Source organism: Cavia porcellus, unplaced genomic scaffold (assembly GCF_034190915.1).
Source record: "Cavia porcellus strain 051 isolate PalLab524CR breed Dunkin Hartley unplaced genomic scaffold, mCavPor4.1 scaffold_30, whole genome shotgun sequence".
NCBI lineage: Eukaryota > Metazoa > Chordata > Mammalia > Rodentia > Caviidae > Cavia > Cavia porcellus.
In genome coordinates, this window is record NW_026947513.1 from 42,839,932 (window position 1) to 42,984,110 (window position 144,179).

At 36.9% G+C, this 144,179-nt stretch overlaps 2 protein-coding genes, 1 long non-coding RNA gene and 1 other non-coding gene across 4 annotated transcripts; 2 read left to right on the forward strand and 2 right to left on the reverse strand.

The window, feature by feature from the left end:
- Nucleotides 1–1,196: 1,196 nt before the first annotated feature.
- Nucleotides 1,197–43,117, reverse strand: LOC100720587 (transmembrane protease serine 11C-like). The gene is made up of 10 exons (XM_023562399.2): nucleotides 43,023–43,117; nucleotides 39,720–39,838; nucleotides 33,845–33,963; nucleotides 26,689–26,756; nucleotides 22,315–22,478; nucleotides 10,120–10,158; nucleotides 7,061–7,232; nucleotides 5,577–5,836; nucleotides 4,490–4,632; nucleotides 1,197–1,414 (listed from the first exon to the last, which is right to left on the reverse strand). Exons 1-10 carry the CDS (start codon nucleotides 43,115–43,117, stop codon nucleotides 1,253–1,255), a joined length of 1,341 nt encoding a protein of 446 aa, XP_023418167.2. The 3' UTR covers nucleotides 1,197–1,252.
- A 9,070-nt stretch (nucleotides 43,118–52,187) lies between these two features.
- On the forward strand, nucleotides 52,188–63,674 carry LOC134474047 (uncharacterized). The gene is made up of 3 exons (XR_010044622.1): nucleotides 52,188–52,317; nucleotides 56,723–56,771; nucleotides 60,277–63,674. It is a non-coding gene; the product is annotated as an uncharacterized LOC134474047 (long non-coding RNA).
- Nucleotides 62,395–62,531, forward strand: LOC111755194 (small nucleolar RNA SNORA2/SNORA34 family). The gene has a single exon (XR_002789773.2). It is a non-coding gene; the product is annotated as a small nucleolar RNA SNORA2/SNORA34 family (small nucleolar RNA).
- A 5,195-nt stretch (nucleotides 63,675–68,869) lies between the features above and the next one.
- Tmprss11d (transmembrane serine protease 11D) lies at nucleotides 68,870–116,532 on the reverse strand (the record flags this gene model as incomplete). Its single annotated transcript, XM_013145841.3, has 9 exons — nucleotides 68,870–69,179; nucleotides 72,311–72,453; nucleotides 73,587–73,846; nucleotides 79,883–80,060; nucleotides 82,160–82,198; nucleotides 86,785–86,942; nucleotides 95,492–95,559; nucleotides 104,275–104,393; nucleotides 116,409–116,532. Coding segments are annotated over 9 exons (1,251 nt in total), but the record flags the coding sequence as incomplete, so codon positions are not given.
- Nucleotides 116,533–144,179: the final 27,647 nt, after the last annotated feature.

A 144,179-nucleotide genomic window follows, 5' to 3' on the forward strand; every position in this document is an offset into this window, starting at 1 on the left:
GTGTACAGTGAAGGTTTAAATAAATGAGACAAATGGCATGATTTTAGGGCTCCAAGAGGGTCAAAACCCTTTAGCTGAGTTCGAGACTCTGAGGGCTAAGACAAAGACTTTTTTGGACCACCCATTTTTATTAGGTCCAGAACAAAGGGCGGGGAAACTGAGGAAAGTTCAGGCAATGAACTGGACCTTGGGAGTCACTTGAAGGACATCTCCAAGTAATGAATCATGTCAATTTAGGAGAGCCATCTTATCTTCATGATGACGTGATAGGAGTGAGACTGTAGGAGCAATTCCTTCAGCTGCAGTCTCTATATTCTTAATTGATGTTTGAGCCTAGTGTCTGCAGCTGTGGCCTTATCTTGTCCTTTGAGGTATCTCTGGCCTCACAGGCCATTACAGACCTCAGGCAGGACCAGTGATTTATAGAGGTTCACTTACTATGAATCAGCTCCTGTCACCAGGCAAGGGGCCTAGGCCTAGGACTGACTCACAGATAAACATAAAAAGCCAATTTGAAATCCTGCTAGGAGCCACTTCATAGTGGTTTCCAACACACATGGCCCAGAAGGAAAACAGGTAAACAGGTTTCCCTGAGTAATTCTTCCAGGCAGCACCACTGCAACGCACTGGACTACAGCCTTGGGATGTAGAGACACTGGGGTCCATGCACTCATCAGCAGAGGACTGCCTCAGAGCACAGTGGATTGCTAAGACCCACTAAATGATTTCCCAAACTATTTGAATGTGAAAATTAGCAGATAATTTTTTTATTTTAAAGAGAAAACCACAGAAAAATCAAGAAGCAAACAAACCGTCAAAAGACAACAAAAACAAAATGACAACAACACGCAATAGTGATATAGAATTTCAAAACAAGATAGATGGTATGAATTTAACAATAGAACAATTGTTATATTACATATTGTTATCTTCAAAATAGTTGCTTAGGTTACCAGATACAGGCATGTGAGATTGATCAAACAATACAATTTCCTTTTGAGCAATTTCTTTCCCTTTTACTATAGAGAATGATTTTATGAAAGGGGGTAACAAGGGAAAATTATGTGACCAGTTTTATAGTCTGAATGTACCAAGTTGTTTTACTTTTCATCATCCTAAAATTGTATGTGTTTAAGTGTGCAATGTTAAATGTACAGGGAAAAAAAGTGCTGTGTAGCATAAATGTGGCCTGACAGTTATAAAGATATTAAGCATATAATCATTGAACTTTGATCTAAGGAGGTCTTCTGCATTAGAGACCAGTTTTGGACATGATCCAATCTCGATAGTACGTCACTCGAGTATAGACCCCAGGCTTGTTTGGAAGAGCACATTCATCTCCCCAGCTTACAATACCAGCAAGAAACCAAATTCCTTTAGAATCTGCCCTAACCAGTGGTCCACCAGAATCTCCCTAGAAAGAAAAAAGAGATGTGTAATTACTATCATTTAAAGGTGAATGCTGAGTATTTTTTTTTTTTGCAGTAAAATCTGGGAACAAAAGAAAAAAAAATTTTTTTTTACTAATTTCAATAGTTATATGATTCTAATCTAGAGTATTTTTGTGTTTTATGATTGTTTTCCTAAATCCAAGAGTCAGCATAAACCTTTGGCTCTAGTAATGCAACAGTGGAAAACAGGAAATATTTCTACTCAGTTATCACCCAAAGGAGCTACTGGAACTGTAGTCGCTTATGCAGTTACCAGCACACTGAAGAATGTTTTGATTATCTCCCTCAAACCCCCTATTTCCAGGAAAGGCTGGTGAAAAAGGTATGTATTTACTTACCACCAACACTAAGCTTGTGTAAACACTGCTCCAACTTTAAGAATTGTGCATTTGGTTATTATCTACTCTACACTTTAATTGTTTTCACCTGTTGATATTTAGACCATTTCCCCAAACTGATGGAACACTTTAGATTCTGTACTTTCTTTTTGCTGTAGTTCTTCCATCATCATGGGTAATTATAATATCTGTGCGATGGTGCATCTAATATCATAACCCCTTGACTAATATCTCTGCTACCTTGGGTTTGATCATTCACATTTTAATTCAGCATTCTTTATGTCATTCTTTTGTCGTCTCTTGGAATTGCAAAACAGGAAATTCTGCTATTTGTGTTTATATATTTAATTACAGATACTATTATATGCTATGTGACACAAAATGTGGTATATAACATATTATGTTATATATTATGAATATTATTCATACTGTGATAATATAAATAATTCATTCATCTGCTGATGCCATATAGGTTGTTTTCATATTTTATCTAATGTAAATAGTACCACAGTGAACACAAGGGAAGATATCACTTTGAAATACTGATTCCATTTCTTTTGTATCTGTTCCCAGAAGTGGAATTACTGGGTCATATTGCACTTCTATTTTTGGTGCTTTGAGGGACTTCCATGATGTTTTACATAATGGCTATACCAGCTTACATTCCTATCAGCAATGTATAAGTTTCCCTGGCCCTACATCCTTGCCAATAATTGTTACTTCTTGTCTTTTTTATAATAACCGTTCTAACATGTGAAATAACACTTCTTTGTGGTTTTAATTTGTAGCTCTGTGATAATTATTGATGTTCAGTATTTTTTTAATACTTCTTTGAATTCTTTGAAACAATGGTTGAATTTTCTTTTGTTTCTTTTTCTTTTCTAAACAGGGTTTCACTATACAGTTCAGGGTACCCTTGAACTCAGTTAGTAGCCCAGGCTGGCCTTGAATTCACAGTGATTCTCCTGCCTCAGCCTCTTAAATGCTGGAATTATTTGTGTACCATAATGCCCAGTTTAGATGAAATCTTTAAAAATATATCTATTCAGGCTTTTTGCTCACTTTAAAATCAGGTTGTTTTTTTTTTTTTTTTTCTTTTTTGGTATAGAGTTGTTGAGTTTTTCTCTGAGTAAGTTTGGAGGGAGAGACTTGATAATATTTATAAAATGTGGAAAAGGGTTCAATAGCCTTGGTCAGCTTAGGAAATAAATGAGAAGACTAAAATTAATACAAAGTTAAAATTCTGATGTGGATGAAAGGAGATTGAATGAAGAACACAGACAAGAGATTCGTTTTTAATAGTAGAAGAAATTTGTTTATTCTAAATGTAGAAGATGGGGGATGAGTCCAAATATAAATGTATCAGGGTGAGTGGAAATTAAGGTGATTCTCATGGCTACTTTCATTGTTTCTGGTTAGAAATATGTGCTAAGGATGATAAGGACAAGGATGGGCGGATAAAGAATGTGATGGTGTAACATCACACAATATGAGATTCCTGAAAGAAATGTAAAATGTGTTAAGGACACACCTGTGAATAAATGACTTCAATTTGCAGAAGGGAAAGGTTTATTCTAGGTGTGCTTAGGAGTTCATATAAGAGCAAATGAAGTCTGTAGTTTATCTTGTGATTAAAAATTATTAGGCTCAGTCTGGGAGAAGTAGGGATGAAGCCATCAAAGGGTGCAGTTGATGAAAGAATAAAATATGGGCTCCAATCTATGTAATTTTTGGAGTCATTGGGCTGAGAAAAAATTGAGAGGGTGGGGATTTAAGCTTTTCATGATAGACTATCAAAGAATAGTTGTAGTGGGACAACTGGAAAGATTTAAATCTTTAATTAGAGAAAATTATAGTTTATAAATATTTGTTCCTGAATCCTCTGGTGATTCTAAGAGTTCAGGAACATGCTCAATTTATCACAGTTTCCCTGGGTATAGCACGGGGTTTGGTATATCGTTACTGGTCAACAGATAATGACTACAAATGTTAGTGAATAAAGAGATTTACCACTGATTCTAGCTAATGATGTTAGAACCTTTGCTAGTTCTAAGTCTACTTCATATAAATACAAATGGGGCATCATAAGCACATTACACATAAAGAATTGTGGCTTAGTGTAGGGTTCAGAGTATGAGCACTTGAGCCAAATTCTTTGTATTTAAATTTTATTTCTGTCATTTACCAGCACTAACTGTGTTAAGTTACCTGATCTGTTTGCCTCAGTATCTTCCTCTGAGAAGTAGGGTTTACAATAGTACAAACATGCTGCAGGGGATTGTCCTAAGTAGAATGAATTAATATTTAAAACATCATCTGACATATGAAGATGCCATATCAGGGTTGTTAAATAAATAAAATATTTAGAATGTTGGAGACAGATTATGAAAAGTCCAGACTGATTGTTTTGTATTAGATCTAGTTGTGTGTTTCTTGGTGAAAGATCAACCAAGCTAAGGTAATCAATAATCAAATATTTTCATTGCTTTGTACATCTCTTCCCCTACTGTTTCTTAGAACAGGACAGGTGATTTAGTATTTCATTCCTTGAATGAGACCTATGGATATCAATGTCATTTTAATTATATACTTTGCCTACAAAACATACTGAGGTCTTTATACACTGAGAGAATTAAACTGGTTAACTGCAAAATTTAAACTGCAAGAGAAGAAGCTTGAAGAGGAATTTAGCAGCTCTACCTGGCAAGCATCTACACGCCCCTTCAGGAACCCGGCACACAGCATTCCAGCAGTGACCGCTCCATCATAGGCCTCTTTGCTGTTGCAGGTCTTATTATCTATAATCTTCACCAATCCTTTTTGGAGTACATTAGGGCTTGTTCCTGAAGAAAATATAGTACAACTTTTGCTGAAGTAAGTATTAATTGCTCTGGCTAAGTTATTACTATCTAACACGATGAACAACTTTCAAATCCATGTAAAATATATATGTTAATTATACTTTTTTCTCCTTAATAGCAACAAAAAGGCAACTAATGTTTATATACACACCAAACTCTTGCTAAAAGTTAGCATTTTAAGAAATTTTTAGTGTTTACATCCATATATGATTGTATTTTTCCTATTAAATTGTTTGAGAATTTTATATTTGTGATGTGTGCCTTAGAGAAAGCAAAATTAAAGTTCATAACCCAAAAGTATGTATTTAATAATCACTTTTAGATTTTCAGCTAAGTATCACTGTAATTCTCATTCTCAGGATTAATTTTAAGTTTGTTTTTCTGTTTTCAAAATGCATTTATGAACATAAATAGCCACAAAAGCTTTACATTGTTAGAATCATGGGATTCATGCATAAAAATCCCTTTGTTCATAATATTCGTTCATAATCTTACTAAGCATTACTCATTTCATTTCATTAAAAATGCTCAATATATGGAGTGAAATGAAAGCTTTTTTTCCTAGCTAAGAAAATAGGAGTATTTGCCTACTTTATCCTTTAAAGTATTCTGGTCACCTAGAAAATTGCTATGAACAAAAATAGTAATCAAAATTAAGTGTTGATTGAATGAATCAGTGAGGTGGAGAAAAATAAATTATGTGTCCAAATAATAAATACTGTAAAACTACCATTTTAAAGGGAAAAATGATAAATGTCTATAAATTCTAGTTTCCACATGAATGACATTGAGGGTAATTTTCAATCCATTACACATTATCCTCTTTAAAAGGGTCTGGAGGAAGCATGTTTTTCAGATTCAGTTGTAATTTTGAATTCCTTTTTACCTTCTAAGGCTCAAGCTATGCAAGCAGATTAGAAACTTACCATCAGACTTTAATGTCCCCCATCCAGTGACCACGACATCTGAATTGGGCGGGAACTTATAAGCAGCTTCTGGAAGACATGCTCTTCTGATGTTGCTGGAATACAATACTGGTGAATACAGGTGTACAAGAGCAATGTCATTTCCACGTGCAGGATAATGGTAGTTCTCATGAACTATAATGTCCTTGACTCTTCGCTGTGTCTGTGGATCACTTAGAAGAAGTCCAAAACTAACATTCCAGTCTTTGGGTTTGTTGGTGCTAAAGGAAATAGAATTCGTTATGAAAAGTCTTATATATTGGAGTTTCAGGAGTTAATTTCTTCACCTTTGGAAAAAATAATAACATGAGTAAATCTTTGATAATACAACAAATCCTGTTTTGAAGGATAACCCATGGAAACTATATTTTATTCTTAGTTTGGATAGAAAAACTAATATGGATTTAGAAAGATAAGTGCAATAACGTACAGCTAGTCTGATTTAAAAAACGAAGTGGATATAGAAGCAGGACATGGTGGCACATGCCTGTGGTCGCAGCACTGACGTAGGAGGATTGCATTGAGTTCAAGGCCAGCTTAGGCTTCATAGTGACCTCAAAGCCACCCTGAACTACACAGGGAGACCCTGTGTTAAAACAAACAAACAGCAACAAAAAAGATGGATACAGTATGGAATGAATTTATGGAAATTAAGAAAGCAATCTACATTCTCTTTTTAACCATTAAAAACTATGAATAAAATACTTTTGACTTTTATTATTATTTATTATTCAAAGATCTGTATATTAAGTACTAAACATAGTATTTCTGGGGCATTTTCAAAATCTACTGAAGCAATATAATAAGAACACATGTTTTTGAAAAGAACTGAAGTTTTGAGAGGGATTAAAGCAAAAACTACTACAGAAAAACAGTGGCATTAATGAAAAGAATCATTAAATAACAGTGGAAAAGTCTTTTGCATATAAAAGGGCAAACTTTTGATACAACAATACATCCTTCAAAGACATGATTTCAAATAGGATAGCGGATATAAGTCAATTAAAGCATTGATGAGAAAGAGAAGATGAATGCTTAGTTGGAATTTAAGTTTTTGAAAATTAATTTGAGGAGAATGACTCTAACCTAGTGTTTCTGAATTGGGGGGTCACTTTGTCCTCGCATATTTGGTCATGTCCGGAGACATTCTGGTTACCATCCTGTGACATGATGTTGGTGGGTAAGGGCAAAAATGCTGCTAAAAATTAAAAAATGCACATGATAACTTTCCAGAATTAACTGATCTAAAATGTCACTAGTGCCACTGCTCACAAACCTTGTTCTAAACTTACTACACCCATTGCATCTGTGGGTAGTTCAGAGACTGTGCTGCATCATAGGGACAGTAGAGGGCATGGTTCTGTGGCTACACTGTTGTAGGTGTACTTAGAGTGTTAGGGACTTGAATGACTCAGGGACCGTCCTTTGGGCTGGCGAGAACTTACTTTACAAAACAGTGAGCAGCAGTGACCAGCCAGCTGTTGCTAATCAGGGTGGCCCCACACCGATGGACGGCGTTCTGTTGCAGACTTGCTTGCCAGGGCCATTCTCCTTTCTCTGCATTCTGTCCTCCGACTATTTTGTTGCCAGTAGGTGTTACGGTGCGTCGTCCACAACCTGCTCAAAATAGCATCAGTATTCATAATGCATGCACATGTGTATTGCTGTGGTAAACAAACTCCCCATAACGTGTCCCTATTACCTGAGAAAATGTTCAGAGTCTTGGAGAAGTCAGGACGGCATTAACTGCTGACTTGAGGCTTCCTGAGAATTCATTCAATACAGCCCTAGCCTTCTTTCTGTATTACCAATCGCTCACATATGCTGTGTGTGTCTGTACGGTCTCCCATGGCCTCATGTACGAGTTAGGCTTAATTACAGGTTTGAGTATGCAAGATAATAGCTTCATAAACTACAAAACTGCACAGGGAAATATGTGCCCTTTAAATCTCAGTGGGGATTGTACTAGAGTAACAAGTGCAGGGAGAACATTTGTATGGAGGTATGAATGAACATGAGTGTGAGCGCGAGATTTATGAGACACACAATAGACAGAAGCATCTTCTCACTCAAGTCTCAACTGAATACCTGGATACCAGGAATGACTCATGAAGAACATCCAGCTTCCAAAGTATATGCGTCTATCAATCAGGACTCTGCTGACTGTTTAGATTGGAGTAACTGCTAGACTCAGTTCTAAAGCAAATCAGTAGCAATAGTACAACTTCATTATTCTATCTGGTTTCTCTCTCTCTCTCTGTCTCTCTACCCCCCCCATCATTCCTTTAACTTTACTCCACGTGCTAAGTTTGTCCTTAAGAGTCAATAATACTGTTATTAGAGATTGCCACCTCATTAATAAAAGCTATTGGAGAATCAGAACCATATCTTTTTAAAGATCTATGTCTCCAGAATCTACCACAGAGTAACTGTTGCATATCAACAAATGATTATAGAAATAAAGTCTAGGTAATATAATCCACACAGATCATGTTAAAGGCCTAACTGCACCTCTGATGTCTTTATGTTTGTATGCTGCCCTTACATTTTAGATATCTTCTAGATAGTTAAGACATGGTTTTCATAACAATCACTCAGCGCGCAGGAGCTTTGCAGTGCTGTGTTGGAGAGGCAGTGCTCCCAGTGACTCACTGACTGCAACTTCCTTTCTCTCTGTTTTTCCACTCCCTCCTCGCCGAAGCTACAGAGGATTAAAGACAATCTAGAACCTGGAGATATGCAGGGGCCTCCCAGTCCTTCCTTTTGTTTGGACAACTCCTAAAGGAAGCTGGCTTTTATTCAAATTCCTCCAGAGGAATATAAAAACAGGGATGCTTCTCTGTGGGCTAGGAACGTCCCCGAGGCAACTCTACTTTCCTGTCCCTGCTTTTACTCATAATTCTCACTTGGTTTTTACCCATGCAGCAGTTCCCACTCTGAGTTTTCATTCCTCTTGGTTGTTTTGTCTGCTAAGTTTTCAGCCACCACCTCTGCTATGTTGCCTTATTACCTCTGTGATATGGCGCCTCATAGTTTATGACTAAAGAAATAAACTATTTCAAGGATTTGAAATGAAGATGCTGGTTGCTCAGCAAATCTGAAGAGTCTAGGTAAATTTTAATATGCTTTATTATGTCACACACCAAAGCTCTATTATTTGTTTAGACTTGTTTGATTTGTCTGGCCTACCCTTCTTTTTTAATTAAAAGTACAGAGTCCTAGATAGGTCAAGTCAGATGCAGAGTCTGACGTGAAAGCGTGTGTAGACTTCTAGGTGAGGGGCAGAAGCTGCATGATCTCTCATAGCTGCATTGATTGCTGCCTTGCCTACTTCTCTCCTATGACCCTGACAAATTCCCACTGCTGAATTTACATTTTGTGCATGTTAGAGGTTTTAATGAGGTACTACTTTACTTTAAACTGTCTTAAGTCACTTGAGGACAGATTGATTTTTTTTCTCAGTGAAAATCAATGAGAAAAAAAATAAGGTATTGTGCTTGCGTTTCAATTTTGTCCAAGTTTCTTAGAAACAATAATTCTGGGACTGAGGAACTCTTAAGCGGGGGTGGGAGGTGGGAGGTGGTGTATGTGTATGTGTGTGTATGTGTATGTATGTGTGTGTGTGTGTCCAGGTCATGAGGCCCTTGGAGGGCTCTTCTCTATCCACCCCTCCCTATCCGTCCTCACACTAAAGCAGTGCTTTTCCTCTGGGCTTGCTTTCTCAGGACAGGCAGTGGGAGAGGAGAAGCATAATGCATTGGCCAGCAGAAAGCAGCTGCTTATGTGCCAGGTACTCTGTACTCTAATTACCTACTGAGGTAAAAATTCCACGGTGAGTTCCAAAGTCTGGGTTTACATAGGCAAAAAACAAAACAAAATACCCTCCCATCTAAGAAAAACAGCTGAAATAGGCTAAGTGCTTACTATAAACATGTATACTCTTTTAAGTACTGTATGTGTGTCAGCTTATGGCTTTGAGAAGTTATATAACCTATGTAAATAGACCCGGTCTGTGTGTTGCAGATCTGGGACTTGAAACATATGTAACTGATTTTAGATTTTTTTTTTATGTTTGTTTATAAATTTTTATGAATGTATGTTTGCAGCACAGTAGTTACATTAGTCATCGGGCATTGGTACAGATACAGAGCAGGTCTTAATTCTTTTTAAGTGCCCTTGGTCTCCACTCCCTCCTCCTTCCTTCCGTTTCTCCATACTCTTCTCATTTGCAAAAGATCTGTTTCTAGGTTCTATGTGCTTCATTATTACTGCTTGTCCTTCTGTCCCCTCTGCTCATGATAGCGTGTGAAAAATGCATTCCTCGTTTTAAATCCATGTTACCGTGTCAAGCAATTTAAGGGCAACTATAGTAACTTTCATGCAAACTTCTGAAAGCACGCTGCCTGTTACACCTTCATGGATATCACATAGACTTGCAAGAGGAGGCTTTTTGGTCATGCACAGAATTAAATGTTGATTGAAAATAACTTTTTCATGAACTCACAAGTGTTGAGAAGATTTTCTGCCATCGACATTGCAATGTCTGTAAAAAAGGAAAAAAAAATGAAAATTATGCTTGTGAACACAATTTGTTTCAATATGAATAGTAAGCATAATAATTTAATACAATATTTCAGTGTTCATAAAGTGGCATGAAATTAATATATAGTTTTTTGTTTTTGGTCTTTTTGAGACAGAGTTTCACTGTGCAGCTCAGGCTGGCCTTGAACTCCTTTTATAGCCCAGCCTGGTATCAAATTCACTGTAACTGCCCTGTCTCAGCTTCCTGAGAGCTGGGAGATTAATATAATCTTTGTAGTCATTTTCTATTTCTAAAGAAAACTTTCATGGTCCTCTTTAAAACTTATTAGAAAAAGCAATCTTGGTCCTGGAAAGTGCTACAATGTATGATGATCTTCCACCATACCTTAAACCCAAGTCAGTAGAAAATGGAATGTAATTGTACCTTTTTATGTCCACTTTTAATCCACTGGCTCATCTTTTATTGTAGGCACAGCAGTGGTGACTGTGTCAGTTTGGGTCAGCTTTGCCTAGAGGACCTGAGCAGGTATCTTTCACAAGGTAGCACCTAGGATTTCTCCCCTTCCGTTTGAAGAAACCCATCAGCCACTTCTAGGTGGACAACCAAGGAAATGTGAGAATTCATGCTGGTGGGGACAACAAGCAATGGAATATGGGAGCTGATGGACAGATACTTCCCATTCAGTCACAAAGAACACACTTCTTAGGTACAGTTTATTAAGTCCTGGGGATGTTTGATAGCCACCCTCAGTGATGGCAGACTCACTCTCAAACCTGCTGTATGCATGCGAGTTTTTGTTTCAGATTCTGCTTCTTAGGAAATCAGGATATGACAAATAGTACTCTATGTAGGAGAATGTATGTACATTGTTATAGTCAGTACATTTTTGTTTTAAATCCCTTTGCCAATACTTTTAAAATTAGTACTCTTTGTGTGATAAGTTTCAGTTATTTGGAACATTCAGTTAAGCATCACATCTCATGTCCCATTCATTTTAGGTCAAAAGGAATTTAATTCAGCAGTGGGGCAGATTTTAATACCATCTACTAATTCTTGGGCAAACAAATTATATTGGGGACTATTACATAATGAAATTATTTCCACCAGATAATTTTGCTATGTACCCTCTATCCATGCAAGATGGCAAACCTGTTCAATTCATGTGGGAGAGGTACAAGGAGGGGCCGAACAAATGAGTTCCAGTCCACATTTCAGACACAGGGAACTGTAACCCCACTGTCGTTTCTACTTAAAGAGTTCTGTTTTGAAAGCAAATCTCTAGACGATGAATAAATTAAGTACTACAAATATCAGTATAGATTTATTTTTATTATGTCATTGTAGTTCTATAAACTGAAAGAAGGAGTATCCAGTCTTACACAGAATTACAATTGCATACTTTCGTACTAGGTTGCACAATACATCAGATAGACAAAAGAACCGTTCCCAGAAAGTTAGCTGTCAAATCAAAAAGGAAAGGGCCACTCAGCAGTCCACCTGGATGATGACGAGCAGACAGAGCCACACCTCTGTGGACAGAAAGCTCTCGTGGTTGCATTACACCCTGCACAGCTATCTTAATTTGATAGGATATTTGTGGACCTTGTTTTTGAATTTTATATGCTTTGTAAAACACATTAAATAGATAAATGTTAGGTTCGATACTATAAGAACCAATTATTTAAAAACCTTATTCTATTCACAGAATTACTTCTTTCTTTGAAGTTTGCTTTATTAATGTATGACTTGCTAAAGAGAAGAAATCTTTTTGACTTATGATTTACTTTTAATGGTTCTATTATCTCAAAGCTCCATAGAATTATTATCATTCAGGTGGGTGGAAAGACAAGCTACAATGAGGGGGGAAATGACTCAAGTCATTGTCTTTCAAAACTGAATCACACAGTCCCTGCTTGGGTTTCCTTTCTCTCGAGATTCTTGGCTGGAAACTCAGGGACTTTCTTGGATTTAGCTCTGAACTAAGAAATCAACAGTGTAAGCTAAGATATCCTGTTTACAATATACAGTGTAAAGGAAGTGACAAAAAACAATGGCCTTGTCTCTACCAAGGAGGGAGTGAATCAAAGGATAGTAAGGCAAAGCAGTTTTAAAACTTGCTCAGCAGGATGGGAGTGGTGGTGTGCACCTGTAATTTCAACACCAAAAAGGCTGAGGTGGGTGAATTGCAACTTCCAGGCCAGCCTGGACCACATAAGGAAACCTTGTCTGAAAACAGCGACAGAAAAGAAAGAAAAACAAACAAATAAACAAAAACAGTTCATCCTTTGTGTTTGGTCTCTTCCTGTGGACCAAGAATCAAAGAGTAGACTCGGTTACTGTCCTAAGTAAATTTACAATCTGGGAGAAGAGATGAATAAGTATATAACTTAAAATCAGTGTCAGAAATGTAATGGCAAAGTATGCATAGAATATTGAATGTACCAAGAAAAGTAACTCTACGTAAAAATGGAAATTAAAATTTCTGATTTCAGGACTCTTTGAGAGAGTCCAGAAATTTACTCACTGTTGAAAACTGATTAGATGTACTCTAGATTTGTAGTGTAAAATTCACATGACTATATTGTTCACATTTCTTGGAGTTAGTAAGAAAAGCAAGAGTTTGATATCCAGTGGGTATTTTTTTTCTGGAAAAGAGAAATCTAAAACACAAAACTAAATAATTGTAAGGAGGAATTTTACAATAGTGGTAGATTGATCTGTAGTATAAATTTTATGTAGTTATTGGTCTTTGAATCTCTTTCAGTGAATTAGTTACTTTATATTAATCCAAATACTAAACTAGTTGATTAGTCTTATTTTCCTTAGGGTTCTAACATTAAAAATATAGTAGCATTAAGCTGTATTTGCTCACTGTACGTTGTGAAATACTAAAAATGCTCATCTGATAAATTTATGAAAACTCTAGAACAATAAATGCACATAAGTGTGAATAGACTTATTGAGTAAAAGCAAAATAACTACTATAAAATTGTTTTATGATGCAGATACCACCATCTTATACAAGGGAAGTTAATTCTCCTTTCTCTTTCTGTTTCTGTCTCCATCTCCGTCTCCCCCCACGCCCCAAACACATACACACACCCACACACACACACCTCTACTCTGGAGTTATAATATGACCAGTGTGCATTAAACAGCAAAGGAAAACAACATGGATTTTGACTGTGCAAAATTAGGAGTCTTCATTTATCACAGGTTTTGACTGGTCACCCAGTTCTTATCTAGCCCTTAATAAATGTTTTTCTTTGTTTCTAATGAGACTTAGAACTAACTTTATTGCATGATATTACTTATCATTTGTCATTCCTCAGAGTAATACATGTAGTTTTTATAACATGTACCTTCATGTTTACCATGTTGAAAATTAAAATAAAATATTACTTAATTTAATTAATTTAATGGTGAGCTGTATGTGCAAGTGATAGTTTTAAAGGTAGAAATATCTTACATTTCTTTTTAACTTTTTTGTGAATTTCAACAAATATGAAAAATTGAACTCTCTGTTTTTATTTGGACATTATCACTGCTTTTCGGATAATGCAAGCCTTGTTGATTTGAAACCCTGGAAGTGGTGGGAGGAGAGGACAAGACGTGCTGTCAGGAGCATCCTAGACAGACACTCGCCGGGCAGAGCGTGGCGGGGAGAGTATGCAATACTTTTGATGTGCCAGCCTCGTGTTTCAAGGGCCCTTGTGAGGACGCAGTGAACAGAAAGTGAGTCTCTACCATCTCCAGTTTGGAAGTTTCTAGCTGGTTCTCCAGGTGTCTAGGCGTCTTGTGAGAGTGTTTCAGCTCCCAGGCTCACCCTCAAGGCTTCCGTGTTTTCCTTTTCTTTTATGCCTTTGTTTCCTGTAAGACCGTCTTAAAAGGTGGCTTCTCCAAGCAGCTTTACTGCTTGTCCCCTTTGCGTGTCATTCTTGGCTTTATATTCTCTTGCCAGTCATTGTTTTTGATGCCAAATGACTATTACCTGGTAATATTCACTTGTTTGTGATGAATGTATTAAAATTTTTGTCTCAGAACTGTATTTTAGTTAAATGAACTGGAGTGATTTAGTACTAAGATATAAAATTAATGCCTATCACAAATATATATTATAGATAATCTGCCTTTTTATTTTGGGAGATACCAGAAAATAAGAACCTTCAGTATGAAAGGCTATTTCTGTTGTATAGATATTTTTGTGGAAGTATGCCCTGTGTGCCTTATTGTTAGTGACCTCTTTTAATGTACTAGCATATTGCTATCTATACATACTTAAAGCATCCTGATAGCAGGTAATACATGGTATACTACTTAGCAATAGATATTTCAAACTCTCAGCTGAAGAGTGCACTTGGAAAATACTTAAAGAAATATTTTCAGTATATTCTTGGCTTAATTGAAAGACATTCTGAAGTACTGATTGGTACAGTGTTCCACATCTTTTGGTAGACTTGATAACATTTCTCTGTAATAAAGTGGAGAATCAGGAAACATAGTTGTCTGAGGACTTAAAAAACAGTGCACTGAATTTTACATAGAATTAAAAAGAATCCATCCCACTTTCATTTAGAGGCTATTTTTCTAATTGGTATTCATGAAAACTGTAAAACATTTAAAATAATTTAAAGAAGATACAAAAAAGATCCTTAAAAAATGTAGAAGTGTCTCCTTTTCCTTGCAGCCTTGATTTCCAGGCCCACCAGCTCTCTCAATAGTGTGTCTTCAGCTTCTCACGTGTGACTGTTACGTTAGTTTATTGTACTTTCAAATACCCCTCAGGTAGAGATTTGACTTATATAGATCTAAATATAGGATAAAAATGCCAGTGTGAATTCTCTAGCTACTGAGCTTTGTTACCTCTGTGGTATGAACTAACTTTCTGTTATCTACTCCAGACTTTACACATTATATTATATAGAGGTAGTCATCATGAAAAGTCTTTGGAGTCACTATTCACCAATATTCTTCTTTAACTTTTTGGTCCCAGCTTGTTTAACATGGTTGTTAAATGGTGCTTTGAGCAGCTATGGCTTGCCAATGCCCTTTTCCTTTTTTTTTCCTTCAGATTATCAAATGATGATAGTTCATCAAACAACAGAACCCGTTTTCCTGAGTCTCCTTTAGAGCGGTCAGTGTGAGGCTTTGATTGCTGGCAAGGCAGGTGAGAGGCATACCAACGTCCTAACCCTGAAGCAGCCACAAGGAAAGGAACCCTTGGCCCATCTATATCCCTTAAAAATAAAGGCCAGAATCTCAGGGTGGAGGAAATGAAGTAGGAAGGAAAAAATAAGGATAGGTAGTAGGAGACAAGGAAAATCATAATTTTAAAATTGTACTTTTAAGAAGACTGCATTTTCAGGACAATTAACTTTACCTAGATTCTTCATATCCTTACTTCTAGGTCTATTTATGCTTTTAAGGCTTTCTTTCCGTTCTTTCTTTTCTTTCTTTCTTTTCTTTCTTTCTTTCTTTCTTTCTTTCTTTCTTTCTTTCTTTCTTTCTTTCTTTCTTTCTTTCTTTCTTTCTTTCTTTCTTTCTTTCTTCCTGTCCTATTACCCCCAAATCCCTTAAAGATGCTGTAGGTCCATAAATTACCTTAGTTGGTAAAGTAAATGGCAAAAATCCTACCTTAAGAAAAAAGTCCAGGGTGAGGAGAACAGGAACCCAACAAGAAGCTAAGACCTCCTGTGAGTGAGTGCCCTTCACAGGCTGACAGGGGGAGAGCCAGATGCCAGCCCCTTCCTGCACAAGAAGAGCCAATGCCCACCCCGCACACCCCAAGGAGCAAGCTGATCTGGAGAAACACAGCCTGTGATGATAGCTAATGAGGGAAAGTATAAGTTAATGCTTGTAGTGTTTAGTGTTTCACTAACCTTGCAGGCCTAAAGTCAGTAGTCTGACCATCTGTTAAGAGAATTACGCAAGTTAGCATATATGGGAAATCTCCTTCCGAAGATGGTAACCGTTGTTAATTCCCTATTGTCTTGCTTTGAAATCCTGAATCATTCTCATAGTCTTATTTAGCTGGGTTTCATTCAGTTTTATCCTGTTTCATTTTATTGTATCTAATGGCGTGTGCAGCTATTTCAAAGATAATAAGATATATTATGGTAACCATTTTGGATTTACTATTATCTTGTGTTGAAGTACTATATTACATTCATTATTTTGTTTTTTTGGTTCTATTCTGTTTTGTTTGATTTTACTATGCTGAAGGTATGAGAGGCTATTTTGAAGACAACAAGAATCATTATGGTAACCATTGTTGATTTCCTGTTATCTTCTTTTGAAATCCTGTGTCACTTATACTGCCTTGTTTAGATTGCCTTATTCTGCTTGATTTTACCTCTTTAAAATAAATTTAAGAAAAAAAGATCCAACGGTTTCAAAAAAACATTTTAACCATGTATCACCCATCTTAAACAAAACAGACAGACAGAATAGGCCTGTGCCTTTCTGCTGTAAACTGGGCCATAATTACTCTTATAAAATAAGCCATTATCTTCATGTTCTGTGTGTAGTCATTGCTTTTCTCCTATAAGATAAATCCGATGTTTATGCATATTCAGAGATTTCAGATTTCCTCCACCAAAAAAAAAAAAAAAAACCCACGAAAAAAACGCCACAATAAAAAACAAAAAAGGATTATACAAACATTCCCAGCTCTAGACTATCACATGTTTTTGTCAAGGACCTGTATTCTATTTCCTTTGAGGGTGTATTTTCAGTTCTGGTAAATAATCTCTTTATGCTTCTCAAAAAAATCTTCAAAACCAAACTGACCATCCAAACAACCAACTAAACAAACCAACAAGCAACTCAAAATGAATGCTAAGCTAAGCTTCATTGTTCCTTTTGCAAAACTTTTGATACTATCAGGACCATTACATTTGTATATGAAGGTCTTTCGTGTTATTTTTCTATTCCATATAATTGAAGTTTTACTTTAATCATTTATGATTTAGAATATTTAACATTTTTTCATACCTTTGTAATTCACTAGGTTGAGTATACCAGTATAAACAAGTCATTTTATGAGGGAAGTCATTATTTTTAAAAGCAAATGATAGTCAAACCTTTAAGCATGCCTGTTAAAATGATGAGCATTCAACTTTATATGTTTACAACTCGCACTTTACCTTACCAGGCATTTCTTTGCTTTTACAAGAACTGCTTTGGAATTTTTCCCAGAGCTTCCAAGAGGGAAGCAGGACATAGTTGTCTTTGCAGCTTTGTGGTTGTGCAAGTCTAGTGTTACATTTTTGCCTCAGAACACGGCCTGAGTTTATGGCAGCGGTAGTTCTGTGCAACTTGGTGTGCTGTCAGCTGGTGTGGCATGTGAGGCATCACATCACCTGCTTTGCCTTTCCTTCCTTCTTCCTTCCCTCCCTGTCTTCCTCCCTTCCTCTGCTTCCCTTTTGGTCTTGCATTAAACTGAATTATAAAAACATTAAATATTACATATATGTTCTGTTTTAATTGCTAATCTATAAAAGAGCTTAATAAGGTTGTGTAAGCTCTTGCACAATAAAAAAGGGAAAACTAATTTAACTATTGATGTAATCATCACTGTTTCAAAGCAATGTGAGATTTAAGCATAAATGTGTGTGTGTATATATATATATATACACATATATATATATATATGTTGGGATTTGGGATTACATAAAGTTTCCTATTAAAATCAGTAGAATTTGGGTAAAGAATTTTCCATATGCAGGATATTCCAAGAAATAATTCTTTCATGGGAAGGAAAACTATAGTATTAAAGGTTATTCCAGGTTTTATGTTAAACAGTGAATTTAAAAGTCACAGTAGTTTGAAACATCTAGAAATCCTAGAGCTCTCACTGAAGAACATTATGCAGAAATACTGGTTTTTTTAGTAACTTGAAACTCAGAGGAATAGTTACCTTTCATGGCATTCAAGAATAAGTGGAAAATGAATTTGCATATTATATTCATTTTCTTAGTAATTGAACCTTGTTTATTAATGGTACACCCAACCTAGTGAATTGAATAGGTATGAAAAAAATGTTAAATATTCCAAGTGAGAAATGATTTACAATCTAAATCTGAAGATAATAATGTCTTCTAGGAATACTCATATGCCATCAGTCCTTAGTTTGGATTCTGCAAGAGAAATAAGCTGTGAAGCCCTGGGCAAACTTTTAGTGAAATGAGTGAACTTCTTTCTTATGCATGTCTAGTGATACTGGTAATAGATGCCTCATCTTTGGAAGAACTGAAAAGATGACCAACATGCCATTTTCTTTAGAGTTTGATTCTCTCTTAGTTGAGAATTAATACTCCCTCCTTCTATATGGTTGTAAGCTGTAGCTTTGCTATTATGAAATTCACTATTTCACCCAACGACTATTTACTGCCAGGTAAATGTGTATCTTAGCCTTGTGTATTCACCTTAATAAATATCTGATAAAACTGCGTGATATGCTCTGAAGGAAAAAATGTGCCTCCATGATAGATGTGTTTCTGACCTCGGTTGGGACTGTTGGTCAAAACCTGTGACTGTGGACTGGGAAAGACAGGGTTTTGGGCTTGCAAGCCATGAGAGAGGCTTTAGCTGTTCTTGTTTAGCAACTTGTAGTCATTGTTTGATTTTACCTAGTGCAGTGATGACAGCATTTTATCCGATCTACGTCATGTGGTTTATACTTGAAACTAAACACATTTGTGAAATAATGATGCTAACTGTGCCTTTCATTCATTACATACTAACTCAGTGTAAGGCTAAGTGCAAGTAAACTTTTCATTGAGGGAGAGGATATGCTCTTTCTCTTAGAGTCCCCCACAGTGTCTAAGAAGGCATTTGTATTATTACCTCATAATACTTACTAAATTTAATGTTTTATAATATCTCATCTTAGTAATTTTCTGTTATAATTTTACAGCTTTCTTTGTTGATATTAAAACTGAAGACATAGTTCAAGAGATTTGGATTTGAAATCAACAACAGATTTGATAAAAAGAAGGCAATTTTTTTCTTTTTTTTTGCCATTGAGAAGTTTAAACCTGTACTATAGTGCAGCCATCAATTCCAAACCAATTTGTAAATATAGTGTAGAGACACACAGGGCAGCTGGAATCGGCTCATGTTCAAGCATTTGGTGTGCCCAGTGTTTGTTTTTTGACTTAGGATGCATAGTTATATTTCACTGAATCTCGTTTTCCTTTACCTGTAAATGAGGTAACTAGACTAAAATTCTCTAAGGTCTTTACCAACTCTAAAGCCTAGTAAATGTCTCATGTCCAATAAAAATAGTGTTTTCATGCATTTGCTTGACACTCAGAAGTCAGAAAACTATTTTCACTGTCCTTGGTACTGATACTGATGTGGAATAAATGACTTACTATGGTATGAGTTATACAGAATAAAACTCCTAAGTGGAAAATCTGTGGTTTTGATTTACTTTTTAAAAAGTCTTGAAACAAAACTCTTTTTATATACTTATTTTAATATGTACATAGAGAAAGTGAATTTTTATTAGAATAAGCAACAAATAATTAGTAAGGCGGAATTTTACTTAAATTTCCTAGGCCATGATCAGTATTTTTGAGCGGTTATTGAATAAGTAAATAAATTAAACCCATAGCAGATGGTTTAAACATTTTATGGTTGTGATTTATTATAATAACCAAAAATTATGTAAAACAACTTTCCAGAGGTACATATTAAGTATAATTATTAAGAGCTAGGATGTTAATGGGTATTTTACCAACCTTTTTATTTCCACAAAAGCAATAATTTTTTTTATCTTTGCTTTATTTCTTAAGGCTTGTAAAATCTCTTTAATGAGATTTACTATCCTGTTTTGAATCCATGTAAATATATATATATATATATATATATATATATATACACACACAGACGCACATACATATATATGAGTTCACATGAATATATATCTATGTCTCTAATATTGCATTGGTTGTTATGTGTACAAGTAAGTGTTCAGTTATTAGGAGAATACTTCTGATGGCTGGGAAAATATTCTTTTGAGATAAATGTATGAGAAATATCATACATATATCATATATTACACATATATATTTACTCTATGCCATGTGCTATGCTAAGTGCTTAAAGGAGTGTGTTCATTTACTCTGAAAGAAAACCCTTAAAACTTTAACCTTAAAGAAACTTCTTTTGAAAGTATAGCATGTCACAATCTCCTTTCCAAAGATGAAGAAACCTAAGCTCTGTGGGATAGTCACCCCTCTCTTGGCGGAGGCTGGGAGAAGCTGCAGGGATCTTCAAGTGAGGTTGCTCTGCCTTAGCATCCTCTGCACTTCTTCCCCTCCCCCTTAGTTCACCCTGAGTTCAGGAGGAGCTTAGGGGTGTGACTATTAATAAAAATAATAGCTTATTATCTGTCTAACAATCTCTGAAATTGCTACCTTTTTGCCTCCTGATAAAAACTCAAAATCATATTTTATCAGTTGTATTTTTCAAGTGCTTGATAATGTATGAGGTCTTCAAAGTCCTCACAACAATTCTGTGAAACATTTTTTACTGTTATGTCCATTCTCATGATGAGACAGTTAGACTGAGGCCCAAAGGCAAGTACCTGATATACAGAAGTTCTGGGCTCCAAATCTCAGTCCACTGAATAACAAAATCCTTCACCCTGATCCTGGGGCTGCAGCACCTTCTTCCGGCCTTTGTAACTTAGGATACTGGAGCTGTTTTCAGCTGTTCATCGTGGCTATGATGTCTAAGCCATAGCCATAAGAGGTAGTGGCTTTCCTTCCTCTATGTTAAGCAAGTTGTATGGAAATGCAATTCACAATCTTTATGTGTTTAGGTGCAGATGCTAAGTAACTGAACAATCAGAGTAGGGAGTCAGGGTACTCCATGTAATGTAACAGCAACTCTGCCTGCCTCCCTAAATTTCAGAGCTCCTTCCAGCCCAGACCCACTTGCATGGTAACAGTCCATCTTGTGTGTGGTCGTGAATGTGAGCCTGGCGTCTACTTGTTTCAGTGTGATTTGGTAGGAGGGGTTTTGTCAGCTGTGGGATTTGCTCCTGCTCTTGTGAAGCCCCAGTCAGGTTTATGAGGCAGCTCCCTTCTGAGCTAAGGAAGATGAAGGGGGAGAGGAAGGGAGTTTGTCAGCAACCTGTAGAGACCAAATTCCAAAGCAGTCTGAACGTAATGGGTCACATATAATAGTTACTGCTCTTTGTAAAACTATACGTAAAAACTGGAACAAAACCCCTGAGAAAAACCGAACATCCAGAAGGCAGTCTGTTTTCTTGGAATTGTACATAGTGTTTTTAAGGTTTAGAGGACTGTTGGAAATACAACGCAATTTCTTTACAGTTCAAGATTTTAGCAGATGAGCTTCTAAAAATCTTTCCTTGAAACAAATTCTGTACACATTGGAAGGCTGCTGGATTTCTTTTAGTTTGTTCGAGGTCACTATATAGAGGGTAAGCTGTGTAGAAGGAAGGTTGTAAGAGAATATCTAATAACCAAAGGTGAGTCACATTTCAGCAACATGATGATTTCTTATCCAGGAGAAGCATCCTAGATTTGCTTTTTGATCCCTTGGATGTTCTATGTAAATGTGTACTTGGTCTAGGTTCCCCACCCTAGATCTCTTAATCCTTCTTGTAGGGTAGTGACACTCTGCGCTTGGTCAATCAAATTTGAACCAGAGAACTGCTAGCTCAGCCTGGCCGAGCCCAGTGGAGTAGAAACTGAAGGCTCAGTCACTGTGGGCTTCTCTTCCCACTGTTCAGAGGCGAACAGGCAATATTGTTAGGTATTCAAGCATAAGGACGGGTCATATGTGATTGTGAGAAACACAGATTCTATTAAAGGTACATCAAGACTTAAGCTTGACATTAAAGAGGCTCAAACAATTCTGGGATTTAGAAATTTAGATTTCTGAGGTATCGGGAGAATTGAGGATAGTGTCATACTCTACAGAAGAAGCTATGAGTTTAAGGATAACTTGTTTCGTAAAATATGGTTGGGACCCTGGCTACGTTAGTAGTTGATAAAAGTAGCTATCACTTTATATGAAGTGATATGTAAAGAAAAGAATGAGATTTTCATTTGTATAACAAAACATTCTATTCAAAATAAAGTCTGTAAATCATTTATACTGTATATATATTCTTACCTGAAAATTTAAACGAGGAAGAATCTATCAGTAATGATGTAGTTTGTTGCTTTAGCTTCTCACGTAAAATGGTTTCAATTCTTTCCCAAAATTTTGCTGAACTATTTTTATAACAGGACTTAAATTTCAGCACAACATGTATCACCACTTTCCCTTTGGCTTGGCTGCAAAACATAAACAAACCGATTTTTATTACTGAGATTCTATCATTCTCAGTGGCAGGGATAAGGAGGTAAAGAAATACCAAAGGGCAGTGATTCTGTCTTTTGCTAACTGTCAGCCCTTCCCAAGGTGGCAGGTGCAGCACTTTGTAACAGTGGAGAGCATGGTTTAAATTCAGAGGAACAGAGTTTGTATTTTAGACCTTCTATTGCCAACTTCTTGACTACAGCAAGCTGTTTGCACTCTCTTTATCAAGATTCCTCTTTTCCCAAATGTGGATGGTAATCATATTTTCTGGGTTATTATAAGCATCATTATAAAATGTAGGCATCTTCTGGATAATGGTTATAGAGGTATTTTGAAAACCTCAGACTATTGAATAAAAATTATTATATAAATGTATTATAACTCCACTTGTGGACTTTACGAAGGTCTAATAGAAAATAATAACATTAAAAAGAGCTAGTAATGAGAGAAAATTTTATTATATTGATTTTCTTTTAATTGGACAATTTGCAATATTGGTCTATTTGTCCTTTAACTTTTGGGAATCAGGACTGAGAGAAAAACTGTTAAATTAACCTTTCTTCATTTGTCATTCTGGCATGAAGATACAAAGATGTAAGCCAGAAATTGCATTTAATTAATTAATTATAATTATTGTTTTTGTTTTTTTGAGGCAAGGTGTTGCTTTGTAGTTCAGGTTGGCCTTGAACTCACTACATAGTCAGGTTGACCTTACACTCTCTGTGTTCCTCCTGCCTCAGCCTTCCAAGTGCTGGGATTATAGGCATGCATTACCACAACAGGTTTTAGAGGCAGTATTTTACAGGCAGTAACCTCTACTGATTTGATGGAATATCTGTTTTGCTCTAGTCTGTCTTGCTAGGCTTGCTTACTTTTTCCTAAGCATCTCTAGGATTTGTACACCTGAAAATCACTAACCTGGAATGTTATATAATTTAAGAAGATCCCGAAAACATGTATTTCCCAAACCTGTGAACAAAAATGCAAACCATGGCCATGACCCATGTTTTTCTCAGTGAATATATTGCCTTCTTATTTCAATAATTTTTTTCAGGTTATATGTTAATTTCTGTGTCAGACTTTAACAGTTTAAAAGTGTAGGTGTACCAGATATCCCTCCTTTTAGGGTGTTATTTTAATTTTAATTTATGCAGTGTTGAGCCATTAATAATTTCACATCAGTTTATTAAGGATTTTCGTCTCTGCTTTTACATCTCTGGCAGGTGAAATGTAGGACAACACCTTTGTTGTTTATGGAAAGACAAGGACATAATTTTGTTTATTTTCAATATTTTTTCACACTGCAAATGTCACTCTGAACTCTTCTGCTGGATCAAATAATAACCTGAAGCCAAACTAAATATAGATGTGTGAATTAGTATTCTGATGCTATTAGACTAGAAGGATCCTCTTTACCATTGAAAATATGACCTAAAGGTCATTTTTCTTTTAACCTTTCTTGATTCACAAAGTGCTTGTTAGTTTTATTGACAATGTCTGCAGTTCTATGCCACAGGCAGTTTTGCTTTTCATTTCTAAACCTTGCATTTGTTTGTTCATTTAACAGTTGTGTTGCCAAATAATATGCCAAGCAGAGGCCTGGGTGCCAGTGCTACATCAGCACAGACCACAGGGTTCTTGGGAGCATGCTGCTCGGGTCTCACCGAGACGCAGCTTTCGCAGGCCTCCTTGAAGTGAGATCCTGGCTGTTAGGAGTACAGCATGCTGATCTGAGGAGGAACGTTCTGGCAAGAGGTGGGGCAAGCTGACGGTTCCATTAGCTGTGTTATTATTACCTCAGCTTTCTTCCTGACCACAGCCCCTGTTCTTTATGCTTGCAGAGCACTTCGTTTATAAAACTTGTAATTATGATTTTTTTTTCGGTTTCTTTGAAGTGCGTGTTCACCTTTTAAGGACCCTGGAAATGATGTTCCGAGGGTCTGAAAACAACGTGGTCAAAAGAGAACCAACGAAGCAGAAGGCAGCCCAGACCTGGTTTCTCTAGAGGGTTCGAGGAGCCCTGCTGGGCACTGGGCTCCCAGAAGTGAGGGCAGCGAAACCTTACTGTTTCTTTAGGAAAGCGGATTAGCACGCAGAGGCCTAAACTCTCCTTCTCATCTCTGCCTCCAAAACTCTGCTACTGTGGGTTTGGGCTTAGTTCTGGCTTTTTTTCTTAGTTGCAAAAACACTATGTAAGTCTCCTGAGTCTGTGTAACTTTGTTCAGTGCTGTCTGTTTGATGGCTTTGGGATAGGAACCCCTGCGGTGTGTTTACTGAGGACTAGTGAAGTCAGTGCATGCACAGGTAGCAGGGAGATCGCAGTGAGGAGGAGCTGGGTTTTGTGGGGAGCTGTGAGGGGGCGTCATGCAGGGCGACGGAATACTTTTCCAGCTCATTTTGGTCACTATTTGGAGAATAAATTTTTTTTTTTTTCCTTTTTATCGGTCCCGGGGATCGAACTCAGGACTGCCTGCTTGCAAGGCAGGCGCTTATGCCGCTGAGCTAAACCTCCAGCCCCTAAGAGAATAAATTATAGTTATGCAGGAGCAAAAGCTGGAGACCAGACAAATTAGTAAAGTGATTTCGATAGATTGCCTGAGGTCCAATTACTGGTTTATTATTTATTAAATATGTCACCTTCACAAGATACTTATTTTGGCGTTAGTTTATTCATCCATAAAATGTGAAACTAGTAAATATAAACAATCTAGGATTATAACTAATACTAAATAACGGGGGAAGGAATTCTAAGAAGATACTGCGTAAGAGCATTAAAAACAAACCAGTAATTACTTAAAAATAATCCAAGAATATAAAATACCATATGATGTACTTTTAAGCACAAATGGATTTCAAATCATATTAACTTTCCTACATGTATTAGTAGCTGTTATTTTTCCCTTCTACATTTACAAAAGAAATCACTTCTGACGTTACTCTGGAAAAGATATATTTATTTATATTTTTGTGGACACTGAAAATAATTATATCTCCTATTTACTCCAGCCATTGAGATTTTTATTACAAATACTAAAAAATTTATTTTATTTTTGATATGGGCTTAATTTACTTTAAATACTTAATCCTAGTCTTAAACCAGTCAGATTTTTCCAACTGTATTTAAAAAATATACCTGGGGTTGAAGGCAGGAACATTTAGGATTTCAAGTATTGTTTTAATGCCACTCATATCCAAATAGGTACAGTTTAAAATGTTGGCAGTTGTAGCTCAAAAAGTTGAGTTTTTGGGTAGAATTTCATGTAATTTTTGTTACAGGGCCATAGAATTATTGTATTTCAAGAATGTCTTCCCCTTCAGGAGTGGTTTTTACTAATCTGTTTTGAAAGTTATCTTTTGTTCCTAGAGAGACTTTCCCTCCACTAACAATGCTAGAGAATAATTTAACATATGATCTTAGTTTATGCTTCTGAGTTTTTCTTCTTGAGTTACGTATTCACAGTGTGGTGAAGGCAGTTATTATGCTCCTAGTGGCAGGAGCTCCTAGTGGCTTCTAAGAGGCTCAGACCTATCCCTGCTGTCTGGATTGATTTGCCTGCCCACACTCAGAGAGCTGAGAAAAGCCCATAGCAATGGAAAAATAAATTATTTACAGTTTAGTCAAATTGGGAGAGCAGCGAGCCTGTCCCCACCTTGAGCCCACAGAAGTGGTCTAATTTATAGAAGGGGCATGGTAAAAGTCAGGAAGCACACATGTGTGAATGTGAGCAGGTTCCAACCCCCTGGCCTGAGAGGCCAGGAGATGCTGAAAATCTGGTTCTGCTGAAGCCCCCAGCAATGGGGCTGGGAGGGATTGTACCTCAGCATGAGGATGCTAGAAAAGTGACTTCATTAAAAAAAAAAACAAAACAAACAAACAAACAAAAAAAAAACAAAAGAAAAGAAAAAAGAAACCTGAGTTTTGAAGACCCATTTTAAACTCTTGGTTATACTAGGAAACTTAATTTTTATCCCCAGCATAATACCAAGCACAGTATTTTATCTGTAGCATTTTAATGCCTGATGATGCTAATACTAAATAACAAGAGGAAAGATAGCATGTTGATCCATAAAAGAGGGCAAATTCAAATTTATTTCAGCCCTTCAGTTGTTGCCAAGCAGAAACATTCCGTACAAGAAGAGAAATAGAAGGATGAAGCTCTTATGTCTGTCAGTCTCATTACATACCTTACTTGGACAACATGAGATTTGACATACAGCCTTCTCAGTTTGGATTCATGAAATGTTTCATTTACCTGTTAAAAAAGTAAAATAGATAATGATGTATGCTTTCCATTTTTTTCTTTTAGTTTTCACTTTAGAAAACTTCAAATATACAAACACAAATAGAACTAAACAAATCAAGTAGCCATCATTTGGCTTGATCCTTTATCAATGTACAGCTAAATCTATTTCATTTAACCTCTTTATGCTTTACACAAATTAAATGATTCCTTAATATTAAATATTCAATATTCACATTTTTTCCAGATTATCTGAAACAGCATGATAGAGGTGAATTCAAAAGACCAACTCACATCGACTGCTTTCCACATGCAAATTTTTAGTGAGTATCAATGCAATAAAACTTAGGAGAAATGTCCTCAGAGATGTTTCTGTCTGTTTTCTTTTGCACAATGGTCAGTTCTTATATTGCCTAAACTATAACTATAACTGCTTGGGAAAACAGCAACATGAACAATATGGCAAAAGAAGCACACATAAGAATAATGAGACACACACACACAAGAGGCTGCCAGGGTACTAAAAACCAAAAATTGAAAGATTAAATATTCAGTAGGTCAACTTAAAAAGACGATTGTCATTTTTCAAATCTAAATCTGCAGCCTGAAAGGTTAAATGAAACAAATATTTTAAAAAATATATCAAATGAAATAATAATGACATACTTTTACCAAAAAATATGAGAGCAGCTTGCCGGTGGGGCCAGGTTTCCAAAGGGTCAAGTGAGACCCTCAAGGGACTGGGAGGGGTGCACAGACTTGCTCACCCTGCCTGGGTGAGTTGCTTTAACTTTTTGAAGAGCAACTTGTCAGCCTTTTTTAAAATTAAAATTTGAAAACCAGAGATAGAGCTCAGTGGCACAGTGCCTGCCTGGCAAGTGCAAGGTTGTGAGTTTGATGCATGGTACCAATAAAATAAAATAAAATGTTAAAGTCCTCATTTGATTTAGGAATCTTATGCTAGATACTTGTCAGATTAAAAACACAGGGGTGTAGTAAAGAGATTTTTATTTTCAACTTTGATTACATAAGTCAAAACCTACAAGCAGGGAAAGAGATGAAAAGGTTCTGCCACATCCATACTAAGGAATATTTTGAGGTCATTGAGAAGACTATGTTAGACCTTTACATGGACATAGAGACATTTTTAAGAGGTAGTACCAAGAAAAACAACTTTTATGAAACTGTATAATGAATCTCTGTACTAACAAACATACCTATGTCATTTTACTTTTCTATTTGGGTTAATACAGGTAAGGAGGGAAATAAGGAAAGATGTGCCCTGTGTTGTTAATATGGGTTACTTGAAGGTGGAATGTGAGAGAATGTGTGAAGGGAGAGGAGGAATGGGGAAAGGCCAGCCAAGAGAGTCTTTTAAAAATCTGCTTTATATGACTTGATACTATTCTTCTTGTTTTATATTTATTTTCATTGTTATTTCTATATAAATATGAGAAAATTGAAAATCTTTGGAGAATATTAAGCTGGTGTATGTAATTTGATTTTAATTTTTAAAGTGTCTCTTTAGTGGGGCTGGGGCTGTAGCTCAGTGGTGCAGCATCTGCCTGCAAGTGTGAGGTCCTGAGTTCAGTTCCAAGCACCAACATACACAAAAATAAAAACATTTTTTAAAAAAATCACTGCTACTGTGTGGAGAACGGATCATGGGAAGACTAGGGTGAAAATGAAAGAACGATCTAGGAGGTAACTGTAGGAGTTTGGGAGAGATGATAATGGCTGCTGTTAATGAGAGGTGGAAAGATTAAAGTTACATTTAGATACAGAATCAACAGAGCATGCAGATTTGTTACTGATGGAAATTATTCCTTTGCTAGGTTTTTAGGTTGGGCAAATGGATTGAGTTTGGTGTTTTTAATGAGATGGCTAAGAATGCCGAAGGAAAAGTTTTAGGGGTGAAGGAGTTGTGTTTGGGGAGTTATCAGTATAGCTGGCATTCACTGAGTGGCCTTGGGTGTGGTGGTAGGAGGGAGGCTGGCAAGGGAAAGAGGACCAGAGCTAGCAGCGTGGGAGAAGCAGGGACGCACGCTCGGCTTGCAAAGGGCGGTGGTGGCCCCTGGTGCCAAGAGATTTGCAGAGGGTAAGGTACCAATAAAGGCACCTGAAGAACAGCTCATTAAGAGGGAGGAAAATAAAGATGAGAAGACCGAGGAAGAAGATCACCGGATTTGACAGGTCTTCAGAGGCCCCATCACAGAAATTCAGTGGGGTGAAGACAACAGGTTCAGAGATGGGCTGAATTAAAATGAGAATGGGAGAGGAAGTGGACAAAGCCAGCATATCCAACATCATTTTGTTTGTTAAGTAAAATGGAAAATGATGCTAGAGGGGAACAAAGATCCACAAGATACGTTTTTATTTTATTTTTCTGCTGCCATATGGTACAAGAATGATTTATTAGAACAAATTCCATGACAAATCATGTAAAATAAGCATTTCTGAGACATCAAGACCACCTGGGAACAATGTGGAGACACCAGCCAGAAGCTAGGCCGGGGTGGTACCGACCCCAGGCTGAGGGCTGGTGGCGGAGCCAGGACTGTGGCATGGAGAGGAACAGCAACATGCGCGTAAAAATTTTGTACAGCGCTGGCCAAGGGTAGGGCTTGGACGAAGAGATGTTTTTAAAGATGATGGTGAATGAGCTCACTAATAATTTCTCTGACAAAAACACCATGAGGTACTGAACTGCATTCTAGGAGGGCAATGTTAATATTGTGTCATATTCCTTGTGGGAAAGAAAAATTCTATGGGAAGGATAAAACAATATAGTTATTTATAAGCTCAGAATAATTCTAGTGTTAACTCACCAAGGTCCCAGAAATAATTTTACCTATTTCATAAATCTACTTTTTCTCCTTAAAAAATTAATTGTTCTTTTTCCCTCTTTGCAGCCCTTCTGTTCAATGATGTCCTTTTCTTTATGCAAATATAATTTGAATATGTTCAACAGTGATTGGTTTCTACTCTGAAGGAGGTAATTGGGGCAGTAAGGTATAGACTGTGTACTTACAGCTACAGAGACCAGGCAGAACAAATGTGTGTCTCTAGGTGTTTGGAGCAGGACGAGGCATTTTGAATTGGAATGTTTAGAGTACAATATTAGAATTGACAGTAAAAGATTCATGGACATGAAAAGTCTGTAAAGAACTAATCTATTCCACTAAATTTTTCAAATACATAAACAGATCTCTGGCCATGTTCATTACTTGTATTTACCCAATGATTTTCCAGTACACAAGTAATATTACTTCCTGTATTTTCCAGGACACTAGCCAATTGTCTCAATACTATTTATGGAATCAGAAATATCATTTTTATCATACACTAAAAGATTTTAGTGAATTTTTAGATTAATTTGAAGTTGATTGATATAATTAAAATGATGAGTCTTCCTTTGTAAGATCATATGTTTTCTTCCCATTTTTTCATAATTTTCTTTTTTTTAAAATAATTTTCAAAAAGATTTTATAGTTTTAGTCAAATAAGTTTTGTGAAATCTGTTTCATTTTTCTGTGTCCCATAGTTTTTGTGGATGTTAAACACTTAAAAACTAAAAGTAAATGGAGTAAAAATTTTAATATTTTATAATTTTTGGTGATTAATCTTAATTTTATATGGGCTTATATTTCAATATCTTACAAAACACTACTATTGCTCATAGTAATCAAATTACTGGAGTGTTTAAGAATTTAGATGTACTATAAAGAAAGCTTTGCCCTATTTTCATTAAATGCATATTACATTCTTTTCTTATTACATTGATATTCCTACTATCTAAGATTCCTAGAATCTTAGATTCAGTTTTTAAATTTAGAGTATCTTACTTTCTCTTGAAATACTCAAGTGCATTAATTAATTAATTATCCACATCTAGGTTTCTTAATCTTTTTTGTTTCTGATTTTAGGTTTATTACAAGCTTCTGCTTGGGAAACTCACCTATGGGAGACCCATATTTTACCCTTGCAGGATTATGAGTTTGTAAGTAATTGTGGTGCTGAGATTTTACTCATAATTAGATTTCTAGTTTAATCATCTAGAACTGCTAACTTTATAAATGGCATTATTTTTGTTGTTGTAAGGAACATTACAATGTGATAATTTTACTTTTATTTTTATTTTGTCACTTCAATAAGGTTAGAAGACAGAAAGGAATTTGTATTTATTTTGAAACAACAGTATTACCTTGAAAGTTAGGGTACAACCACTTTCAGGGAATACTTAATAAAATCTGGTGATTAATTGGGTAAAGGAGGAAAAGGTGACAGCTTGGCTTTAAGAAATAATGGCAGGGTAAGTGGAGAACATGAATGGTCTGAGCTGAAACGAGGGTTAGAGACTGGCCTGGGGACCAAATAGTGAGTTATTAAGTGATGCTGTTACTTTTAAATATAAGCTTCAATATGAATGCAGGTGTATAACATTTCATACTGTTGAATAAAATTGTGAGTAGATGGATAATATAGAACTAGTTTTGATATTGCATGTCTCCAAATCAAAATTCTCCTGATGTTTTAATGTTTTGGTTAGCGCTTCTCTTTTCTAAAGACTATTTATACTGTGTTCTAATGTCCTCAACCTATTAATAACTTTCTACCTTGTATTCACCTTGCATAGTTCAAAATATCAACACATACCTTAAATAATACCAGGACTGGTAGCTTTTATAGAAAATAATAATCTTATGCGACAGGTGTTCCAAGACACTGTAAAGTGAAGTTATGGGAATTTGTCCAGTGACACTCATAGAATATCTATTGTTCTCCAAAAGTGCAGTCCTTTATCAGATTTTCTGGATAAAGGATTATCTGATGTTGACTTGGAGTCCAAATGCCAAGTCTCAGGAATCCACCTGGGATTATACAACAAGGCTGAGGACTTCAGAACTACTTATTTTCCCAAAATAAGAAGAAGATTGAAAATTCAAATGACACACATATCACAACTCCAAATATTGCTCTTGAATTTCAAGTAGATCTAGAATGTTTTTCTCTCTCATGTTCTTTTCGCAACCACATACTTCTCTTCTTTCCACTTCTCCAAGTAAAATGCTCAAAATGCCAACCCACCAGCTCTAGATGATGCTGATGGGAAGACCTTGAAAATGAGCCTATGGATGGACTTACACTCTGGAATATCATGCTCACTTATACTATTATGTTTGTCATAGTTTTCATTGTCTTTAGAAATGATGCATTTCTACTTCTGATGAATCTTGCAGGTAATGTTTCATGTGATAGGAATTTCCAGAGACATATAGCCCAGCAAACTCAGCCCAGTAGAAACCTTGTTATCTGACAAATGCCCCAGCTGTACGTTGACCAAAGATGTGCTTTACTCTTGATGACCCAGTGCATGGGCTGTTACATCAGTGTGGGTGACCTGCTTTGTATGGGCAATGTTAAGTGCCTTGTACATATCAGTTATTGTGTTGGTTATCTACAGTCAGTGCATCTAGATAGCTTAAACCATGTTGAATTGAATTTTGTTCAACATTTTGGAATATTTGACTAGCCATGTGTAATATGAACTGTGCTCATGATTTTATATCTGTGCACTCTTTAATTACAGAACAAAAAGTCAAAGTGAGAGTTTACAGGCAAGGATGTCTGGGTAAATTAATTTTGAGTGCCTCTGTTTGTATGAAAAGTGAGCATGAAATATCAAAATATAAAGTGCTTAGACTGTATTGAAAATTTTAATTATTATGTTAAGGTCTTGCCCTACTCCTGTTTAGAATTTCTGTCCCATTTAATTGGGTACCATGTCTGCTGAAGAGATGGGAAAAAAGGAAGAAGACAGAGTGAGAGTTTTTCAATCACACACTGGCAAACCACATGCCAGAACTACAGAGATGTTTCCTATCAAGAACTATTCTTTTTAGTTAAAAAACTGTATTTATAGTAAGATAGCAACTCTTTTCACCCAATTTATTTTCTCTTTTTAGGGTAAATCATCACATGAATTAAATAGCAGAAACTAGAATAATAATAGGCTGTAGGTGTCATGATAATTACTGTCAGGTTTGTCTACTGATTCATGACTCCATTCAATTCACGTTATCACCAATGATGTACTTATGAGTATTGTGTATGTGGTCATAACTATGATACCTGAAGCATCACTGCCCTCAATGAAAACAGAAGAAAGGCATGTGAGAACAGGTATTGTGACGCATGTAAATGAGAAAAGTATGAGAAATATTTATTAGTGCTTGTTTTTCAAGCAGGGAAGCTGAAAAGAAAGCAGAGGGATTTGTACTTGATTGACCAGGAAGATGGGATAATTAACCAGAATATTCATTATGTAGTAAAAATAGGTTAATTTATTTCAATGAATTGGTCTGAATTTATAGCACAAAGGATGACGTCTTAGTGGTTATATCTAGAGCAGTTTTGAAGTTATATGCTAACTTTGTCATACATTGCAATGTGTTCAGGATCTTAATCACACTCCCATTTGGGGCAATTACATTTTAGATATCATTTTTAAGAACTTACAGAACGACAGGATTTACTAGATCATGGCACACTTCATCTTGTGTTTATCTGAGGTGCTCACAATGGTGCTGGCATATAAGCATTGTGATCTCATTTTTAGTTAAAGAAACTGAGGAGTGAGGAAGTGTGGTGGGCGAAGGTCACACAGCAGGTCAATGGTTAAATTTAGAATTGAACCAGGGCGTTGAGGCTAAAGTTTATTTCTTAATCAGTATAGTAATGCTTTCCTGTTGCTTCCTTTTTTTTTTTTTTTAAATAAAGCTGAACAAAAGGTGGTGGTTTTCTGTCTCCCTTTTTCTGACTGCTAAATCTTCAAATAATGATTTAATATACTGCAGTTAAAATGTTAATCGATCATCTCTCATGTCGGGCATTTTGTAGGTGTTCTGGAAATATACCACTTCTTCAGTTTTTTTCTCCATACATGTTTTGTAACTGACTTTCTGAAAGGACTGACTGTCCTAATCTAGAACTGAGGTAATGGAAAAGAATTGTTTCCAACTTCGAAAATGACTGCTGACATCCTGGCCTTTCTACAAAATGGTCTTTAAAGGACTGTATAGAAAAGGATATCGACTTACCAAAGATACAATTTTTTTATTTAGGTCCATGTATTCTTGTGAATATGGTTTTGCAAATTTGTTGTTATAGTCAATGTTGTTGACTTTAAAGCTGACGTGGTAGTAGAAAGGTATCTTTCCTGGGAATGAGAGAAAAAAAGGCATATTTTCACACCAATCACTATGTAACCATTTTTATTCCATGGAAGTCATGTGAAATAGAATATGTTGAATATGTTTCAGGTTACTTGATATGTAAATGGTCTTGATGCCCAGTGGTTATTAAAATTGCTTTGATTGAGGAATATTAATTAAATTATAGCCTTACTAAAACATATTAAAAATTTAAATGTAAAACTTTAATTTGCCAGCTTTTGAGTTTGGGTAATCTGGAAACAGATGTCATTATAAAAAGAGATCACATTATGGGATAGTAATTTTCTTAGTCTTTGCTATAATCACAGGCTATACCTAGAAAAATGAGTAAAACTATAGAAAAGGGAGGAGAGAGGGAATAAAAAGGAGAAAGAAGTAAGAGTGTTTTGCAGTGTTCTAAGAAAATTCTTCATCTCAGTGGCTGCAGTTAATTATCTGGACTTATCTATGCGTTTTCACAGATACAAATAATTGAAATGAATCAAAGTGGAATAAAATACTTTCTTGGGGGATTAAATTGGCAAACAAAACCAAAACAAAAAATTTTTTGAAAGATAGTGTATCATCAAAATCTTGAAATATATTCATATCTTGCATTTAATAATTTTCCCTTTAGAATTGATTTTGTGTCTGAGTAGCACATAAATCTATGTATAAAAAACTCTTTAAAATAAGATAAAAAATAACAATCTCCGATCTTAAAGTAGTAAAGTAACAAAATAAATTATTGCCTAGTTATGTAGAAATCATTAAAATGTGTCATCACTAAAGTCATATTTCAATGTCACAGGATGTATTTAGAACAATTCCAAAAAATACAACTTTTGATATTACATATTTCTTTTGCACAAATACTGCATAACTTACATATTATTAGAAATATCAAAGTTTTGACATCAGGTTGTGAGATGAGGAGTGAGGTTAGATAACTGTAACTTGTGGGAACTACTGAATGACTTTCAAACTCTGCTGACTAGTAAAGCCATTCTGCAGCTCCTGTGATTAGCTCACCCTGCACTGTGCTAGAAGGGCTGGAGATAAGTTGACTGCTTTATTGGCATCCAGAAGAAATAGCACACTGTCCTAATTGCCTTTAAGTATAACCTAGACTCTGAGCAGAAAAACGTTAGCTCATATGATTGCTTTAAAGTGTTATTTTTATCCCTAGAAGAGTGGTATTTTACAAATAATCTAGGTCAGATGATAGACAGGGTTCATCTCTCTGAGATGAATCCTTATATTTTTATTTAATTTCTTTTCAAAATTTTAAATTTTTATTAGTACATGTTCCAGTACACAATAATTATGAAAATTACTTTAAAATAATCTACAATCATTGTTCAAGGAAATGGATTTCCTTTGTAAAAGGAAGCCAGCTGACCTATGGTCTGAGCAGTATCAGTTTCATTTTTAATTTGCATGAATCTTTTTCATTTAGTGGATATTTAGACTTTACATACATGTGGGCTCATAATGAACCGGTCATGATGTCAGCACACTTGTCCCTACATAGTTGCATCCTTCATGCTTCTCACACAGGTCGATTATTTGCTCAGACCTGGGTTCTGTGAGAGCCAGTCACTCCCGTTCTTGGCTTCACTGATCTCAGGAGATGCACCGTTTTGCGTATTCTCAGCTTGATTTTCAACTTATGTCATCTATATTTAAGACTTGTTGAAAGTAGTTTTCCGAGTCAGGTTCTCCCAAATGAGTCTCTGCAGAGTCAAAACGCTGTCTGCTGAAGAGTCTGTTAGAATTTATATTAAAATTGGTACTGAAGAGACAGTTCAGGAGAAGGTATATATCCTTTGGCCCTTGGGTAAAAAATGAGAAGACAAGGCAAATGCATTTGAATTTGAGAAACTATTGTTTGATGCTTGGACTCTGGTACTTTTGCTTTCACTTTATAGTTCTTGATTGTAAAGGTGTTATTTTGGGGGGTTAAAAGTATGTTTTATAACCAGCAGAGAAATATTGGCAAATATTGTCTTAAAATAGAGCATAAAGCAAAATGATTGATTTTTCTCCATGCATCTCAAGAAACTTTTCAAGCACTCTAATCTGTCAGTTTCCTCACCAATTCCTCCCTAACTAATCCACTGCAATGTGACAACTTTCTGGGGGAAGAAACTGTGCCTTATTTCTTAGTCTCCTTTCTTCTCTTTTTCTGTGGGGATATAACTGAGCAGATGCTATGTAATGCTAACATAAAAACCACATTTCTCAGCCTGTCACATCTAGGAGTGAGTGAGCACATCATGCTTTGGAATCTGAAATAAAAGGAAAATAGTACATCTACTTCTGAGATGTTTCTTATTGAGAAAGGACATACTTATCATCTTCCTTGTCCACTTTCTGGCTGCTTGGGAAGTAAGCATGATGGCTATCTTGCCACAGCCATCTTGTACATCAAGATTACCTTGGTAACTTAGCGCATGCATGGCAGAACACTACCCAGAAGATGCTGAGGTGCTAAACCAATGTATGTCCGTATCTCATATGTGCATCTGGCCTCTCCAAAGCAATGACTCTCAACTTTGGCTGTCCTGCAGAGCTAACTGAAGAACTGAACTTGGGAAATCATAGTTTTCTCTGTAGACAGCATTTGTGAAAGTAGGGGATGTGTGCTAGCATTTTTCATGTTGGCAAAAGTAAAAAACTAGAATTTAATTTAGTTTCTTGTAGTTTTGCTTTTTAATTGACATACTACAGGAATTTGTAGAGTGCCATGTGATGTTTCAAAATATGTAAATATTACATAACATTCAAATCAGGGTAAATGTTTTTATCTCTTCCAACATTTATCATTTATTTGTGTTAAGAACATTGAAATCCTTTCTATTTTCTCTGAAATATACAATCCTTTATTACTGTCTCCAGTCACCCTCCTATGCAATAGGGCACAAAAACTTACTTTTCCTGTAGAACTTTAAGTTAGTACCTGTTGTCCAAGGTGTACTAGTTTTTTATTTTTTATTTTTTTTTGTACCAGGAATCAAACTCACAACCTCATGCTTGCCAGGGAGGTGTTTATACAGCTGAGCTAAATCCTCAGCCAATGTGTACTAGTTTTAAGAAAAACATTGTAGGTGATTCCAAAGTATAGTTAGGGCTAAAAATTAATTTGATTAGAACAGGTATCTAAAAACTATAGTTCATGGGCTGAAACTACTCTGTTTTGAGGAAGCTTATGAGCAAAGAATGGTTTTTACATTTTGAAAAGTTGAATTTAACTAATAATGTTTGGTGAAATGCAAAAATTATATGAAGCTCAAATTTTAGTTCCATAAATTATTACTGGAAAATAGCTATACTTCTTTATTTACATAATGTCACGAAAAGATAATTACCATTTTCATTGGCCACAACAACAGCAGAACTGAGTAATTGTGTCAGAAATTGTAATGGTTCACAGAGGAAAATACGTACTAATTGAATCTTAAAGAAAAAAAAATGTACTGAGACTAATCTAGATGATGTGTGTTTTAAATTCAAGCACTAGGAAAAGTTACTAGCTTTTCTTCATTGCTTTTATATTCTTGTGGAACTCCTTGCTTGGTCCCTGCCTTAAGCGCAAAAGTAGTTTCTCAGTGAATGCTTTTTTATTTCAATCTGTGTGATGAGTCCTTATCATTTCAGGGAATCCTAAATAAAGGTACATGTTCAAGAGTGTAAATCTGTGCTGTGCTTTGGTTTGCCCAGCCACCTTTCTGTAGCTAAGTACAGACTCAAGAGAATAGTTATTATGGAAGCTGGCTCATTGTCTCTGGGTTTGGTGTCTATGATAGTGAACTACAAAATCTTTAAGGGCACAAAAAAGCATCGCTACAAAGAGGAGCATTATGAAGCTGAAATTTGAACTATCTTTTCCTGTCATTGCTGGAGATATCTTGATTATATTTTCTTGTCATTGACAAATATATCTTTATTCCAGCTTGAGTTTACTTTTTCTTGCCATTTGGGCAGCTGCAGACATCAGGTATCTACTAGCGCTTTAACTTAAGCTTTGAATTCTCCTCCAGGTGACCTTTTGGTTGGAACTGGGAGTGTCAATCAAAAGAGACTGTTATAGCTGTACCTCAGTTCATGAATTTAACGGTTCTGTTCTAGAAAAGTCACTGTGTTTGTGTTTGTGTTCATGTGGGAAAGATGGCGGTGGTCATATTGATCATCTGATGCAGAAAAAAACAAAATTTTGCCAAATATTTCAGTCTGCAAATAAAATTGTTTGCAAATAAAAGTGTTTGTGAACTGAGGCACCAATATATGAAGCTGCCTTTATGTTCTTCTGAGATTTGAATTTTCAAAGTGCTCTTGAGTACTACTTTCTCTTACACTGCTCAACAAGGAAGCACCAATCTCTTGCCTTTTAGACATTCCAGGTGTGAGGCAGACTCCAGTCCTCTGTGTTCCTGATCTTTAAGGGCTTTCTTGAGTCATATTCTTCTCTTTTAGAAGCCCACCTCTCACCTTGATATGAAGGGAGAAACACATCCGCTCTTCACATGCCAAGATGATAGTAACAGTATGAAAAAATTAAAACACGTACATCTCCAAAGATAGCTTCTGCAATATTTGTTTTTTTCCTCTGTTGTTTATAGCAACACACTTTTGAATGGCAAGACAAGTGTGTTTCTAGCAACACACTTGATGAATGGCAAATCTTGAACAAGCACTTCTTATTCAAATTTTGTGAACATAGACTATGATTATACCTCATGGTTTGGCATCAGTAACAGGTAAGTAGTGATCATATTTGCATGATTGATCTGACTATAGAAGACTGAGTAGTGAAGATGAAGGAGAGATGGAAACAATTAAGATAATGAAAATGGTAATTATCTTTTTTTGAAAATGGTTATTATTTTGATCATTAACCATTATGTTCAAGTGTTAAATTATCACACACAAGGTGGGCTCTATAAATATATACAGTTAAAAATAAATATAAATGGAAAAAAGAATGTCCTCATCATTTAAAAGACTAGGAAAAGTGAGTTAAAGAAACTAGTAAAAACTGGATGTTATGAAGAGGTGTTTTTAAGAAAAATCCAACATTCCCACTTTTTTTGTATTTTGTGCAAAATATGTGTTGAAAAATAAGTACAGGTTGTTTTTATCTTTCACCCCAAATATTAGAGAACAGTCTAATTTCTAAGGAGACCTTAAAAGAAAAATGTTGTATAGAGAAAAATAAAGACTTTAGAGTAAAAAGTTTTACTTTTAGAATAAGAAATCACAGTCCAAGATTTTATATTTATTTGTTAACTGTTATTATCACCCTAATGTTAAATTCAGAAAAGGGGGGATCTGTATCTACTTTGTTCATCAACATGTTCCCAGCATCCAAATCTTTCCTAAGAGGAAAAACATGAAAGAATATCAAATCACTGATTTAGGACACTCTAAGCTAATGGTTGCTAAAGGACAAAATTTGAAGACAGAAATTCTTAAGGAAGATGAAAACATCTACTACTTTAATTGTAATGAGGATATCATAGATGTATACATAGATCAAAACTCACTGAGATATGGATGCTAAATGTGCAATTGTTTATACATATATCAGTTCTACCTATAAAGCTTTAGAAACAAGAACACAGAGTGCAGTAAAAATTGCTGACCCTAGAAATAATCTCTTCTCATTTCTTCTCTTTTTTAATTCTCAAAATTTCTAATATTATCAAACTGGACTCAACAAATCCATGTGACTAAAAAGCCAAACATAAAGAATCCTTACCATAGGCAACCAAATAGACAATGAGTCCAATGATGATGGCTGCTGTCACAACCAATAAGATACCCAGGGCAATCTTCCCATGCCTTGTGAGCTTCATTTGTGCTTTTGACTCTGTTCTTCTAAGCAAAAAGAATAAGACAGAAAGTGTCAGTGTGAGCCTAATATAGGACTCTCAGAAATAAATAAGATGTATTATGTACATGTGCTGATTCACTGGAAGGAATGTAAACATGTACTATAAACATGCTAAGAATATATTCCATACATACATTTTATTATACATAAAAAGAAATAAATATAGATTTGATGTTAAGTATGAAAATATATTACATTAATTATAGACTCAGTGGAATATGAGTCTGGGAAATGGACTTTATTTTTTCCAAATTGTTTTTACTTTAAAGAGAATAAAACAAACAAAACAAAGCAAATCAGGACAGAACAATGCAAGCAACACAGCTCTTCACAACAAGACAACAGGTCATCAGCAGTGGCTACCATAATGTCTCTTGTTTTCTTCAAAATAGTTGAGCATACCTTCACATATAATAATAGCAAACATAACAAAATAGTATAAAAGTATTCAAAAAATGAAAGCATTACAAGACTTCAAAACCAGATAACAGGCAATGAATAATGGCTACTATAATATCTCATTTTCCTCAAAAAAGTTGTATATACTATCACACATAAGAAAATCAAATAAAGCACAACAGGATAGAACCGATCAAAACAGAAGAACAAAAGCATAATAGGAGTTCAAAGCAAGATGATAGGAAACCAGCAATGGCTACTATAAAGTCTTGTTTTCTTCAAAATAGCTATTCATACCATCACATATATTAAAATCAAACAAAGCAGAATAAAACCAATTAATTGAATGAAAGAATTATAAGACTTCAAAGCAATATAATAGGAAATAAAGATTACTATAATATATTCTATTATATTCAAAATAGCTGCCCCTGTCATCAGACAGAGTAAAATCTAACAAAACAAGACAGAACAAAGCCAAACCTAACAAAATCGTGAAAACTAAACAAGAGTTCAAGGCAAGACAATAAGAAGTTAACACTAGTTACCATCTTTCCCTCCCAGGTGTTTCCTCCTATATCACTTTTAAAATAACCATTTTGCTTTTTGAATCCCATTAACTCCTTTAGTTTCTTATGCTAGAGTTCATGAGTATGAGTTCAAACTGTTTCACCCATGAACATGATCTCCATTTGGGTCCATTTACCTACAGGAGCCTTGAGATTATTCTACTTTATAGCTGGGAAGCTTTCCACTGCATGAAAACACAGTATCTTTCTTATTCATTCTGTGGTTGATGGGAAAGTTACCTTGCTTTTTTTTTTTTTTTTAAATTTTCTATTCTCTTGTCACATGGAACAATTGTTTTCTCTCTTTTGATTTTCAGTGTATGAATTTCCTTTCCAGTTAAACGTGTTTCTTGTATGCAGTGTATCAAGGAATCTTGTTTCTTGATCCACTCTCCCAGTGCTGACCAGAAGCCATCTACATGAATGGTTACAACCAGCATCAATTGGTTCGTCTGTGCCATGCTATTCTTCTGTAGTTGGCCCTCCACTTTTCCCTTCATTCAATTGTCTGTGTTGTTCAGCATTCCTTCTCTGCTGCTGTTTCTAGAACCATGGTCATCTTTATCTCTCTCTAGAATATTCTTTAGCACTCACTGTAGGATTGGTTTGGTAGTCATGAATTCCTTTAGTTGTTCTTTATCATAACTATCTTATTTTTCTATCAATTTTGAAAGATAGTTTTGCAGAGTAGATCAATCTGGGCTGGAAGTTGTTTTCTTTCAGGGTTTGAAATACTTCACCCCAAACTCTTTTTGATTTGATGGTTTATGTTTCTTAGTCTGCTGTGATTCTGATTGGTTTTCCTTTATAGGTGATCCTTTATTGGATCACCTTTATAGGTGATCTATTTCTTTTCTTTAATAGCTTTTAATATTCTTTTATTTTGGTGAATTTCTTGATTATTGGGATCTTGATTATTATATGGCTGAGTATAGATTTACTTTGGTTATGACTAATTGGAGTCCTGTATGCCTCACTTATCTGCATGTCAGATCCATTTCCCATGTTTGGGAAGTTTTCTTCTATAGTTTCTGTAAATAGCCTTTTAATTACATTTGGGTTGACCCCTGCTTCTTCATCAATACCTAAAATTATGTTTCTTTGCATTATTATACCATTGAGTTATTTCCTGATTCCATGTTGTTTTTAAGAGATCTTTCCTTTCATGATCACTAGCTGCAATCCTGTCTTTAAGGTTTAAAAATCTATGTTCAGTCTCCTTCAAGCAGTTTTGCCACCTTTTAATTTCCTGGATCTCTCTTTGAATCTGTTTCATGCATTGTAATTCTTTCCTATAGTCATTCAAGGTTTCCATCATTTTCCTATGTTCCTATTTTTTGTCTATGTCTTTAGACCTGCTGAGCAATTCCTTCAATATGTTTGTGATTTCTTCTTTCTGATTTGACTGCTTTTACAATCTCATGAAGTTGTTTGCCTACTTCAATTGCTATCCTCTCAGAAACTGCAGGTGTGTACCTTCCATTTTCTCCAATGACTGTATCTCCCAGACTTGTTCTGTGTGGGCTGGAGGTCTGAGATTGCCTTTTGCTCTTTCATCTTGACATTTTCCTGAGTTCCTCCCAACAAGCTGGTTGTAAGACCCCAGGAACTTCCCACATTGGCTGCCCTTCCATAGTGTAGGGGAATGGGACAGGCACCTGGGTTCCTCTAACTCCAGATTTATAGGACGTAGCAGGGCATGGAGCAGGCTTCTCCAGACCAGTGCAGCTACACTGGGGCTTCCCTGATGATCAGGGATGCATGGAGATGGGGCTGCTTCTTTCAGCCTGTGTGTCTACACTGGGACTCCCATGATGGTGACAGACACACAGAAGTGTATTTTTCTGATTCCTCTATTGGGTGATGGCTGCCCAAAGGAACCAAGGGCTTCCAGTGGTGGCCTACAGGTGCACAGGGCTTACCTGACTGTGTGTCCCTACTCATGCTGGTCACCTGCAGGAAGAAGCTTTCCAATGGCAGCTCTCTGAAGGTGGAGGTGGATCTACTGGTGCTAACTGTGCTGGTCACCTCAGGAAAGGGCCTTCCAGTGGTGGAGCCCAGAAAGCAGAGGTGGATCTGTCTGGCTCTTTCTACCTTGCTGTGCACCCATAGGAAAAGGCCTTTCAGTTGTGGCATCTAGCAGGCAGAGGTGGATCTGTCTGGATCTCTCTATCCACGCTGGGTTCCTGTAGGAAAGGGCCTTCTGGTGACGGTGACCGGCAGGCTGAGGCAGATCTGCTGGCTCTTTTTGCCTGTGCTGGGCACCCATAGGAAAGGGCCTTCTGGTGGTGGCATCCAGTAGGCAGAGACCAGAAATAGACTTTAGAAATAGTGAATATATGGCGGCCAGGGATTTAGCTCAGTGGCATAAGCATCAGATTGGCAAGAACAAGGTAAAAAAAAATAGTGAATATAGTATTTGACCAGTTTATTTGTAAATATATACAAATATATATTTGGTAATGATGGAAATACTAAGCTAATATTCATTCATTTAGAAACTATTTGTAAATTTTTACTATGTAGCAGACACTATAGGAACAAAGATCTCTCCTTATGGAACTTACATTGCACTGAATGGAGACAGGCAATACACAAAACTGAAATACATAAAACCATCTATGCCAGATCATAGCTCAAACACAACTGGTGAAAGCTTTAGGTGATACAGGGAAAGGGTAGAACTGGACAAAGATCAGAAATTCAAGGGTGTACAAGGGGATGAGGTGGCAAGGGAAGGGAAAATCCGAGAAGACTTACACTAATGAGGATGTTATTATCCATGTGGATATTTGGAATGTCCCAGAAAGGGAGAACAACTCAATGAATGCCCTGAGAAGAGAACAAGAGACTGGGACTGGTGTGGGGGTTGGGGGAGAAGTAAAAAGAACAAAGATGTGTTGTGTCCATGTACTAGCTCCTCATAATGAATAAAATCATTATGTACTGCACTAATAAAAATTCCCCAAAACAAAGACCCTGTGGGCCTTGTGGTTCTGAAAATAATCTTTTTATTTAATTTTGGAGACAATGATAGCATTCAATGGTTTTTAGTAGAGCACTGTGATGATCTGACTTTGTCTTAATGTAATAACTTTGTCTACTCTGAAGAAAAAAGGCGGGGAGGGCTAAAGTAGAAGCAGCATGACAAGATAGAAAAGACTACAGTAATCCAAACTAAGGATGCTGACTTGGACCATGTGAAATGGAGAAGGTTGAAGTAGGGTCCATCTTGCCAGCAGGTTTCACAGGATATTGTGATGAGTTAGTGTGGAGTGTGAATAGAAGGCAGGAGTTGTGGATGGCTGCTATGTCTTCAGCTAGAGAATTCCAAAGATGGAGCTCATCATCACATGAGATGGGCAGTTGTTGATGGAGCAGGTTTTGGGGGAAAAGTATAAGTTCAATTTTAAAAGGATCCTCAGTAGCTATTCAAATGGAGATGTGAGCTATATAGAAAAGTTTGAAATGTGGGTTGTAATGTAAATTTGCCATTCACCAACATACAGCTTAGGCTCTGAAGCTCCATGAGATTAACAAGAGAGTGTTTGCAGGTAGAAACAAGACCAAGAAAGAGTCACTGGGCCACTCATTAGATTAGTGAGAGGAGGGTAATCCATCAAAGGCTACAGAGAGGAAACTGCCAGTGAGGTAGGAGGAAAGTCTAGAGGAAATGATACCCTGGAAGCAGATAGAAGTGTGTCAGTAATAAGAAGGGAACCATCTATGCCAGATCATAGCTCAAACAGGAAAAGCAAATGAGCACTGGCACCACTGGACTAGCATGGAGAGGTTACAGATGATCTTGATGAAATGCAAGCTTTAGGGTTGGAAAGGGGATAAGGTCAGTTAAAGATGAATTAAGAGAAAATGGAATTAGAAAAACTAGACACAGTGACCATTAAACTCGCTTCTAAATAGTTTACTAAAGAGAGCAAAGAAACTGGACTGAAGGGGAAGAAAGTGGCATCAAGAAAATTTTGTTTTTTACAGAAAAACTTTAAATATGTAGACAGGATAGTTTAATGGATTGCTGTATACTCATTACACAGGTTTAAGAACAGTAATATCTTGCAATAAAATATTTACTTCATATGCTTTTCTAAGGTATTTTAATGTACTGAAAGTAACTGCATCATGATATTCATCTCTAAATAATTTACATGGCATCTAAAAAATAACAGCATTTTTCTATGACCTTTGTAATACTTAGAGAAATTGTCATTAATTTCTTAATACCCTCTAATGTCAAATTCACATTCAGGTATCTGTACTTGTCCTCAAAGAAGAAACATAAAAGTCAAAATTTCTACATTTTATTTGAGTCTTGCATTTCTGTATCTTTTAACCTATAACATATTCTGCATTCTACCATTTCTGTGGCAATGACTTAGAGTTATCAGGCAAGATGTCCTATATAATGCTCTAAGAGAAATTCATATAGTTATTTTAAAAAAACATTTTCACTAAACTTTTCATTTTGAAACAAAATTGTAGAGTCACATGCAGCTGTAAGACATAATACAGGTTCATTGTACTTGTTACTGAGTTTTCTCCAATAGTATTGACTTGAAAAACTGTTTGTATAATATCACAAGGAGAGTGTTACAGTCAACATTTACATCATGACCAGGCTGCTGATGTTGCTTTTTTAAAGCCTCATCTTCTTGTCTCTTTCATCTTTGCCCTGTGTAATTCCTGGAAACCACAAATACATCCTCTCTTTCTATAATTTTGTCATTTCAATAATATTATAGCCTGGGAGCTGAAAGTGCATGAGGTTATTCCCAGAATATGGGGGATACTTTGGAAAATCTATCCCAGCTGTTAAGATACTGCCCAGTGTCCCAAATCACCCAAGGATGCATGGGAGGTCCCCAAGGGCCTAACTGGGCCATGCCCAGTGAACTCCAAGCTGCTAGCAGTTGCCTGCATTCCGCTCCAGGAGCCAAACGTGCTCGAGGTGATTCCCAGCACACAGGAAGTCTTTGCAACATTGCACAAAACCCAGAAATATAGGAAAACAACAAAACAAAAAAGCAAAATGTAATCTCAAACCTCCAACGCATCTCAAGCAAGCCTAGGAGAAGTGGACACAGAAGAAATTGTAAGCCATACACCTGAAATTCCTGAAATGGCAACAGCTGAAAAAACAGCTCCAGAAGATGTAAAAGAACTCAGATCAGAAATAATCTCCCAGGTGAAAGAAGGAATGATAAATGTAATTAAAGGAGTACTGAACACATCTAAAGAAGACACAGTTAAAAAATTAGAGGAGCAATGCAAAAAGATGGAAACCCTGAATGAACAATGTAAGGAACAAACATGAAGCAGATTCAAAGAGATATACAGGAAATAAAAACTGGAAGTTAATGGCAAAGGAAACTGCAATAACCCCACAAATACATGGAAATTGAATAATACACTCCCGAGCAATCAGTGGGTCACAGAGGAAATTAAAGAAGAAATTAAACAATATCTACAAGCAAATGGAAATACAAATACAACTTATCAGAACCTGTGGGATATGATGAAAGCAGTCCTCAGAAGAAAATTTATTGTGGTGAATTCTCACATCAGGAAAACAAAATGAACACAAATAAACAACCCAATGCTACACCTGAAACATCTAGAAAAAGAAGGGCAAATCAAGCCCAAAGCCAAAAGAAGGGAGGAAATTATAAAGATTATAGCAGAAATCAATGCAATAGAGACTAAGAAAACGATACAAAGAATCAATGATCAAAGAGTTTCTTCTTTGAAAGAATAAATGTTATAAGCCCCAAGCCAACCTTATTTTAAAAAGGGAATAAAAATATTCAAATTCATGCATAAGCAATGACAAGCGTGAAATGACTACAGACTGTCTGTAAATACAGAAAATCATCAACACGTATTTTGAAAATCTCTACTCTCTTAGGCTTGATGTCACAGAAGAAATGGACAGATTCTGAGAAACATATGAAGTACCAAAGCTGGGTCAAGGAGTTGTAAAACTGCTGAATAATTGAATTTTCCATTAACGAAAATGAAAATGTAATTAAATCCTTACCAACAAAGAAGAGCCAAGTCCAGACAGATTCACTGCAGAATCCTACAAGAATTTCAAAGAAGACTTGATGCCAACACTCATCAAACTCTTCAATGAAATTGACAGGGAAGCAATCCTCCCTAACCCATTCCTGGAAGCAAATACTATTCTAACACCAAAATCTGAGAAAGACCCAACCAAAAAAGAGAATTACAGACCAATTTCCCGAATGAGCATAGATGCAAAAATTCTCAATAAAATATTGGCAAAAAGAATGCAGCAAATCATCAAGAAGATTATATACCATGAACAAGTGGGATTCATCCCAGGAATGCAGGGATGGTTCAAGATATGTAAATCAATAAATGTAATCCACCATATCAATAGAGCCAAAAATAAGAATCACATGATCATTTCTATAGATGCAGGAAAAGCTTTTGATAAGGTTCAACATTCATTCATGATAAGAACTTACAGAAAATTGGAATAGATGGTCTTTACCTCAATATGATAAAAAACCATCTATGAAAAACCAACAGCCAGAATCATATTAAATGGCCAAAAATTGAAAGCCTTTACCCTAAAATCAGGAACAAGACAAGAATGTCCATTATCACTGCTCTTATCCAATATGGTGCTGAAAATACTAGCTGGAGCAATTAGACAAGAGAGAGAAATAACAGGAGCAAGGATAGGAAAAGAGGAAGTTAAATTATCATTATTTGCAGATGACATGATACTTTACATAGAAAACCCCCAAACTCCATTGAAAGACTCCTCTAGGTATAATAAATAAATTCAGTAATGTAGCTGGATACAAAGTCAACACTCAAAAATTAATAGCATTCCTATACACTGACAACAAAATCACTGAGAGAGAAATGAGGAACCACACTCTTCACAATACAGCCAAAGGAATGAAATACTTAGGAATCAATCTAACAAATGAAGTAAAAGACCTATTCAGGGAAAATAATAACACCCTGAAAAAGAAATCAAAGAGGACCTTAGAAAATGGAAAGACATCCCTTGTTCATGGGTAGGAAGAACAAACATTGTGAAAATGATCATTCTCCAAAAATTAGTATACAGATTTAATGCAATTCTCATCAAAATACCAGTAGCATATCTCACAGATCTAGAGAAATCACTTCTAAAATTCATTTGTAATCAGAAGAGACCTAGAATATGAGAGGCAATTCTAAGCAACAAATGCAAGACAGGAGACATCACAATCTCTGACTTGAAGCTATACTACAAAGCTACTGTAATAAAATCAATATAGTACTGGAATAAAAACAGACCTGAAGATCAATGGAATAGATTAGAAGATACAATTACAAGTACAAACATACTCAGCCACCTTATCTTTGATAAAGGGGCCAACATGTTCACTGGAAGAAAGATAGTCTCCTTAATAAATGGTGCTGACAAAATTGGCTCTCCATATACCGAAAACTAAAAGTAGACCCATTCCTATCACCATGTACTAAACTAACGTCTAAATTGATCAAATATCTAAATGTTAAAACAGAAACACTAAATGTGTTAGAAGAAAAAGTAGGTAGAGATCTTAAACACCTAGGGGTAGGTAGAGAATTCAAGAACAAGAATTAAGGGGCCTGGGGATTTAGCTCAACGGCATAAGCGCCTGCCTTGAAAGCAGGCAGTTGTGAGTTCGATCCCTGGTACCAATAAAAACAAAAAAGCCAAAAAAAAAAAAAAAAGAATTAAACCATATACAATATACTTCCCAGAGTCAATAACTGGGATCACATTAAAGAGTTTTTGCATGTCAAAAGAAGTCTTTGGCATAGTGAAAAGAAAACCCACAACTGGGAAAAAAATCTTAGCGAAATGTCCCTCAGACAAAAGACTTCTGTCTAGAACACATAAAGAATTTTAAAAAATCAGACTCTGGAAAAGGACCCAATAAAAAAATGGGCATCTGAGATGAATACACAGTTACCAGATGAAGAAATACAAATGGCAAATAAATACACAAAAAAAGTTTAGCATTTTTAGTCATTAGAGAAATGCAAATTAAAACCACACTGAGGTTCTGTCTCAATGCAGAAAGAATGGCCAGTGTAAAGAAAACTAACAACAACAAATGCTGGAGAGGCTGCAGGGAAAAAGGAACTCTCCTGCACTGTTGGTGGGAATGTAGACTGGTGCAACCACTGTGGAGTTCAGTGTGGAGGTTCCTCAAAAAGCTGGGATTGGAAGTCCCATTTGGCCCAGCTATTCCACTTTTGAGTATATTCCCAGAAGAACTCAAAACATCATATCACAGTGATATATGTGCACCCATGTTTATGGCAGCATAATTTGTAATAGCCAGGTCTTGGAAATAACTTAAATGCCCATCAACTGAGGAATGCATAAAAAATGATGTGGTATTTTTATACAATGGAGTACTACTCAGTTATAAAAAATGACCACATTCAGATATTTATAAATAGATGGATGCAGTTTGAGACCATACTCATAAGTTAAATAAATCAAACTCACACGTGCAAATACTGGATAGTCTCCCTGGTATAAGAAATGGTAAGCATGCATAAAATATAAAATCCTCATTAAATACAATGAAAGGATAAGAATCTGCTAAAGGGGAAAAATAATATCTCAGGGAAAAGGAAAAAGAAAAAAGAAGGGAAAAGAAAAAGCATCTAAATTATGAAAACACACTTAGGATAGCTAAGATGATTGTGCTACAAATTCTACAAGTTCTTGGAACAAAGCAGTTCACATTCATAGGATAGGAACAATTGTGCATGTTAGTATCTGGTGATCTAAGGAATCTGAAGATCAGTATGTAAAATTAGAGCCCTATTTACGTTCCTACACCTTGTTTTGAAGTCCTGTATTGTCAGTGTTTTGGGCTCTTTGCTGTTATTTGTCTTTTTTGTTTTGTGTTTTTCTAGCATTTTGTTTTGTTTTGTTTCATTTTTCCCTCTAGTATAGAAAGGACAGGTATACATGTAGAGACTTAGAAGTGCATAGAACTTCTCCTAAACAGTTCATGATAATCGAATTATATAATACATGATGAAATTAACAGCTACTTTGAAGAAAAAGAGACACTATGTTATCCATTGCTGATTCCATATCATCATGCTGTGAAATCCAGTAATGTTATTAGTCTTTGCTCAGAGTGATTTTAGTCTGTTTAAATTGTTTAATTTTAACATACATGAAGGTATGGAGAGCTATTTTGAAGAGAATGAGAGACATCATGGCAGCCATTGCTGATTTCCGTATTGTCTGATTTTGAAGGCCTATAATGTCTTCATCACTCTGGCCTGATCAGTGTAATACTATCTTGTTTTATATGAATTCATTGTGTGTGAAGATATGGACAAATATTTAGAAGAAAACGAGACATAAATAGTAGCCAGTGATGATCTCGTATTGTCTTGCTTTGAAATCTGTGTCACTTACATTGTTTTCTTCTAATCTGCTTTGTTCTGTTTAGTTTTACCCTCTTTAAAACACAATTAAAAAAAGAATATTAGATAAATGAAATCATCCAGTCTGTAGCCTTTTGGGATCTGCTCCTTTTCAATCAGCTCTGGAGGTCTCTCCATCATTATGTGAAGATTGATTGGACTGTAACGTTTAGGTATAAATGTACAGAAAGCTTGGAAACACCAGTAGGACATAAGTTAAATAAGAATATTAAAATAATATTAAAAGCTTTAAACATAAATAGTCACATCATTTATGAATTGAGAGGCAACTTTATTCCAAGGTATTATGTTCTAATATAAAATAAAAACTCAAGTTTAACCTCCAAAGATATTCAGGAAATGTTTCTTTAGAACTGAACTAAATGTATAATTTACTTTTTTTGTCTCTTTTCTTTTCTTTTCTTTTCTTTTCTTTTTTTTTCCTTTTTATCGGTACCGGGGGTCAAACTCACAGCTGCCTGCTTGCAAGGCAGGTACTTATGCCGCTGAGCTAAATCCCCAGCCCCTCTTGTTGCTTTTCTTTTTGAGAAGGGTATCACTATGTTTTTCAGAATGACCTTGAACTTACTATGTAGCCTAGTCCGCCTCGCACTCAAGGTGATCGTTTTGCCTCAGTCTACTTAAATCCTGGAATTACAGGTGTGCATTGTCATGCCTGGCAGAATTAGTTTATGGTATTCTTGTTTATGGGGCATTTTCTGTGGAAAAACTATCATGGTAGCCATGAGGTGCAAAATGATGAACACGATTACTAATAAATGTAAAATGCAAGAACTGAAAAAATAGCACGCTCTATGCTGTGTTTTATATTAGCCGACTGAGGCTGCCACCACAAACCACACAGACTGGGAGACTCTGGCAGCCAGAAGCTATTTTTCCTTGTAAGTCATGGAGGCTGGAAGCATGAGAGGAACCTTGGGCAGGTTTCTTTCCTTCTGAGGCTCCCTGCTAGGCCGGTGAGGGCTCCCTTCCCTGTCTCCAATGCTCACCCTCTACCGGTCATCTGTGCTCTAATTCCTCCTTTCCTGAGGACCTCAGATTAGCAACCTCAGTTCAGCTTCCTCATCTCTTTTTATCTATCTTCGAATACACTCAATCTCTGAGACACCAGAGGTTAACACTTCACTGTCTAACTTTTGAGGGACAAAATCCAGCCCATAATGTAGTTCTAGATTCATTTGTACACTCCATATTTTGCTTTATATTAACATAATATGCTTATATTTTATATTTAATCTTGTTAATATAATCCAAGTGTATCTATATTTTGTATTTAAATAAAGATAATACAAATATATTTTGTACTTATACTATATATGAATATATATAGTTCAGTATTTATATGTGTGTTTGGATACTTTATATATAATAAGTTTGAATATGTTAAGAACTATATTACTTTAATTTTTATTTGTTAACCAAGTCAAATATCTTATCAGATAATTTACTTTTTAGAGATGAAGGCCACTAAAAACAATATTAGGTAGCTCTCCAATGCAGCTGAAATTTCTAAGTTTTATAATCTCTTCAGTGATTTCATTTTACTTAAAGAATTCTATTTAAGTGTTTTGTCCAAACTGTTTGCATATCTACATATAAAAGTTAGTATCTCAGTATTTCTATAGATATATGATAACTATGAACTTTTTGGTTCCTCAGAAAGAAAAACTAAAACTAAAAGAAGTCTCACTGTATAAAAGCCCAGGGGAAAGAGGACAAGACTCCTGAGGTGCCCAGGCTGACCTGGAACTCCCTGCCTGATCTGGAAAGCAAGCTTTCAATCTGATCATCCTATGCACTGATTCTAGGAAAGGGTTTAACAGCTTTAATAAAAGAATCAACTAAAAGGTATGGCAAATCTTGGTAATTAATTTCCTACAAATGCATATGTTTTTTAGAACATCTTTCTCTGTTGCCATAGGTGCATGTCTGCATGTTTTATCAAGACAGTTTACCATGGGAAAGTCCCAGTAAAAACATGAAAACAGGTGAGAAATATGACACAGCAAGTATTTGGGTTTTCTTACTCTTCTTACTAGAATGCACCATATTAGGCTTGATGCTTTTGTAAATAAAAAGTTGAATATTGATAATTTTCTAATAATTCAATCTGTGGATATTCAGGAACCCCTCAGTTATTGTTTCTCCTTCTATTTGTGTACAAACTGTAAAGCAATCCTCATATACAGGAGTTTGTCTAATATGAACTTCAACTTTCCTTCCATAGATTTCCTAGAGTGAGATTTTGCCCAAAAAGTCAAATTAGAAGTGACTTTGCAATCACCTATCCTATTTTCCCAATTTTAAAGAAATATTTTTCTCTTTAGAGATTTGCCCTGTGTTATCATTGGTATACTGAAGGTTAGGGTTAGAGTTAGGAATAGGACTCTTTTTTTCTGAACTCCCAAAGGAAAAATAAATGATTTTCATAAATGATAAATGATAAATAAATCACTTTGACTTAGAGCACTCAATTGTCTTACAACCAAAATAGACCATCATGGTGAACTGGCTTTACTTGGAGGTGTGAAATTATGGTCAGTGAAAAAACTTAATTTTAAAGGCAAATGAACCAGGAATTTCTTTCTTTCTTTTCTTTTCTTTTTTTTTTTTTTTTTTTTTTTGGTACTGGGGATAGAACTCATGACTGTACGCTTGCAAGGCAGGCATTTATGCCACTGAGCTAAATCCCCAGCCCTCAGGAGTTGATTTCTATCATCTCATTTGAGTTTTCTAAAATTCTGGTGTTTTTTTCTATTTGCAAAATACTTTTAGCTGGAAAATAATTATCCCCTGTGTATACTTCATGAATATCCCTGAGTATATTCATAAATTCAAAAGGAAAATTTATCTTTGTCATTTCTTTATAATGTTTTTTAAAATTTTCAGATATATGAAAGTCCATTTTCCCAAATTTTTATCAAGTGACATATTGGTTAAAAACTAGATGACTTTTTTCAATAGAACTTGAGTCTTGGGTTGAAGTTAAGGTGAGTAATAGTCAAATCTCTTCTGATTTTAGCAGTAAGCCTTAATTTTGTGTGTGTGCGTTTTGTTAATTCTCAAATGTACTCTGAAGCCACTTGGGTATAATAATTAACAGTAAGATGTTAATGACAAAAGGAATTATTAGGAGTTTTTTAGGCACAGTGGCTAGCAAGTGGGTTATACTTAAAGTTATTCATTCTTTTAAAAGATAAAACCTAGGTTTCTCGTATTTTTCTCTCAGATGTTATGTATAGGGCATAAGAAGCTGACCAAGTTAATATGAAGGACACAGACAGAACCCATTCCTTAGAAACTGAGATAAAAGATTTTTACTATAGTTTTGTTAAAAAATTAGTATTTAATTTGATTAAAAACACTTAAGTGCTCTTCCTGTACTTAAGTTAAATATTAATGTGAACATAAAAATATTGTTAAAGCTGTGTATTTGGAAATTACATCTTGCCCAATATTATGCCACTTGCCTAGGATCTGAACAATGGAACAATACCAAAACCAAAACTGTGTTTAACAATTTTTATTAAAAACATGAGTTGATCTCTCTGGATTTATTAAGACATACATTTTGTTGAAATGCTAGGAAAGACTAAACACATATGTGAACATTTATCATTGTGTTAATTTAATTACCTTAAGAATCAAAACTGTAAAAATTATTTGTCTGCCTGCATGTGCGCGAAAAACATATTTCTTTGACTTCCAGGTCAATTTCTATGCAAATAAATGACATTATTACTGAGAAAAGACAAAATTGTCTCTTTTTTGTTTTTGTTTTCAACTAAAATGTTAAATCATGACACTGAAAATGTATAGCAGTGACACAATGAAAAATTATTACTTATTTTTAATAACTAAAGTTAAGGTGAAGTAGCCCATGCAAACATTAGTATGTCCATAGCGTCCTACACCACTAGAAACAGCCCTAAATATCGTGTTCGCTCCGTGTTCCTAGAGAAATAACCTTCCTAAAGATAAAACCCCACAAGCGCCTTCAGGTCAGCAATTACACCTCCCATCCCTACTCTCATTGTAATGGGAAGAATTCTCAGAAAGATGAATCCGAGCAGTTTGCAAGCTTAACATTTACCCAAGTTGATCATTTTTGTTTTTCTTTTGATTACACTTTCTATTGCTTCTGTTTCCCAAGAGCTGTAAGCAGAGAGCAAGCCCCGGCCCTGCCCTGGCCCCGTGCAGGCAGCAGGCGGCGGCTGGACCCACCTGAGCCGCGGCCAGCTCCTCGCCGCCCCGCTCGGCCTTCGCTGTCCCCGGGCCATCGTCCGCGCCGCGCTGCCTCCACGGTCGGCCTTCGCCTTGGAGCTCGCCGCCTCCTGGGCTTGCTGTGTTTTATGATAATGGCATAATGATAATACTGAGCACTTGCACAACTTTTCATCTTCAAAGCGCTTGCAAACATTTGTTAATTAATTTTAAAACGTTAGTAAAACATGAGCTGTACGTACACCACTCCATAAAAGGTGAAATAGTCCTGTGGCCTGGGCAGGGAGGTGACAACATTGGAAACTGGGATGTGGAGGCCGGAAGGTTCAAGGAGGAGTTTCGGCTGCTCTGCTCATTCTCTGGGTTCCTCTTCCAAAAGTGAAGCCAATTTAGATTTTGCTTGTCGATGAAAAGTCAATGACCCTTAAAACTCTAACCTTCCATTAGGATCGGAATGCTTTCCAAGTCATAATTCTTTTGCCTCCTTCAATCACGTATCCTGCTTTCATGAATTCCTTCTTGAAATTCCTACTGCTATGGTAATATTAATGCCCATTAAAGAGTGTTGGGTAGTCTGGAATCGGCAGGGAGTTGGTTTATAATTTTAAAAATATATGGGTTTAGCCAGTAATTTCCAAAAAGTTTTGGACAGCGTTCTGATTTTTAGCAGCCAATCATGATACTACTTTGCAGACCAAGCAGGACACACCTTAATGTTTAGTGGCCTGGAATGAAGAAAAAGAATTTGCCAGAGGCCAGGATCTCACTCACGGAGGATCTCTGTACATCCTGAGAAGAGGGTCTCCTTATGTGACAGTCTTTGTTAAAGGGAACCACCCTGATTACACCATCAGGTAGCATCACCGCCCTGCCTTTCATCGTAAAACATGGATAGTAAAAAAATAATCAGAGAGATCATATTTATATTAGAACGACACAAATCACAAAGCCTGTTTACATATTAGGTATTAATAGTATGCTGATCAGATCTATAAACATTCTTTAACTATTTCTCATTAATTGTATTTATTTGAACATCCCAGACATTAGACTTTCATCAGTGTGTTTAAAATATCTTTTGTATTCTTCCCACTATGATTTTCCTATTTAAATCCCATTCATCTTTTAGGGTTAGCCCAATGGTACTTTCTCCATGTGAGATTCTGAAAACACTGTATCATCATTTGAATGACATAAATCCTTAATAGACCAACAGTGTCTTACAATAAAATATTCACAGTGTTTTGTGTGTATAAGATCAGGATTCAGAAGGAAACTCCCTGACTTATTGTTGTAGAATATCCAGGTACAAGGTACTTTCTTAGGTCACGGATCAAAAATATATATTGTATGCTTACTATGGAGTTGACACTATCCTAATAATAGAACTCCAAGTAGTGTGTTTAAATGTTTACAGTTTCAAGGTAAAGGCACCCCAATAAGCTGGCAGTTAGAAACATGTCAAATAAATGCTGGAGTGTACATGGAGCACTGTGGAATATAGAAATGAAAGCCAGTTCTGTAGTTGTGAGTGGGAATCAGGGAATGCGACATTTAAAAGTGTTTAAGGAAAAGTATAGTATGGTATCTTTAAGAGATTTTGTTGGTGAATGACATAGAAGAATGTTGTAGGACAGTTATAATTCTTAAATTCCTGTTAAACTCCATAATTTTATATATTTTTAAATGTCTTCTGGAACAGCCTAACATTTATTATGATGTAATATAAAACTTTAAAAAATGAAAGTGTTTTTTCTTTTTTCCTTTCCTTTTTTATTGTAACTGTGCACTTTAGAAGCTGTTAATAATCAACTAACCATTGGATTGAAATGTTAAAAACTAATTTTTAAATTATTATTAAGTTATGTAGTGATGTAAAATAAGTGAAACCTTAATAACTTTTGATAATTATCACAGAGCAACACTGAATCCTTATGAGCATAAAATATAAAGTGAATAAGGCAGAATGTAAATTTTCTCTTCATTATAATTTTAAACATTATAATTTTGAATTAAAATTATGTTAAGTGTTTAGTTGAAGACTGAATGAATTGAGAAAGTGGTTTCTATGATTGTCACAATGTTTTTAATTTACTCCAGTTATTTTGTTGCATACACATTCTTTTTAAACGAAAAGATATTTGTATTTTTTCTCTTTCTCATTTATAGATCCTCTTGAACATTTCAAGTGGAATTTTAAGATGGATATCTTTTAAAAGTAAGTATAAATATATGCTCTTTCCTATTCAACCTTCAAGTAGAAAATATTTTACGAAGGAAAATTTCATTAGCAGTGAGGAAACTACACAGAATAAAACATAAAGGTATGTCAATGTTTAAAAGCCATTTACAAAAAATGGATTATATTGTTTTAAAGCATATTAAGTAAACCATTTTAGAAGGCACATCTGTGAAACTCATTTGTTTATTTATGTTTGTACTGAGGACTGAACCCAGGTCTTGTGCATGCTGGGCAGGTCTGTACCTCTCAGTTACATCCTTACCCCCTTTTATAGTTTTATTTAGAGACAGGGACTTGTTGAGTTTCTTGGCTGCCCTGGAACTTGTGATACTTCTGTCTCAACTTCCTGTGTCTCTGGGATTACACTTCACAAACATTTTTTTAAAAATTTTATTTTGAAAGTGGTAAAATACAACAGAACAAGACAGAATAAAGCCAACTAAGATTTTACAGTGAAACTGGTACAGAAATTCACAGCAGGTTACCGGGATAACAGTAATAGAGCAGTACCATTAATCAGAATAGAGCAAAACAATAATAAAAATATTTCCTTCAAAGAGATGGTAGAAGGACATCCCCCTTATTTGCTATGGTCAGCCTCCCAGGAGATGCTCAGATCTCTGGTTCCCATTTGCTAATGGGGGGGGGGCAAGAAAAGAGGGGTTAGGGGAAGTGGGATGTTTGACTCTAGGCCGTGCACAGTAGGCTCACTATCGCTTAGCAGGGAGGCAGGCTGGTTGCTTGGTTTCCCAGCTTCATAAATTCCAACATGGCACAGATTTTAGGAGCCTCCGGTGGTTCTCCCCATGGAAGGGCCACAGTCTGCCACACTGCAGCCACTTACCAGGGAGGTGAGCTGCTTGCTTGGTCTCCCAGTGTCCTATGTTCCAATATGGTGTGAAACTCAGGAAACACTGGTGGTTCTTTCCCTGGAAGGGCCACAGTCCACCACACCACCACCACTTACCAGGGAGGGCAGGTGCTTGCTTGGCTTCCCAGTGTCCTAAGTTCCAACATGGCACAGATCTCAGGAGTTGTTGGTGATTCTCCCCCTGGAGGGGCCGCAGTCTGCCACCTTTCAAACATTTTTAATTAAAATGTCAGTAAAGATAACTGTAGAGTAATTTTGAAATATATGCAATTCATAATTTGCTAAAGAGTAATTTGGATTTTGTTAATGAGCATAATATTCTCATAGCTGGTACCTCATATTTTAACTTGTTTTATGAAAGCTGTCTAATACACAAAATATTGCCCAAATCCTCTAATTATTCTTACCTGAGAATGTTTTCTTTGATTTGTTCATGTCATTAATGATGTACATTATTTCTTTAAATATGTATTTCTTTAAATTTCACACTTTTGTTTTTTAAAATACTGAAAAAAATGAATATTCAAATTTAGAGTAAGTGTATTCTAGAATTTTTTCAAATGTATTTTGGTTTTAGAACTTGTAATAAAAAGATAACTACATGTAAAATAAAATTGTTTGTGAGTATAGTCTGTACCCATGCAGAGTGTAAATAAATGATATTTTCCCCTCAATGATTTTTTTTTTTTGGTACCAGGATCAAAATTGCAACCTTGCACTTACCAGGCAAATGCTTGAGCCACTGAGCTAAATCCCTGGACCCCTTTAATGATATTGCTTTTAAATTTTTTTGATTCATTCAGTTATCACATTACATTGGATATCTATGTGTGTCATGTATCGTAATAAGAATTCAAAAGTTAAATTTATTATTATTGCTATATTGTCTATGAAAAACTGTGAGAACGTATATTTGTGTATATTTCATGGGAAAGTAATGACACAAGCTGGCATAAGGTTATGTGTTAGTATATTTTTTACTTCTCAGTCTCAGTAACTATCATTCAAAATCACTGAGTTCCTATTTCTACCACAAGGAAATTAGAAACATTTGAGGAGACAATTTACTCTGATTTAAACATTACACAATATTTACAGATATCAGAATATCAGGTGGTATCCTATAAATATGTATATTTTTGTGTTTTTATGTATCAGGTAAAAAAATTCAATAAAAGTTGAGTTCTAGAAGAAACTCTCATGTAAATACATACACACAAATCTTGCTTTCTTAAATGCAAAGGCCTTAGCTCAGTAATTACCTGCATTATACAATTGCATGGGTTCATTTTAGACTTTTTGTTTTTATTTTAAAGATGATAAAACAGAATAAAACCAATCAAAATAAACCAGTGTAAGAGCTACAGTCCTAAAACTGTTATGAAAGAAAAAATAATTACCAAAATGTCTTTTGATGTCTTCAAAATAGCTGCAGATAACTTCAGGCATATTAGAAGTCAAACAGAACAGAATAGAAACAATAAAAACAAGACAATGAATGCAATAATAAGGACTTCAAAACAAGTCAATAGTAAATCTAAAACGGCTACTATAATATATCTGGCTATCTTTGAAATAGCTGCTCCTGCCATCGGATTTGACATAATCAAACAAAAGAAAAGAGAATAAAACCTTATGCAACAAAGCAATGGAAATGATACAGGACTTCCAAAACAGTACCACAGGGAATCAGCAATGGCTGCCACCCTCAGAAGGAGATTCTCCCTCAGGTGTCACACCGTATACTACCCTCTGAACCTGCGATCAGACCCCTGGCCCTAGATCTGCAGTATTAGTGAAACACCAAAGCACCACAGACACCCAATTGCACTTCACCTCCATAGATATCATCACAGCCTGTGTTTCTCAGGATAAAGCCGTCATGGCTGGAGGTGGGGTGGGGTTGGTACTCCTTGTTTGCCTGCCCGCATGGCACAGGGGGCTAGGGTCTGGCTGTGCCAGTCCTCCGCCTGCCCAGACATGGCAGACTGGGCTTGCGTGCTGGTGCGACTTTGTTCTTTCTCCCTCTGGTCTGCAAGTGGCACTGACTCCTCCTATGAGACTTTTAACTTTTAAACATGTACATAAGCAATGCCAAATACCTGCTGTCACATGAGGAAATATTTTCTGTGAATTGATGGATCCTTTATTTTTATTTTGTATTTATTTGTTTATTTTTGGAGTACAGGAGATCAAACTCACAACTTTGTCTTTGCCGGGCAGGCACTTTTGACACTGAGCTATAGTCCTGCCCTTCCCCAATTGATGGATTCTTTGAAGTCTGTTTGTGACAAACTTTACCATGAAAAACACTGTTTTGGGGTTATGGGCCCTCTAGTTCTTATTCTTGCATTTCCTTTACTTCATTTACAACTTACTATTAGCTCTACTTTGAAATTTTTATGTAAAATCTTTTAAATTTGAATTTTAAAATTTAATCACAGTTTAGAGGAATTTAATACAAATATCTTTTCCATGAAAATTGGTTAAAAGTTCTTCTAATAAAAGTGTCTTTCTCATGGGAGATTTACTTTATTTTTTAAATTTACTTAAGCAAGACTTGTAATTCTGTAGCGCCTCTGAAGATGTCTCTACATGCTCCCTCCCCAGTTCTTCCCCAGACTTATGAAGCTGTGAAGAAAGGAAAGTCGCCCTGAACCTCTGGGCATGTGGAGCTGAAAAGTCACAGAAAGCCTTCAGTTATTCCCCCGCCATTGCAAGCTTGGCCACACTCAAGAAAGACATTTTTAGGCTGCAATCCATGCACTCAGTGCCAGAAATAAAACAACACAAGCCAGAAATAAAACAATAACAACTAAAAAAGAATGCAAAAGGAAAGACAGAAAAAAGGACTTTATAGGCAATTTGAATAAAACACCTTTTTCTGAGTCTTCTATGTTAGAGAAGGGATAATAAACAGCTTCAGTATTTTAGCAGGAAGAAGACTTCTTATTTTCATAAATGCTACAAGCCAAATGACTTCATTTTTTACTAGAGTAATGTAATTAGGCATAATACTTATGCCATTTGTAGAAGTATTTTAACAGTTTTATTTTGCCTAATGAACCCAGTAGGAGGTATAAAACATGTCGTTGGAACTGTTCACATTTTATGACCCTATTTTTCTTGTTTTGATAGTTCACTTGAGGTTTTGCCTGTTGTTTGTCTGTTTTTCAAAATATACAGAAAGTAGGTCTCTGAGGAGTGCGTTGTGTCCTCAGGCTGGTCAAGACACAGAAATGTCGATGAAATCACACCACGGGAATAAAAGGCTGGATTTTTGCAGGTGGCCCATGATAAGTGTAAGTGTGAGTGTGAGTGGTGTTCCATGAGGACATCGTTAGAACTCGCACTAGGACACCATTAGAACTAGTTAAGATGATGTTTGATACAGTTAACTATGTGTATTGGATAAAAAGAAAAATCACAATAGTAGTTTAAAAATGATAAAGCAGAGAAGTTTAAAAATTATAAAACATCATTCAGATGTTTCATCCCAGAAGCTTTCTCAATACTCTTGCACTCTCGCTCAAATTCTACCTAGTTTATACCTTTATATGGAAGCTTTAGTTTCTTTTCCTGAGAGATGAAGAAAGTTTCATTAAAGGTGCCGGCCAGAGGTAGTGCAGGAGTGCATCATGCTGCTGGGAACGTGTTAGTTCTGAAGTTGGACACCTAAACACCTACAATGAAACTAAAGCAAATCATTTTATTACCGTGGAGGACTGGACAAGATTTTAAGTAGGAGTGATTAATCAAATTTGAATGAAATGTTCAAGATAGCTTTCTTGAAACTTTGCAGTCTATTAGAATTATTTGTTAAGAAAAGCTGCGACATAGATTTTGGAAAATGCCAGTCTTTCTACCCCAGTGCAAGCACCTCCATGATTCTTAGACTGAAAGCTGAAGATTTCTCCAGAAACATGGTTCATGACTTGGATGTTGGAACGTAGATGGTCCCAGTGGGTGAGGCTTATATGAGTGGCCTTCATGTAATCTGGGAAAGAAGAGAAACCATGCAGAGCTAATGTCCCAAAGCTGGCAGCAGCATGTGATAAGAAGGAGCTGAATGAGAATACTGTCACACAGAGCAAGTGACAGGACTGTAGACCCAGGCCAGAAGGCAGAGACAATTCTCCACTCTCATCGGAGCACCATGCCTCTCGTGGCTCTGGTTGGTGTTAGAATCAGTATGTATTTGTCACATGAATATATAATAACTTGTTTTTATTTTATGGGCAAATAAAATTTCATAGCAAAATAATAAAAGGATAACACTATTTAACCCACTATATATCATTATCTTCAGAGATAAAAAAAGATTTTGTCTTGCAAAGCAGAAACAATCTGATAATGGCACAAAAGTTTCTTTTCAATGAATGGAGATTAGTAGTATAAATGAGATGAGTTATCATATGTATAAAGATGAATCTAGATCACAGAATGTACTAATTCTCATCGTGTGAAGGCCACTAAGGAGAGTGTGATTGCTATTACGATGCAGAGGGAATTATTGATTCTCAGGTTGAAAACACAGTTTGGAAAATGAAAAATGGTGTTTGCATGTGAAAGATTCAAATAATGTCAACAGCTGATTTCTAAAAGATAAGTATAGTGTCTTCAGAACCTGGTTTTAGATCCTAACTTGACAAGTTTCTAGAACTATGGTCTTAGACATAATATTCAAGTTCTCCAAATCTCAAGTTCTTCTTAAAATTAGTAATGGTACTGGCTCTGAATCAAGGCCGACAGCTTCCTGACACTGTTGGTTTCAAGCAGGAGCCTAAAGAGATGTCTTTCTATGGTCTGGTGGCCATTTCTGAACTTGGGCAATGAAATGGTCAATTCATTAGAAAGAAACAGCTTGAAGCCACCCCCCACCCCAACCCCGTGAGTGGCTGTGAGTGTGGCAGGCTGCGGCAGCCTGGGATGGGAGCTACTGGCGTTTACTGGGACCGGCACCATGCTACAACCGTCCCCCATGGTGAGTGACTGTGAGCCTGCGGTGCATGGGGCTGAGAATCCAACATCACATCCCCTCCCCGCCCTGTTAGCAAGTGGAAGCTGGTGATCTGGACATCCCTTGAGAGGCTGACCATAGGCAGTGTAGCAAATGGGGCTGGTTTCCTTCTACCATCTCTTTGAAGGCAAATACTTTTATTCCTGTTTTGCTTTGTTCTAATTAATGGTGTTATTTTAGCCTGTTTTGTTTTGTTCAACTTCAATATACATGAAAGTATGGATGGCTATTTTGAAGAGAACAAGAGACCTAAGCTCATTGATGTGGCTACTGAATTGATAATTTTCTTTCTGTGGTACAAATCAAGTAAGGAAACAGCTGGTAGGAAACCGCAGCTGCACTCCAGTCCAGAAGAACCAGAGAAGGAAAATAAATTAGTTTTGTTCTAATAACGAACACCTTTAAGAGAATCAAAGGATTTGATTTCTCTTTATATCATTGTGTATATGAAAGCTATAGAATGCTAAATCTAATTTTATTTTCTTTTGTAGAGGGAGATTAAATGCGTAATTGTCATTGTACAAAAGAAAAGAAAAGAAAGTGCTCTAAAGGATATAACTGCATATGTGTTTAAGTGTATAAGATAGATAACCATATTACTGAGTTTTGTTGGATCATTGAACAAAACTGTTTGCAGTCTCACTGTTTGAAAGTCCCCTCTATATGCTTTAATTTTGTAATTTGAACAACTATTTCTAAGATGAGAATATGTAATCTTTTAACTAGTGATTTCTTACTGTTTATTTTTTAAATTTTGTATTACTTGTACCCTTATTCTGTTTTTTTCTTTTTCTCCTTAAATAAAAAAAAAAAAAGAAAGAAAGCACCTATTAAAAAAAAAGAAAAGAAAATGCAAAGATAAAATTTACCAGGAAATAAACTTGAGGACAATGATTGTCTCTTTTGCTAAGTGATATTACAAATATTTTAGTTACCAGTAATCTCCAATATTTATTATGTATTTTAACTTTCATTTCATTAACACAAATATTGGCAATCTTTCTGAATCATTTAATCTTGGCTCTTATTAAAAATGGGATTATAAATATGTGTATCTTTTTATTCTATTTCATCTTCAAAAACTCACACTTTAAGAAAATTACTCATAGTAGAAAAAGTATAACCAGAAATTTGAACAGAAATATGAGCACAGAAATACTAAGTATAGCATTAACACTTGTAGACACTCCTGCTACAGTTATACAAATTCAAACTGAAGCAGTTATTAAAGTGTAATGTAGATCATGAAGAAGATGCTTTTCTTGGTGTCCATCACAATATATACAGTAATAAAAAAAGATTTTATATATGTCTTTTGGGCATTCTTTCCTGTATGACTTATAGTTATTGATTGCCCCCCCCTTACCACTGCTGGGACATCAGAAATGTTCTGCACCAAAAATGTGAAAACTATAAAAATATAAGAAAATAATAAATTGTACTGACCGATGGTAAGGCAAACATTCATGGAACTTTGCTTATAAACTGCTGGCCACTCTGCATTTTCTTCCTAATTAAAATTCTGCCCATTATCACTTCCCTAAAAATAATCATTCTCTTGTATTTTTATAATGCATTCCTTGCTTTTTAATAGTTTTTCATGAGGTAATTTATAAACATTATATGATGAGAATAATATTGAATTAATTAGTTTGTTGCTGGCTTCTTTTACTTTACCTTTTGTTTATTAGAGAGGAGGTGTCCGTGAACACAGGACCTTTGCACCTAGCTACCTCTCCAGCCCTTTTTTTTAAAATTGTTTTTTATTTTAGACAAAGTTCGCTAACTTGGCCTTGAACTTTCCATCCTTCTGCTTTAAACCTCTCCTGGCATTAAAATTGTGTGTCACCAAGCCTAATTTATCTTTGTGTTTTTAAGGTCCAACCCTTTGTTAGATACAGATTTACTTTATTCATTTCTATTACTTGTATTTGTTTTGTGGATATAACAAAATCTATTTATCCATTCTACTATTGATGGACATTGGTTTGTTTCCACTGCTTGGCAATTATCAGTAATGCTCCCTTTGAATATTCCTGCCCATTCACATGTATTCCTAGAGTATCTAATTTGTGTCCTCTGCAATTGTGAATATTGTATTCTTACTCTGTTATTTTATCCTTTGTTCCTAAAATAGTGTTGTTTGAATAACAAAAGCTTCCTCTTTTCAATAGACCAAATTTATAGTTTTCTCACATTTCTCATATTTTTTGTTATAATATCCTTTTTCATTCTCTTTATCTTTTGCTACCTTGAGGTCGTTAAGAGAACATGTTATGTTGTTTTATTTTCTCTTCTAGTCATTGTAACTTGGCTTTTGATCCTTATTTCACTTACATTTTTCTTGCAAATGCTGCTAAGTACATATTGTTAGTCTTACAGCTGCCGGGAACTATAGATCTTTACAGTTGCAGCCTTGATCTCAGTGCTCGTGTACTTGAAATGTGACAGATTTCAAAGGCAGCTTTGACTTCTCAGCCTCCTGGTTCTTACGTTCCTATCTCGGTTGCTGGGGCCTGAACCTTGATGTTTCCTCTCCTAAACGTGAGCAGTAAAACTTCTTTCTCTAGGTGTTTTTTGAATTAAGCTCTTTTTCAGCCTTTTCAGTGGGAGCTCCTTAATCCAAGGTGACTTGGTTCTTTCCTCATACAGTCTCAGGCTTGGTGTCCCAAGAGCTCTTCTACACTTAGTTTTCCTCTTGTAGTTCTTCCTCTTTAAATTAGTCAGAGTAGTCTTCAGAAAATGGAAAGTTGACCATGTGATTTCTCTCCCAACTCTTGCCCTTACTTTTAAAATAAAATAGAAACTTATTTATGTCAACTGTGTTCCTATTTTTCAACATAGTTGAAAAATCATCTATGGTTTCTCCTGCTTTGCTCTTCTTGTAGGAAATGAAAGTTTTCTCCTTAACGTATCAACCAATTTTTATTATACTGGTAACTTTTGTCTAAATTACATGATTGTAGCTAGGATAAATATAGAGAGGCAGCCCTGTGTAATATTGTTTGCTTTTTAAATTAATTCTCTAATTTTATTCAGTTGCCCTTTTACTCCAAAATGGACTGTTATTTAATTCAAATTCTAATTAGCTTGATTGTTTTTAAGTTTTTTAATGAATGTATAGCAAATTAAACAAATAATCAAATGTCCCTGGTACTCTGAAATTCTTCTTTCTTGTTGAGATCTTGTGTGTCTTAAAAGTATTTGGTTGGAGGTGTAGCTCAGTAGTAGAACACACACCTAGCATCCACAAGACCTTGGGCACTGTGTCCAGTACTGAAAAATCTTAAAATGAGTTGCTTATTATTTAGTAGTATAATCTAGATTGAGATGGAATCTTGGGGAAAAAAATCTGATTTTAAACCCAACTCACTACAGAAATTTCCACATTTCTGCAAGTGATCATTCCACTTTTGCTTAAAAATCTTCCATGATGATAGACTTCTAGCTTTTAAAGTCAATAGCTTCTTATAAAAATAAAGTCCCAAGAATATGATGTATTTTCCCAAAATGGGATATGTCAAACTGTTCAAAAATGGAGAGGACTGAATTTTAAGGTTTGGCTTCTGATTATGCAGACATATAAAAATATAAAGAAAAAACCTATTTTGGATCTATGAATCATCTCATATTTAGTATATAAAGAAAAAAGAAGTGAATAGTGAAAGAGGGTCTTGAATGATTTAAATTTAAAATCTGAGAGGTTCATAGATTCCTTTCCCCTAATCACAGAGTAATTATGATGGTCACAGCAAATTAATGCTCTGAGAGTCTCACTTTTGATTTTACTGTAAGAGTATTTTTGATCTGTCTTTTAGGATTGTCCTCCATCTCTTTATTTATCCTGTGATGAATGTAGCACTCATTATCATTTTACTCACTATATTACATTGCATAATGTATTTGTCACTGCTATCTACTCTGAGTGCCCCATGAGCAAAGCCCTGTCCTATCTTGGTTTCATTAGTGTCTAGTAGCTTGCAGCACAGTGAAGCTCAATGTATGTCCTACATGAATGCCATGCTATAGATAAGATTATCAGTTAGCATAATAAACACTGCACTTGTTTGCTCTAAATTTTCTGGGGTAATTCCTCTTGCATTAGTTTGGATGCTATTTTAAACCTGGTGTGAGTATCACATATTCACTTTGTTTGTCCTTTTTAAAATTGGCTAATTTGTATGCTTTTTATGTGCTGAACAAGATTCTTCTTGGCATTAATAACTGTCTGCAACTAAATTGGTGCTGGGAATTTTCAGAATGATTTTTAATGCCTGAAGCCATTTGTAAACCTCCATGTCTCTCTAAATCCAGTTACTTTTGTGAAGTCACTTAGGAGGCAAAAAGGGGAATCCCATCAGTATACCAAAAAAGAAGTTTTTTTATTTATGTGTTCCTCTGGCTTTCTGTGTCTTCATAAAATATACACATTTTGCTAAGTAAATTTTTACTTTTTTCAATAAATAATGGCTCTGTTTTCTGCTACATAAACACTATCTTTTAAATAGTTTCCAATATATAAGTATAAACAGAACGATGCTTGTGACTGCATCCACAATGCTTGTGACACACCCACACAGACATGGACGCCCTCCCCGCAGGCTTGCTGGGCACTGCCAGTGCAGTGTCTTCCTGGGTGCAGCTGGGAGTGTCAAGCTTGACGCTGGCGTCAGCCACAGAGCTTGATTATAAGGCGGCAGAAAGGGCTGAGCCTTAGGACTCTGCTTGTCAGTTCTCTCATTGCAGAACCAATTAAATAAATTGTTTTGGACTGTCCTTCAGCAAGAGTACTTCCATAAATAATCAGACGGGAAGAGAGTGTAAAAGAATTTATTGGAAATAAAGTGCACCAAAGATTTTTTTCACCCAGGTGGCTATATTTATATTTGTAACTTCTTTTCTCTCAAAGTAGATTGGTTAATGTGGATTTCTTCAGTGTTACAGCAGGAAATGCAAAACGCTGTCATTACAATGCCTGGAATTGTTTCCATAACCAGGAGTACAGAGGAAATCCTGACACACAGATGATCATATGCATAACTAAGCTTTAGCTACCGTAGGAGCTATAAAATTTCATTGAGACTCATGATTCAGACTATATAGATTGTTGCACCTTTACATTTTAATTTAATTGATTTTATTTAATATATACTCTGTGGTAGTGGTGATGATAGGAAGAGAGAGCAAGAGAGAGGGAGAAAAAGATAGATAGAGAGAGAGAGAGACAGAGACAGAGACAGAGACAGAGAGAGACAGAGAGAGACAGAGAGAGACAGAGAGAGACAGAGACTCCTCTTTCCAAGATGACTTTACTGGTATAAACCTCTTTAAATCTTCTCTTTACAAACCAACTCTTCCTTCTTTTTTCCTATTTAATTTTCAATTCACTACTTAGATAGCTATTGAAGAACCTTGTACTCTCAAAAATAATTACCAGTAATGGGAGGCTGCTTCTGAGGAATTCTTCCTGACGATCAAATCTCTAACTCACTCTTGTTCAGTGGTTAAGAAATACTATGCACTGCAGTTACAAGGGTACCTGAGATGCAATTAGATGCATATCCTAAGCTTTTCTCTGGAGGACATACAGTTTCTTCTCTACATAGATGAAGGATATTTTTAACAAAAATCATCATCTAAACTATTTGTAAGTCCTTTGGTGAAGAATAAACTATCTTATCTTCCAAATATCTGAAATTCATCAGAGTTCCTAGAGGCCAGGTTCTTTTAAGATAATTAAGGTAGTATGGTAATTTCACTTTTTAAATTTTGTGAGATCAAATAAACAGAAATTCTAAATAAATACTATTTTTCTTGTATCATCATATTCTTTACATCTTGAATGTTATTTTGCCTCTTTTCTCTCAAGTTTCTATATTTATCTCACTTATCAATTCCATAGCCATGCTCAGAAGACCCTCTTCAGATCCTTGAGACTTCCCTAGATTGCTTCCCTAGATTGCTTCAGTAGACATTTTCATGGTGCTAGTTTTTTTTTTTTTTTTTTACTAATAGCACATACAATTGTCATAAAACTGTAAACGCTACAGCTAGTTTACCATGTTTCCCCTGTCATGTGGCCATACCACCATACAATATTCATGTGTTTCTTCTGAGAAAACATAAAATCTACAGTAATAAAGGAAGAGTGAATAATGTTTTATTCTGCTCTATTTTGTAACAGTATGTAAAAATGAAACAAGCGCAGCTTTATTTTTCTGCTGAAAAGTAAAGCTTTGGAATTGTAGCCAGGCACACCTGCATTCAGACTTTGCAACAGAGATGCATTTATTGCACTTGATCACTTTGCAACAGAAATGCATGGGTTGCGCTAGACCCCAGTTACTTGTCTAATCCAGTTACGGTATGTGGTCACTCGAGTATATACTCCGGGCTTGTCGGGCACACCACACTGATAGCCCCAGCTCACTATTCCCACCAGGAACCAAAGCCGCCGTGAGTCTTCTTGGACTAGTGGGCCACCAGAATCTCCCTGAAGAAAACAAAATGATTGATTATTTATATGTAAAGGCAGACCCTAAATCTTGAGTCCATTTCTCTGACAACAGAGGAAGCAAACCCATTCTATCCCTACAGTCAGCCTATTTCCTTTTGAAATAGTACATCGAGTCCTTCAAACACGACTGCAAACCCCCAATATGAAAGCTGTCCGGTCAGTGAGTCTAAGAAGGTGAGAAGCAGCTGGCCAGAGTCCCTCAGCTCCCTCCCACGGCCTCCCACCGGCTCAGCCTTCCTGCTCCATGTGGGACACCTCTCACCGGCTGCTCTCCCCTCACCCGCCCGGCCCTGGCTTTGAATTCCGTTAGCTCCTCGTGTCTCTGCTCTGTGGCTGTATCTCTATTACCGCCCCTGCATGGATTCGCAAAGCCTGTGTGTGCACCTCTGTGAATTTAACCCCACTTGTTAGCTTTCTTTGTTTCAGCAATTGTACATCTCAGCAGTATTCACTGTGTTTGGATATTAGTTCAATGTTTATTTCCCCTTCTCTGCTGTAAAGCCCACTAGGCAACAGAACTTATCTGTTCTGAACACTACTACAACCTAAGTGTCTAGAACATCGGAGATGCTAAGGAAGTATTTGTTCAGTAAACTGAGTTTCTAAAAGCCTCACTTATCTCCCTAGTACCCTGCACAGTGTCTGCTACCTAGTATTACTTTAAAAAAATATTCTTTTGGTGAAAAAAGTTTACATGGCAACAAGCAAAAACACTTATAGGATATTTACCAGCCACTTAAGATCTACAATCAACAAATATTACAACATGTAATAGTTTGGTTTGGGAGAAAAATTCAGCACATCGTACATACTACATGATGGAGGTATCGTGGGTGTGAATCCCCCCTTTCCAGCTATGTGAACTTCAGTAAGCAATTTAACAGCTCTCTGCTCCTCACTTTCCTTATTGGTGAATAATGCTTTCTATGAGTGTTTTTTAAAAGAGTTTAGCCCACAAAGCACTGAGATCATGCGGCATACAGGTAGTACTAATGACAGTCAACTCTTACTGCCAAATGTGAGTTTAGAAACATCAGCTATTCTTTCGATGCTCTGAGTAGTGAGCTTCTCTATGCCTGCTTCATCATGGGTCCACACGGGGGAGGAGGGTCAACGTGTGGATCACCAGTGAGGCTGGAGGCCTGTGTAGGGCAGGCACCCCCTTCCTCTGGATGACACGTGATGGTCAAGTTAACCACCTCCCACTATTTGTTGTCACTGTGCTTCTGTTGCCACTTTTCCTGAGCCAGGAAAGTGTTCTGCCGGGTGTCTTATCAAGAGGAGGTAAGCAAATGTAAAATAAGGGGACGTGCAGCTTTCCTCGTGCCTAGCCATTTCATTCTCACTGAAGATACGGTACTTGAACTCATGTCCTCTGATGCAGGCCATCACCCTGCAAGTACAGGCAATGTATTGTGAGTGTTGCATAGAAAGTACCTAACACAGTCCTTCAATGAATGAATGCACCTATGAGTGAAAGAAATAAAGAACAAAAGGGCCATTTGTTGTTGTTTTTTGTTTTTAAGACATGAACCAAATCAGGGAAGCCTGTGGTGGAACACAGGGAAGCTTCTATGATGAGTAATGGCTTGAACTGGACTCAAAGAAAAGCAGAATTTATGTAGAGAAAGTAAGAGGCATCATCAGTAAGTAAAGCCTGTGTAACACCTTTTAATATATTTATTTTACATTGTATTGGGGATTGATCACATGGCCTTCCACTGAGCTACATCTCCAGCCTTTTAATGATTTTTTAAAATTGAGATAAAATTTCATTAAATGACTAAAGCTGGGCTCTAATTTATGATCCTCCTGCCTTAGACTTGCAGAATGCTGAATTTACGTCCATGATGGATGTAAATTCAGCATATCACCACATCTGGCTGAGTAACACTTTTAAATCTCAGATATTCCTTAAGTCAGTTTTAATCAATGATCTGAAGCAAATCTGAAATTGCCAGCATGGAGATGTGTTATTATGTGATTGGTGAATTCTCTGAAAACCTATCATAAAATATGAGTTGATGCTCAGGACTAGCAGTGACTAGTAACTGAAAAGTCACCGAGCTTTGCCAACCACAGGGACATCTCCACTTAGAGGGTTAAGAGCAGAGGGCATAACTATTAGAGATACAGAAACTAAAAGATAGATTTCCATCTATGTACAGTTTATGGTTGATAAAATGTTTCATTTTGGGGGAAGTGCTCATGGATTGGAATCTGGCATGAACTGTAAGTACCGCTTATCCGCTCTTAAATATGAATCAGTAACATTTGATGTGAAGAACCAGCCTTATCTTTCGTATACAGGAAAACAGTAGGAGATTCCAAAATAAAACTATTTTACAGTCTGCCTAATTTTTGATAGTAAGTAGCTGTTATTGTGACTATGTGGAGTTGGATTTCCAACACAAGAATATTAAAGTCAATAATTTTATTTAAAACTTTAATATTAGAATTTTATTACAATCCTGCAAATATTTATTATTTATTTTGCAAATCTGGTTAAAATTACAGCTTAGGTTTAAATTATTTCTTTTCTATTTTGTGCTGTTACACAGTTTTGGGAGTTTGTATGACTCAAATAGGATTTTGCATATTTTGCAATTTCCTATCTTCAAGGGGCACAAGACTTACTTATATTTCAAAATTTCATCATTGCTGTGGACTTTGAAAAACTATTTTTCACTGTGAGTTGACCTAATTATATACATTTATGAGATAGAAAATAATGCTATGTTTATAAAAATAATGTGGAATAATTAAATCAAGATAACTAATATCTTCATTACTTCAAATACCTCACATTTTTTCCTAATGCAAATATTTGAAATTCATTGTAATGTTGAAGTACATAACGCTATTATGATAATGCTATACATTTGCCACACTGTAAAAAGATGTTTTATTTAGCCCTTCCATAACAGTTAAAAGTTAATTTTTCATGAAAAAGTTTGTAAGAATTTTATTTTTGAAACTCTGACGGTGAGTTTCCAGAGATCAGGACTGCATGTCTCCACTGTTCCCTTTATGTTTGTGACTGTGCGGTGTGCCCCAGGTGACCAGAGCTTTCCGGATGAGCGCGAGGAGGTGGCTGCTTGGCTTACCTGGCACGCGTCCACTGCACCTGTCGGCACGCCAGCACACAGCATCCCAGGCAGGACAGCACCGTTGTAACTGGCTGGTGCGTTACACTCACTAGTACTTATTATCTGGACTTGTCCTTGCCGTAGATATCTGACCGTGTTGCCTATTTAGTATAAAAGCAGAAATAAAATGGATTTTGGGATATATAACCTAATAACTCTATAATAAATTTGAAAAAGAATAAAAGCACTACAAACATTATCTCTATTTATCAAGGGAAGTGTTTGAAGATGTCTGTAGGCGTTTCTTTCCAGCCAAAATTCCCACAGGAGAGGATAACCCTTTAGACAGATGAGTTTTTCTTTTATCTTTTCTATATTAATTTTCTGCCACTGTGATTTTTAAAGATAACAAATTTGCTGTCTTACAATTGACTAATAGCTCTTAAATTATCCACTGATTGACTCTGGATTAGAAAATAACACAGAGATCAATCTTTAATCTGGCAGTGAAAGAGAAATTGGTCTAGTTTCAAGGTTAAAGAGCTAATCTATTTTATATTGATTTTCCTTCAAAATAGCACTGTTTATGTTTTCCATGCCTCATATAAATTTTATCTGTGATACCCCTTACTTTAGGCCAAAGTAAAACAAAGACACATTCGTGTGGGGCGACGAAGGCTCTGCACTATTGGTTGGAGAAATAATCGATGGCGAGGATCAAAGTGCAGGGATGCTGTCCAGCTGTCCAGCTGTCCTGCTGTTCCCCGGCTGGTGCCCCCATTTTCTCATTGGTGGGTTGCTCGACTCCAGCTGTTCTTTTCACAAAGTCCGCACTTTAATTTCAGTTTTATTTATTCAGTAAACAAGTGTGAGTAATGATTATGTATATATTGTTAAGTACTATGATATGTGCAGACCTGGCAGAAATACTGGCTTCACCCCAAAAGGTGATCAATACCTGAGAGTTGTTGGATATTAGCTACTGTCCTTAGATCATAGCTTTTTGCCCTCTCGCTTTTCTTTATAGTGAAGCCATTTGATTCCTACCCAACCTCTGGATTAGTAAAGAACTCATTTCTTGACATTCCCCTATTGCTACTCTTGAGAACGCCCCGCAGACTCTTTGCTTTCCTTACGGTGCTGATGAGACTGAGGGCTAGCCACTGCTTTGACTGATCAGGGTACAGGATGATTTTGTCTTAGAACCTGTCTGGCTTCCAGATGTTTCTAGAACATAGCAGGAGACTGTGTTATTGCTCAGTCTTGGCTGTTTTATCTTTCTGGAGATACTTACCACCATAGATTATCGAGCCCCATCCTGTTACATAAGCTGTAGAACCAGGTGTGACAGTCTGGGTGGCTGCGGGGAGACATACTCGGTGAACATCCCTGGTGAAGGTGACAGCCCTTTCCAGCTGCACAGCTGCAATATCATTCTCATGAGTCACAGGATTGTAATTGTTGTGGATTGAAATAGTCCTCACTCTCACTCTCAGAGTAGGAGAGGTTGTGGAAATACCAAAGGTGGCAGTCCATTGTTGAGCATTAGGGTAGCTAAAAAGATACAGAAACAAGCTGTTTGCAGACGGAACTTGTGAGCACTCTAAATATTTGGATTTTGCATTTGCCAGAACCCCTGCTCCCAACTTGCAAACTACTTGATTGTCATTTCTCCCCTATATATTCCTGCACAATAAGCTAGTAAACACATGGCGCTCCTTAACAGAAGAATGAATGCTCATTTGTCTAAAGAGACACAGCAAGATTTTGGTAAATATGTCTCAAAATAATTTCTTGGTGTTTTCTATTCTAACATGGATGTTCTAACACTTTGATAGCTAGCACAACACAAATATTCTCTTTGGTATCTTCCTATTTTATATTCTCCTATTCAAGAAACTTATAAAGTCTGATATAGTGGTTATTTTAATTTTAACTCATTCCTTTCAATCTCAATTTTCCCTCTTTTATTTTGCTTTGAGAAAGTATCTTCATTTAAATAATGATGATAAAGGGCGTCACTGTCTTATGAATTCAGGAATGATTTTTCTGTGCTAAGTGTTATGTTGTTTATGTGTGCATATATATGTACATAGGTTGTACATACATGTGTGTGAATATATATAGAGAGAGATAGAGGAAGCATCAGTGCAATAAATAAATAAATATACAAAATTCAAAACTTAACATTGTGACCTAGGAATTAGAGCTTTTTAGCTAAACTTTCAAAATATATACCATAAGGTAAAAAATGGATGGATTTCATTGTCGCACTTGAACACTCTGTGGACAAGTTTAGCAGGTGGATAAGAAGTCATGAGACAGTACTCAGAATGTGTAATATCTGGAATTTTGTAGAATATACCCAAAGAATGTGTAACTCTATAATAAATGGGCAAGAAACCATTATAAAGAATATTAATTGGTAATTCATAAAAAGGGAAACCCTCTCAAATTCTAGACACAAGAAAAGATACTCAAAGTTGTTAGTGATCAAGAAATAGAAGTTATAACAGTGAACATATACTTCCTATAATAAGAATTATGGAAATAAAATAAGAAATGTAATATCATGAGTGGGTGAGGAGGGACATTAGAACACTTCTGGCATTGCTGGTGAGGATGTAAGCATGTGGAAAGCACTCTGGTACCTTTATCAGACTGTACGTGCGCACAGGTGGTGCATCACAGAGCCCCTGAAGGTTAACAGCAGGGCTTTGCTGTTTGGATCTGAAGCACCCCCAAAGGCTCACGCATTTCCAGTTCTACGGTGTGCAGAGTTGAGGATTTAGGGAAACGATTTGAACATGAAGGCTCTGATTTCTTCAGCAGATTGATCCATTGATGGCTTATAATATGATGGGATGTTGGGAGAAGGTAGAATTCAGATGAAGGGAATGGGTCTTGCAGGCACGCCATGGACTAGTCTTGTTTCTTTTTCCTCTGCTCCCCTCCCCTGTCTCCTCTCTGTCTCCCTGTGTCACTGTCTCTCTGTTTCTCTTTCTCTGTCTCTCTCTTTCTGTCAGTCTCTCTGTCTCTCTCTGCCTCTCTCCCTCTGCCTGCTTCTATCTCTATTTCTCTTTGTCTCTGTCTCTTTCCTGTCTCTGTCTGCCTCTCTCCCCTTCCCAGCTGTCAGCAAGTGAACCCCCTGCTCCCCGCCATACTGCTTGCTCTGCATCACCACATCCTACAGTCAGCAGAGCCAAGAGACCAGATGGAAGCATCTGGACCCTGAGCTAAAATAAGCCTTTTCTTCTGTAAGTTGATTTTTCTCAGGTAATTTGTCATAGTGCCAAAATACTAACATAGAACTATGAGCTCCTTGTGGAAATGGGAATGAACAGCAACCAGCTGGATGAAGAACAGTGGTTCTTACTAAGGATTTCTATGTGGCAATGGGAGGGGTGTAAATTCCCAGGACTGTATGAAAACAGAAACAATACGAGACTATGAGCAGCTCTACCTTTATAAGTTAAAGGCAGACAAAAACGCAGAAACAGCTCTTTAGGGTTTGCAGGTGCATGCATTCTTTTCTTCTTTTTGCTTTACTGTAGAATAACCCAGGGCCTCATGCTTCAGAAGAAAGTGCTGTAGCACTAAATTATATGCCAGCCTTAAGGTACACGCATATTTAAAAGCATATTTGCATGAAGCTTTGGGGATGAGGAGGACCAAGAATGACAGGAGAAAGGTCCTGTGCATACTGATAGAAAACATCAATGACTTGGAAGCCTGATTCACTTAATGTCTCTTCTATGATTAATAAAAGCAAAATATCAACCAATAATAATTTAAGATTCCTGTCGAGTATATGTAGATACTGGGATTAATACAAAAAATAGTGATTAAACGGTTAAGAAATGTGTGTATAACATATAGTAACAAATGTAAGGGCAAATATTAGGTAATGTTGGGAGCCGCAGCCCCGAGCCCGGTCGCCTCACTTGGCGGACGTGAGGCCTGTAGTAAAGAGCAAAGCCTGAGGTAGATTACCCCTCCCATCGAGCACGTTAGTTTCCTGCTTACCGCGTAAGCAACCCGCTCAACAATATAGTCTGCCTGGCAACTGATGATGTTAGCCAATCAGCTTGCCTTGCTTACTTTAACATGATTGGACACTGTATCCGTATATATACTGGTGCCACCCCTGGGGGGGAAGAAGAAGCCCGGAAGTAGAAGCCCAGAAGGAGCCGTGGGGAGCGGACCAGAGGAGGCTTCGGCTGGGAGCGATCCCAGGGCAGGCTGTACGGAGAAGAAAAATAAAAGAAAAGGTTGTCCACTGCCAGACTTTGTCGTGTGTCCTTCCTGCCGGCCGGGAGCGGACATCGACAAGGTAAGAATTCTGAAGAAAAAAGGTTTTTAAAAACAGGCAAATCCATGATTGTTCCTACATTCAACTTCTTCTGCTCAGTGTTTTTACTGGGGCAATTTTAAACAGATTCCTCTCCTGCTTCCCTCTCTTATTCTTTCCTCTCTCTGCATCTCCTCCCAGCAAGTGAGTGAGCCCGGGCTTGGAAAGTGTTATGTCTGTGTTTCGGTCTTGACTGTGGCACTTATTAGCGTTATCTCTTATGGGAGGTAGTGTCACTGTTTCCCGGTTTATATGTAAAATGGATTCTTGGTAGCCCCTCACAGAGCTGAAGTATTAAGAAGTAAGTGAATTGTGTCAAATATGGGTAGTTTGACCCAAAGTAGGCACTCTGTGAGTGTAGCTGTGAGCTGCACTAATCATGGCTCAACAAGTCATTGCTAAGTGTCTGTTTGGCGTAAGGAATGGTATTAGTCTCTGGTAATAAAAATCTAAATAACTGTGTCTCTGCCTTCTTTTTTTCTTTTTTTGTCTTTTTGAGACATGTCTCACTATGCAGTCTAGGATGACCTTGAGCTCACTTTGTAGTCTAGGCTGATCTCAGACTTGCAAGAGTCCTCCTGCCTCAGCCTCCCAAGTGCTGAGATTACAGGCATGTGGCACCATGCTGGGCTGCTCTGCCTTTGAGGAGCTCCACACATCAGTGCAAGAGGCCAGCAAAGACTAAAATCACAAAGGTTACTGTAAAAGAAGAAAATTTCCTTGAGAATAGAACAGGGAGGGGCTGGGAGTTAGCTCAGCCATGCAGTGCCTGCCTGAGAACAGAACAGTGATATCAGAGATTATCAGAGAAAGCTTCCTAGAGGGAGTGACAATTCAATAATCCTCCTAACATCTATGCATCATGGCATAAGGCTGGTCATATGTCAAGCAAAACCTCATTGGTTGTTCTGAGTGACCCTGGATTTTTGGGTATTGCAGTGCATTAATAAAACAAATATCTAAATAATAAACATTTGAGATAAGGTTCTTTCTGAAAACTTATATGAAGAGGTTTCCTTGGAAATCTCAAAACAGGAAAAATTTTTGAAATTAAGCAAAGCAGCTGAAGACATTATAATTGGCCATGGTATCCTCAAGCCTTTTAAAAGATACTGGTAAGAGTTCCTATTTTCTGGTAAATCTGTCCCAATTTAGCATACTTTACTCACTTTTTCTTTCTTTCTTTCTTTCTTTCTTTCTTTCTTTCTTTCTTTCTTTCTTTCTTTCTTTCTTCCTTCCTTCCTTCCTTCCTTCCTTCCTTCCTTCTTGCAGTCAGATGTTTTTAAGAGACATTTTAAGAAGTTGCTTAAATTATTTTTTCTCTTTAAAGTTTAACTCAAATTGTAGGCAAATGGGAGAAGTGAAAACAAAGGGATAAAATGAGAAACAGTCCTCGCTTACCTAACAGTGGGCAGCTAGGAGACCTCTAGGTAGTCCACGGTAGTAACAAATGAGAGGATGAATACAAAAGATAAAAGGAAGAGCAGGTGAGGAAACGGTGCCCTGCTCACTACATCTTTGGACAGTGTTATCTCGGAGTTCAGAAGACCTGGGCTGCGTCTCACCGAGGCGAGCAGGCTTTCTGTGCTTATGTCCTCCTTCCTGAGATTGAAATGAGGAGCTGTGCTCCTTTTCAGGCTTCAGGGACTGGAGGGGTATAGCTCAGTGACATAAGCACCTGCCTGACAAGCACAAAATCCTGAGTTCAATTCCTGGCACCAAGAAAAAAGAGAAACAAAAACACTCAACAAAAAATATAGCAATCTAAAATCTCAAATCTAGCATTTCTTAGAAACTATGAACATTTCTGAGCAAGGTGGCATGTACCTATAATGGAAGCTGCTAAGGAGGCTGAGGCAGGAGGATTACAAGTTCAGGACCAGGCTCAGCAATTTAGTGAGACCTTGTTTAATGTTCTACTGAAAGAAAGAAATTATAGCAGGGGATTTAGCTCAGTGGCATAAGCACCAGGCTGGCAAGTGAGAGTGGTGAGTTCAATCCCCAGTACAGAAAGAAAGAAAGAAAGAAATTGTAAAGTACTAGAAAAAGGAAATTGTGCAGTTTCCACTGAATTCAACAGGGAGCAATGGCAGTTTGGAAAGAATATTATGATTATGTTTCTGGAGAACTCATAGAGGGGGGCAGTGCTCAGAGGTGGGGAAAGGTAGACGGAGTCCATGGGGAGAGAGAAATACTGTTGGCTTGCAGCTCAAAGTCCAAGCTTTGAGAACTAAATTTGGAGTATTTAGACTATCGAGGACTCTGGGTATGAAGTTACTAGGGTAGATGTGTAGGCAGCAGACGTTACTGAAAAAATCTGAGAAGAAAAGAGATATGGTGTAGGGTACACCTGGCCTCACCACCACTTTTCTGGGTGATCTTTCTTAGTTTGGTTTCCAACAATCATTGCAGTCTAGGATGCTCAGTAATTAGGTAGATCAGAAATTAGCAGATTTTTATCATGCTGAAGCCTAAAACCTTGTCAGTGTACCCTTTTGTTTACATCGACAGGCTAAGCTTATGCAACCCACTTTTCACTGGTAGCTATTAATCTAGTATAAATAATACTTTTAGTTATCTCTACTAAGATTTGTTGTACATTATCTAAACATCTCACAGAAGCTACTCATTATCAGTGATCATTTGTTTTGTGTATTCTAAGTCCAGCACTAGAGTGTAAGCTCCCTGAAGGCAGCAGTAGTGTTTTTTTATATTAGCATCTACAATACATAAATCTGCGCTCATCACAAATTATTCAATAATTTTGAATTAAAAAGTTTATGATATTAGGAACTCTCTGAGTCAGCCATCCACCGGCCAATCAGCTTCCAGGATGTGATATGTAAATCTTCCACAGGAAAAAAATGAACGTGTATTTACATTTACCTATCTTACCAAAACACTCAGACATAAATTACAATATTATTTCTAATTTGAAAAAAAAGAGGCATAGGAAGAGGTTCAACAAAATTTCTACATTGTCATAGCTAAGATTTAAATTAAACATTCTGATGTATAAACTTATTTCCCTTGATAGTGTGCTATTAGCTTGAACCAAGAACAACCAGGAAATTCGCCTGCTAAAGGAGACAAGCACTCTTGCTTTCATGTATAGAAAAAAAAGTTTCACTGAGTTTTTGCACTGAATTACTTCTAGGCTCGGCCCAATCACATTTGGTGCCAGAGCAGTGGTGGCATCTGTCCTGATCATTTCCAGCTGTGGGCAGCTGCTGCCTCACCTTCTGAAGCAGTGGGCTGCAGTCAGGACCCACTGGTTGCTGACCAGGACGCCTCCGCAGCGATGGCCACCGTTGACCTGCAGACTGACTTGCCACGGCCAGTCGCCCTGGTCAGCTTGAGTACCTCCAACGACTCTCTCTGCAGACAGCGTCATCAGGTCTGGACGGGCCCCGCATGCTGAGGAGAAGAGGAAGTAACGTGACAGGAGACCACAGCTGACATTTTGGTGATTGCTGCTGGCTTTCTCCTGTAGTTCTGACTTTCCTTTGTGTGATAAACGTGTAAGTACTGTTGCCGATTGACTGATTTCTAGAACAAACTTATGAACTTAATCAGCATGTGGGCTTTAACTTCTGAACAATTTCAGGAAGGTTTGGAATGGCTCAGGAGTGAGGGTGAAATACTCCAGGGCTAGAGATTCCTTCTCAGGCTACAGATTCCTGGCAAATTTCTTTCCTGTTTCTAGATTTGTCCTCCAAATGTGGTCTGTAGCTCTGGAGCATGGGCATTCCCTGGCCGCTTGTGAAAGGCACAGACAAAGCAAAAGCTGCATTTTGATGAGAGACTGATGCACCCGCTGCTGCTGGGTGAAAGCCAGGAAGCCTTGGGGGGTCTTGCAGTTTATTGAGGAGACTCCTGTCCCTCTCCTGACCTGCCTGATCAAACACATGCTCCAGAAAGAATTGCTGTCAGGCAGCAGTATATTTTCTAGAGTGCCTGAGGGGTTTTACTACCAAGAGTCTAGGTTTATTTATGTTTTAAGAAGCCCATGAATACTTCAGTAACTGAAGTTAAGCAGGGATGGGGTAAGCTAATCACTCAGTTCCTCTTACAAATTTTTATTCTCTAGTCTACTGCTAAGAAATTAATGTAGATGTTGGTACTTAGGCAGCTGCACAAGAAGACTATTTGGCCGCCCTCTTGGTAAGAGCCCCTGGTGCTAGCCAGGAGGAGACCATTCAGCTCTTTCCGTTAGCCTACTGCCCCCTCCCCCCTGTCAGCAACTGGGGACAGAGTTCTGAGTATTTCTTGGGAGGATGACCATATGCAATATAGCAAATAAGGGGTATTTCCCTCTATGTTCTGTTTCAAATCAAAGGTTATTTTCACTGTTGTGTTTTGTAATGATTATTATGCTCTATTCAATATTCTCCTTCAATAGGTTTTACAATGATCTTTCACTGGTTTGATTTCTCTATACCTAATTGACTGGACAACTATTGTGAAGATTATGAGATACGCTATAGTACCTATTACTACTATCCCAGTATCCTGCTTTGAAGTTCTGTACCAATGTCACTACATTGTCTCAATTGGCTTTGTTTTATCTTGTTCTGTTGTATTTTTACTACATTCTAAATAAAATTTTAAAAAAAGAAATTAATGTAGACCCCCAACATTTGTGTTACTGGGCTGGATTTTCAGGAGTGCCCTGTTTCAGTAGGATAACCACTTGAAGGCGTTTTTTTACCTTGCAATTTGCCCAACAGAGGACCAGGATTTCATTAAGAGTACATGGAACCTTGGTACCTATACTGTTTCTTTCAAATAAATTCCCTAGTGAATTATTTAAGCATACTTTTATTCAAAATAATCCTTAGTTAAATATTAATAAAATTGAAAAAGATGCATGGGGTAGCATAATTTTATAAAGATGCTTAAGTTTCTGAGATAGGCCAGAAATACAGGGATACTAAACTACTTCCTAACTCTAATCTTTCGGTCAGAGAGTAAGTTGTGTGTTTCTAGAATTACATTTCTGCTGGCCTGGTCAGAGAGTACATAGGATGGTGTTAGAACACAGTGAATTTCCTTTAAGGTAAAACTTTAAAAATTTGTTTTTTTATTATGCCTCTTGATTAGTCTGAATTCACAAAAAAAGCATGCTGTTCTAGTAGTCAGGAAAAATTATATAAATGGTGCCATGAAATCTGTCTTATAACTCCATATAAATGCCATCATAGGACCAGGGAAGTAAAAGATTCCCCAAGTACCAAGAAAATGTCCAATCTTAAGTACCTGGTGGGTGATACTATATTGTTACTTCAGTTTTTTGTTTGTTTCTTTGTTTTCCTGAAAGAAGCTCAAATAGCTCAGACATTACTCCATGGGTCAGTCAGATCAGCAGTCTTGTTCCACTAATGACCCAGCACAGTGACTGTAAAGACATCAACTTCAGAGACACTCTCCGGCAAAGCGCACAAATCACTTGCTCTCTTTCTCTTGCCTCCTTATATTTTGGCAAAGCATATTTGCAAAATAAATTCAACACTTACCTTGAGTAAACATATTTTCTGTTTCCTGGTCGTTAATTTCTAGACAGAGACACAAATACACAGAAAGAGAGAGTGAGAGAGAGAGAGAGAATATGAGAATAAGATTAACAACATTTAGGTAAAATAATTTCGCCTTGATATCTTAAAGTGCAGTGCTCTGATAACAATAGTAAAAATCACTGTGAAAGATTGCTGAAGTACAGATTTCTACATTCCACTCCAAATCTCCTCAAAGAAATTCTAAGCCACATGCTTCAGAATTTGTTTACAACCTTGCCCCAACCTATTGTCATTCACACTAAGTTTGTGCTTAGACTTCTCATCAAATACTTAAAATAACTCTTTGCTCTCAAGTCACTCAGAAACAGAGCTGTAAGTAAGTCACTGGGTGCTATGGTTGTGTCTAGATGTTCCCCCAAAGCCTCATGCAACTTTAGGCTTTTTAGGAGGTGACTAAATCTAGAGGGTGTGAAGCGGGATTAAGGGTGTGTAATTGCTAAATCAGCCCACTGGTTTCTTTGGCACCACCCTAATCCCAGCACTCTAGATACAATACAAAAAGGCAGAAAGATGCTGTGGAGGTTTCTTGTTGGTTTTGCTGTCTTCCAGCCCATGAACTGTTGCCCTCTGTCATGTGCCATTCTGCTTCGGAACTACCTGATTATGGACTAAAACCTCTACCAACTGTGGGCTCAATAAACCTTCCCCCTTTAACTTTGAATATTGGGTATTTTGTCTCAGCAATGAAATAAAAGTAACTAAGACTCTGAGATACAGTGTGATAAATACTATAAGAGAATTTAATTGTTCACTTATTAAAATATACATATATATATATTGCTCACTGATTATTTGAGGTGCCAAAGGTATAAGAGTATGCAAAATACAAGAGCTATGTCTTCACTTTATTTACATGTAGAATTAATCAAGGAAGCATTCAGATAAATCCAAATGCGGAGTGAAATGGAGAAAAAGCACAATTTTACCAGGGAGAATCACAGACATTATCAGTGGAGGAAATAACATTTGAGCTGGTGGAAATAATGTTTGTTCTGTATTTTGAAAACTGAAAGAAAAATTTCAGACACACAAAAGGGGAAAAAAAAAACCGCTGCAAGTGGCAGATATAGTGGGCTTACAGTGCAGCCTTGTACAGTAGAGCTAGTACCTGCGTTGCTGCAGGGTGTATTGGCCAGGCCTGCAGAGAAAGCCATTGCATATCAGACAGTGAAGCTCTGATGCTTCCAGTTCAAGGTCTACTTGCTAGACAGTGTTCTCTGCATGCCTGTTAATCATCTCAAACTCAACGTAATCAAATTTCACACGCAATTTATTACTTATGTTATTATAACTCCTCAATGTCATTTCATGCTCAGGGAGCTAGAAACTGCCAGGTTTCCCCTTTCTCATCATTCTCCCATCTTGGTCTCTGGTTCTGTAACTTCTAACCCTGTCATCCTGCCCACCCCTTTTGTCACTGCTTCAGTTCATGCTTAGTCATTGGACACTAGCACTATTACAGTGACAAATGTACTTTTTGAAAAATATTTTTGTGCTTTTTCAATTGCTCTTCTTTGATCTTACCAGACTGTCTTTTCTGAAAATGTAGGCCAGATCTGTCTTTTCATGCTTGAAATACTTTAATGAGAAATCAGTGTTCTTGTTTCCATAGGATAAATTAAGACTTCTCAAGATAGATTTTCATGTGGTATAAAACTAGTTTATGCAAAGTTATTTCCAGCTAGAAATTTCACGGTATTTGGGTTACATTTGCTTTGAAAGCATCAGTGGAGCCAGGGAGCAGGCTTCTTCACTCTTTGAGCCAGAGAGGCTTGAGTTTGAGTTCTGAATGCCCATATCCTGTCTGAATTGAGTGTTGGGAAGGGAAGTAGGAGATCATCACAAGTGCACGGGACTGGAGCAAGGCCTTTCTGAGAACAAAGGATGCCTGGGGTGAGCCACATGAACAGGCTACTCCAGCCCAGAGAACAAGCCAAGCAATGGGTTGCTAGGTGAAGGGGTATCATGTGACATTATCTTGCTAAATGTAAAGATAAATGAGCTACAGAGAGAGCGCTCCACTTGACCTCAGCTCTCATTTCTTTATTTTTTTCCATCCTCTCGCCATCTCCCCCCTCACTCTGTCCCCCGGCTAGAGCTGCAGCAGATGCTACTCTTGGGCAATTATCTCTCTTTCCTAAATGGGGAGAATAAAACTGTCTATGGGATATGGAGATGGTGAGAGCCAAATAAATGCAAAGATACACACAGGACACTTCAAACTATGCCTAAAAAATAGAGCTCTTTAAATAAGTGCTTTGATAACAGTGCCAAAGATGATGATGGCAATAGTAGCAATGAATTGTTCAGCACACCTCCCTTACTTGTTCTGCCAAAGCATGTTAATTACAGATTATTTTCTTCTTTCCACATCCTCCCTATATGGAATTTTCTTTCTCTCATCTCAAAATATAGGATCCTGCTCATACTTCAGAGTCCATCCATCTGCCTTTTGCTGAGAGATACCAAACATTCCGGTCTTTTTCTTTCCTGGATTTCCTTAGCAGTCTTTTATACTAGGTGCTTGATCATATGTTCCTGGCATTTCAGTTCTGTGATCTTGATCTTGATCTTGGGTTGAGTTGTTTTACCTCATCTAGATTATGAGGTCCTGGAAGGTGGAAACTACACTAAGGCAGTGCTAAATAAAATACAAGCACCTCACAAGTGGTTTTGGAGGAATTCCCTAGTGAACGGGAGCAGAGTGGGCTTGGGCAGCAGTGCGTGAGGACACAGCTAGGCCATGGACTTTGGAGCAATGTCTTGGAAGTCTTGCCAAGCATTTACTCCTTGTTTGCAAGAAGAGATGTGAGTCTAGAGTGGGAAATGGGGTTGTGGGGGATGACTTTATGGGCCTAACGCAGTGGTTTGTGAACAAAGTAGAATGTTTCAATGTTTATGTACTAGATCACGTATGGCAGGATGGTGGGTGAGCAAGGCAAAGGGGCTCCTGCCTTTAGGGAACTTGCAGAGTAGGACAGAGTCAAACAGTACACAAAATACACACGTCATTTGTTACTTTTGGTTTTGATAAATGCTCTCCAACAAATGAAGGAATCTATGCAATATGAATCATTCTTTAAATTATTTTTGGACTTTGAGCATCTATTTACTTTTCCTCTAGCAGGTCCACAAATTGTACATCCGACAGTATATTCCCCTTAATGAGTGTTGGAGGAATAAACATTAATGAAGTTGGAGCAAATAAAGTTTACTATATGAATGCTAAATCAGCCACTGCATCCTGGAATGGTGTGTGCCATCCCAGTTAGGATGGCTATTACTGAAAAGACAAAATGTGATGAGTGCTGGTGAGGAGATGGAGAAAGGGGAGCTTTCACAAACCAGTGGTGGGAATGTGAGATCGTGTAGCCATGTGGAAAGCAGTACAGAGGGGACTCTGAAAATGAGAAACAGAACTACCACACAGACCCAGCTGTTTCTCTCCCTGGGTGTGCTTCTCACATTTCTTGCAGCACTGCTCACAACACTGCGTCACGTAGTTAGCTTGGGTGACCAGCGATGGAGGCATGTGAAGCAACAGTGGAGCAGAAGCACAGTGGAACCTCATTCAGCCATAAAAAGACTGGAATCCTGTCCTCCACAGCAATATGGATGGAATTACAGGATGCTGCCTTAAGCGAACGTAAGTTGGGCACAGAGGAGAGAAGTACTGTGTGTTCTACTTATGGGCAGGACCTCAAAAGAAGCAGAAAACATAGTTGTGATTGGAGTCTGTGAAAGATGTGGGATCTCAGAGAGAGGATGAACAGTGGGCTTTGGAGTGCAATGAAGAGGAGGAATAGCTTCTAATGTTGTGAGGCACAGTAGACTATGGTTGACAACAATAAGCTGAGTATTTCAAAATAACAAGTAGGGAGGATTTCATACATCCCCAACACAAAGAAAAATTATATAAATTATATATCTGAGATGATAGAATGCCAGTTGCCTGATCTAATCATTATACATTTTATACATGTATTTAAATATCACTCTACCCTGTAAATATGTACAATTACTATGTATCCATTAAACATAAAAATATAATTACAGTGTTTTCACATTTTCCCCACGCAGCCTTGAGACATTAGGACAAAAATTATTATTCCCATTTCACAAAGAAGAAAATTGAAACCAAAATATTCTTAGATTCTAACCTGTAAAATTCATTGACATTGCAGCAGTCCTTAAAGAACAAACTTAAGTAATTTCATCAAGAAAGTGTATTTGCATGTACACTGAGTGTGTATTTTCACTTTATTAGAAGTGTTAGAGACGTATTGGAACAAGTTGAAGGGTACTGTTTATATGTGGATACTAGGTATCAGACCTCCTTCCATGCTGAAATTATTCTGTTTAAAAAGAAAGCATTATATTTTAAAATATATATAACTGTTGAAAAGCCAAAAAAGAGTATTTTTACATTAAAAGCAATATATATCTTTTACCTCTTTAGTATAACTTTAAAAAGTTTAATTCCAAAAAAATGGAGCCAGTCTCTCACTAATTAGTAAACTTGAGGGGCATATTGAAATAAAATGATGTGCAAAAATGGTACTTGCCTGTTACCCCGGCTGAAGGGCTTATTTCCAGGTTTCCAGAGTTATTCAGCATTTGCTGTAAAATAGACTGAATTCTGGCTTTCATGGATTCTCCATTGTTACGTCTACTGAATCGAAACTTCATGACAACATCTGCTACCACACCGTTACCCTCTTGCCTATAAATCATAAAAGCATTTTAAAAATTGATAATTTTTAACTATATACTTCTCTTCTTCTCTTTCTTTTTTTATCAGTACCGAGGATCGAACTCACGACCGCATGCTTGCAAGGCAGGTGCTTATGCTGCTGAACTAAATCCCCAGCACCTATATACTCTTTTTGATTAAACATTTACTTTTAAGAATTAGCTATCATTAGCACATGAAGTTTCTTATTAAATATTTGCTAGTAACTATTAAATTAACATTTAGAATTACTATGTCAGAACTGACAGTTGAGATGATAGGAGGAGGCCAAGAGGAATTTGAGAGCGTTGAACCCAATGGGCCTAATGCAATGTGCAGTCAAGAGAAGAACCAACAGCAAGCAGAAAAATTGGCACATATGTTAATTAACATGGAAAACAGGTGAGTTTGTCTGTTTTAGATAATATCACTCTACCCTAGACGTTACCCTAGACGTTATACTATTAGGAATGTAGTATCTGTGGCTAATTGAAATGGTGTATAAAATTTTAACGTATGACTGCAAAAATTAAGCTTTGGTGTTGTAGCCAGACAAGAGGGTACAGGAACCAGACAATGAACCTGAGCATCTAACATATAGCTTTGTTAAGTTTAAGGACAGAGGGTTTTTTCCAGGTTGATAAAGTCTAATAATAGCTAATACTTACAGTGTGTTTACTATATCTTTTTTCTTATATGGAAAGCTGTTTCAGTAATTAACTGTGATCAGAATTCACAGTGGTTACTCTTGTGGATCCTCCTGTTTTGATGGAGAAGCAGACACTAAATGAATCAGTCTAATTTACAGGTTTTAGAAACATGAAAATCAAAACAAATAAGAAAAAAGAAGCTTTCCATATAAAAAAAGTCCTGAAATGCTGGATAAAATATTATAAATTCCATTTGGAATGCAAAGCTGCACTCACAAAAAGCAAGGAAAACCCCTAATAACCAAAAATAATGAATTTGAATATTATATAGTATTTACGAGACTACTCAGAGGGCTTCCATTTAGTAATTTCACAGAGACTGGAGAAAAGACGTTGGTCTAGTGCAAAATGCAGAGTTGAACTGGAATTCTCAGAATAGGGTCAGAATCCTCAGATTAGGGTCAGAATTCTCAAAACATTAACCTCTAGTAAAAACATGAATTAGGAGGAAAAGTATCTGCTTGTCAACTGATAGAAGAAAAAGTTTCTCTGTCTCCAAATTTCATCTGTACACAGAAAAACATGTCCTTTTAAGAATTCATCTTGATAAACCTGGCTATATGATGTTTATTATGTTTGGATGCTCATTAATACTATCTGTACTTTCCATAATCTTTAAGCTAAGAAATGGGAAAAAAAAAATCCCAGTACGTATTCTTCTGCTCCCCTTAAAGTGTCTCACAAAAGCAAATATTCTGCAGCAGTGTGTCATAGATCACACTGCAGAGGATTCCACTTAGACAGTGGGATTAAGATTTAACTATTTTGAGTTGTGCTTCTGTAAATAAAGGCATGCCCAGGTCATTATAATATGACATCTTTACATTTGGAAAAGTACAAATAAATGGATAGATGTATACACAGTGGAGCATTGTCTTCTCATACAGAAAGAATGCAGACATGTGAGTCATTTTTAGGGAAATATATGTACCTTGAGACTCTAAGTCAGATATAGAAAGCTAAATATCTCATAGTTTCTCTTACATGAGAAACCAAAAATATAAATAAACACACAAAGTAAAGGATAGACGATAGGAAATGGGAGTCGACTTTGTGGCGATGAGAAGGTAGGAGAAGGGCTGAGCAGCGGGAGGAGAGAAGCAGAGTGCAGACAGGATTAAGACGTGATCCCCCAATTCCCCAAGATCAGTGGGTTCATTATGTATTGCAAACACATACAGTACTAATAAAAATAGATTTAAGTGTATAGTTCCAATGACAGTGCATCAAAAGCTAGTCAAAAAAACAAGAGTATCTTCATAATAAACATCATGTGATAGAATTCATTGATAAGTATACTTAAAATGATTAATGACATAAAAAAGGAATAAGAATGAGAAAACAAAAGTTTTTATAAAACAATACCAGGGAGATTCTCAAAGGAAATGAATAGAGCTTACAAACAGGAAAACGTACTCATTGATATGGGAAAATAAATGGTTACAGAATGTTAATTGAAGCTGAAGCTAAGTTAACTGGAGAATGGGAAAGGAGAAATTATGCAGAATATAATATAGGTGGAGAAACGAAGAGGATGCAAGAGAGGGTAAGAGAAGCAACTCAGTACTAACGAGAATCAGAGAAATAGCAAAGGAGCAGAGATGTTAGAAGAGGTGAAAACTACACAGAACCAGTGGAGATGTGACGCCTCAGACTGCAATGAGTCTGAAGTACCCTAAATAAAAGAAAATTCATACAAAAAAAGAGATACGCTAGACTACACAATGAATGTGAAAATTAAAAAAATATATTTCCATTAATTCTCCTTGAAGTACTACTCCCTGCCATGCACGTACTTATCCCATCATTCTTTCCACCTTCTTGTCTTTATGAGTTATAATAAAATGTGTGGGGGACTCTGCTGCCGAGAGCTAATGGAAAGACCAGCGCCTTGTTCAGTGTATGTGGCACTCTGCAACTTCCACTGCTTCCCAAAAGCAAAATGACCACGAAAGGTAAATTTGTTTACTGATTCAGGACATCAAGTCGGCCATTCCAACTCAACTAGCCACACACAAAGATGCCTCTCAGACCTGCATCAGAAAGTCATGAGAACAAAGGTGTGTGTTCATATCTTTTACTGTAATACATTAAAAAAGATTTAAATATTAAATGTATTCTTTGAATTTGCTTCAGATATAACAAAACTTTGAGCTCCAAAGATGAGAAGATTTCTCAAATAATAGAGAAAAGACTCGCTTCCAAAGAACATGTTGACAGATTTCTTAACAGCAGCAGTGGAAGGCAGTATGTAATTATATCTTCAGGGTGTTGAAATAGAAACAGCTATTAACTTAGAATTTTATACATGCACAAAACTACTGGGAATGAGGCTAGAATAAGGTCATTTGTTAGATTAAAAAACCAAACGAGAGTTTATCATTCATTGACTGCTGTGAAAAAATTTATGAAGGCTATTCTTCAGTAAGAAGGAAATTGAACACAGGAATAATTTGGGGTATAACAATAGGAAACACAATATAACCAAATTAGGTAATCTAGACAGGCATAGGCAGTTAGGGGTAATTATAATGACTAATTTGGAGGCATTAAAAATAAAGTGCACCTAAAGCATTGTTAAGACAGCATGGAATATTGTTACAAGGGCTCTATATTATTTGCAACAAGTGTGAGGGATTAAGTCTGCTCTCCTTGTTCACATTCTAATGGTAACCACTAAAAAAGACAGAACAGATGACTTCTAAGCTGGTAAACAAGCAAAAGGAGGAAGCTGAGTTATGCAGATGAAGGCAAGACAATCGAAAAGTGCCAAATAGAGAACACCAAAGAAGATGAAGAAATCCATCCAAATGTAACCCGGCTGGCAGCAAGTATAAGCCACCTCGGCTTGCTGGTTAAAGGAAACCTGGTTGGTACGCACTAAACACCATTAACCTAGCTGTCTGCTCAGGGTAGAAGAAATATCTAACAGGAAGACACCCACATTTTGAAAATAAGTGAGTAGAGATACATTAAACAAACAATACTTATAAGAAAGCCAGTGCAGTTACAGTATTGCCAGACATAAAATTTTAAGATGAAAAAATATTAATTAGAAATAAAGAGAGGTTAAAAAAAAAGTTTGGGTAAGCCAGGTATGGGGGCACATGCCTGTAATACCAGTGCCCAGGAGGCTGAGGCAGAAAGATCGTTAAAAGTTCAAGACCAGTGTGGGTTACAAAGTGAGCTCAAGGCCAAGCTGAAACGTATAGTGAAACCCTGTCTCAAAAAGACCAAAAAAAAAAAAAAAAAAAAAAAAAGGTCTGGATGAGGAAATTATTATAGTTCTAAACATTTATGTAATTTAATAGTATTTCCTGAAAGTATATTAAGCAGAGAGGAACAGACAACTCCATAATGGTAGATTTTGAGAGAACAATATAATTATTAAACTTAATAGGAAGGAACAGAATTTATTATCCAGAAATAGACTCATAATCCTCTATAATCAATGTTACACAGAAGAGCTATCATAAATAGAAAGGAACATTGCCTGTGTGGAAAAATTAAATCTTTTCATCATACTATAAACAAAATTTAAAACCTGGATATGAATATCAAAAATTTAAAACTTTAACAAAAATATGGGAGAATAAATACTTTAAACATTTGGAGCTCAGAAAATGGGCAAATGACTGGTATCTATAGGAAGTAAATAACTTGCCAGTGGTCATGCAGCTGGTGAGTCAGCACTAGGATTTTCACGAGTGGTTTGAATCTAAAGCCTGTATGTTTTTGTAGAAGTAAAGCTGGAGAATATCATTTTTCACACACTGGGTTAGTAAAAATTTAATTGAAGCCTGACTATGTCATAATATCAGTGAGAGGTCTCTCCTACACTGCTAGTTAAGGTGCAGATTTCTGCAACAATGTTTGTGGGCCCTTAATCAACATCTAGTAAAATTGAAGACCCTTGAACCTCAGCATCTGGAAACTGTACTTTTAGATAAACATTTTCATGTGGGCATATGTAAATAATGCCATTGTGGGATTTTTAGAAAGTCAAAAAGTTAATATTCATCAGATGCTGTGGATGAATAAACTGCAGTGTATTTGTCCAGTACGGTGATAAATGAAGGAATATGCAAGAGTTAAGCCAGTGAGGCTTAGCTGTATTAATGTCAATTCACATAAAATGATTTGAATAAGGTTGCAGCAAGATGCTGTATAGTGTTATTTATGCAGAATTGGAAAATTTTCCGAACAATTTTATATGGAGGATTTAGATGTGTTTATAATAGGAATGTATAGGATAATACAAGAGAAAATCACCCAGGAATTCTCTTCTTTCACATTCAACATCAGTCTTGTCAAAGCTGTCTTAAAAGCTTATGTGGAATCTCATTTATTTTGCCACTATTAATATCATCCTAGTAAAGGAGGCCAAAGTGTGGATTGTACTTCCTGGAGTTCCTTGTGAGAGGTTTCATGCTTTGAGGGCTCTCGCCCTTCCAATTTATGCTCCACACAGTTGTGCACTAGGCCTTTGGAATCTTAAATTGGACCATGTCACCGCTATCTAGTGGCTTCCATGTCATCCAGTGCAAACCCCAGAGTTCTTTGCCTTGGCCTAAAATACCTGCGTGATCTTACCTTTCATGAGATCTCTATGACTATGCCCTATACATTTCAGCTGTTTATTCTGCTCCAATTGCACAGGCATCCTTCCTGTCTGTTAAGGCCACATGTGGATTCCTGTATGGAGAACCTGCTGGTTTCTACCTGCAATGCTCTTCCCTCCTCTATTTGCAATGCTTACTTTTGTCTTCTTCATTTCTCTGTTCAATCATGGGAGAATCCTTGCATTGTTCTCATATGAAGAATCCTAACTCTGTGTTTCTAGCTCCTTATCCTGCAGATATGCTTCTGACAATGGTTTTTGTTGTTTATCATGTGGCTTCCCTTACTGGAACACATCGCTTATCAAAATTGGTATTCATTTTTGTTCTGCGCTTAACAGCAGCTCTATACTTAGAATTACATGTAGTATCTGGCATACAGCAAGTGCTTATGAAGTAGTCACTGGATAAATAAAAGTTAGTGGTAAGAGGAGAATGGCATTAGGATAGAGCACAGTGGAGATTTAAACCATTTTTGTAAGTTTTGATTTCTCAAAACAGTTTAAAATATGGCAAAACATATATTTGACTAATCTGGATTGGTATAAAGCCAGGTGGTCTGTTTATTATGGCCTCTCCCTTTCTCTGTGCTCAAAATGTCTGGCAGGAGTGACAGGGAAGGGTCATTTCTTCTGAGAACTGGAACATGAGTAAGAAATGACTAGTTGAAGATGTGTGAATTGTGACACTTATTTTGTGTGTTCTGAATCCTTGCCATTGTGGGGCCTTCTCTTCTTCTCTATCCAGTTCCCACCACTAGTAAAGAACTTACTTTTGAACATGCATTTTAACCAAAAACCAGCTAAGCCAGAATCCATGCCCCAAACACTTCCTTGACTGGGCTTTCAAAATCTAAGCCACTATCCAGCCCCTTTAATGATCACCTGGGGGCAGTCCCTGGTTCCAGAGCCCTCTAAAATTACCCAGCCCAGTCAGTCCTACACCTGGCTTACTCTCCTCACTCAGTGCTCCATGCAGCAGCCTCACAGAGGCTCCTAGCTCTCCCTCTGGTCACTGCTTGACCTGTGCTGACCTCCTCACTTCCAACTGATGCTAGAAGCTCCTTCCTCTCCTTTTGTAGATGGTAATCAATTCCTGATATTATGATACTATTGTATCTTAATAATGTGCTATAGTTTGAAACCTACAATAAAGAGGGAAAAGTATGTGTGTGTGTGCATGTGTGAGACAGAGAGAAAGAGAGAAAGAGAGAGAGAGAGGTTGAAAGAGAGAAAGTGATTGAAAGAGAGAATATGTGAATATGTTTCAGTGGGGGAATAAACTATACAAAGCCTTGAAGTTCAAGATGGAGAACTAAAAGAAGTGTGTTGGGGCCAGTGAATAAAGAATGAGATAGAAATTGGTGACCAATAACTGTAGAGATGGACATGGAAGGATGAAAAGGGATGAAGGAAGGTTTAATATACTTTGACACACACTATTAATATATGTATCTCCTATATATCTTATATATATCCTATGCATATCTACATCTTTATATTTCATTTGTACATGTATCATGAACAAATATACACATATGCCTACATATGCATTATACCTATATCAAGAATACATATATCTTTAGTAAAAATTATATATATGTATATCTGTCTATCTACCTTCCTATCTACCTTCCTATCTATCTATCTATCTATCTGAACTGTCACACATAAGGGTAAAGAGTTGACATTATAATATTTTTAACAAAATTAATAGTACGTTTGGGTTTTTGCTTAACCTCCTTTTCTGTGCTCATGCAGAGTGTGAGACAGAATGAAACTGAGGCAGAGGCTCATGACTGTTGTCCAGAAGAGACACAGGTGATGGCCTTGTGCTTCAAGAGCAGCAAGAAGGTGGCAGGAAGATAATTATTAGATATAATTGTGAGGATTTCTTTCTATAGCAACCAGGTTGACGGTGATGTTTCTGGCTGAGACTGGCAATGCCAGTAGAGTGGCATATTTGGTAGGGGAGAGGGTAGGTTCAGGTCTGGATATTAAAGTCGAGCTGTCAACGAGATATCCAGGAGTGATGTTAAGTAAATGGTATGACATATACGTGTCTAGAGAAAAAAAGACTGTCCCAGAGATACAGCTTTGACTCCACACAGCATACTGATGGTGAAGAGAAAATACAAACTGAGAAGACACTGGGTCCAAGGACAGATCCAAAGTGGCACACACTATCTGAAGAGGCAGCATGGTTTCCTTGAGTTTTGTGATTTGAGTGTCACTGTTGAACTTGCCAAGAGCAGTTTGAATTTTGTGGTGTGGTCAGAGGCCAGACTGGAAAATGGTAAGTGAACAAAAAAATGCATGTGGCTTCTTTAGGTGACACAAATTCTGGGGTTTTGAACCACTGAGCATTTGTAGATACTATAGAAGGCTTGACACAAAAGTCCTAAAGGTGATAGGAACTCACTGAAATGTGTTTTGGAAAATTTCCTTCCCATAGACTCTTCCAGCTCCTTTAAATCCACATTAAAACTTGTTTGACCAGCCTGCTATGCTCAATTTTTGTGATGTCAGTACTTGAGAAAGAATTAGTATAATTGCTCTCCCAACCAAAGACGTTCTGTGTATTATTTGAAGGATTGAGCAATGCGGGCACTTAAGTCTTGTGGGAGGGTCAGTCACTGTGACTATTTTGATCAGGAGGGCCTGTTTCATCACATCCCATGGACAGATGCATATTTAACTAAGGCAGGGATGGTAAATAAGTAGCATACATGCTGCTACTCCTCCTGTCATTAGCCCGTGACAAGCGTGACATAGATTTGGCTAGAGCGTCCTTTTATTGTAGCATTCCAGGCAGATGAAACCAAAAAGCCACTGCTGATGTTGGCTATAGTGTTCTGTTCTTGGCTGAACAGGCACAGGGCCAAAACCTTACACAATTCCAGAGGCGCTGCTTACAGGTTGCATTGCAAGTGGAAAGCATGGGGTTTACAAGGTAGGACGGCACGGTCATTGTGCCTGGACTCCAGTTTTTCTTCCTTTCCCCATTAATAATTGAAGCCAGATGGTCACTTAATTAGTAGCTAGGTAATCATACAGCATGTCTGGGACACTGTTTTTCAGGCTGCTCAGGACTTCACTCCCATATTATCTCAAAGAGGGTGAGCATGTCATCCATAATCCATGCTGCCGACCAAAGGCCAGGCGCCCAGCGGCATCTGAGTTCCCATAGTTTTAGAAATCATTTCACTCACCTCAGTCTTACAACATGGGCTCTGATAAACTGATTTCTTAAATTGGACTGCTGGAATGCATTAGTGATCTGTAGAGAGAAAGGAGAAAATGTTTTTGTGATTAGTTCTTCCTTTCCTTTCTCCCAACCTTGCAACATGGGACTTCTATTAATGAGTAGAGACCTAAGTTTTCTGTTGAGTGCAACTCGATTCCATCACAGCAGTGTGGGATTGCTTCAGGTGGGGAGCACAACCTTTTCATGTGGGGTCTGTTTCTTTATCTATCAAGCAGAGATGACACTGAGCAGGGGCATTTTCAGTAAAAGTCCTTCTGCCTGCCCCCTTGTCCTGCTCTCTGAGAGCTGTGTCATGTGACTTGTCGGCTGCTGTGTGGTGTTGTGGTGAGAGCCAAATCAACAGTACGGAAACCACTCAACAGCTCAGTGTGCGATTCCCAACTGCTTTTTAATAGCTAAGCCCACATAAAAGCAGCACGAAATGACTAGCAATGGAAGCTTAAAGGCAAGAGGAAAATGAAAGAAACAGCAGTCTTTTCTGTGTCATTTCTGATCCATTGCTGAATGCCAGAGGTTACTTTGAGCATTAGTTGGTGATTTCTTGACCCAACCATAACAGTCTCCCTGAATCACTGCTTAGTGCCAGCAATGATGGGCACCTAGGAGCAGAAAGTTCTGCTCCATCAGCAGAGAGGCTTCGTGCCTGTCAGGGTTCTGAGGTGCAGGTGCAGGTGTACTGTGGATTTAGAGTGGAGAGTGGAGTATATGCTCGCATACGCTGTGAGGGGGCACTCACATGCATGCTGATGTAAAAAGGTTAAAATGGGGAATTAAGTGGAATGCTGAATTTTACATTTAGCCAAGATTGAAGTCAACTCATTTGATACTGGAAGGTACATGCAAACTATCATATGTTATCCTACAATATATCTTATTTTTTTGATATCTGTTTTTTGATTGGTAGATACCAGACCAATGGGTTGTTGGGAAAATAATTTTCTATTTTCCTAGAGGTCATAAATTTTTTAAAAAAATTATGAAGCTATGGAATTTGTTAAGTTAATTCATGTTCCTTTTTTAAAGTGCAAGAAATACTAGCAAGTGGTAAGAAGAAAGCAAAAATCACTTTAAATTCTACAATCTGGAGTTAGCCACTGCTCAATTTGGTGAACTATATTTCAGTTACACTGTGGAGAAGGGTATCTTTATTACTATAGAATATCATAAGAAATAGTTTAATAAAGGATTTAGCTTTAATTTTATGTCTTTAATGGATGCAACAGAAACCTAAATAAAACTGAAGTAATTGCTCAATTTTGGGTAATTATTTCCTGTCATTATATTTTAATTCTTAGTTGAACATTACCCTGGCATGGCGCCCTGGACCAAAGTATAAAAGATCCTTTTCAATTCTGAAGTGTCCATTATGTGGAAATGTTATGAGTTACTTGATGAAGACTACAATCATAAGCGACATGGAAAAGCAATTGGCTGATGTACATATACAAACCAAAAAGATGGAACCTAAGGGAGAAATTCTTTATCTCACAGAGCAGGGGGAAATATTGTTATTGGTTTTCTTCAGAACTTATGCAGTGATCAGATGCTGAAAGATTGTACCCACTGGTAGTGGGCAAGGTGCCAGGCTGCATGTATGCAGGGTATTCAGTTTGCTGTGAGAACACTGATGAATCATGTACCCTTTTTTCCTCTTGGTTTCTTTTCTGTATTTTCCCACCTTCCAAAATTATTAATCTGTTAAAATGAGTTTACTGTCACATCTATTTGACTCTGTAACTTGTGTTGTTGAATATTTATTATTGTAGGTAAACACCAAAGAAACAACAACAAAAAGAAAGCTATTTAATATTTTTTTTCCTAATTGAAGGCGACAATACTGTTTTTTAATCTTCTAGGGTAATTTATAATTCTCCACAGGAAAATCCACTATTGATATATACTGAAATGAATTATGGACTGTTTAAGTTCTAACAAAGTGTGTATCATTAAATATATTAATGGAACAAGTCATATAAATGGTAAGTGGTGAATATTTATTACTTATTATATGTTTAATGTCTACAATTGGCTCATATTTTCATCTTTACAAGGGAAAGATCCTATTGTTTCTAAATATATCAGATAAATAATCTCCTTTAGTGTTTTATTATTTAATATTTTAATTTCTCACATAATTTATGAGTGGAATCATAAGAATAATGTTTTTGTGATTTTATTTTCTACCACTTTATGGCTTGTTTCTACTTAGTTTGACCAGAAAATCTGGAAAAGTAGTTTTCAAGGAAAAGAAATAAGATATGTGGCAGTATGATCTATTACTGCACTAGAATCCAAATATCTTTGACTATGTAGTCCTATGGGTAAAACATTTTATACATGAGTAGGAAAATATACAATATATATATTAATAAATTATATACATATAACTCTAATGTACTAACAATACACATTATAAAACTTATACACAATTAGGAAAAGCTAAATTATAAAACAAAGTGATTTTATTATATATTTTAATAATATTTTCAGGGTTAAAATCTTACTGTGTAGAATTTATAATTTTTAAAATTATAAATTCATAACCTGATTCAAAACATGTCATAACATGATTCAAAAGCCTGATTCTGGGCTTAATTTCAATATTTAATTGTAAGTGTTGAAAGTGTTTTCAGATAACTATGCAATTTCAAAAATTTATCATCGGTAGAACTTAAATCATAGTACTAAGTTGTCAAGATTTTGTGGAAATTCAGCAAGAGGCTTTTCATTTTATCTCATGTCAATTTGCTGTGCTTGCAAACCAAATGCAAAGTGATATATATGTATGTTTTATATATATATTAAATATATATTAAAGAACTGTGTTCAAAATCTACTGAACATGATAGTTAATTCCTATCAAATATAATAATTTGATGCAGGTCTAAGACTTATTTTTGGCACCCGGAATCAGATCTAAGACTTTTATAAATAACATACTTTCCATCGTTTTCAATAAAACAAATGAACATGTGATCAACTAATGACAGATACGTGGCTAAACATATTTGTAAAGTTTTCTTTCCATAGTATTTAATTTCAAAAGCTATCGATTTCTCACACTTATCCCCTGAAGGAACATATATACTGTGTGTGTGCATGCATGTGTGTGCAAGCATGACAGGGGTACAGGATTTATTATCTTCTGAGAACTCCATCACTGGTTGGCGTTGCTTTATCTAGTGATATGGGTGTGAGAGAAGGTGAGGTGACCATTTTCTTATTATGTTTCCATGCAATGACTTGCTCACTATTATATACGCATACTACTGTCATTTTCAAATTGCTGGCCTATATGTTTGTTTTTGCAGCATTCCTCCCCAGCCCTAGCCGGTTCTGAAGGATTTAGTTGACTTTCAGGGTTGGATAAAAGGGCCAGCCCTAGGGCTGGGGAGTTAGGCACCTGCCTGGAAAGCATGAGGTTATGAGTTTGATCCCCGGTACAAAAAAACAAAACAAAGGGCCGGCCCCGAAGCCCAGTGGATATGGCTGTGCTATGGCTTGGTTCCCTCAGGTCACTGTCTTACACACTGTGCATGGTTTTCTGACATAAGACCAAGCAGGTCAATCTGTGTGTTGACAACTAAAGAGGCTAAGTTTAACTTTAATTTTTCTGTTTCTTAAATTATTTTGTGTGTGAAAAATTCATGCAGGAGACCTTGGAGTACTTTCCTGTATTACTGCTCAGTGAACTGCTTGTTCTTTCTGGGATGCCAGGGTGTACAGCCTACTCTCAGACTGCTGTGAGCTCACAGTGGCCAGGACCAGGACTTTGTAATGCGTCTCTAGGACTTAGTATAGGACTCTACGGAATACATAGCTGTTCATTCACTTGACAGACATTTCAAATTTCGAGCATGTACTGAGTTGTCTTTGAGGCATTAGAGAATAGTCAATATATGTTAGATAGATATACCTGAAATGAATTTTACCTCAAAGCCCTGATGGGGTAAATGATGTGGTAAGATTAATTGCTATTTACTGACTTTCTTTCTGTGTCCTCTTTTATTTATGCACATGTTACTCCCTTTGTGTCTTGTATCAGAATACAAGGGTGAGACAAAACAGAGTCCCTGCAAGTGTGGGGCTTACATCTAGTGGTGGGAGACAGATATTAAAACAGTCATCTGAAACTGACTAAATCTGTAAATACTTTATGGTCCCGTAAGGATTTGATCTGGTCAATGGATGCTGGACACAGCTCAGAGGAGGTGTTTATTGAGGTGAAATAATCAGGGAGAATCAGAGTTTGTGAGCTGAAGAGGAAGAAAAATTCTCCTCTGTGGCTCCTGAGGAGGGAAGAGCCAGGTGGTGAGCAAGGATGAGAGAGGCCAGTGCAGCTGCATGTGAGGCTGTTAGGGGCCGGAAGTGGAAAATGAGGTACAGGACGGTGGGTGTGAAGCATTTGGGTTTCATTACAAGTAACAGGAAACCCAAAAGTATGTTAGGCAAGAGGAAACATAATCAGATTTGCAAGTTCTCTTGCCACACATGCATAGCAGCTTCATGGAAGAAATGATAGCTATGGATGCATCAGTTTGAGGCTATTTCAGTGTGGCTTGGACAGGCCTGACAGCAGCAGATGGGTGGATTTGAGGGAAACTGAGGGATAAACTGTGCAAGGATTGGTAATGGATGAGGAATTTGGCAGAGCAGGGATGAATTCCAGCTTTCTGGCGTGGAGAACTGAATAAACAGCATCATCGTGAATATGGAGAGGGCTACGGGCAGGAAGCGAGCGTGGTGTGGGAACATCGTGAGTCCCATGTTGAGTCATAATGTGTCTGAAGTGTCTCCAAGTGGCCACACGGAGACGTCAAGCTGACAATGAAGTGAAGGGCTCTGCAGTGTAGAGGTATGGCGTGTGCTGGAGAAGGAGTGTGTCATCGACACATAAGGAGTGCTGAAGTACTGGACACAGATATCCTCAAGAAGGAGAACACAGCACAAGAAGGGAAGGAGGCACATGGCAAAGCCTCGAGGAATTTCAGCCTTTGTTGGCAGCGTACCACAGGGGAGCATCAGGCCAGGAACAGGGACTGGCCAGGGCGGTAGGGGGAAAACGTGGGTGAACCGGTGCATGAGAATCTCGGGAAAATCACAAAACTTAACCTCTTTAAGTGAGAATGTACAATAAAATCCATCTACTCCAGCTACTTTATTTTACTGATAAACTGAGGCTCTGAACAAAAAAGTGACAACGTAAAAGAAAGTTCCGAGACAACCGCTCGCCCAGGGTTACCACGGTTTCCAGTGCCCACGGTAAAGGCACTGCCTGAGATCTCTGGACAATGGCGTGATGCCTGCAGCCAGGAAGCTGTGGCTGCTCCTGTCCTGCACAAGGAGACCCTTGAACATGTCTCTTCACCTCACAGTTTCCATCCATCCGTCTGCACAGATGCAGTAATCATTGATACGGCCTCTGTGAAGCAGGCGATGCATGTGAAAGTGCTTTGTAATCAGTCACGCACTGTATGATTTTTCATGTGAGGTTCCACATGTTCAAATGTCTTGAATGTTTGTTTGTTTGTTTATTTATTTATGGTACCAGGGATCAAACTCCCGACTTTGTGCTTGTCAGACAAGCGCTTGTGCCGCTGAACTTAAACTCCGGCCCTTAAACGCCTATCCTTGTACAGAAGGATAGATATATAACATTAAGGAAAAATTTCAAGGGAAATCTGGAAATATTAACTATATTATCAAACAACAATTCTCTAAAAATTCTGGTGCTACTGCAGAAATTAATCTGTGAAGTATCGATTGGAGTACAGGAACGGAAAAGGAGGCACTTAGCAAATGGCAAAGGCGATGGGTACCTGAGTTATACACTGTTTTGAGACTGTCATCTAGCTAGCATGGAGCGAAAGTTTCAATACATATATCAAAAATTCTAGATGAATTAGAAATAAAAGTGTAATGACTGGAAATGTAAAGATAGAAACCGTGAGTGAACATCTAACGATATTTAAGGTAGGGAAAAACTTTCCTCAATTTTTGTCTGTTTGTCTTCTTTTGTGAGATGAGGTCTCATTATGTAGTTCAGGCTGCCTCAAACTCCGGTGATTCTCCTGCTTCAGCCTCCCGATCGCTTGTGTTATAGGCGTGTGCCACCGTGGCCATCAAGAAAGACATTCGTAATTTGGCATAGAAATGAGTACTCTAAAAGGAATTTGTAACTTAGGCCACATAAAAAGTAACTCAAGCCAGGTGTGTTGACACACACCTGTAATGCCAGCACTTGAAAAGCTGAGGCAGGAGAATCGCCATGAGTTCAAGGCCAGCCTGGGCTGCATAGCGAGGTCTTGTGTTAAAACAAACAAACAAAAAACAAAAACAAAAAAAAAAAAACAAAAAGGAAGCAAAGTAAAGCAAAACAAAACAAAGTAAATCTTCTATTTGGCATAAAATCTCTACATTATAATCAGTATTAAAAGCTAACTCACTGAATAGGGAAATGTGCACCATGGGTAGCAGACAAATTCAGTGTATAAACAAACATTTATAAGGGCCCCAACTGAAAAAACAGGAAGATTGTGACCAGCAAGTCACAAATGAAATCATAAAAATAAACTATTAGTATATAGAAGCAGATTAAATCTCATTGGTAATTAAGACGTGCAAACCATAATAATAATGAGGTATCATTACTCACGTGTTGATTTAACAACTGAAACTTTTTACAATGTCTAGTGTTAACGCTGAAGGGGAAATAAGCACACTCATGTAGATTTATATCTGCCGATGGTAATATTAACAGGTATTTCTGGAGTGCAACCCAGAAATTAAAATAAATATTTAAATTCGATTTAAAAGTAGGTAGACCACTAAAAGTAGGTAAGACCGCTTGTCAAAGCTGTCAATTTTATCAAAAACAAGGAAAGTCTGAGAAAGTGTCATCATCTGCAGCATTAGCCTAAGGAAACATGACAAATACATGTAATATATTCTGCATGAAAGTCTGGAGCAGGAAAAGATACAAGGTAAAAACCAAGAAAACCTAAATCTGAGAGTTTAATTAGTAACGGTTTAGCAACACCAGTTTATTAACAATAACAAATTTCTAGAATAATCTAAGAAATTTTCCATAAATTTAAGCTGCTTCTAAAATACATTTTTATATTTTAAATTAGATTAGAAAAATCTTGAGAGTGAAGTTAAAAATAAATAGAACCCCTGATATGGTAATTTTCCTTCTAGGACTATGTCCTAAGAATATAATCTCTCAAAGATGCAGGAATGTATGAAAAAGCAGGATCATCAGGAATGTGGAATACAATTATAATTCTAACCTAAAAACTAAGCCAGGCCTGATGGTGCATGCCTGGAACTCGAGCACTTGGGAGACAGTGGCAAGAGGATCGCTGTGAGTTTCAGACCAACTTGGGCTATGAAATAAGTTCAAGGCCAGCCTGAACTGCATAACAAAACCCTGTCTCCAAAAGACAACAAAGCAAAACAAGAACAATAAAACAAACCTAAAAAAGAAGGTTAGGAATGTAGTTTAGTGGTAGAGCTCTCCTACAGGCTTGTATCTTGGTGCGTAGTGTGAAGAAATTTAGGTTTGTCTGTTGGTTTGAACTCCAAATTATGGGATTTCACAGTAAAAATGATATAACTAAACATTCCTGTGCATTTCTCAGAACAGACTGGGTGGACAAAGTAGTTTCTAAGAATGATCAGTCCAAGATGAAGTTTTATCTGCATTTTTACAGTTCCTAAAGTATTCTTTAGTTTAGGGAGTTATCTTTGTGCTTGTTCTCTACAGCACTGTAATGAACTTAGAATTAGTCTTTCTGTGTTCACGTTCTTTCTTTAATTTATGCAGTTCTGAACATGGATATGTCAGGTCCTGTTTTCAGGATGTTACTTACAGCTCAAGAGTTGCTACCCAAAAATAAGATCCAAACTTGCTAACGAAGCGCTTTCTTACGTCTATGCATTGGCTCAAGTTTTAGCCATTGTTTGTCTGATTTATTCTCAAGACCAACCTGAAAAGTCGTCTTTTATGAGAAAGCTGTCTGTGATCTCCATATTGAGCATAATTAACCCACTATATTCACCCCCTTATCGTGAACTCATACTCCCTGTGTATTTTTACATTGTAAATCTTGTAGACTTGTTTAATCCTCTATAGTAGACTAATTTATATTTTTAGGACTCTTAAAAAAGTGAGGAAAGGAAGAAAGTCTGAGTCTGGACATCTCTGATCTGCAGGCTTGATGGCCAGTGACAGAGGAGGACCTAGCTGGCAGCCTGTGGCCTCTCTGAGTGAGCACCAAAGCTTGCTTCGCATTTTTTCCTTTTAGGCTTATCATTGAGACAAAATGTGATACTGTGAAAACTATGCTCTATGGTAATGATGTCCTTTAACACTACTTCCTGTGTTTTGCTGGATAAGGAAAGAATAAAGGGGCAAAATTAAAGGGATTTAAAAGACAATCTCAGTACTTAGCACACATGCCAAGTATCCAGGCTTTGCAGAAATTAAATCAAATATGTATTTATTTATGGCCTGCCTCGCACTTTCCACTCATTACAAAAACATGTCAATAAGAACCAGTACTTTAAGAAACTACCTAGAGAAAGTGTAGAGAAACACCTTTTACCACTCAAAGAAAGAAAAGACAAAGAGCATCTAGCAATTGAAAATACATTATAAAACATTAGGTTTATTATGGTATTTATTTTTAATGGAATAAAGAAGAAAGACAAGCATTAACATACCATAGATTCAATCCTTTCACTCAAAATCCTGTATTCTTGTGTACCGGGTGAGCTTAACTGATCATTGTATTCAACATTCATTATTTGAACATCACTGTGGTAAAAGCAAGATTTTTGATCTGGAAAACAAAAAGTGGGGTCAGTCTCACATGAGGAAGTAGTTAAATTTTTTCAGTATTATAGAAAGTTATACAGTTAAAACTGGTTTTCTTATGAGAAAGAAAAGAAAAATCTACATTTCATATAAATGTGACTATAATAAAATTATTTTTCTTTCAGTTTTTCAAAACATTGGCAAACATAGTACTCTCAAACCTGTGTGAAATTGAACATAGCATTATTACTTGAGATGTTAAAACTATTCCAAAGTGCTATTGCTTGCATTTTCATAATAGCTTAAGGAGATTTGTTGTTGATTCAAGAAACACATGAGTGTCGATAATATGCCATTATTCATTTATCATCAAAGAAGAATTCAAGTACCTCTGAGTAGTTTTAAACATGATTTTACTGAAAATGGACAGAGTTGGAAGAAGCAGGAGTGGATGGTGGGGTAGGGACATGGGAAGGGTGAGGACATGCTGTGCCTGCCGGGCACCAGCTACACATGATGAATGCCCTCGTTATGTGCCACAAGTATCACAAATACAATTACCTTAATCAATATTCTTTATAGAAGAATTTGTGTTTTTATGTTAGCTTTTCTATTATAAACTGCAAAGTAACCTTGCCAGATTATCTAATCTGCTTTGCCCATTGTGAGTTATTTCCTTATGAAGGGATCTTTTCGAATATGTATTCAGATGTGTAATGTGAGAAAAGTCTGTAAAATATACCTGCCATACACAACTCCAAACATCATGAATAGGGGCATGACCCTGGCAGAACTTCAGGAAAAACCTGCCTTTTTTAACATACACGGTTTATGAAGAGAAATACCTTGCACAAGGACAGGACTGGCTACTCCGTGCAGAGGCTCACCACTGATGTTCATGGTGGAGACATGAAGTAGGCCTGGTCACTTTTTGACCAGCATCAGATTCATTTATTTATTTTGTAAGTTTTTATCAAGTTAATTATCATAAACACAGATTAAAAGCCAGACTAACATGCCAAAAACCATATAAACACATAAGACAATTATGCTAAATCAAGGTACACCTTCAGATATATTGGTCATGCTGGATTACAATAACTTATTTTGTATTTTATTTACCCTATTGTCTGTCCTTTATTTTGTACTTTATTTATATATAAAAAAATATATATTTATATATTTATAAATATATATAATTTATATATTTATAAATATATAAATATATATATTTATATATATATTTATTTATATATATTTAGTTTCTCATATTAGAAAAACCATGAGATATTTACACTGTGTGTCTGACTTATTCCACTTAACATTATGGTCTGGAGGTAAATGCATTCTGACTTAAGTTTATCTTTCTTTATAGCAGAGTAGTACTCCATTGTGTATAAACACCACAGTCTCTTTATGCATTCATTTGTTGGTGTACATATAGGCTCTGTCTGACATTTAGTTAATATGAATTGTGCTACTATACACATGTGAATGCACCATAATAGAATGTCTTTAACTCTTTGGGGAAGATGACTAGAAGGGGAATAGCAGGGTCAAATGGAATTCATACTTTTAGTTTTGGGAAATTTTCATACTGTTTTCCATAGTGGTTTTTACCAGTTCATATTCTTATCGACAGTGAAGAAGTGTTCCTTTTTCCTTTTTATTATCATTTGATTTGTTGATGATGGTCATTCTTTTTAGAGTGATATGGAAACATAGTGTTACTTTATTTTGCATTTCTTGAATGGCCAGTGATGTTGAACAGTTTTTCATCTGTTTATTAGCCATTTGTTTGTCTTCATCTGAGAAGTGTCTATTCGTTTCAGATGTTCATTTTTTTCATTGGGTCTTTAAATATGTGTGTGAGGGGGTGTAAATTTTAAATTCTTTATCTATTCTAGCTATTAGCCCTTTGTGTGAGGAGTAGCTGGCAAATTTTTTTCCATTTTATAGATTCTTTCTTCATTTTGCTAGTGGTTTCCTTTGCTGTGCAAAAGTTTTTATATTTGATGTAATACTATTTGTTGAGGCTTGGTATTATTTCTTGGGCAACTGAAGTTCTGTTCAAAAAGTCTTTGCCTAAGCTTATGTCAAGAGTTTTGCCTATTTTGTCCTCCAGCAGATGTTTTTGTTTTAATATCTAGATCTTTAATCTTTTTATTTTAGTTTAGTACATGGTTTTAGGTTCAGTCTTTGGCTTGTGGATAGCCAGTTTTTTCATTATCGTTTTTTAAAGAGACTGTCTTTCTTGCAGCAAAGATGTTTAGCTCCTTTGCTGGAGATAAGGTAGCTAATGTGCCTGGAGTCATTTATGTATCCTCTATTTTGTTCTTCTGATCCAGAAGTCTTTTTTCCCCCAATATCATGCTGTAGCTTTGTAGTATAATTGGAAGTTTCGCATTGTGATACCCTCTACCTCGCCCTTATTGGCCAGAAATGTTTTTGTTATTCTAGGTCTCATTTGATTCTGTATGAATTTTAGGATTGCTTTGTTTAGCTCTGTGAGGAATGCTATTGATATTTTGATTGGGATTGCATTAAATCTTTATAACAGTTTTAGAAATATGACTATTTTGACTACATTGGTCCTACCTATGCAGGAACAGGGTGAGGAATATCTTGCATTTTTTGGTATACTCCTTTTGATCTCTTTTTCTAGAACACCTCAGTATTACATGTGGTGGTCTTTGACTTCCTTGGTTAGGTTAATTCCTGAGTGTTTTATTTTTCTTGATAGTATTGAAAAAGATATTGTTCTCTAATTTCTCTCTTGCTGAGTTTATTATTGGTATACAGAAATGCTGTTTATTTTTAAGTGCTGACTTTATATCCTACTATATTGATGAAGTTGGTTAGTGATTCTAAAAGTCTTTTCATGGAGTTTTTGGGATCTTTTATGTGGAGAATCATGTCATCTGGAGATAGTAATTTTTAAATTTCTATTTGAACTATTCATATCCCTTTTATTTATTTCTCTTGTCTAATTGGGAGAACTACACTAAACTAGGATGTGAAGCAGACATTTTTGCTTTTTCCTGATTTTAGTGGGAAAGTTTTTCGTTTCTCTCTATTTAACATGATGTTGGCCATTGGGTTGTCATAGACATCTTTTATCAGATTGAGATAAAGATGTTCTCTATCTATTTACATAGAGTTTTTTCTTATGAATGATGTTGAATTTTTTTCAAGTGGTATTTCACTCTAAGCCCTCCTGACCTTTAAAATTTGTGAATAGAAATCTGTTATAATTCTAATAGGTTTAGCCTTATATATGATTTGTTGCCTTTGTCTAACAGCTTTTAAAATTTTTGTCCCAGTGGTTGACTTCTCATCTTTGGCATATAATTTGGTTTGGAGAGGGTCTTTTTTGGTTATGGCTTCTTGGGGCTTTGTTTGATTCACTTATCTGTATGTTTATTTTTTTCACTATGGTTGGAAAGTTTTCTGCCATTATTTCTGTGAACAGTGTTTTAAAAAGCCATTTTTGTTTTAGTCTGATTTTTCACTTATTTCAGTTAATCTTAGATTAGTCTTGTTTGTTTGTTTGTGTGAAAAAGGATCTGGGTACGTAGTTCAGGCTGGCCTTGAACTCATCACTATTGTCCTGCGTCAGCCTCTTGAGTGTTGGGATTATTTCCATTTAGGGATAACTCAGTTTAGGTAATTATTCTTTGCATCATCTAGAAGCTGTTGGAGTTATGTTTTATGTTCTCTGGTGTCTGAGTAATTGGCTTTTGAAGGCATCATAGTCATCACACTGGTCACTTCTGATGTTCATATTTTCAATATAATTTTTAATCTCTGGTATTTCAGATTGAGACCATTTCATGGATTCTAATCATTTGCTAAACCTGTCGTAAATGTTTTCTTTCACTTTTTAAGCTCATATAGCTTTTTATTCATGTCTATTTATTAATTAATAATTCATATGTATGGCTTATTCCTTTCCTTTTGATGACTACTTTATTGACTGGGGAGTTAGAAGTTTTGGGAGGCACTTTTTTTGCCTTATCTGCTTATGTTTCTATTTTTTTGTGCTAAGGTTGTGGATACTTATATTGCAAAGACTTTATTACTAGTATAGAGATCCTTTTAGTTGTTTTTCAGTGAATTACTTTGAGCACGACTAGCTATAGTCCTTTGCCTCAGGTCTATGATCTGAGACCCTTGGTTAATTTGGGAGGGGAAGACAAAATACAGCTAGTTCAACATGAAATTTTCTGGGAATGTACTCTAGTATTGAAAAATGTCACACAGATAATTTGAGTATTGGCTTACAGAGAAATAGCAACAATTATGTGGCCTAGGAATAGCAAGCAAATCAGTTACAGTAGTATTATCTATTACAAATTGGATATTGAATTAGTTATTTTTCTCATTGCTGACACCAAATACCTGACACCCAAGGTTAAAAGAGGGATCATCTCAATGCTTCAGTAACACATAGAATGGCAGAACAGATTAAAAAAATAATAACTCAACATTATGTTGAATTTAAGAAATATGCCTAATCCAAAGAGAAACTCATAAACTAAAACTCATAGGAGAGAAAACAATATTCAAAGAAAAATGATGCCCAAAACAAGCAAGAGCAGCTATCCTATTTTCAGACAAAGTAGACCTCAATCCAAAACTTACAAGAAGGTGCAAAGATCATGTTAGTTAAAGGAACAATTCAATAGGAAGAGGTAACAGTTGTATGTATACACCAAATACTGACACACTCAACTTTATAAAACAAACACTACTAAACATGAAAGCTTAGATAAACCTCAATATAAGATGGAGGGGGTCTTCAGTAACCCACTGTGACAAGTAAACAGAGAAGCTTCAGGAGCATCAACAAAGAAATATAGTTGAACCACAACTTTAATACAAATGGGCTTAATGGATATCTATAGTGTTCCACCAAACAAAAGCAGCACGAACATTCTTTTCAGTAGTACAAGTGTCTTTCTCCAAAAAAAAAAAAAAAAAAAAAACAACAAAAACAACACATTTTAATCCATAAAGAATATTTAAGTAAATACAGGATTGAAAATTTCCCATGTATATCATATGATATACATGAAATCAATTGCAAAAGAAATCATCAAAAGTATGCAAACACATGGAAATAAAACTGTATTGTATTGAGTAATCAACAAGTTATAGAAAAAATCAAGAAGAAAGTAGTCTGCTCCTAGGTTCAAATGATATGTCCTATACAACAAACCAAAATCTACGAGATACAATACAAGCAGTCCTAAGAAGGAAGTTAATAACTTTGAATACCAAAATTAAAAGAATAGAGCAAACTCAGATAATAAATGCATGATGCACCTCAAGGTCCTAGAAAAACAATCTGAATGTAAAGCTAATGAATGGAAGGATATTATAAGATAAGAACAGAAATTAATGAAATTGATACTAAGAACAATATATGGGAGCAATGAATCAAAGAATTGGTTCTCCAAAAGAATTAATGAAATACATAAAACCTTAACTAATCTTATCAATTAAAAAATGAAAAGACCCAAATCAGTGCAATTAGAAATAAAAAGGAAAAAAAAGACACCACTGAAATCAAGAATATTATTATTAAATATTTTGAAAACTTATCCTCTAAGAGTTGAGAAATCCATAAGTAATAGTAGATTCCTAGATATATATGACTTACCAAAACCTGAGAAGACACAAAAAATCTACATATTCAGTGTCGGGGAACGAAATTGAAGCAGTAATAGAAAATTCTACCATCAAAGAAAAACCCAAACTTGATGAATTCACCGCTAAATTTTACAAAACTTCAGGAAAGCTCTAATTACAATACTCCACAAATAATTTAATGAAACTGAAAGTGAAGTAGTGCTCCCAAAGTCATTCTTGAAGCCAGCGTTACTCATTCGGAAAGTAGACAAAAACAGAACTCAAATAGAGATCTACAAGCCGATCCTTTAACTCACATAAGGGCAGAAATCCTCAGTGTGATACAGGAATATAGAATACAACAAATCACCAAGAAGATCATGACCAACTAGGTTTCACCCTAGGGATGCAAGAATGGCTCAACATAAAAAAATAAATATAATACATTACACAAAAGGAAGCAAGGATGAAATTGCATAATAATCTCAACAGATGAAAAAAAGCCTTTGACAATATCCATTCATGATTTTAAAAATTCTGAAGAAAATACATATAGAAGGGTTTTGTCCAAATATGATAAAAGCTTTTAATGACAAACCTAAGACAACATCATATTAAAAGTGGGGAAAACATTGTTACCTTCTAAAATCAGAAACAAGACAAGAATGTCTACTATTACCAGTCCTCTTCAATGCAGTACTTGAAATATTATATAAAGCAACCAGGAAAGCAAAGGAAATAAATGATATATATAAAAGAGAACTCAAACTTATTTGAAGATGACATCCTCTACAACTAAGACCCAAAAAATCCCACACAAAAGATTCCTAGAATTAATGACCAAATTTATAGTGTAGCAGGATACAAACTAAATGCACATACAAAAATATGCTCCTGCACACCAGTGATGAACTCATCAAGAAAGAAACCAGAAAAACAATACTATTCACAATAGCATGAAGAAAATATATGACTGAGAAATTGACCTAACCAGGGAAGTCAAATACTCATATTAACAAAAACTACAGTGCTTTGAAAACAGATTTAAGAGTACATTCCAGAAATGAAAAATTAGCTTTTATTCCTGGGTGATAGAACCAGTCTTATCAAAATGAGCATACTTTCAAACTTGATATACAAATTTAATACAATCCCAATCAAAAGACCAATAGTATTCCTCACAGAACTAGAGAAAAGAATTTTAAAATTCATATGGAACCAGAATACTCCCAGAAAAAGCCACCCTGGGGAATAGGAGCAGAGAGGAAGGCAGGACAATCCTACACTTCAAGTTCCATTACAAAATGACAGTGTTAAAAAAAGCATTGCATGGGCACAAAACACATGTATGCACCATTGAAACAGAACAGACCATGAAGAAAAAATCCTCAGCAAAAACATATGCTGGGTAAAAGATGGCCTCTTAGGAATTGGTGCTGTGTAAACTAGCTGTACATGTGAAGATGAATCTAGACCCATATCTCTCATTATCTTATAGTAAAATCCAAAAGATCAAAGATCTAAATATTAATGTAGGAACCTTTAATATTCTGGAAGAAAGAATAAGCACAACTCTTGAAGGCATAGGTAGGCAAGAACTTTCTGAACGAACACCAATTGCAGAAATAATGTGAAGAACCAACAAATGGGGTAATACCAAAATCAAAAGCTTCTGCACAACAAAGGAAACAACCAAGTGAAGAAACAATCTATACAGTGAGAAAAAAACTTTTCCAGAAATTCCTCAAACAACTAATATCTAGAATATATAAAGAACTAAAAAAACCCTTAGAACTCCCAAAGTAAAAGACCCCATTGAAAAATGGGCAACTGAAATAAATATAAACTTCTCAGAAGTAGAAGGACAGAAATAGTCAATACATACCTAAAAGAATGCTCAACATCACTGGCCATTACAGAAATGCAAATTACAACACTGAGATTCCATCTTACTCCAGAAAGAATGGCCATCATCAAAAAATCAAATAATGCTAGAGAGGTTGTGGGGGAAAAAGGAAACTTTTACATTGTTGGTAGGAGTGTAAATTAGTACTACCATTATGGAAACTAGTATGGAGATTTCTCAAAAACAAAAAAACATAAATTATATTCAACCTTGTAGGTACCTTCCTCAAAGGGTTAAAGACAATACCATAATAATGTATACATGCTTATGTTTATAGCAGTACAATTCATAGTAGCTAAATCTTGGAAGGAGCCCATCTATCTATCAATAGACAAAAGAAAAATTATGGTATTTATAGATAATAGCATAGTATTCTGTCATAAAGAAATATAAAGTTGAATGATTTATAGGAAAATGCATTCACCTGGAGGCCGCAATGTCAAGTGAAATTAAATAAACACATAAGCTTAAATATTTCACAATGTCTCTTGTATGAGAAACCCAAAATAACAATAAAGAACAAGGGGGAACATGGCAGACAGATCACAGCAGCCACAGAGGCTCTCTGAGATTGCCAGCTTAGAATCCAGGAATGATGCAGTATGAAGAGTCCTAAGCAAGGGGAGATATACCCTGCAAACCCAAGAACAAACTAAGCTGAGAGAAACCAACTGGAAATGCAATCCCGGTGCTACCACTGGAACAGCTAAAGTCTCAGAGCCTCATAGATGAGTTCAAAAGAGAAGTATTTAACAAAATAAATCAAGATATAAGTAGAACAATTAGAGAAATGCTAAGCACTGCCCAATAAAAAACAGATGGTGTAATGGGAGAACAGAAAAAAAGGGGAGAATTGTTTGATGGAGAAAATAGAGAAAACACAGGATACGTGAAGCAGGTTCAAAGACATTACCAGGAAACTAAAAACTCTACTGAAAGCTGGCATAACAGCTTGAAGGAAACTAAGGATAGATTATCTGAACTGGAGGACAGATTTGTAAGGTGGGAGCATGAAATGAAAAACTTCTTAAAAATAACAAGGAAACAAACAGCAATAATACAAAGGATAGAAGATAATAAGAGGATCTATACCTTAAGAATTCAGAACATGAAAGAAGAAGTAGGGACACAAACAAATGAACTATAAAAGCTATTCACAGAAATAATCCAGGAGAATTTCCCTAATTTACCAAAAGGGAAAGATACTCAGATGTATGAGGCATACAGGACCCCAGCCACCTACAACCCAAACAGAGCTATACCAGGCATATAATAATCAAAGTTCCAGAAATCCAATATAAGAACAAAATATTAAAAGCCGTCAGAAACAAGAAACAGATCACTTACAAGGGAACAGCCACCAGAATTACAGCAGATTTCTCGGCACAAACCATCAAATCACAAAGAGCGTGGGGGCAAATAATACAAGCTTTGAAAGATAATAACCTCCAGCCAAGATTGATATATCCTGCAAACTGTCCCTAGAAATTTATGGAAAAACAAGGTGCTTCCAGGATAAAGAGGAAATAGGGGAATTTGCAACCACCAATTCAACTCTACAGAGAATACTGCAGGATATTATAAAAAGAAAAATACCAAGATTCCAGAAACAGTGGCAGAGAGGCCACAATGAATGGAGCAGAAAGCAAAATGAAGAAGACAAACTGACAACTAATGACAGAAAAAGAGCTCAACAGAAATGAGGCAGAGAAGGTTGGATGGTAGGAACAGCTATTTTGGAGAAAACAAGACATCATAATAGCTAGTGCTGATTTAATATCATCTTGTTTTGAAGTCCCATCAAGCTTTTGTTCTTCTGTCTCCATCGGTCTTAACATGTTGTATCTTATTGGATTTTATATGTGATAATATAAACAAAAACTTTTATAGACAAGGGAATAATACAGAAACCATTGTTTACTTTCTGTTAGTTGATTCTAAATACCCTGTAATCCTGCCATTCTCTTGAATGGTTTTACATTGTCTTGATATATTTGATGCTACAGTATATGAAGTTATACTCAAAGATTTCAAGGAAAGAGACACTATGGTAACTACTTTTATGTCGGGATTATCTTGTGGTGAAACACTATTTTGCTTAAATGGTTATGTTTTGACCTGTGCTGTTTTGTTGTTATGCCCTTTTTTTTTTAACTCAATCTCCTTTTTTTATTATTTACTTTTTCATTTTTATCCTTTTAATTAAGGGAAAATAAATAAAAATAGCAGTATATATTATAATAACCCACTTTGATTTCCTATTAACTTGATTTGAAACCCTGTATTGCTTTCACCATCTTGTTTTGGATTTTCCTCTATTCTGTTTTGCTTGATAGTACCAAGTTCAAAAGTATATGCAAAAACTGTGAAGACAATAAGATTCATTATGATGCCCATTCTGGTTGACTATTATCTTCTTTTGAAGTCCTGTAATGTCTCCAAAGTTTTGGTTTTATTGGTTTTGTTCTTTACTGTTTTGTTCAATTTTATTATAACTGATGATATAGGCAATTATTTTTAAGACAGCAAAAGGCATTATGGTAACCATTGTTGATCACCTTGTATTTTGTTTTTACATTATGTCCATCCTTTTGATTTGACTGACTCTGTTCTGTTATGTCACATTTGGTTTTACTCTCTTGAAAAAAAAGTAATAAGAACTATGGGAATAATAAAGCCCAAAATGTGTAATTGTCATTGTACAAAAGAGATGAAAAGAAAATACTCTAAAGGACATAACTGCATGTATATTTAAGTGTATAAGATAGATAACCATATTACTGAGTTTTGTTGGATCATTGAACAGAACTGTTTGCTGTCTCACTGTTTGAATGTCCACTTTATAAGCTTTAATTTTGTAACTTGAACAATTATTTCTAAGATGACAATATGCAATCCATTAACTAGTGATTTCCTACTGTTTTTCTGAAATTCTGTATAACTTGTACCCTTTTTTGGTTTTTTACTTTTTCTCCTTAAGTAAAAATTTAAAAAACTATAAAGAACAAAATAAAAAATAAATAATAAGAAGAAGGGTCATAGGTTTTTGGCAAAAGGAAAGGGAACCAAGAGATAGAGAGAGAGTGGAGGGAAGGGTGGGAAAGGATCAAAAAGAAGTTCGGATATGCTAAGCATCAACTCCTAATGATGAATGTAATTATTACATGCTGAAAACAGGTGCAGATAAGAAAGTTTTTAATTTAAGGTAGAAATAGTAAAAAAATAACTTTCTATAAGTTTGATATTACCTGTTCTGAAAATTTGTCTATTGATAATTATAAATTTCTGCTTTATGTAAGAGTGTTTTCAGAAAACAGAGAATGAATTAGCAAATATTTACATTCAAATTTGAGATGATAAAATGAGTTTCCAATATTACGATTTTATCGTTATTTTCTGAAAAAGGCAATTGTGCTACTAGCAAAAAACAAAAACAAATAAAAAACAAACTCAAATATCAGCATCATAAAATTAGGAAGAGATTTTTAAAAAAATTTACAATGGTTCTAACCTGGATAACAAGGTTTGGTATAGTATATTTTAAAGGCGCAAAGAAGAGAAGTGATAAAATGATTTTTCAGGTCAGCTGTGGCAGCAGCGAGCTGCGGTTGCACCAGGGAGAGAACAAGTCAGCGTCTCCCATGAGCCTAGCTGTGCATGGGCTGAGAATCAAATATCACGTGACAATACCCCCCCCCCCCTGCAACTGGATGATTTCGAGGACAGCTAGAGTTGTTAGCAGCAATGTAACATAAAGCAACTAGATGTTTGTATTGTTTGGCTGATTATGCAAGCCTGGGGCCAGCAGTCTGAGCCTCTCCTGGGAGGATGACCCTATGCAAGATAGCAAGTATGGAGGATTTCCTTCAGTCTTGTCTTTGAAGGCCAATATTGTTTTCACTGTTTTGCTCTGTTCTGATTAATTGTTTTGCTCTATTCAATACTTTTTTATTATTTTATAATGCTCTGGTTTTAGTTTGACTGCTATACCTGACTGAATAGACAACTATTGTGATAACAAGATACACTAAGGTACTATTACAGTTATCCCCATGTCCTGCCCTGAAGTCCTGTACCAATTTCACTGCATTGTCTTGATTGGCTTTGTTCTGTCTTTTGTTGTCTTTTACTATCTTTAATATAAAAATGATTTTTCAAAGGAAATATGAATATATTTTTAGGGAAAACTCTAAGTAAGATAATCGTATATTAAGAAACAAAAGTAGCCACAGGTGTAATTTCAGTAATCCACAAGCTTGGGCATGAGAATTGTGTTTTCAAGATTTTATCTCAAAAACAAGAAACAAAAGACAAAGGGAAAGAGAGCAAGAAAGTGAGAGAAAATGAGCAAGAAAGAAAAGGAAGGAAAAAAGAAGAAAGATGGAAAGAAAAGAGGAAAGAAAGAATTAGAACAACAAATGAGGGAAGACTGCATTTTTAATCTGAAGTGCATTTCATTATTTGGTCTGAAAAGTAACAACAATAATCTCTGATACTTACCAAAAGCTAAAAAGTGAATGAGCAGTCCTACAATCATGGCCAGGATCCCCACCACCGCGAACACAGTGAAGAAGACTACCCAGGGGTTCAGGAATCTCGAGTTAGATGACACTGTTGCTGGCCTTTAAAGAGCAGGACAAAAAAAGATTCATTTTACTCAGAAGTCCATAGTTTCTGTGACGTCATCTGTCCTCTTCAGTCTGTTGGCTTGTTCATGTCTCTAATTGTTGAAATAAAGTTTGAAGATGATCTTGAACAGAATAAGCCCCTCTTTGATGATCTTTTCCCAAGTTTTTTGTTTTCTTGTTGTTTCTGTTGTTTTTCTTCCACAAAACTATCAACAATTTATTAGTTAAGTGGGAAACTAAGAAAATCTGACCTGTGGCTTGGAATTGCTTTGTCTCCTACCAATGGATAAAATACAAAACCAAAACCAAATACAAAAACAAAAACTAAACCAAAAATAAATACCTGCTCCCCCAGAAGAACCAAGCAACCAAATGAAACAAAGCAGAACAAAACAAAACAAAACTCTATCCTATCTTAGTGCTACACCTTCTAAGATTCTGGACTGGTTACCCGGGTAAGAGCCTGTCTTCCCAGGGTTGCACAGATCATGGCAGGAAAGGAAGGTGGAGGAGGGGAAAGGAGCAGAGGCTGGGGGAGGCAGACAGGTGAGCTCCTCATGTGACAGTCTCAGTCTATTAAATGACAATAAGGACAGAGGCAAAGGGCTGGGTCACAGGAGAGCAGCAAGACCTAAGATGTATCAGAACCGTCCTTAGACTAGAGGATTGTGTTCCTTCTCATTTTCCCCCAGGGTTGTCTTCCCAGGCATACCAGTCCTGCGGGTACACACACCCCCACACACACCCACACACCCACACACCCACACCCGGAAGGCCCGCAGATCTGTGGAGCATGATTTCTAGTTCTTTTCTTGGGAGCTCATGTTGTCATTTATTTGAGACTCAGTCTGAGAAACGGTCATAATAATACCTCACAGGGTTGATTTGAAGATAAAATGAGGCAATATTAGGCCTTATTTAACAAATATTTCCAGTTAAGTAGGTTACCCTCTAGGCTGGAAGCATCTGGACAACAAAGGTGGGTTTTGTGCTGATGTTTCTGATACTTTGTAGAGTGTCTGACACATATAGGTGTTTTGTAAATATCTGTGATATTTAGAAATATGTGTTGCATATATTAGATCGTAGGCTTGTTCCAGATTTAATTAGGTTTAACAGTGATGGAAAACAGGTTCTGACAGCCATATTCTAGTCTGAATTTATTTCATTTTTGTCAAAATCCTGGAGGTAGACATGAATTTGCAAACTTTCTTATTTTAAAGGGATAAAACAGAATAAAACCAATCAGAACAAACCAGTGTATGAGATACATTACAAAACATTATAAAATCAACAATAGTTACCATGATGACTTTTAATATCTTCAAAATAGCTGCAGATAACTTCGGATATAGTGAAAATCAAACAAAATAGAATAAAACAGAAACAAAAACAAAAAAATGACTGCAATAATATACTGCATAAACAAGCCAATGGTAAATCCAAAATGGCTACTATAATATATCTTGCTATCTTTGAAATAGCTGCTCCTGCTATAGGATTTGACATAATCAAAAAGAGAAAAAAACTTCACCCAACAAAACAATGGAAATGATATAGGACTTCCAAAACAAGACTATAGGGAATCAACAATGGCTGCAACTCTCAGAAGGAGATCCCCTTATATGTCACACTGTGTACCACTATCCTCTGCACCTGTGATCAGAACACTGGCCGTAGTCCTGCAGTTGAGTGAAACACCAAAGCAACTCAGTCATCCAATTGCATTTCACCTCCATAGCTATTAACACAGCCTGTTTTTCTGCAGATGAGCTGATCGCTTATGATGTGTGTGTGTGTGTGTGTGTGTGTGATTGGTACTTCTTGTTTGCTAGCTCTTGCACTGGAAGGGGCTGGTGTCTGGCTGTTCCAGTCCAGTGGTGGCTGGCACAGGGTGCTGGTTCCAAGATTTGAATTTGCCAACTTTCAACTTTTTAAAAAAGGCATGTTATAGAATACAAAAATTGACTCTGCTTGACCATGATCATTAATAAAGGTGGATTTAAATATGTAAAGAGAAAGACAAGCATACTAGTTTTAAAAAGATGAAAAAGGATGCACCATTAACTTTATGATTTTGTTTTGGTTCATTATGGTGAATCTGATTTCTGAGTCCTGAATTGGGAGAAAACTGGCACTTAACAGTTGATAACCTTTTGAGTCTCTGTTGACTGATTTGTTAGCTCATGAGGTGATTGTGCCAGTTACAGGCAGGCAAAACACCCAGTATTCAGGATTTGGAGCTCAGTAAATAATAGTGGCTGCTGAGTAGAAGGAGACAGTGTTAGAGGGATGCTCAAAAGCAGACCAGTTTTCCTGGAATAATTAAGGTTCAGTTGTATTTCCAGAGAAGAAATCTGACCCACATTAAAATATTGAGAAACACAGATTAAATTAGAGGCCAAACCTCAAAAGACAAAAACCAAGGGGTCAGCGTATGCTCTATGTTGGTGATCCCCTCATGGAATGACCTCACAGCCAACTTTTATTTGGTTCACTGGAAACATCTTAAATTTGATGATTGAAAAGCACTATGAGACATATAAATCAATAAAGGGCATGGAACCCAAACTACTTTAATCTCACAAATCATAATTATGGGAGAATCATTTGTCCCTCTGTGGGAACAGCTGAAGAAGTATCTGATGTCTCATTTGACAGTGCAACTTTTAATTGAATCTCTGCATGTTGCTGATTATGGTGACACTGATGACATTGTGCATAATATAGTATTTGTGTTGTAAACTATTCAGTCGTGTGCTGTAAGATTGACTTTTGACTTAGATTGTAGTGGAAATGTGTGCAAGCAAATACTTTGCTTTTAATTCAGACTCTACAATTTTTTCCAGGGAGAACTGAATCACTGGAGACATACTCAGCAGTTTGGGTAGCCCCTTGTCTCTATCTCTGCCTCACAATACTCAGCAGTCACAAATATTTACTGAACTCATAAATCCCAGACACTGTGCATTTGTGACTGCCTGCAACTGGGACAGTATCACTATCCAGGGATACTTTTACTGCTTGAACCAAAAAAAAAAAAATAGTAGTAATATTTAACCAACCCTCCTTCCCACTTAGTAAATGAAAAAATTGTGAATTGTAGAACATATCTCTCTAAGCTTTTATTGTGAAAGAGTTTGTGTTAGACATTAAATATGAATATTGGCAATCTGCACAATAGCCTTGTAAAATTTCTATCATGATCTTATTTGGAATGTAAGAAAAATGGGACCAAGAGTAAGTAATTCATAATTCAGAAGTGACAGAGAAGGGCGTGGAAACTAGCTGGGCTTGAATAAAAGAACAGGACCTTTCTCACAAACACTTCCTCTCCAAATTGTCAGACACTGCAGGGGACAGCAAGGCTATGGATCCTTTATCTCTCCTGATCTTTGAGGAAGCAAAGGGAATCAGTATGTTTTGAGCACTTTTTAAATGTCTTACACATATTATGAATAAAATAGTTGTTGACTTAATTTGAAAGTATTCCTTAATATATGTAAGTAGCAATATTAATTAATTTCTACCACTGACACCAGTTACAGGCACTATAATTAGTGGATTAGTGGAACAATTTAACAACATATTTCCATTATCTGGAAGAGTGGAGGATATCAGTGACAACACTGTTTAAAATTCAGATACATGTAGTAAACTGCACAAGAATTTAGACAATTTCTGTTCATTTATGTAAGATTTTAAGTATAGCATTGAGAAAAATTTAGTTCACAGTCTTTTCCTACTATGTTGTCTTCCTCAATGATCCCACCCTGTACTGTGCTTTCTTTTGTTTTTGTTTTTGTTTTTGTTTTTTTTTTTTGAGACAGGTTCTCGTTCTACAGTCCAGGCTGGCCTTAAACTCACTTTGCAGTCTAGGCTGGCCTTAAACTCATAGTGAAGATTTTGCCTCAGCCTTCCAAGGGTTGAGATCACATATATGCACCACCACACTCAGCCTTGTACTGTACTTATAGTAAGCACTCAATAGGCTGTTTCCTGAGACACATCTTCAGCCCATATCTCTCTGTGAGTCCCACATCACTTTTTCAAGTAACTCACTGACTGTCTTATTGATGCTTTACTGTCATCTCAGAACTGACCTTGGTATCTGTCCTAGCTACTCATCTTTAGTTGCTGAGGTAAAATGCCCAATACCCAGAGTTAAAGGAGGAAAGGTTTATCTAGCACACAGTTTGTAGAGGTTTCAGTTCATAACCAGCTGGCTCCAAGGCAGGGTGGCATGGCAGAGGCAAAAGAGATCATGGTGGGCATAAGGCAGCAAATCAAGCAAGGGGCAAGACCAGTCTCTTTCTGCCCTTTATGTTGTATTGTACTGGGATTAGGATGGTGCCAAGCCAGCCAAGGGACTGATTTAGTAATCACATACCCTTTTTGCTTCCATACTATCCAGTTACTTAATTGAAGAGAATATTGGTGAGTTCTCAGCAGTATTCCAGGTGCTGGGGACATGGTAGACAGAAACAGGCAAGTGTACCAGACAGAAACAGGCAAGTGTACCAGCTGCAGTAGGAAATGTTTGTGTGTCTTCTGAATTTATACATTGAAATCCTAACTCTAAGGTGAGAGTGTCAGGAGGTGTGGGCTGGGGAGGTAATTAGTTATCAGGTCACAGGACTCATAAAAAAATTAAAGTCCTTATAAAAGAGACCCAGAGAGCTGCCATATGAGGTTACAGGGAGATGTCCAGCTGTGACCAGAGAGCAGGCCCTTCCCAGACACTGGATCCCCACCAGCTTTGGACTTTGACTTCCCAGCTTCCAGAGCTGTGAGAAATAGGTATTTGCTGCTTCACAGCCCCATTGATGGGGCAGAAGAAGAAAGAAAGGAGTGAAACAAATAGGTAAAATAAACAATGAAGCCAGGATACGGGGAAAACTGTGTGCAAGGTGCTGAATAGTTAGAGTAGTCAAAAAGAACTTATTAAGAAGATGACACTTGAATAAAGACCAGGAAGGTGTACCTGAGTTAGCCATGAAGGGACCAGGCAAATAATCTGTGCAGAAGAACCTTATGAATTTAAAGATCTCCAAGGGGCAGGTTGAGTGCAGGAGTGAACGCCTGCCTTGCATGGGTAGTGGAGGGAGATAAGCTCAGGAAGTAGGGATTTGCCAGGGGATCACCATTGGGAGAGGTACTTTGGTCTCTATTTTGAGTGAGATAGAAAGAGTTTGGGGTTCTGAGCAAAGGATAAACATCAGATCTGTTTCTTTACAGACCTTCAGGGTGCTGTAGGGGCAAGAAGAGCTGTGGTGGAGGAGGAAACTGTTGGAGGGGAGGGTGTTCAGTCTGGGGAGAGGATGGTGGTTTGGACAAGGAGCAGCAAGAGAGTTGGTGACAGCAGCTGTGTGAGGACATCCTGAATATTGACCTAGGAGGATTATTATTGATTCTCCTGTGAGAGATGAGGAACGGAATTGTCCTGGTTTATGTCTGTGGCCCCCAGGCCTCATGTGTTTGCATTGTGCATTTGTGATGGTTCATTGTCTAGTGCTTGGATTGATGGTGTCAGTGCTCCACCCACATAGGGGTGGAGCCAGGATGTGATGTAATGGCAGGAAGAAGGTGTGTCTTGCTCTTTGCTGGTTCCTGCTTGCTGTTTGCAGCCACCATGAACTGTGGCCCAGCCATGCCCACCTGCCTGGAGCCAATTGAGTGTGGATAAAAACCTCCAAAAACTGTAAGAAATAAACCTTTCCTTTCCCAACTTGGGCTTCAGGTATTTTGTCTCAGAAACAAGTAAAAAGTAACTAAGACAGAATTTGGTACCGAGAGTGGGGTCCTTTGCTGTGACTATAGCTGACCATGTTTTTCAAGAGTCTTTGGAAATGGCTTGTGGGCAGAGTTTGGAAAGGTTCAGACATGTCACCTGGATGCATAGAGCTGGACCAGCTTGGGCTGTTCTGTAGAGGAGATTCTGGTCACAGCTTAGGAGACCAAAAGGCTGATAGAAATCCTAATGGTAAAGATCAGGCTTACGAGGTTTCTGCTGACAAGAGGGACTGCACTGGTTGTTGGACTCCCCTTGATGTGTGTTATGGGTTGGCAGAAAGTTTGTCTGCATTTTGTTCATGCCCAGAGACTTTGCCTGAGACTGAGACAAAGGGCAATGGACTGATTAATCTTGAAAAAGAAATTAAAAAGCAATCAGACATTGAGGCTGTGGCATGGCTATTGTTGGGGGCTTTTAGCCAGTTTTATGTTGCAAATGAAGAGCAAATAGGCCAGCAGGATAATTTGAAATACTGTGAGTTTGACCAGAAGGAAAATGCCAGGAAGGCTGTGGATTGTAAAGATAGAGTTGAGATTTTGATTGCTAAAGAGAAACAGAGTGATAAGAAAGATGGCCCTGGGGCATCCCAGGAAGCAGGTCCCCACCCTTTGCAGCCTCACTGCAGAGGTGAAAGAATTTGTTCAGAGGGAAAAGCTGCAGAGCACCATGCTCCAGAATGGTGACAGAGGCCACATGAGGTTCCAGAATGGTGGCAACATAGAGAAGCTTTTCATCACAATCAGGTAAACAGAAACCTGTGCTCCAGGCAACTGACTCCTACAGCAGAGAGAGAGAAAAGCCTGGCTACTGCTTCAGCTGGCAGCAGACCTTGGCGGCATCCACAAGGTGCTGATTTTAGGTGCAAGGAAAATGCACAAATTCTGAGAGTAAGATGGCTTCCACCTCGATTGCAATGGGCCTGGGAGGCCAAGTAGTGTGCTCCTGAGAGGGTAATTTGTGAAGATGTAAAGGTGAAGCCAAAGGTGCAGTGGGGACCCCAGAAATTTGGAAAAGCCAGGAACTTGGGTGAGCCAAAGAAAGCTGCAAAAAGTGAGCAGAGAGGATTTCAGAGAAAAGCTGTGGGAGCTGAAATCCCTGGAAGTTCCATGGGGTTGAAATCACCCACGCCTTTTGGAGCTTGCAACCAGATTGCTTCATATTCTGAGCATGAAACTCTAGGACTTAATGTTTGTCCTGCTGGATGTTGGACTTGCTTTGTTTCCAATGCTTTATATTCCCCTTCGGAATGGTAATGTTTATCTTGTGCCTTTGCATTTCAGAAATGCTTAACCTTGTTTCATTTGTACAAGGGGTTACAGTTAAGTTTGCCACAAATCTTGGATGAGACTTGGGACTTGGACTGTTCAGCAATTCTGAAACTTAGAACTTTGGCAACTCTTGGAGGTGGACTAAATGTCTTTTGTATAAAGGATGTACATGAGTCCTGGGGGCCAGGGTTTGAATGTCATGGTTTATGTCTATGGCCCCCAGGCCTCATGAGTTTTCATTGTGCATTTGTGATGGTTCATTGTCTAGTGCTTGGATTGATGGTGTCAGTGCTCCACCCACATAGGGGTGGAGCCAGGATGTGATGTAATGGCAGGAAGAAGGTGTGTCTTGCTCTTTTCTGGTTTCTGCTTGCTGTTTGCAGCCACCATGAACTGCGGCCCAGCCATGTCTGCCTGTCTTGGAGCCAACTGAGTGTGGACTAAAACCTCCAAAAACTGTAAGAAATAAACTTTCCTTTCCCAACTTGGGCTTCAGGTATTTTGTCTCAGCAATGAGTAAAAAGTAACTAAGACAGGAATCTAGAGAAACTCTTGGATTTCTTTCCTTCTCTCTAATCAATTCTTTAAAATAATTCCAGGAAAGTTTTTGGAAAAAAAATTTAAGATATGACATTCTCCCTTCTCACTGCCATATTTGAAAATGTGGTCCAGCTTTTCAAGATTCTTAGAATAGCATCTGGATGTTAAATATGGCCTTCAAGGCACATGGCCATCCCCTCTGCAGTTTTGACTTCTTCCACCTCCTCATCTGCCCCCTCACTGCAGACAGAGCAAACTTTATCAGTGCTGCACCTGATATCTTCTTGCCTGGAAAATGTCTTTGTATTTCAGTTGCCTGACTGTTTCCTGTTTCATAAGATAATTCACACCTCCCTCCTTTTCCTCCACATAATTCTGTTTTTCAGGCCCCTAGCCTTGCACCTCCTCATCTGATCTCCTAATGCTCAGTCCATCCATCATGGGACTCTCCCTTGTGTGTCAAGCAGTGATATTCATGCCTGCTAATCCAGACCATTAGCTCCTGAAAGGAAGAGCTTCTTCTTCTAGCATATGCTCTGTTACTAGCACAGTACCAATCACAGAGACCACTTGAGGTATAGTTTATGAAAAAATCAATGAAGGACTCTGCAAAGATGGATTTAAAGATAATTTTACAATAGTTTGAATTTCTTATCAAATGGTACACTATGCATTCTGCTTGTGAATGCTGGTAAGTAAAAATGTAAATCAGCATATGAGCTTTATTATCTAATAATTGCTTCTATATCCCAGGAAATGTGCTGAGGTTTTATACATCATCTCATCTAATCTTTGTAAAAACCTTACTTTAGAGATGAGGTAATGGAGGCTTAGAGAGTAGGTTACTCAGCTAGGAGGCAACAGAGCCATCCTGAATCCAGGTCTGGCAAGTTCAAAATGCAACACGTTGGGTAGAAGGGGATTTTACATTAATGATATGTTGCTACCAATTTCTTTCACACTTATGACTACCATTTATTGACAATAAAAATGGAAAATCCAAAATATTTTTGCATACTTTATATCAGGATATGCAAATGCATTTATTTGAATATGTTTGTGCATTTTACATGTTGACTTTATGAAAAATATAAAATGGTTCCAAAATAAAGGAATCTAGTCAATGATAAATATATTTACTCAGACTCATTTAACTCTAGACCATTAGAGCTAGGCAGGCAGTAGAGACCTTCTTCCTATGTAATAGCTATTATTTTTCAGTTGAGAAACATTTTGTTTAAATTCAGTCTTTCTTGGAAGCCCAATAATATAAAACAGTTAAAAATGGAATAGCTTCTTTGTTAGAAATTGGAGAGAGAGAAGGAATCACTGGTGTAGTACAAACTATTTATTCAAATTTTTTCCTGGCTAAGTTAGGTTCATTGTAAAAAATACTTTGACAGGAAACAGCAGAGGTTAGTCAGGATTCCTCAGTTTGATGGCAGAGTCAGTATAAGCCCTGTAGTCTCAGCTTCTTGCTTACATTTTCAAGACCAGGCAGCTTTACTCTGAAAACTCTGGTTCTATAGGGTCATAAAAATCCTGTCCTTGAGTTACAAATCCAGAGAGCACTTTATGCATAATGTTAGAATGTACTAAATGGCTTTCTTTCCCTCTCTGTCAAACTTAGGCTCTGAGATCTCATATATGTCATAAATACTCCAAATTCCACCTTTTCTGTTTTTAAAATGTACAAATCCAAGCCTTCTCCATCCAAAAAGAATAAAGTAAAAAAGTGTATGTGATGATGATTTGCAAAGTAGCATTCACTGAAATTTGATGCATGGTGACAGAGACAGCTGAAGCATGAGATCTCTAGCAGTGGAGACTGTCCGTGGTGAGTGCTGAGTGATCCTGGATGGGCCTTTTCACCACCCCAGGTCTCAGTGCCCTCGACTCTGGACTGGGCATCGGTATACACTGCACAGGAGTTTGGTGAGAATTACAGTGCATGGTGCACACTCTAATTGTTATTAAGTGTTACATTTTAATTTATACTATTAGGAAAAAGCATGCATTTATTTTTAAATGTTTGATTTTTATGTTTATATGATAGGAAGAAAAAACCCTATATTTCATTTAAGTGTTTGGTTTAATCTATTTGCCAGTCTATGTACTTGACTGTCTCTACCCTTTGTATCTTATTCTATACACATTATTTTTTACACCTTTATATATATATATTTTTTTACTAGTTCCAGGTTTATTCAGCAGAATCTTGAGTGTTATCACAGATAATTCTGTACTGGAGGAAAGGAAGGTGTTCATATGCTCTTCAATCAATATAGTTTCAGAATGTAATAGTTTTTTAATGTTCAGTAGTTATGAATTCCTTTACTCAGAAATATCTTTTGAGTTTTACAATCTTGCTATTTTTCAGACATACTTTTGTCAGTAAGATAAAATTTAGTTACTTGAAGGTAATAAGTAAAATGTGCTTCATGAGGATTCCACATTCAAACAGGACTAAGAAGTCAGAGAAATAATTTTTGGATAAAGGGAGAGAAACTGTTACTGATATTCATGGAGAGCATGGAACTTGAGCTGGGCCTCGAAGGATGGGTAGGCTTGTGGGGAAATGGAGAAACAACAGCAAAAGCGGGGGGAACTGTAAATGTGTTTGGAGACAGTAATTGGCCTAGATAATGCTTGCAGACAAGCAGATGTAAATTCTAGGAAAATAAGGTGGCTCAACATTAGAGGACTTTCAAAGCTCTAGTGGTAGCTGCTTTGTATTGGCTGTAGGCATCATTAATCTTTTTAAAATGAAAAATTACAGGAAGATAGATCAACTGGTAGCTCAATCGAGTTGTAATAGGAAGGAATTAGTAAGCAGGAGGTCTTCTTGAGGAAATGAATTTGTTGGTCTGTTAGGAGAACAGGAGAGGCCTAGGTCCATGGAGAAGATAAGGATATGGTAAAGGAAGGTTTGAAGAAAAGGACAAATTAAGACAGTTGCCTGGCAGAGGACTGCAAGCCAGGGACAAGCGAAGCAGCCCAGAATGAGACCTCGTGTACTGAATTTGCTGGCATTAGGCATTTTAGTCACAAAAATAAATAATTTGAGTTTTTGAGATATTTTAATAATAAAAATTCTTCTAAATTTATGATGGAATTGTATCTGGTACTATCTTTATAGTAAGTTGAAACCATTATAAGTAAAATTCCATTTCATATACCCAACTTACCAAATACCATAGTTTAGCAACATAAACACAGTAAATAACTGCTTAGGTAGCCTCCTGATCATGTGGGCAATGTGAATTATGTCTCGCTACATTTTCTAGCATTGGAGACAATATCATAATGCATGTTGACAGAGAAGAGATGAAAATTCAAATTTTGATATTTGGAATTTACTAGTGTATTGTTTTTACAACATCATAAATTGAAAGCTTGTTAAGCCAAATTGTTATAAAGTCAGGGACCATTGCATTTTACTTTATTTTATTTTATTTGTGTGATGACTTCTGGAAAGGTGGGTCTAAGCCTAATAAAGATCTTGGGACGGAGTATCTTTTTTGAAGTCATCTTAGAGATAGTAATTCAAGCTCTGAAAAAGGGTATGTGACACAAAATTATCACATTGGGATTGAAAAATTATATATAGAGACCTACTATGTACATTTCTAAGTTCGTGTGTACAGACCATATGATTTCATAATTTTCTTGTGATAGCCTAAAATATTGAGTATCTAGAAGCACCTGGTAATGACAATTTTGTGTGTGTGTGTATGTGTGTGTGTGTGTGTGTGTGTGTGTGCACATGAATTCAGGCATGTGCAAGTATATGTGTGTGTGTGTATAAAATTTAGGGAGCCACTGATAAACATTTATAAACACAGTCACATCGCTGTCCTATGTGAAGTCACTTTACATATGAGACTAAAAATGCAATAATCTATGCCCCAAGGAAAATGAAATTTCACTACAGTGTACAAATAAAAAGAAAGAAGTTTAAGTATTCTTCTTTTACTAACCTTTGCTAATTTTAGAAAAAATCACTGGTAGTCAAATGAATGAAAGCAAGCTACATAATTACTCATGCTAGGTGCTTACACATGTGTTTCTTTAAACAGTAGATTGAAGGACCCCACCTACTTCATTAAGCCATCAGTCAGTAGCTAGTTACTTCAGGTACTTCAGGTGCAGTGAGACAAAGGTCAAAGGTTCAATACTGGATAGATTTGTCCTCTGGCTCACAGGAACAGGCTGAGCATTTATTTGCTTTTGCAAATGTGTGAACCTTAAGTAGTGAACCCACACTCTGACTTCCACCTCTACTCCTTCCAAAAAAGATGAAAGAATGAAAAAAGGAGAAGAAAAGAAACATTTAATAAAACAAGACTGTATTAGCAGAATCTATACCCTCTGTAAGCCACACTAATCATTGGGCTTAATATCATAATTCTTTTCTTGTATGACATACCACCTTTCTATTTTTCATATGTTAACTTTCTAGGACATTGAGAATAAAATTGCTGATGTAGAAATATTTATCAAATATGGAGGGTAACTCTGGGTATTTATCTTTTTTTTTTTTTTTTGTCTTTTTCATTTTTATCAGTACCAGGGATCAAACTCACGACCACACACTTGCAAGGCAGGCACTTATGCCGCTGAGCTAAATCCCCAGCCCTGGGTATATATCTTTTAATTTACTACCTCTTAAGTTTGGGGGCTTCTGGTTACACGGCTCCCAGAACTTCAGTTATGGACACCTGTTTCCTTCTGATCCTTTATTTCCTACATCCTTCTACCCACATCTGCTCCAGGCACCCTGGCTTCCCTGCTGTTCCTGAGCCATCAGAGGTGCTCCAGTTTGGGGCTTTGTGCTTGCTCTTGCTTGACCTGGAACACACTTGTTCTAGGTTTCCACAAGCCTCTCTCTCGCTTCCTTCAGGACTTCAGTGGACAGTGAAACATTTCTAACAACCCTCTCAAAAATTGTGCCTCTTCCTGGTGCTTTATTATTATTTGTTTCTTATTTTGCAGACAACTTATGGCATCTAAATATGCTGTGCAGTTCACCTGTTGTATTGTGTCTCCCTCCACTGGCTTACAAGTTCCATGAGGGTAACTTTTCTTACCTAGTTTCCTATCAACTTCTTAATTTTAGAATAGTCCCACTACTCATATTTCTTTACATTCAACACATTCAAGAACTTTCCCAAAAATACACTGATGGGGGAAGGAACTGATTCTGACATTGAAAGCACTGGAAAAGACCGTGGCATGTGCCCAGAACCAGAATTATTAGGAGTAGGGTTGATTTTACCACCTCCCTAGGGAAAACACCTTCTTGATGCTAGAGGACTTTCACAGAAGCTCAAAGGTGCTTCCTTTTAAAATCAGAATTTGAAAAATAAGATGACAGATTAGAGCTAGCAGCATGCATGAGTTCCTCAGTGGTTGCTAGCCAGAATCTGCAGTGACTGAGACTGATTCTACTATGCTTGAGTAGGTTGATGAGCCAAACCATATCCAAACCCAAGGACACATCACAGGGAGACAGAATCTTACTAACGAGAACTCCACAGCAGAGACAAAGTCTCTTTACACTGACAGATGTTCAACTGCAGCACTAGGAAAAGCAAGGCGATCAGGTGCCTCCAGAAATCCAAAATTCAGAGGCACTGAGGTAGAGAAAACCACAAGCAAAAACAAAACAAAAAAGTGGTCAAAACAGTTTAAGAGATAAAAAAATTAACATAAGCAAAAGCATAAGATACTTAGTGAGCTCAATGGGATTTAATTGAGCAGGTAAAAGATTTACTTATTAAATATTAAATGAGCCTAAAGAAGAAACAAGCAATAAGATAATTGAGTTAAGCAAGACTATATAAAATAGGAATGACCATTTTGGTAAAGAATTAAAAATTATGAAAAGAAGCCAAGCAGAAAGGTGAAGTAGGAAACAGTCCATGGAAAGCAGGTGTAGAAGATTTGAACAAGAATAAGAAAGACAGTGAGAAATTGAAGATAAGGTGAGAGTAGTAGATAGTAAACTCAGAGACACCGTAAGGATGGCAAGGCATCGTGCAAACTGGATCCAGCAGTTTCTAGATTGTTCAAAATACCCAATAACCTCAGAATTATAGAAATAAAGAAAAAGTCAGAAGTCAGCTCAAAAAGTGTAAGAAAAATTTACCCACTGTTACCACAGCAGAAAACTGCAAATCTAGAAAAGGGATTCAATATCCAAATAACAGAGTCATATAAAATTCAAATAGCTATTAGCAGAAAGGACTTCTCCATGACACATCATAATCAAAATTCCAGAAATTCAACACGGAGAGGACTAAGAGGTATTAGGCTTGCTACACAGCAAATAACCTATAAAAGCAAGCCCATCAGAATAATGTACATTTCCCAGCAGGAAACTTACAGGTCTTGAGAAATGGATAAAAGGTTTCAAGGGGTAAAGCAAAGTAATCATTAACTCTGATTTTGATATCTATAAAATTAGCTTTTGAAATTGATAGAGAAGTAAAGACTGTCTGTGACAAAGAAATCCTATAGAAATACATGAGCATTAAATCAGCATTGGAAAATATACTTGAGACTTCTAGACACAGAGAGGCCACTAGCACCATAAATCCCAAAGAAATTATGTACCAAATTATGAAAGCAGTTAAACAAAACAAAACAAATGAAAAAGAAACACAAAATCATCAGCACTTGGAAAAACAGTATAGTAAATGCTTTACAATAACTCTCAGAGGCAATGATCTTAACTCCCCAGTCAAATGACAGAATTACAGTCTGACTCAAGAGAAAGTACACTAACACATTGCCCATCAGACACACAACTCATCCAAAAGGAAGCACATGAATTGAAAGAATAAAAAAAGATGGAAAATAGTACTCAAATCCGAAAGCTAGCAGGAATAACTATTTTATTTTCAGACATGTTACACTGCAAACAACAAGTGATAGGAAGAGATAAAGTTGGCTACTACACTCTCATAAAGGGAACAATTCAACAGGATGAGATAATCATAAATATTTAGACAGTGAATATTGGCACATTTAAATTTGTAAAATGAAAACTACAAGACATAAAAGGACAGACATATGCTAATACAATCATAGTAAGTGACTTTAGTACCCCACACTCACAAATAAATAAGTAAACTACACACACACACACACAAAGAAATATCAGTTAAACCACACCACTGAACAAGTAGACTTAACAAATATCTACAGTGTTCCATTCAACAATAACAGAATATGCACTTTCCTCAGCAGTACATAGAACATCTTATAAAGTACGACGTATCTTAGGCCTTAAAGCATGCTTCAACAAATACAAAATAAGTGATATATTTGTGCACATATTATCATAGCAGAATAAAGGTAAAAATCAAGAGAAAAAGAAACACCAGAAACTACCCAAATGTACGAAATCAGTTAATACATTATTGAGTAACCAATGGACCACAAAAAGAACTCAGAGAAGAAATGAAAAGTTCTTAAAATCCAATGACAGGGGGAGCACAATATATGAAAATCTATAAAACATACTGAAAGCAGTTTTAAGGGAAAGTTATAGCTGTGAATGTGCGTATAAAAAAGAAAGAATGATTCCAAATAAATAACTTTGTGATGCAACTCAACATGCATCTAAATATGCAACTGGTAGAAGGAAACAAATTATACAGATTAGAATGGAAATTAATGAAATTGAGAAGAAAAATCCTAGCCTTAACTTTAACCAAAGAGTTGGTTTGAAGGCATAAATAACAACCAAAGGGTGGTTCTTTGAAGGGATAAATAACATTGGTAAACATCTAGCCAAGCTTACCAAAAAAAAAAATTCCTATCAAAGCTAGATGTAGTGGCACATGCATGTAATTCTAGCATTACTTTAGAGATTGAGACTCAACTGCAACTTCAGGATCAGCCTGGACTATGCAGTGAGTTCAAGGCAAGCATAAACTACATATTAATATCTTTTCTCAAAAACAAAACACCTCCAAAGAACATAAAAAAGAAAGAAACCCTGTATGAATGCAATTAGAGATATAAAAGGCAAAACTACATAGGACAGCAGCAAAATCCAGAGGATTATAAAAGGCAAAGAAGTTATATATAAAAGGCAAAGAACCCAGAAGAAATAGGAAAATTATACATGAATTGCCAAAATTGAACCAAAAATAAATAAATAAATAAAACCCTGACTAGAACAAGCAGGCAATGAAATAGAGGCAGTAATAAAACCCAACCAACTTAGAAAACCTGAGATTTCTCAGAATTCACTAGAACTTTAGGGATGTTTCATACTCAGACTTTTCCATGAAATTGAAAGGGAAGGAGCATTACCAAACTGAACTCTAGAAGCTGGCATTTCTCTGATACCTAAACCAGACAAGGGCTCAACACACACACAGACACACACACACACACACACACACACACACACACACACACACACACACCAAACAAACAAAAAAAAACAAACAAACAAAAAAGGTCAATATCCTAAAGTAATGTAGATGAAAAACTTCTCAACAAGATACATAAAGTAGCACATTATTAAAAAGATCATATATTGTGAACAAATCAGCTTCAATAAATATAACATATCACCTAAGCAGACATAAGGACAAACATCACATAATCATCCCGATAGGCACAGCAAAAACCCTTTGACAAATCCAGTGTTTCTTCATGATAAAAACTTTGATAAGCATATATATAGAAGAATTTTATCTTGAATAGATAGATAAAAGCCATTTATGACAAATTCACTACCAATATCACAGTAGGTAGGAAAACTTGGATGCATTCCTTCTGAATTCAGCAACAAGATAAGAGTGCCCACTCTCACAACTCATTTTCAATGTAGTACTCAAAACATCAGCCACCAGAACCAATCCAGTACCAACTTTTTAGCTAGAGTAATCAGACAAAAAAGAAGGAGAAAGAAAAAAAAAGAAAAAAAGGAAAAGAAAAAGAAATAAATGAGAAGGATGTGTACAGGAAAGAAAGAAGTCAAGCTATTTTTGTTGAAAATGACATGAATACTAACAGAGAAGACCCAAAAATACCTACAGAAACTCTCAGAAACAATAAATTTAACAGTGTAACAGGATCCAAAATCAGCACACAAAATGAATAGTGTGCCTATGCATTGACAATGAATCCACTGCCAAAAAAAACCAGCCAAAAACAATTCCATTTACTATAAACAGTTAAATATCTAGGGATCAAACTAATCATGGGAGCAAAAGGCCTCTACAGTGACAACTTCAGTTTGTTGGAAAATGACACTAAAGAAGACACAGGAAATGAAAAGATATCCCTGTTCCTGGAAGGCAGGACCAATATTGTCAAAGTGGCCATATGACCAGAAATTAAATATAAATTTAATGAATCTCAATCAAAATACCAACATCATTTTTCACTTAACAATAAAACACAGTCTTAAAACTTATGTGGAACCAAGAAACACTCAAAATAACAAAATCAATCCCAAGCAGTAAAACTAAGCAGGAAACATCACAACCCCAGATTTCTAATTATACTATCAAGCAGCAGTGATAAAAGCAGGATGGTACTGGTGCATACAGAAGGGATCAATGGAACTTATAGCAAATTAAAAACCTGCCTAGCAAATGAAACAACCAAAAAATTCAAGATACAACTGAAAGAACAGGAAAAAAATTTTGCCAGCTGCCCTTCACACAGAGGACTAATATTTAGAATATATAAAGAACTAAAAAAAATGAATCCCCAAATAAAAGATCCAATTAAAATAGGCAACTGAAATATGCACTTCTCAAAAGAAAAAGCTTAAATGACCAATAAGTACACAAAAATGTTTGGCATCATTGAGCATTAGAAAACCTATTGAGGAAAACAACACCTAGATTCTACCTCACTCTAGAAAGGATGGCTATGTAGCATCAGAACTGAAAAAAACAAGTGCTGGTGAGGCTGCTGGATAAAAGAGCTCTTCTACATTGTTGGTGGGAATTCAGGATAGTAAATTGCTATGTAAATAAAAATGGAGATTCCTCAAAAAAAAAGCTTAGAAATTTTATTTGACCTAGATATACCTCTTCTGAGTTTTTTCCACACATTGTTAAAGACATCATACTACAGTGTTACCAACATATACGTGCTTATAGTAGCACAACTCACAATAGCTAAATCTTAGAAGTGGTTTATATGTGCAGTAGAGACGAATGGATAAAAGGTGTGAGATTTATACACAATGGAGTATTACTAAGCCAGAGAGTAGGATAAGTCTGGGTTATTTATAGGCAAGTGAACATATTTTGTGACCATAATGCTCAATGAAATAAATTAGACACAGAAGATTAAATATTGCATGATTTCTTATATATGATGTCTTTTCACTTTCCTCATTGTTGGGACAGAATACCTGACTCTCACAACCTAAAGGAGGAGAGATTTATTTTAGCTTACTGTTTCCAAAGTTTCAGTCCACACTTGGCAGGGCTAAACCCGGTAACAGAATGGTAGAAAGTCCCCAGCAGGTGCTTACATCATGGTGTCAAGGAGATAGACATGGAAAGGAGGAGCTGGGAGTGGGAGATACTCTTCCAAGTCATGTTCTCAGTGATTTCCCCTCCACTTTCAGCCAGTCCCGACCTTCTAACTGCAAGCTAGGTGTGTGCCTCTATTATTCCATCATCTTCTGAAAGCCCTGCCTAGGAACATGTGAGGTGTTTGAAGGGCATTTTTGACCCAAACACACATCTGAGAAATCCAATGTATCAGTAATTTAAACTGAAAGTAAAAAATGACTGGAAACAGGGAGACAGACTTTATGACAATGGAAAGTGATGAGTTCTGCTCATGTGGGACTCTGCTAGGTTCTATATGGTGCCAGTCCATCAGGGCACTGATCTCTCCTACACTAACTCCTGTGCTCATCTGGTCCCCAAACAGTAAACGTCCTGCCTCCCTTTGACACATGTACCAGAAGTCCCCCAATTCCCTCCTGACACCGTTCACTCAAGTAGTCTCCACCCCTTACATCACAAAGTCCTCCAGTCCTCTCTCAACATGACCTGTCCACTCATGAAGTCTCTACCCCATCCCAATCCCATAAAAGTGACTCCAGGCTTTGTCTCCTCTGAGGATAGGGCAAGTGTGAAGAATTTAAGATGTGATATGTGTATGCATCAATCTCCCATAGTAGATGTATTTATTATGGTTACAAACACATACTAATAAAAAAGAAAAAGAAAATGGAGCTTATTCATCAAAATAAAAATCAGAATTCTGACAGTTCAGCACCCATCACTGGAAATGGGTGTCTCACCATATGGCTGGTGGTCGTCGTTAGATAGCTGCCTTAGCCTAAGGAAGATGACGGTGTTTCTGTGTTGTTGCTTGTGCCTCACGTTCTTCGAGCAAATGATTTGAAGAAAGCTGCTGGACTCAGCTTAGAAAAGCTTGGCAGGTTTTCCCTCACTCAGCATACACTCCCATTCAGTAGCAGATTCAACCTTGCATAATAATAAACCAGAGATGTCTGGAGACTGCATGACATTTCTGTGAAGAGCCAGTTAGTGACTTCAAGGGATACTATGGATACTGCTCCATCACACTTAACACCCACTGGCTTTCATAGGAAGGATATCTTTGCTGGCACTGTATGGATGCACAGTGGGTGGGTTCTTGCTTCTACAACTGAGATTATGAAATTTCTGCCTGAAAATGATCACAGTGGTATTATGGTTAGGGTGGCACCATTTTTGAAGGTGACTCTGCCTAGGTGATTGAAAACAATAGAACAAATGGAAATATTTCTCCTCAGATTCTTAATGTCATATAACTCATAATTTATTTACCCTGGTATTGTCAAAGAAATGTACCCAATATTGTCATACCAGAGATTGTAACAGAGAACGCCCTGACGCAGCTCATCTGTCTATCTCATTGCTGATTAATACTGTTAGGGGGAGCCTAACATCTACTGAAGAGGACACTGCCACTCACTGTTAGTATTGCATTCCTTCTGAGCTAAGAAAGTGTGGTCACTGACAAGGATATGGAGTCCAGACTATTTTCAAGCAAAAACCTGCTGTTTAGTTGAAGACTTGCTTCCTTGTTCTGTTTGATTCAAGATAGGCAAACTAGTTTTTTTCCTATTTAAATTTCGTTTTCAAAGAGGTAAATTTCCTTTTTATTTTTATTTGTTATATTTTCCTTCCCCCCCCCCTTAATTTTATATGATTCAAGATACTCTTTGACCTTTACTGGGAATAATATTTTTGTTAGGTCTCTGTAAATTACAAATAGATATTCATAACAGTGTAAATACTATTGTTTGCAGGCACCATTAGTTGTCAAACTGATCTTTGAGAAATGAGTACTTGAATAATCTGTGCATTTGAGTAGCTTTTGGGATGAAAATGTCCTGATACTGGATTTGAGGGACGGCCACACGTCTCTGTAAATATATTCAAAATCATTGAATTGGACATCTGCAACAACTGAACTTTATTGTATGTAAATATATTTCAACACATCTTTCAAAAACTAAATTTGTCTTTTAATGATTGTTGACTTAACTGCAATGATGTTACCAAGATTTCTGCAAGCAATGGACATTAATGTTATACTGTAGCACCAACATACTGTTCTGTATGCACCTTCATCCTGGTAACTTGTTTGCTATATTAATCTTTGTTCCCTTTATGAAGGGCAATTGTTCCTGGAATCAGTTGACCTTGATTCTTCTCAACTGTTGTTCCCCTTTTGTGAAAGATAATGATCCTGAAATTAGTAGACAAAGATCTTCCTCATTCCTTAGCTGGGCTTAAATTCCTGTGAAACTTCTCTGTCCTCAAGCAAAGGGAAACAAAGGTCTTCTTCATTCTTCCCCCACCCAACATTTACTTTGTGATTGTTCTTTCTATAAAAATCTCAAAATTTTAAGCCAGTTACACAGTTTTGCAAACTCCAACTGCACTGTGTCGCTGGTGCCAGGATAAATAAAAGTGCTCCTTTTTCTTTAAAAAGACGTCTTGCCCCATTTTTTGGACAACATTTTGGGGTCTCGTGTTTGGGGTACAACATTTGGGAGCTCATCTGGGATTACTGGGGGACCTCTCCCCAAATTATTTTTCACTGATTGATTGACTAAACATCTGAAAGTATTTGGGTCTTTTTGCCTGTTTGTCATTTGGGTGCTTACATTTATAACTGCAGACGAGCCTAATGCTCCTTCTGCACTGGAATGGGATGCCTCCCGGGGGCTTTTCACTCACTTGTAATTTGGGGCTTTTTGCCCATTTGTTTTTATGTTCAGTGTTTTTGTACTTTGGAGTTATCTGTCTGTTTGAATCTGTTACTAACTTTGGGGTTTTTTGGCTGTTTGAATTTGTTGAGTTTGTTACTAACTTAGGGGTTCATTGTCCATTTCTATTGCAGGAACCATGTGGCTCATTGGACTCAAGGTTCATAATGAAAACCACTTCCCTTTAGCTCACTGAACTATGGACAGAAAAACTTTCATTTGTGTCTTTAATGTTGGTCTTGTCTTTTGTGGCACCTTGTTTAATGTTTCAGTCCCCAACTGATTACTTGCAACTTCGGCATGCCTTTAAAAATATTTTTCTTTCCAATAAAAATGTGAATATATAGATATTTATGGGTTTTAAAAATCATATTAACTTTACCAAATGAAACCAGGTCATAAGGTAATTGAGCCAATTAAGAAAGTTACAGTTTTTTTTAATTGGTACCAGGGATCGAACTCAGGACTGCCTGCTTGCAATGCAGGCGCTTATGCCACTGAGCTAAATCTCCAGCCCCAAAAGTTACAGTTTTTAAAGTGTAGCATTTTAAGGTGGTAAAAAGACATGAAATGATTAAATATGTTACTGAAAGAAAGTCACTTCAAGGATTTTGTTGAAGGTTTTAATGTTGTCTGAAAAGTGAGAGAGAAGATAACTGACTGGAAATAAGTAAAAAAAGAAGAAGAGGGACAAAGAAAGTGGTTTTATCTTAAAGTAAAACTGTCTAGCTGTGCCAGAATGTGAAAGAGGAAAACCTCAATGTAAGGGTGTGTAGTAAATAGTAGAAAGCTTAAGGGGATGTAAATTTTGTTTGCTTTGGATTATAGTACCTATAAACAACAGGCTTTTTAAAAAAGCAAAAAAAAAAAAAAACCCCAAATATATTCAGAATTTGAGAGAATTGGATTAGTAAACCTTTACTGCAAAATGTTTTGGATACATATCAGTTGACACCTTTTGATATCAAACATTTGACACAAACATGCCTGTCTCCTGCTCAATTCCTGCATTTTGATGTAAAGCTACAAACTCTTGTCTCAGAGCAGGCTCATAAAAATAGAACAGGTCCCAATCCACATGACAAAATGCTTTATGGGACAGGAATTTGGGATTCCCCACCTGAAGGGGCAGTTGGTCTTGTGCTGGAAAAAGCTGATCTAAATTGAAAATAATAAGTATTGTGCCTAGTGTGATTGATGATGTAGAGATAAAATACAAGTTCTTACATGTTCTGTGGATTTCTGGGTTTTTGAACAGGTAGGCTACATGGCGCAGTTGATTTTGTTACAGAGTGCCTCACCTTTGCCTTAGGAGGGACCCGACCAACAAGAGAATTTCTTTTTACCTTATGTGGCATCTATTCCACCTATTCCTAACTTGTGGGGAAGAGATTTGTTACAAAAGTGGAAATTAGTGCTGACTAGCGATTCTGATTTTAAAGCTGAACAAACAAGTTCCAATTTGTAAGCTGAATAAATAGATTCAAATCCTAAAATTATCAGAAACAGTAGAACCCACCCTTTTTCTAAGGATCCCCAAGGTCTCATTTCTCTTCAGGAATCTATCTTTTTCACTGATCATTCCACTTGGGATGACTGCCTGCAGACTTTACAGGTTCTGTTTACAGCAGAGAGAGAGAACGAGCATTCACAGCCTGGGAAAAAGCAGTGTGTGATTCAGATGAAACCTGTCCTCTGATCCTGAATACCAGAACCACGTTTTCCCTTTGTCCCACCCCAATTGGACAACCAGAGGTAAGGACGTTTTTAATCAAGGTAGCAAAAATGAGAAAATTGGCTAATGTCCCAAAATCTTCTGTAGCCTTTAGAGGAGCTGGGCTATGAGGTCTCTGCAAAAAAGTTCCAACTATGCCAAAAGTATGTCACCTACTCTGGTTATCAAATCCATAAAGGAAAATGGACTCTTTCCTCCCAGTGGGTGCAAGCCATCAAACAGATTCCAGTCCCTGTGACTAAAAGGCAAGTTCAAGAATTTCTAGGAGCCATAGGATATTGCTGGCTTTGGATTATTAATTTTGCTGAGATAGCTCAGCCTCTTTATGACACATTAAGGGGAGCCACTCAGGACCCTCTAGAGTAGACAGACTCTCAAGACCAGGCTTTTAAACAGCTGAAACTGGCCTCAACCGAGGCTCCTGACCTGGCACCACCATATCTGGTAAAACTATTTTTCCTCCTATGTCAATGAGAAGTGAGGGATAGCAAAAGGAGGACTGACCCAGAGTTTGGGACCCTGGCAGAGGCCTGTTGCCTATCTGTCCAAGAGACTTGATTATGTGGCAGTCAGATGGCCACCTTGTCTGAGGGTGATTTTCTCAGTGGCTCTCCTGGTAGAGAAGGCTCAGAAATTGACTTTTGGATGGAAACTCTTAATTGTCCCCTCCTATTCACTGGTGACTCTTATTAAGGCTCCATCAGAGAGGTGGCTGCCCAACTCCTGAGTCATGCATTATCAGGCATTACTTCTGGATCCAACTACCATCAGTTTCAAGGGGACAGAGGCTTTCAACCCTGGAACTCTGCCACCTGATGATGACCCCTCCTTGCCCCTCCACAACTATATTGAGGACCAGACTTGACAGATGAGCCACTATTCGGAGTTCCTTTGTATTTCTCTGATGGAAGCAATTACATCTATCAAGGTAAGTGGGTTGCAGGAGCTGCCATTACCACAGGCTCTCAGATTCTATGGGAACAAATCCTGGAGCCAGGAACATCAGCCTAGTGGGCTGAACTCATTGCCCTCACTGAAGCCCTCAAGTTGTCAGAATATGCATTTGCTACTGCCCATGTTCATGGGGCCATTTATCAAAAATGGTGTTTATTGACTTCTGGGGGCCAAAAGATCAAAAATGCTCCCCAAATTTTAGATTTGTTGGATGCCATTTGGATGCTGAGGAAAGTGGCTATCATCCACTGTAAAGCCCATCAGGTGGGAGATGATCCCCTTGTATGAGGAAACAATCTGGCAGACGCCACCACCTGAAAGGTGGCTGCAAAAATCAGTGGGGATTGAGGTAGCCCAGACACTACTGCTGATCCTACCTACTCTGTCAGAACCCATTTACACTTGAAAAGACTTGCATCTTGCAGCTCAACTTCAAATAAAGCCTAGTATCCCTGGGGGCCAATATCAAAGCTTACCCAGTCTGTGAGCCTCAGATGCCCTCAATATCAATTAGTGAACCCAAAGTGACTGCAATAAATAGAAATTACTTGCTACTGTGGGACCATACCTGGAGAATATCTAAAAGTAGATTTCACAGAAATGGGAAAGCCTGGACTTCAAGGGAATGAGTACTTATTAGTAATAATAGATATTTTTCACTGGATAGGTTGAAGCTTTGCCTACTAAGTCTGAGTCATCCCTGATAGCAGTTTCCCCCATTTAGTCTCCCTTTATCCATGGGGTCCAACAATGGCCCAGCTTTTACAGCCCAGATAACTCAAAAACTAACTCAAGCTTTGCAGATTGATTGGAAATTCCATTGTGCTTGCCAGCCTCTAAAAAGGATAAACCAGACCTTAACAATGGCAATAACTAAAATGGCCTTGGAACCTGGTGAGAACTGGGTGAGTCTCCTTCCTTTTGCCTTCTTGCATGCGCGATGTACCCTCTATGTTGCTGGTATTTCCCCTTTCAAGGCTTTATGGGACGCCCCCTCCCCTCATCCCTAAGATTTCTGAAAAAAGAAAAACTGGCTGATCTAGCTAACCAAGATTTCATTAAGTCCCTCCAGGCCTTTCAGCCAGTTTTGACTTCCATCCACCAGTTATTTCAACGACAACATCATCTGCCTGCAGCCCATTCCAAGGATGAACACCCTGCAGTGGAACCAACAACATTAGTCCTCATCAGAAGACTTCACTGAGAATCTCTTGAACCATGGTGGGAAGGCCCCTACACCGTGGTCCTCAGCACTCCAACTGCTGATATTGGAGTATCTAGAGATTATCATACCTAGAGGTGTTCACAGTCCTTAGACATAAAATAGTTTTGTAGACATTGGGTTGGCGGGATCATTGGGTATAGAAGTGTCCAGCCTAGTAATTGGAGACCAGAATTACAGGCACTTAGGTGCTCTTATGGAACAGGATCTAGCTTCACTCAGTGACTTTGTCTCCAAGCTGGAAGATTCCTTGAGCTCCCTGGCCTAGATGGTTTTACAAAACCAATGGGGACTAGATCTCCTATTCCGAAAAGAAGAAAGCCTCTGTTTGGCTTTAGGGGAAAGCTGCTATCTGTATGCCAATCATTCTGGAATCATCAGGCAGAACATGGCTAACCTCAAAAAGCGATTGCAAGAACAAGCCAGGCAAGCAGAACAGAGCTGATTTAAATGTTGGTTTCCTTTCTCCCTTTGGTTAATAACTTTCATAACAGTGGCCACAGGACCTTTGTTAATCCTTCTCATCTGTGTAACTATTGGGCCTTGTATTATAAACAAATTGATAAGTTATGTTAAAGACTGAGTTCAAACTGTTAAATTAATGACATGATCTTAAGGACACAGGGCTATGATGCGGTACCAATGTCTGAAATCCCTATGAGCCAATGATTTGATCACTAAGCAAATTCAGTGGAGAATGTTATACTGTAGCACCCCATACTGTTTTGCATGTGCTTTTACCCTGGTAACCTGTTTGCCGTGTTAACCTTTGTTCCCTTTGTGAAGGACAGTTGTGCCTGAAATCAATTGACCTTGATTCCTCTTGACCTTTGTTCCCCTTTTGTGAAAGATAATGATCCTGAAATTAGTAGACAAAAGTCTTCCTCCTCAGCTGATCAAGGGCTTAAATTCCTGTGAAACTTCTCTGTCCTCAAGCAAAGGGAAACAAAGGTCTTCTTCATTCTTCCCCCACCCAACACTTACTTTGTGATTGTTCTTTCTATAAAAGTCTGTCAAAATTTTAAGCCAGTTACACAGTTTTGCAAACTCCAACTGCACCATGTTGCTGGTACCAGCCTAAATAAAAGTGCTCCTTTTTCTTTAAAAAGACATCTTGCCCCATTCTTTTTATAACATTTTGGGGTCTCATTTTTGGGGTACAACAGTTAAGGATGGGCCTGATCGTCCAGAAACAGAAAAAGACTCAGCAACGCATTCAGTTCAGGTTTCAAAACAATCTCCCAGGATGCAATCCCCAGTGTAATATTGAATATTCAATGCAACTTCCCAGGCTGCAGTGCTTAGAGTTACTATTGATAGCAAGAAATTCATTACACATATTAGTTAAAGCATTGGGGATTTGACATGATTTCCTTCTTCGATAATTTAAAGCACTTAACACCAGGGTAATGTTGCTGCTACTCATTTGCATTTTTTTACTTTCTAGGTGGAGTTACAAAAGTACATTGAGAATTGCTTATAAACTTAGTTATAGTCAGGTGTGGCAGTAGAAACTTGTAACCCCAGCACTTGGGAGTCTGCGGCAGTAAGATCACTGTGAATTCAAGGCCTGCCTTGGCTACACAATGATTACAGGCAGGCCTGCCTGAAGTACCTAGTGAGAATCTGCTGCAAATAAATAAATAAGATAAAATAAAATAAAATAAAATAAAATAAAATAAACTCAGTTATACCCTCTTGATGTGTCACACATTTTCATCACCTGTCATGTGTCATATTTGTAAAAGAAGCCTGTGAAATCTAAGAGAAAAATTCATGGTTTCACCCAAGCTACCAAATGATAAAAGCCTATCATTCTTTGTGCATTGCTCAATTCTCACATTACTTCATTCCCTTTTGCAGCCTAAAAGTATGAGACAACATTATTTTCTGAACTTATCTGAGCATAGAAACACTTGTTTTGGAAGTACTTAGCATTTTGAGGAGCACAGTGTTCTTAGTACTCAGGAAAATGCTACTTTGTGAGTTTGACTTGCCTGAGGCATTGGGTGCTTCTGAAGGTGAGCGGTGGGAATCAGATGCACACCCAGTTTAAGAGGGCATGGTCATTTATATTTAAACACAGAAGGAAGCTGCACTGTCCTCTCCTCTCTGTATTTTGAATAATTGGGTGGTTATCTTAAAGCTGCAGTTGTTTGGGGTGGCACTTCTTAGATTTTAAGTAGTTATTAGTTGCCTATTAAAATGCAAATTTTTAATTAGTGGGTTTGTGGTTGGGTCCAAGAATCTTCATTCCTAACAAGTTCTTAGAGTACATCCACAGATGATATTTTGTGTCCTAAGAGCTCTAGATGCAATTAGAGTAATCCAGAGACAAAATGGAGTGGTGTTACAGACTCACACAAGTTCCTTCTCTCGTTCCTAAAGCCTGGCACATGTCTTCTTTCTGCTATAGGGTTATATGATACATTCAACTCATGGCTGCACCAAAGTATATGGACCCTTATACAGAACTAGATAGATGTTTGCTTTCTGTGGAAAATGAAACAGTGAGAGACTTTGGGGTCCCTATAATCAGCTCAATGATCTATAATGCTAAATAGGAACCACCACTCATTGTGGTCTCTACAATGCATGTCCCAAAGAGGTGGGGGTTCTGATACTCTGGAGGAGAATCTAGCAGTTGCTTGTTTTTGTTTATTCATCTTCCCTGTGTGACTGCTAACTAAAGACCCACATTAAAAAAGATTCTAACAATTACCAAAGAAATGGAGGGATGTATAGTCAGTGGTTAACATCAGATATAACACTTGTTTTGAGGACAGAATGGGAAGATGAAGAAGAAATATATCAGTAAAGTCACAGGCTAACGAAGTAAAAAAGT

Excerpts from the sequence above, each read along its gene's own strand:
- LOC100720587 (XM_023562399.2), bottom strand. The coding sequence starts at position 43,117 with ATGCCACCACCAGAAGGCCCTTTCCTATGGGTGCCCAGCACAGGCAAA. Across the intron at positions 39,839-43,022 it reads CCGGTCACCGTCACCAGAAG|AAGAACAGAGTCAAAAGCAC; the intron begins GCCCTTTCCTAC and ends CTTTTTGCTTAG. Across the intron at positions 5,837-7,060 it reads GCTGCTCACTGTTTTGTAAA|CACCAACAAACCCAAAGACT; the intron begins GTAAGTTCTCGC and ends TATTTCCTTTAG.